A 121387-nucleotide genomic window follows, 5' to 3' on the forward strand; every position below is an offset into this window, starting at 1 on the left:
CACATGTGGATTTGTGTGTGCATGAAGTGTGTGGGCATGTGAGATGTATGTGTGTGTGAAATGTGTGTGGGTGCCTGTGTGAGTGTGTGTGTGTGTGAGAGATGTGTGAGGGTGTGCGAGTGAGATGTGTATGAGTGCATGTGCGTGTGGGCAGGGGGAGCAAGTGGCCCCAACATCTCAGTTGGGATCCAGCTCAGGACAAACGGCAGGGGGGAGGTGTCCAGAGAGGCCTACTTTGCTCCCAAGTGCAGCCCGTTCTTGGCTCCCACCAGTGCTCTGGGGGACTAGCAAGGACACCTGACTCTGGAGAGACGGCAAGCCCACCTCGGCCCTCATTCCCTTCCTCTGGGGTATTCCCTGCCCCTTCTCCCCACTTCCAAACACCTGGGCAGGAGCCGGGCACAGGCTGCACAGGAGGCAGCCACTGGAAGGGTGGCTTTCGGATGCCTAGCCCTGGGTTTACCAAGCTGTGGGGAGGAACACCAGGGTGTCTGAGGAGGGCCGGTGGGGGGCTTGAATCCCCAGCGCATTGTGGATCCCAGGCCTAGCTGAGAGCTCCCAGCCGGGCCCCAGGACACACGGACAGACAGCTGTTTGCTGAAGGACTGGACAGGCTGGTGGGAATCCACTCGGTGGCCCTGGTCAGGATCAGAAACAGTGAAGGTTGTCAGAACAGTGGAGACAGTGGAGGTTGAAGGGTGTGGCAGAGGTCCCTGCTTGTCAATTTGGGGCAGCAGGGCTTCCCCAGGCCTCAGTTTCTCCACCTGGCATACTGACATATTGTTCCCTGTCCTGGTTCCTGCCAGGACTGTTAGGAGGATGCATGAGGCCAGAAAACCGGGAGGAATTCCAGCCTATGTCCAGAGTCCAGTGCAGAAGCCGGCTGGTGGCCTGGGCCTGGGAGCTTCAGCACCACAGTGGGGGTTGGTGGGAGAGAGGTGGCCACCCTGGAGCTGTGTGCAGGAGCTGCCCAGGTGTCCCCTACACTCAGTGTGTCCTGATTGCCCTAGCTTACAGATAAGGACATGAGGCTCTGTGTCACACATTCCAAGAAGCAGAGCCTTGTCAGGGTCCTGCCAGAGGGGCCCTGGGCTCCTGATGGGCTCTGGTGCTCAGGTGGTTGAGCTCCCGCTGTCTTTCCCCAGGCCAGGTCTCCCCTTTCTGTGTCTGGAGCAGATGCCAAGGAGGCTCCTCACCACCTGGCAACCATCACCACTTGGTACCGACCTGCCCCACCTCCCTTCCTCCTGCCTGGTCTCTTGCCCTTTGAGACACCCAGCGTCGGACCCTCACTCCTGGTCTGACCTTTGCAACTCTGTCTCTGTCCCAGCTCTGCCCTGATATACTGCACTGGGAGGTGAGAACTCCAAGTTCAATCAAATCCTGGCTCTGCCACCTGCCTGCTGGGTGAGTGTGCCAGGTGAGACCTTTCCCTGTGGGGCCTCAGCTTTAGCTCAGGGTAGGGCCACCGTCTCTGGATCCCTTGCTGGCCCTTTCTTTGGTGGACCCTGCTCTCTCCTGGGTCCTCAGCAGCCAGCTGCCTCTGGACATGGGCACTGAGTCCAACCGGAAATCCTTCCTGTCCAGGGAGTTAGTGGTTTCCATGGCTCCAGGAGATGTTGAAATGCAGGCTGTGTTTGCCTTGGGTTTGTTTCCTTTCCACAGAAAACAAAACAAAACAAACACACAGGCGCATGCACACTGCCACACACTCAAAGACAAGGGCATGTCATCAAACAACAGCCCCGAAGCCCCAGCCTCAGCATGCATGGGTGCCCAGTCAATGCTTACTGGATGTGCAAAAGCACCTGGGGCCCTGGGTTCGAGGCCTGGCTCCCTGCGGAATCCCTGGTGTGATCACTGGTTGGATGCTTCTGCCTGAGCCACAGACAATGGGAAGAGGAGACCCACACTCCCGGGCCTCTCCCGGGTGCAAGCAGTGAGCTTTGTCTTGTGTTCAGTGGGTTGACTCATCCACACAATACCCCCGGGAGAGCTGGGGCTCGGAGAGGGGCAAAGCCACCCAGTGTCACGTGACAGCTGGGGTCGCAGGGCTGGCCTGGTGGCAGTGCTGAAGGAGACAGGAGGGCCCTGAGACAGACACCAGCTCTGTGACCTCAGACCTGCCCAGGGAGAGCAACAGCCCCACCCGGGCTGCTGGAGGACTTGGGCTGGCAGAGGGCACAGTGTGGAGGACGGGGTCCTTCGTTCTCCTCTCACCCTGGTGGAGGTGGGTCCCCTCTCCACTCCCTTGCTGGGCCTGACTGGCAGCCACCTGTGTTCAGGCTGACTCTAGCCTAGTTGCCATTCCACACACTGAGGGCAGGCACCCCGTGGGGAATTCTCTAGATGCCAATCAGCAGGAAGGGGCTTTGTTCTGGGATTTGCTCTGTACCCCAACCAAATAAGACAGGAGGTCTGGCCTTGGTGGTCTCTGTTCCTGCCTGTCCCTGCCCCCTCAATCCATGGTCCCTGACCCCGAGGACTGGCATTTTGTTTTCTTTGCTCCATCTCAGAGTCTGCAGTCAGGGGGCATGGACTGGCCCATACGGATGTGCTTTGACTTCTACACTATTCAAAAATCCCGTTAACTTGTTGCCAACATTTAAAAAGTGGACAATTTCACGTAACAACTGGGATTTCCAGTCTTTCTCCTGCTGCCCCTTCCTCCCTCCCCAGGTAACATCATTCACAGATAGCAACAGTTGGCTGGAGCTGAGGACCAGGCGCCCCTTGACAGGACTCTCTGCCCCCCGCCTCCTCCCCATCACCGTGGGCCCCGCAGGAACACTAGGGACCATCTGAAGCCCAGTGCTGCTCAACTTTGGATGCACAATGGACTGAGCTGGGGAGCTTTACAAACTCAAGGACACCCTGGACCACTTCCTCGGCCTCCCTGGGGTGAGATCAATGACGTTCTTAAAGCCCCACAGGTGACTCAGGTGAGCAGCAAGGTTGAGAACAGCAAGAGCCAATGCTGGGCTTTGCAGCATGGCTGCTGACAGTCTTGCTTCGTTGTGGTTCCCCATGGTCCTCAGCAGGAGCCCCACCTCATGACAGCCCAGGTCAGCCCAGGCTTTGGTCAGAAGAGGGGCCCCTGCGCCGTCTCCCCTGGACTCATCTGTTTGCTCACTGTGTGATGCTCCGTGTCTGGGCGCAAATCCTGATCTTGGCAGAGTGTGCCAAGTGGGAGCGGCCCAGGGCTGCCGGCTCCAAGGCAGATTCACTCCTATATATGGTCACCCGGGAGTCCCCCCACTGAGTGAATGCGTGACCTCATCTGCCGACAATCTCACCCAGTCTGGGGCCAACTTGGGGAGGGCCGTCACTCTGCAGAGTGTCCAGTTGGGGGCAGAGAGACTGGGAGGAGGCAAGTCAATGGCATGGAGGCAGGACAATGACAAGATGACCCAGACCCAGGGGAGCCGAGGCCAGCCCCAAGTCTCTCTGAAGCCTGCCCCGTCTCCTGCCTCTGAAAGAGTCCAGCCTCCCCACTCGCTTGCATGAACAAGGAAACCTGTGAGCCTCTTTTACTTTTAAAAGTCCTTTTAATACAGCATGAAGAGGCTATATTTCTATAGGCGAGCCGTATACAGATTCTCCAGGAATAAGGCACACAACGGAATGCCATCCCAAGGGCTGCACTTCGGAGACGTCGGAGCCTTCTCCACACACCCTCCGAGCTGGGCCCACGGGTTCTGTTTTGTCTTTTTAGCTGGACTCACACGTATGGACAGACACAGACACAGATGGGGTCACCGCATGGGGGTGGAGGAGGTCCGACGGCAAGGTTGGCAACAGAGAAGGGGATAAGCCCGCTGCTACAGCCCCCAGGGGACTGCTTGGCCATCTCGCTGAAGGCTGGAATACTCCCATTTCAGGATTAGTCGTTGGACTGAGCTACAATGTAGTGAGGTTGGATTAAATATTCATTCAGAGTAGATTCAAGTCTATTAGATGCTGGAGGGCTGGTGTAAGGGCTCCGGTTGACATTTCCAAGTTCAAGGAGCATGGCCTGGAGGAGGCGTGGCTCAGATGGCAAAGCTCCCAAGTGGCGAGGCCAGGCTTTGCCCCACTTCTTCTTCCCTCCTGGGGCCCTGCTGATCGAGAGCCCTCCCACCAAGCCAAGACGCTGGTGGACCACAGAGGGGCTGGTTAGTCAAATAAGCTTCTTCTTCCCCTCGCCCACTCCCTGCCCCTCTACAAAATGAATAAAACCGTAATAACAAGATAAGAAGAAGAAGGTGCCAGAGAATGGATTACAATGCTATTTGTTATCCTCAGTGGAAGAGGCACAAAGGGGTCACCATTCCCTTTTTCACTGTGTATCAAATTATAGCTTCCCTTAAAAAAGGCAATACTTTCCAAAATACACATATGTATAAATACAGGACAAGAACATATTAATAAGTCTAAACACTTGAATAATATGCTGGCTACTTAATACTGATATTTTCATCCAGGGAAAACAACACAGAAAAACAATATGGCTTAAAGAATTGCAAAGATTTTTTTTTCCTCATCAGAATTATGTACCAACTTCATATAATATTCTATGTAGACAATATTTCCTTCTGAATGTAGTTCAGTTGCATATTTTTACAGACCAAAGCATAGTAAAAAACAAACAAAAACCAACCAAAAACCCAATAACAGGAAACAGAAAAGTTCTCACCATAAATATTTTCTTGCAGTTCAACCAGAAGTTTGGCAAAATACTTCCAGACATCTGTTTGATATTCTCTTGCCCTCCTGAAAGTTCTGAAGTTTTGAAAATGCCTCTCTTTTTGTTTGTTTGTTTATTCTCAAAAATCAAACAATTATATTTTTCTTTTCTTTTTCTTTTTTTTTTTTTTTTTAAAAAAAAAAGGCCTTCAAATATATACAGACAAAAAATCACTGTGAAGATTTTTTCGGGAAAAGCTACCAAATTCAGTGTTGTGAGAAAAACTGGTAACCATGCAGAAATTTTAACATCTATGAATATTTTTTTTCCAAAATACACACATAGTATTTTTTTTTTAAAAAAGGAATTCTGTGTCAAGTATAACTCAAAATAAATACAAATTCACAAGTAGAACTATTGAATACTTCATATGGGGTAAACACCATTATCTGCCAACTAGATCGCTAGATCTACCAACTGCAAGCGATTGTCCCTTTTGAACTTACTAAAACCACACACTTTCCTGTCCCTTGGGCTCCTGGCCCTCTGAGCACTTAATTCTCACGGCACCCAGCCTGCATGGCAGTGGCTTTGCTGACCACAGAGAGTTCCCCAGTTCAGCCAGAGCCCAGTCAAGGGGAGCATGGAGGGTGGGCCTCAAAGCAGGAACCTCAGCCCCCAAGGTGGCTGGCTCTGCACAGATGGCAGGGCACTGGCTACCTGCTGAACAGCTCACTGGCAAGGTCACTTTGGGGTGATATCCCAACTCCCCTTAGCCCGTACAGGGAAGCCCTGGCCTCCAGTGGTCTGGGACCTGGGTTCTTTTTAGGGTGTGGGCTCCCCCACCTTTGCAGCACAGCTGGCAGGCCCCAGGCATCCTTGGGCCAAGGTCCCACATGGGGCCAGGTCCCTGGAAGGGCTGGCACAGGCACACTGCGCACCACTGTGAACCTTCTCTTTAGCGGTGCGATAGGATGACTGTCAGTGGCACCTTCTCCTTGGGGACAGAAGCCTGGGCTGGGGCCAACCCCAGCTCACCTCAACACCTTGGAGAAGATGGGGAACAACGCGCTCGGGGAGTCCTTAGTAGCAGTCCCCAGTGGTGACAACGGTGTCCACAGCCTGCTGCCTAGAGCAAATGTACCTTTTTTAAGTGCTCAGAGGGTATGGCCCCTCAAATCCACCCTGCAGCTCCCTGGCTGCAAATACACTCACTCCATCTTTTCAACTCGCTCCCTGGACCCCTGGTTAACACTTCACTGTAACTCCTCAGTTGTACAAAGCATTTTCATTTGAATACAAAAGGCAACTGGACACCAGGTGGGCATCCTTGAGGCCGTGGTAAACACTGAATTTCAGGCCCATTTCGTGGTCTGATTTTTTTTTTTTTTTTTCCCACAGAGGCATAATGTAGGGGCAAAATCAAGAAACCCAGTTCTGACAGCCGGGAGAAAGGAAGGGTCATGACTATGGAAACGGGGCTTCTCATCCGGGAGACAGAGGAGGGCACGATCCCGCTGCCAGTCAGGACAGTGGACTCCTTGGCCAGGGACGTGCCACGAGGCCTCTCTGCTCCCTTGGGAGGTAGGAAATTACTGTCCCCATTTTAGAAAAGAGGGGTTCTGTGGCTTGTATTAGGGTTCCCCATGTGAGGGGCTAGGAGACCGAGGTGAGAAGGAGGAGGCTCCTCCATGTTTGCAGGGGTTGGGGATGAAAAGCAGGGCTGGGGCTGTAGGGGCCAGCAGGGGAGGACTCAGCATCCCTCAGCCTGACTTCCTAAGACACCAAGTGAGGGGTCACGGTGCGGGGTACCTGGCACCTGGGAGGTTTCTCCCACCATTCTGGGTGAAACTCCCCAAATAAAGCTCCAGGACACAGTACCGGCCAACATGAATCCCAGAACAACAGAGCTGAAATGGGCCCTCTGCTCTCTAGTGTTATGCTGTCATTTAACTAATGGGGAAACTGAGGCCCGGAGATGCGAATTCCTTGCCCAAGGTGACAGAATGCATCAGCAGCAGGGCAAGGACTTGAGCCCAGGTCTCCAGAACGCCAGGCTTGCGTCCTTTCTGCTAGAACAGACACGCTGGGCTTCCACACTGGGCCAAACTACCTTGATGTGGACCCCCAGCATGGGTGGGAGGCACAGGGGAAGGAACGGGAGTGGGACTGACAAAACCTAAGGCAGTCTGGTGGGGGTCGTGGGAGGGGCTGCTCACGTTCCCCAGGACACATCCGTCCAGCGTTCCGTGCCTCCCCTGTGCCTAACCCCTCCTATCTGGGTCCATAGAGTAGGGAGGGGGCACACCCAGGTGCAATGCCAGTGATGTCAGAGGGGGTCAGGATTTGGGGCTTAAGGTGGGCAAGGGACAGAAAGGTCCACTCCCCAGCAGCTGCTAGAACACGTCACCTTGCCACGATTGCTGACTCAGGAAAGAAACAGGGATTTCCGAGAATGGCTTTCCATACAGGGCAAACCGGAAGGTTCTGGGTGGGGGCAGGCGGCCTGGCTGGTCTGGGGGAGGTTTGGGATTCACAGTAAATTTAGTGCACCTGTGGCCAATACAAGGCTGCTCACCCCAAAGAGGCTCTCAGAGGAGAGTCTGTGGGGATACCCGGGGCTCTTGGACATGGGCTTTTGCTTGCTTTTGTCCCCTCCACAGAGACCTCAGGCCCGCCTGCACAGAGCCCCAGACTCCCTGCTTTCCCTGGCCTGTGGGGGCAGCGATGTCAGTAACACTGTTTGTCAACACACACAAGACAAGGACGCTAAGAGCCCTCGGCCCAGCCCCACAGGCCTGCGAGGACACCCCATGCACAGGGCGACAAAGTAGCGTCTCCTTGGGCTGGTGGGGGGCGGCTCTGGGTGCGGGCGGGCAGCCGGTCACTGCACGCGACGGCAGTAGTAGCCCAGGACCTTGCACTTCTCACAGAGGTGCTGCGGGTGCTCCTTGCTCTGGTCGGACACGTCCAGGCCGTCAGGCTTCTCCAGGGGTCTCTGCAGAGAGAAGGAGGAAGGGGCCCAGGGGAGTGAGGGGAGAGAAAGACAGAAACACAGAGACAGACAGGGAGAGACACACGGAGACAGACAGGTGAGACAGGTACACAGGAAGGGGACCAGACAGACAGAGATGCACATCTCTACAGAGACAGAGACTGACAGACACAGAGAGGGAGAGACACACACCTGATGCGGGGGGGGAGGGGGCACCTGTGGTCACGGGTCATTTCAATCACGGTGCCGGGGCCCTCCTGCTGAGCCCGCATACAGGCATCTGAGTCCTGGGGCACAGGTGGGGCCCTGGGCTGGGCCACGGCTGTGGAGGGGTCTTGTGCTCAGCACCCTGGCTATGTGCACTGCTCTGCTCTGCCTTGAGTGCTCCCTGAGGAGCCAGCACCTGAAGCTCACCAGGTTAGAGGCAGGACACAGGTGCAGCCTGTCCAGATGAGGAAACCCAGGCCCACAGCAACAGAGGCCTGGACCCACATCTGACCCCAGCATCCGGCGCCTCTTCCCTGGCCACCCTCCACTTGCACCCCTGCTTGTGTGGTCTCAGAACTCAAGGGAGGCCTAACTCGGACACAGTCACAGTGCTTCGGGCTTTTGGTGAGCGAGCTCCATGAGGTCAGAGCCAGGGTGTTGACTGACCCCCACATCTCAGGGCTGGCCCAGTGCCCTATTTGTTGAGGCTGCAAGAATGAAACCTCAGTTTTCTAACAGGGAAACTGAGGCCCGGAGAAGGGAGGTGACTTGCCGGGCCTATCATGCCACCCACTCACTGGGTGATCGCAGGGAGCCTCCGTTTCCTTATCTGTGAAGTGGGCCATTGACAGTGCCTCGTTTGCAGGGGGACTGTGAGGATCCAGAGAGACACTTGGGAGTGAGTGAACTGGACAGCGGAAGGCACGGACGAGCACATTTCTATTAGGTAGGGAGCTTCCCCGCTCGCTCTTTTCCTCCCCTTCGCCAAAGCTGGCGAAGACTTGTTTCCCTGGAGAGTTTATGGAGGCCATGAGGAGCAGCTCCTGACTGGACGCTTTCTTGCCCAGCTCACGGGGATGCTGCCTTCTCTCCAGCTGGAGCCCCTGCCTGCAGAAGGGTCCCCTGCATGGACATAGGGGTCTCACGGGAAGCTGGTTAGGGCCAGCTGGGGGGCCACATGCCTAGGAGAGGGGGCAGGAGAACCCGGACTGCAGACCATGGCTTGGGATGGCAGGGGAGGGCAGCAGAGGGTGTGCTCTGTCCCCCTGGCTAGGCTGTGAATGGCTCAAAAGTAGTATGCTGGCTTCTCCACCCAATCCACAGTCTTGGCCCCAAGAGGACAGTCAGAGTAGTCTGGGAATGGAAGAGTCAGAAGGTTCTAGAAGGCAGGTGGGGAGACTGTGGTGGGAGGGTTCTGATCCAGGGAGCTCCTGCCCCTGGCCCAGGGGTCATAAAACCCAGCTCTGTGCTCCCAGGCTTAAAGTCACAAAGCCAAGGTCTGGAGGGAAAGTCAGACATGTCAACCACATCTCAAAGGGCTTTCAGATGACTGGCTTCCCTGTCCAGCTTTCGTCCTGGCCAGGGAAGAGAGGAGTTTGACTTCCTGTCAGACCTGGGCTCGAATGCCGGTTCTTCTACCTAAGAGCTGTGTGACCTTGGGTAGGCCACCTGCCCCCTTTGGCCTCCATGCTCCCATCTGTGAACAGGGATGCTGATAACAGCTTTTTCATGGGCTTGTTCTCACCAGACAACTCAATGGAGATAATGAATACACAGAGCCCGGCATGCAGAAGCTGTCTGTGGTTTGTCTTATCAGTGGGAGGGGGACACCAGCTGGTGCAGGGCCATCAAAATTGAGCCAAGATCCCAAGGTGAAAGGACCTAGGAAGGGTAAGTTCCCTGCTCTCCTGGATGTCCCAGGGAGACCTCCAACAGCTCCTCTATCTAGGGCTTGGGTGCCCCTAGGCCTGCTGGCAGAGCCCACAGCTCAGTTTACTGCCTGGACTATAAGAAGGCTTTTCCACCTTGAGTTAGAATCTGGGTCCCTGTCGCCTCATCCTGGAGATCCAGCCACAGACTCAGCTCGGCTCCCAAGGACTGTCCGATTAGTATAGTCGTGAAGTGTCCCCTCCAGCACCCCAAACCCAAGCTGGTTTGCAGCCCCCACCCCCTCGGCCGGCCAGGGCCTCTTCCTGCACCCAGTCTTCCAGGACAGGCCAGAAAGGCCAGACTCAGCAGGGCCTACACAGCCCTCGCTCCCACGTTATGTGGCTTACACGTTATGTGGCAAAGTACTGCCACCTAAGTCAGGCCACTCTGGAACACACCTAATGTCGCCACTTCCCTGTGAGTGGCACAGGGAGGAAACAGGCCACAGATGTATGGGGAAGGGAGTTTCCACAGATGAGGCAACTGAGGCTCTAAGACATTAGGGACATCCCTGGGGCCTGCAGTGAGGAGGCGGTAGGTGTGTGGCCTTCCCACCACACATGCCATTACCAAGCCCTGTGCTGCAGGGACATGCTGCCTACTGCCTACAGTTGGCCCCACTGGCTGCACTGTACTGGGGCTCAGGACCAGCTTATGACAGGTGCCCACCCCAGACTGCTGCACTCCCTCCCAGCCTGAGTCCCTGGCTTTCTGTCCCCAGGACAGCACCTCCTGTGTTTGGTGGAGGGAAGGCCATCTTCACAGGCACAGCGCTCTCCCCTGGAAATTGACTGGCACCTGCCAGCTGCACCTACCCTGACTGGCATCTGCCTTCTGAGTCTTCATCTCTGGGGCTGACAGAGGTTTGGCAGGCCCAGGACTGAGCGCAGAACCTCCATGGAGACTAAGGGGTCATCGCCAGTTTGTTTTGAAGACTGTTCTGGAACACTCTGTGTCTGGTGTCTTCTGCAGTGTCTCCATATGACATGGTATCACCAAAGTCTGACAGACAGAGCTTTGCATGCCAGCTCTGCCACCTATCAGCCAAGGGCTGTTGGGAAGGACCTTTCTCCTCCACAACCTTGACTTGTCCTTTTGGGACCTGGGTGGGAGGTTAATAACATTCATTGCCTTTTTCCTAGTTTTGTGTGTGTGTATGTGTGTGTGTGTGTGTGAGAGAGATAGAGAAGTAAATAAGATGACTGTCTTCTTTTTACTTTTTATTTATTTTTATTTTTTCAGACAGAGTCTCAGTCTGTCACCTAGGCTGGAGTGCAGTAGTGTTATCTCGGCTCAGTGCAACCTCGGTCTCCTAGATTCAAGTGATTCTCCTGCCTCAGCCTCCCAAGTAGCTGGGATTACAGGTGCACACAACCACCCAGCTAATTTTTGTATTTTGAGTAGAGATGGGTTTCACTATGTTGGTCAGGCTGGTCTTGAACTCCTGACCTCAAGTGATCCACCCATCTTGGCCTCCCAAAGTGTTGGGATTACAGGCGTGAGCCACCACACCTGGCCGACTGTCTTTTTTAGAGACAGGGTTACTGTCACATAGGCTGGAGTGCAGTGAATCCTCCCACCTCAGCCTTCCAAGTAGCTGAGACCTCAGGCATGCACCACTACGCCTGGCTAATTGTTTAAAAAAATTTTTTTATAGTGATGAGGTCTCATTATATTGACCAGGCTCGTCTTGAACTCCTGGCAATCCTCTCACCTTGGCCTCCCAAAGTGCTGGGACTACAGGTGTGAGCCACTGCGCCCAGCAGAGATGACTGTCTTAAAGTATTTTATAACCATAAAAAAGCTCTGGAAGACTTAGTGATCACAGTGTGACCTGTAGCAAATCACTTAACTTCTCTGGGACTCAATTTTCTCCTCCATAAAATGGGGGCTAAGTCTGTAGGCTAACGCTACATGATAGGGTTGCTGTGAAGAGTAAGTTAGTCTATGCAAAGGGATTAGAACAGTGCCTGGCACATAGAGAGCACTCAAAATGTTGACCAGTATTGGTATTATGTGTTATATAGGGTTAGGGGCAGCATGGGGGCAGGGGAAGCAGCGAAGTCCCGGGTGAAATGCTCTCGAAACATCCTTGCCAGCGCCCTCCTGGGCTCATCTGAGCTGCGCCCCCTCCTTGGCCGTGACCCCATGGTGCAGGTTCCCTCTGTGGGCCCTGGTCCGACTGCTCAGCCCCGCTTGGCCTGCCACTGGGCGAGGAGCTTGGGGAAGCTGTCAAGACACTCCCCTCTGTGGACGGGAAACACTGCAGCTGGGGCTGACCGTGGTGGAGGGCCTCCCCCACTCCCTGCAGCAAGGCAAGGCCCAGTGGCGTTTTCTTCTTGGGGGGACCAGAGCCGGCAGGGGGAGCTGCAGCTGGAGGCTGACAGGAAGCAGATGTGGCGGCCAGGAGAGTGGGGAGGTGGAGGGTCCTCCGGAGACGGAGGCTGCACAGGTCAGGGCTCTGTGGTGCAGGAGAAATAAACCAGCCCTCTCCACCACAGGGCGCCATGGGGAGCACCACCGCTGCGCTCTTCAAAGGCTCTCGACAGTTGGGGGATAGAGAGGCACCACCCTCCCACTCCCTCCCAGCTTGGGAGCTCAGGAGAGATCGAGCCCTGGGTGGTGGGAGACCTGGGTTCCACGTCCCCTTGATACCAGCTGACTGGTCACCCTGCTCAAGTCCTGTCTCCTCTTGGGGCCTCAGTGTCCCCAGTGCACACAGTAGGTGCTAAACAGTAGCCTAACGACTGGGAGAGGGGAAGGGCCCAGACACACGCTCTTGAGGGATCCTTTAGATTGGGTCCTGGGAGAGCTGATCCTGAATGTGGAGATGGGGGACAGGTGGTCAGGGAGGCTGTGCTGGGACTGAGCTTGGCAGGATGGAGATGGCGAGGCAGGTGAGGCCGTTGCCAGCTTGGGGATGGTGACATAAGCCAGGAATGGGCCTGGCATTATGGAAGCGGCATGGTGAGGAGCGCTGCCCAGCCAGATGCTGGGGTGATATCGGGGCAGGGGCCGAGGGCTGGAGCCACTGCAGAGACTCGGTTCCTGTGGGGCTTGCGTGCATGGGCTGGGCGCTGCCTCTCTGCTTAAGTCACAGAGGGGGTTGTAAGGACCCAGCCCCCAGGACGGTCAGCACAGACCCTAGCAGCCCCCATACATCTGAGGCCCTGCAGAAACTGGGCTGTTCCTGACTCCTGCCCCCAGCCAGCAACCATTATCTGCCTTCCCTCCTCCCCTCCAGACCACTTATCTGCCCTTCCAGGCTCCAAGCTATCCTCCATGCCCCCAGTCTACTGACCTTCTACCCCATCAGAGCTCTGCCCCACATCTCTCCCTCAGGGGAGCCTTCCCCCGATAGCTCCCAGAGCTCTCTCCCCTCTTGCCTCCTCTTGTCTGCTTGTCCTTTGTGGTGACTCAGCACACATGGAAGGCCCAGCCCACCCCTGGCTCCTCCATCCCCCCGCTACCTCATCGACAGTGACCTTTCCCTCCCACCACCCCTCAGCCACACCCTAGACTTGGGCTTCTTCAGAAACCACCCGTCTCTGCCCCATCCTTTTCTCCTTCCATTCCACTGGCTCCCAGACTCCACCCAGTCCACAGGCCCACCCAGCCTCCTTCTCCACCGGGCCTCTCTAGCTTCCCCTCCCTGCTGATGCCCCATGATGAAGCACAGTCGTCATGCTTTTACAAATATGCCCACCCCCCAGCCATCTGCCCTCTGGAGTGCTCGCCCAGCCAACCTCTGTCCTGTGGACCCTCTGTACACCAGGACTGGCCTGCACCTGCCAGGCGAGCTGTGCTGGAGCAAGTCACGGAACTAGGCTGACACCTGCCACTGCATTAGGATCACGCACCTCCCCCGGGCCTGGGATGCGGCTGGGTGGTCCAGCCAGCTTTCCCTAGCAGGCTGCTTCCTTGCTCCTCCTTCCTCAAGCCCACCCCAGCCCGCCTCACTCCTACCTGAGAACTTTGTCTTCCATTTGCTGAGAAAACAGAAGCGTTGGAGGTTCTTCTTGCACCATCCAATCCATGGACCTTCCTAATTACCCCCTCTTCTCCCTCCCTCCTGTGCCGATGGGTGAAGCATCCCCCGTTTTGCCCCTGAATCATCAGCCTTTTGCTGTCTTCTAGATCATTCTCATCAGACTGCACTGGGCTCCAGGCTCTACCATCTCTACAACACCTAGCTCCAGGGCTCCTTCCTGGTTGTGGCTACTGCTGTGATTCTCTCCACAATCAAACTCTCCTCAAGAGAGTGGACAATGAGGCATTCCCTCTGCAGCCAGATCCACACCAGCCTCCCCTGGAACTGCTCCATGGACACTGCCCTGACCTCCAGGCCAGCTACAAATCAGCACCTCCACTCTCGCCCTCACGCCTGACTGGCCAGGCTTCTGTGCTTCTCAAACCTTGGTTGTAGTTCAAGTTCCCCAGGTAAAAGTGATACTTTTGTTTTGCTTTGTAAAAGTTTGAGGACCGTCTCCTTATTGCCAAATTTCCACGGCACTCCTCTGTGGTCTCTATACCTGACATTTGAGCACCAAGCACCAGTCAAGCCTCCAACAGCACTTCCCGAACCCCACCCCTGGCTTCCAGGACTCCACGCTTCCTGGTTCTCCTTCTTCTTACTGGGTCTTCCTCCTCTATCTGACCATCAAACACTGGGATTCAGCAACACTTGGTCTAGGGAATCCCTTCTCTACTGTGTCCACATTCTTCCTACAGGAACTCAAATCCATTCCCTACTATGTTTAGGTTGATGACACCCACTTATGTATGGGCCATCTTGACTTCTCACTTGAGCTTCAGAATTACAAATCTAACTGCCTTCTTGATGTCTCTAATTGGATTACTGCGAACATCTCAAATGTAATCTGTATCAGAAGAGCCCTGCTTTCATTTCCAACACCTGTGTCCCTGCCAGGCCGCCCAGTTCAGGAACAACCTCCTCCATCCACTCAGGTGCTCCAGCCTGCCTGGGGTGGGACTGTTCTCCTGGGCTCCTGTTCTTCCTCCACATTCCACCACCAATCTGGTGATGCTTGGTGTCGCATCCAGCTCCAGAGCCACCTCCAGAGTTCAGTCCCCTCCCAGCTTGTATGAGGGCTATGGTGTTGTCTTTCCCGCTGGTCTCCCCACTCAATCTCTGCACACAACCAGAGTAACTGACTTAAAATGAATCTGAAAGCCCTGCTGCTCTTGGGTTCCTCGAGTGCCCCCAGGGCTCTGTGACAGCCCCATCTAACCCTCTGCCCCAAGCCTCTCACTGCCCTCTCCTGCACCTTCACTGAGCTGTGGGCCTGGAGCACCCCAAGTCCTTATGGCCTCAGGGCAATTTGTACCTGCTGTGTCCTCTTCCTAGGATGGCCAGCTCCCAACTTGTGATAGGCCTAGCTTCCCCCCGTCCTCCAGGTTCCCGAGTCAGCAGCAGCTCCTCTGAGTGGCTTTCCTGTGAAGCTGCCTGAGGTAAGACCTTCCTAGGAGGAGCTGGCCCCATCCCTCCCACATGCCTGGGCCTGGTGCACACAGCCTCCCTGTTGACACTGGCCGACTGGATGGATCAAGGAAGGAAATTGGAGTTTTCTGCTGCTTCCTGCTGTCCTCTCGTCTCTTGTCTCACAACAGCAAGCCCTGTTCACTAGTTTTACAATTTGCTGGGATTCCCTGGTCTCAAGATGTTGATACAGTTGCCCCATCATTCTCCTTCCCTTCCCTTCCCTTCCCTCCCATTTCAGATGAGACAAGGAAAGAAAGGGTCAACTTAGAGAGATATCCCTCATAGGAGGGAGTAAACTGAGGCCCGGTAAGGGAAAAGTCGCCCTCCCATGGTCCTTTGGAGAAGGCCCCAGCCCACCTGGCTCACCTGCTTGTGCGGGTACACGTTGATGTGGCACTTGATGCACTCCTGCCCCATGTTGGCCCAGGAGTTTCCACTCATCCATTTTCTCTTGCACTTGGGACACTTGTACTCGCCGAAGCAGCGCTTTTTGCCCTGGTATGGAGTCAGGCCCTCGCCTTTGGGGCGTGCCTATGGGGCAGGAAGCAAACACAGGGGGTTGGGGTCCAAAGGCCAAAATGATGCCCCATGGGGCTCCCCTGGCCTCTGCCTCAGTCTTCATGTCCTGTGTCCATGTGTACAGGCCCCTTTTGTCCCCAGTCTAGATAATATCAGGGATGTCCCCAGAGCACAGACAGGATCCAAAGGCTGGGAAACACATGGGGAACAGAAAACAGAGGAGATGGTGAAAAAACAGAGGGGCACGTCTCTTCTAGATTTAAGGAGTAAAGTATTCAGTGGTGGCTGGAAATTACTTCCTTAACTCACACGTCATCAAGGGCAGCTGGTCTCATGGGCCTGCACACAGGCACTCTTTGGCCTACCCAGCAGTGTGCTTTAAAGGGTCATTGAAGAGGCAATACAAGCACAGAAACTGGTGGCAATGCCAATGAGTCTTCCTCCTCCCTGCACCCAGTCAGCTCCTCTACTTGGAGGCAATCCAATTTTCCTCATACCACTCCAAAGGCGGGCCCTGCATTTACAGATGCATATGACATACAAATTTGTACATACATTCTTTTCCCTTATGAAAATGGAAACAGATTATCCATCTGGTTCTGCATCTTCCATTTTAAAACTTTATCTTATTTTGTTTTTTCGAGACAGGGTCTCGATATATTGGCCAGGCTAGACTCAAACTCCTGGGCTCAAGGGATCCTCCTGCCTCAGCCACCTGAGTAGTTGGGACTGTAGGTGCATATAGCTATGCCTGGCTACTGTTTTCTTACTGAATAATACATGTTAGAGTTTTCCCTACATCACTACAAATAGAGCTACTGCATTCGGTTTAACAGCTGGACACAGTATGAGTCCATGCAAGCTCCATAGTGCATGGACCAGTTACTATTTTAGAACATCTAGCTTGTTTCTGTTCTTCCATCATTACAAACAATGCTATAATGAACAACTTCATATGTGTATCATTTTGCACATGTGTGAGTGTATTTGTGAATACAGAAGTAAAATTGTTGGGTCAATGGGTATGAGCACCACTAATTTTTAAAGAGCAAATTCCCACTGCCCCTCCCTACATACTGCAGGTATCCCAACTTAACGTTCCACATCAGCATCAACAGAGTTTTCATTATCACCAATCTAAGAGGTAGAAAATCTTCTCAGAGAAGCTTTGACTTGTATGTCTTTTATTATGGGCAAGAGTGAATTTGCCATGCATTTAAGAATCACTTGTGTTGGCTGGGCACGGTGGCTCACGCCTGTAATCCCAGCACTTTGGGAGGCTGAGGCGGGCGGATCACAAGGTCAGGAGATCGAAACCATCCTGGCAAACACGGTGAAATCCCGTTACTACTAAAAATACAAAAAATTAGCCAGGCGTGGTGGCGGGCGCCTGTAGTTCCAGCTACTCGGGAGGCTGAGGCAGGAGAATGGCATGAACCCGGGAGGTGGAGCTTGCAGTGAGCCGAGATCAGGCCACTGCACTCCAGCCTGGGTGACAGAGCAAGACTCCGTCTCAAAAAAAAAAAAAAAAAAAAAAAAGAATCACTTGTGTTTCCTTTGTGAATGATTTGTTCATACTCTTTGTGATTCTTTTTTCCTGCAAGAGTAGCCTGATATTTTTCTTGTTGATTTGTAACTGCATTTTATATAAGAAAGAAACAAGCTGTCTCCCGCACAGTGTTATTTTAACAGCTTTACTGAGATATAATTCATGTATCTTACATTTTACCCATTTAAAGTGGACAAATCAATTGGTTTTAAGTATATTCACAGAGTTCTACAGTCAACACCACAATCTAATTTTAGAATATTTTTATTGCCCCCCAAAAGTAGCCCTATACCCAGTAATAGTCCTTCCCTATCCTACTCCCACTTCCTTACCCCACACAGCCCTAGGCAGCCACTAATGTACTTTCTGTCTGTCTGGATTTCCCCATTCTAGGTATTTAATATAAGTAGAACCATACAACATTTGTCCTTTTGTGTCTGGTTTCACTTAGCGTCATGTTTTCAAGGTTTGTTTATGTTACAGCATATGTCAACACTTCAATCCTTTTTGTTGCCAAATAATATTCCATGGTATGGATATGCCATGTTTTATTAGCCCATTTATCAGATGATAGACACTGGGGCTTTCTCTAATGTTTGGCTATTATGAATAATGCTATTATGAACATTCACATGCAAGCTGCAAGTGTTTTTAAAAGTTGAATGAGTTACCCTAATATTTGCAAATGGGAGATTTCACACAGAAATACGACCACACTGATCTAGAATCCCTGCTGGCTGAGGTTAAGGAGTGGCTATCCCATCAGCTTCCTCCACATCACCTCTGCTCCCACCAGCTGCAGCTGAATTTATGTTCTCTACTAGGCCTTCGCAGGCTTTCAGTTGGAGAGGCTTAAACGCAGGCTCTCCACGGTGGCTATTCAAAGTGTGGTCCCCGGACCAACAGCGACAGCACCACCAGCTTGTTAGAAATGTAGGGTCTCCAGCTCCACCTTGGATCTGCAGAATCAGAACTGCATTTTAACAAGAGCCCCAGGGAATTAATATGCCATTACATTAAAGAAGCGCTGGGCTATGAGATGATGTTGCCATAGTAACTTTCCTTGGGGAACTGCCCATTTATGAAGTGGTGCGTATGGTCAAGGGCACACACTCTGGATCCAGATCCTAGCTCTGGGATCTTGGGTAAGTTACTTCACAAGGATAAGGACAGTAACTACCATATAAGACTGTTCTAAGGATTAAATGAGCTGAGGATTAAATGCAAAACATTTAGAACAGTGCCTCACACACAAGGCAAAACAGGAATATTAGTGCTATTATTATTTATTAACGTAGAACAGAAAGTGGTACATAAAATTGGTACATAGTTTCTTCCTTTACTAATCATGCCTCTTTGTCCCAGGCGCCATTACTACCACTCGGTGATAGCCTGCTAGAATTTCAGGCAAAACACTAAGGGGGGGACATGCGTGCTGAGTGCGCAAATCTAAAGTTAGAGAGTGACACCAACACCACCCTGATCTCCTGGGCCCACTGCCTAAAGTCTTTGGATCCTCAGTGGCCTTCCTGGCAGCTGTAACATTCTTGGGAGAAGTTTCAGCCTGAGTTCCAGGGCAGGGCTGCCCTCAGCACTGGTCAGATCTGAGAGAGGGGTCAGCCACACCCGAGGGAGTGCTCAGTGGGCAGCCAGGGCCCGGGGGCCAGTCAGTTTGTAATAGAGGGGTCAACGTGTGGCTCTGAAGGCACACTGAGCTCTGTTGATCTCAAGTTAGTGGGTGTCCCTCTGACCATTTCTGGTGCCCGCTTCTCCTTCACCTGGGGTCTGGAACCTGTGGCTTCTAAGCCATCCCCTCTATCACAACCCCTCATCTTCCATCATCTGAAATAAAGCACTGGATGAACTCACTCCCCCATGTCTCCCCAGAAGCATCTACGTCTTCAGAGGGGATAAGGGGGCAGGGGTGGGTGCCTCCCTGATGCTGAGGTCTGAGATTCCTTGATTGAAGGTGGGAACTTGGGGACTCTCACCAGCCGGGACCACTCTGGAGCTGGTTCTGCAGGCCTCTTAGCTCAGAGAGCTCACAGGACCAGGTGCCTGGCCTCACACAGTTGGGGCAAAGGTCAGGGGTCAAGGTACCAGAAGGAGGGGTCAAGTCATTCCAGGACACTGGGCAGAGTGAAGCATGGGGACTGAGGCCACACCGGAGGTGGACTCTGGGAATTTGTTCCCCGAGCCCCTGCTTCAGAAATGAACAGGAAGGAAACCCACACAGATAAAGGAGACACTGAGTGCGAACTGAAGGGAACAGGAAAATGAAAGAGAAGAGCGAGGGGTGAGCCAGGAAGCATGGACGCACCATGTAATTAGAAAAGCAGCCGTCTGGAGCCATCCATCAGGGCGTGTGGGCTGCTTGGCAGGCAAGGGATGGGGCCCCAGCCTCCTGCAGGACCAGACGTCCTCAGTGCACCATTCCCATGGCTGCTGTCAGGCCAGGCACTGGGAGGGCCTGGCTCCAACACACCATTGCATGGGATGTGGCTCCAATTGTGGTCTCCAGGACCAGATGCCTGCAATGACATCTGGCTCTGCCTGTGACTATCTGGGGGGTTCCTCGTCAAGTTATTCAAACTCTCCATGCTTTGGTTTCCTCATCTGGAAACCAGGATGATGATAAAGGACCTGCCTCCCGGGGCTATTGGGGTTTGACACATTCATGCGTGTAAAGGTCTCAGCTCAGTTGCTGGCATACCGCAAGTGCTCGGTCACCATTAGCTACTTCAGGGTGATTCTCTTCTTCCTTGCCTGCACTAGGAGAGGGAGCAGAGGTATCTGAGGTACTGCAGAGGCTAGGGCTGAGGTCCGCAGGCATTAGTCCCAGGAGGATGGTTCCAGAGATGGGAGGGAAACCTGGGAGGGACATCTGGGTCACTCTCTGTCCCTGGGTAGGAACGGATTGGCAAGCAAAAGAAGAAACAGCATTAGGCGACTTCGCTTTCTAGAATTCTCATGGAAGGACCATGCTGCAGAAGCTCTGGGGACACAGGTGGCAGAGGTTGAGGAAAGAGGAAAGAGAACTGGCGTTAGTGTGGCACCGCCTGCGTGCTGGGCTTTATGCTCAGGACTCCACAGCCCACCAGGCCCCCAACGAACGCTCTTAGAATCCTGTGGGGCAGGGGACATTATCAACCCATTTAACAGATGGTGAAACTAAGGCACAGGGAATGGGTGGGACTTGCCAAAGTGCTTCCAGTGCGTGAAGGGCAGCAGGCTAGGCCCAGCAGGCTCTTTCACAAGGCCACACTTGACTCACATCTTCTGTCTGCCACCCCCAAAATTGTCCCCACCATGATGGAGGCTTGTGCTGTTGGGGAGAGACTCCCTAGCAGGAATTTTATAGGAAAATTCCTAGGGCCTCCCCTCAGCCCAGTCCAGTGTCAGGCCTTGGCTGTGACCTTGGTAGAGGTGGCCTGTAGGGCAGAGGTAAAGGCAGTGGATGGAGGAGAAGACAGGACTGTGGGCAGCTCTCAGCAGCCAGGAGCCACTTCCTGGAAGGGTTCAGTCCCGGCATTGTTTATGCTTACAAATGAGGGCAGAGCCAAGGGGAGAAGGAATTTCTAACAGAACAAAGACTTCCCTACTCACCCCCCAACCCCCCCACCATCCCCCAGCCCCGCCTCCTCCCAGAAAGGCACAGCCTCTTCTCATAAACTTCAGCATGAAACAGACGGTAACTGCTGACAGCACTGCAGGGGCCACCACCCGCCCGGTTGGGAAGGATGCCAGGCCTGACCAGGCTCTCCTGACCCAGGCCCCTGCCACGTACCCCTCTGGGGGATGACATCTGCCAGGAGGCTGGGCAAAGCTCACTGGAGCTCAGAAACCACCCCTTGTAGAACAGACAGGCTCTTTGGGGACCAGAGAGGCAAGAGGACTCACTCAAGGACACACTCCATAAATCTGACTGAGCTCAGGGGAGGGAGGGATCCTCTGACTTCCAGACTGGGGCTTGGATCGTCACAGGAGGGCAGCCTGGGAAGTGGGAAACTGTGGCCAGTGTGGGGGTGGGAAGGAGGAGCCAAGCCAAGGAGCAAAGAAGGCAGCACTGCAGGGCGGGGAAGTGGGAGGGGCCCCCCAGGCAAGCCAGCGGCTGGGGAAGAGATGTGGAGAGGCTCACACTGGCTGGGCACTTCTTCAGAACGGTTCAGTGTTTTCTTCCCATTCCTGCGTGAAATCTCTTGAGGTTGGCTGGGAGGTGGTGAGCTCCCTTTTACTGGGGGTATGCAAGCAGAGGCTGAGTTAACAAGTATCAGGGAGGCTGCTGAGGGGGCCTTTGCCCTGGTCAGGCAGGTGGATCTGGTGACTCTGGAGGCACTTCCACCTCTAAGGTCCTTCCAGCCCCTGCATCTGGTAAAGGCCAACCAGGCAGGTGTGCAGACAGGCACCTGAGATGCTGCTGGGTGGGGACTGAACAGGTATATTTTCCTACTGTATTTCTATATGACAACTTCAAAATTCTGTAAGCCTTCAAACTTTAAACAAATGTGCATTCCTTATCCTAAGCAAATCCATTTCTGGGCGACTATCCCAAGGAAATTATCAGACATGTGGACAAAAGAGATGTTCAGAAATGTCCATTACAGCATGAGTTAGGAAAATGTAAATCTGGAATGAGCAAAATATTCAACTACAATGCCTGGGTTCCCTAAATTACGTTATACCCTTTGGATGAATGACAACAAAGCCATTAAAATAGTTACGGTGATTTTTCTTAGGGGTTTGGGAAAATACTTATAAAGAGAGCAGGATAAGCATCCGAAGATAACCGCTGCACAAGAACAGGACTGGCAGGAAAGCAGCCACAAAGGCTGAGAGACAGCACTGTTGATGATCTTACTTCTGCAGCTTACTCTCTTTCTTAATGAGTGAATTGCCTTTAATGAGTGGGTTAGCATCTTGGAAGAAGATGGTAACCAGCCCACTCCCTGGCCCGCAGGCCCCTCCTGCCCCCTAGGGGGCGCACTGTGCTTTCCCAAGGTGACAGAAACCCCACAGAGATGGTGGCTCTGGCCACACTCCTGCCCCTGCAGGTGCAGACCCTGGGGCCTGGGCGCTGGCTGGCCTCAGGCTGCTGGTTCTGCTGGATCACGCTCATGTCCACAGAGCTAGCTGCCCAACCATGGAATGCACTCCCCACCCCTGGGTGCCTTCTGCTCCTTCCATTTTAAGGGAAGTCAGACATGTCCACACACTGTCACGTAACACCAGAGCCTGACTGGTCACTCCTCCCCAGCTGCTTGAAGTCCCACCACGAGTGAGTGATCCTTTAGGGTGAAGCTTGATCTCCTCACCCCTTTGAGACAGTGAATCCCTTTTGCACGGAGGTGACGTTGTGGCCTTTGGTTGTTGAGGCAGAGAATCACAGGGACTGGGAGGGGACCAGGGTGGGCACTGAGAGCCTGAGGCTGTGCCCTGAACGCCATGACTCCAGGCTTCACTGCGCCCCATATCCAGAGAGCAGAATTCTAGGCCTCTGCTCTCTGGATATGGGTTCCAGCCATAGGCCTCGATACCTCCCAGCCTGAGGTAAGCGCCTCACCCCCAGACCTGGCCTTGCCACTCCCATCTGCACAGGGGTGCAGGCCTGTGCCCTGCCAAGCCCGGGGATGGAGAAATCACTGTTGCTCCGTCATTGGGTATTTTTGGTCAGGGCCAGGCACTCTTTGTGCCCTGACAACCACCCATGAGCTAAGTATGGTTAGTCCCAAGTTTCAGATGGGAACGCTGATGCATGAAGAGGTTACATGGCTTGCCCAAGCTACACTGCCAGGAAATGGGGCAGTCCAGATCCAAGCCCAAGCCACTTAATGTGGGGTCACTTTCTAAACTGCTATGCAACATGTCAGGATTGCACAAAGAAGAGACCCACCAAGCCGGGATGGTGAGAAACCGGAAGGGGCTGCTGTTCTTACGGGTCCTGGCATGCTGGGGGCATCCCTCCCCATCTCTGGGCCTCAGTTTTCCCATCTCCAGAATGAGAGGTTGGATTGACTGCTGGGCAGGGTCACTGGCCTCCCAGGAGGCCCATAACTCAGCATGTGCCTGGCAGCCCACTCACGCTCCGCCCTCCCATGGAGCACAAGGCCGGCCCCACCGTGCGTCCAGCTGAGAGGCTCTGACTGGAGCCAAGAGGAGCAGGGGGAGGAAATAAAGAACAGATGGGCTGCCTGCCGGCCCCTGTCCCGCCTGGTCTGCCTAGTCTGCGTGCTTTCCTGCAGCCCTGCCGCTGAGGTGGCCCTGGGCTCCAGTCTACCTTCCCAGAGAGGAAGATCCCCAGTCTCAGGAGTTCGAGAAAGACTTTCCACTGATGCAGAAACAGAGGTCACAGGAGTGGGGCAACTAGTCCACAGAGGGGGCGCAGGGCTGACCATGGACTCACGACCCCAGCCCAGGACCCTCTGTATGGCCTTGCTGGCCCTTGCCAGAGGAGGCAGAAGGTCCCTAGTCATTCTCCCTAGTGTCTCTCTTTGAGCCTGGGGCAGTGTGGAGTAAACAGGGGATAGAGGTCAGAGGTCCAGGTTGGGCCCTGGCTCTCCCACACCTGTCTTAGAGCCTCGGTTTTTCTTTTTCTTTCTTTTTTTTTGAGATGGAGTCTTGCTCTGTCACCCAGGCCGTAGTGCAGTGGCGTGATCTCGGCTCACTGCAAGCTCTGCCACCCGGGTTCACACCATTCTTCTGCCTCAGCCTCCTGAGTAGCTGGGACTACAGGCGCCCGCCACCATGCCCGGCTAATTTTTTGTATTTTTAGTAGAGACGGGGTTTCACCGTGTTAGCCAGGATGGTCTCGATCTCCTGACCTCGTGATCCGCCCACCTTGGCCTCCCAAAGTGCTGGGATTACAGGCGTGAGCCACCGTGCCCGGCCAGAGCCTCGATTTTTCTATCTTCCATGTGAGGGGGCTGTTCTGGTGGAGCTGGAGACACTAACATTCAATGAGCACCTACAATGTGCCACATGCTTTCTGACCTGACTCTCAAGAGCCCTTTCATTTGACAGGAGAGCAAACTGAGGCACAGAGAGGCCAACCAACCTACTCAAGGCCACACAGCTGTGGAGCCGAAACTTAAACCCAATCTGCTGACTCCAAAACGACACTTTCCACTGAATGCGCAGCCTCTCCGAGAAATGGTTGAGAGAAAATTAAAGAAAAAGCCTGCTCCTAGGAACACAGCCCCACCTCCGACCTCTGACCATGGCCACCACCTCAATATTCATTTGTTCACCTAATTTACATTGAGCACCCACTCTGCACCAGGCTCTGTGGAAAATTCCAGAAATATAGAAACAAGACAGATGAAGAATACCTTGTCTTCATGGAGCTCTCAGTCCAAGGCCTTCCAAAGAGGTCAGCCCTGTGACCCTTTCCCCAACCATGGCCCACACCAGTCACGAACTTCCCCAGCCACATACTCCCAGGCTCAAGCCCAAGTCGGACTGACACCTGTGAAAACATGCTTGGACTCATGCCCTCAGGCAGAGGCCACACAGACCTCCCAAGTGACAGGCAGGGGACCTATGCATGGCACATGAAATTGTCTCTGATCACTGCTACGGCCTCATGAAGTCAGTACTCTTAACCCTAGTGACGGATGAGGAAACTGAGGCTCGAGACAGGGGCAGCAAGTCTGCCAAGTGCCGAGCCCCTGGCTTTTCCTTCCCTTCTGTGCTCTGTGGTACTGCTTTAGGGACCAACCAAAGACCTCCACACTCACATGTCCATATGCACGGCTGGGGGAGGCAGGTGGGAGGACTGCAGCCCTGCAGCCTGGTCCGGGCAGCTGCAGGCTCCACGGAGGCCCCGGAGGAAGCAGGCGGTCAGAGGGACAGGCGGGCTGGGCCGTGGCCTGCAGGATGCCGGGAGGGAGGAAGGACGCGGCAAGAGGCCACCCGGGGCTTCCTCTGGAGCCTCAAGGGCCTCCTTGTCTGCGCACAGCCGTCCTCGCCTCCTTGCCCAGGGCCCCCTCCCCTCTTCTGGGTTCCTGCTGCAGCCCAGCATGGGTCCAGAAGGCCTGGCCTCTTGTCACCCCCCCCCCCCCCACCCTGTTCCCAGCCCAAAGCCACCGCAAAAATGCCATCCTGATTCCACAACACTAGGGTTTGTCAAAGTGCAGGGAACAATGGGAGCTTTCACAGGGACAGGAAAAGGCCTCAGGAAAACCCTGGGGAGGGGGGCATGGAGTGGGGGTGTGGAGAGGAGGGAAGGGAGATAGAGAGGAGAAAACAAGTGGGAGACAGAGAGATGAGGGAGAGATCCTGGAGAGACGGGGAGTGAGGACGTGAGGTTGGGAATGAGGGACAGGGAGTGAGAGAGTGCCCGTCAGAGCAGATAAGAGGAGAGGGGGGCGACAGGGTGCCCAGGAGAGGCAAGACATGATGCGGAAACAAACCAAAAGGGCCGGGAGACAGAGACATTCGGGGGGACAGGGCCCACAGAGACCAAGGAGCCCCTCCAGGACCCAGAGAGGTGCCAAGCACCCCAACACTCAGTGCCTCCAGGCCCTGTGCCCGGCCCTGAGGCACCACTGCCCAGAAGGCAGCAGAAGCCCCCTCTCCAAATCCCACCCCAGCCAGGCGATTTGGAGTAATCTCAGGCAAAACTTTTTGGAAAGCAAAGACATTTTAATCACATGAACAGCCACTCCCTAAGTTATCTGTTTCCTGCTCTGGCTTTCCTCCCTTAGCAAACCACACGGATCAGAGTGGAGGGGCGGGAGGGGAAGAGGGGCCGGTCCAGAGGGGTGGAAAGCTTCCGAATCACAGGGATTGCAAAAGACAGAGGTTTCCTCCACTGCTGCAGAGACAGGGATTGCTGGCTGCCTTAGTGGGTGGATGGAAGATTTGCAGCCTCCCTGCTGTTCGCTGATTGCTGCAGGGGACTCTTGAGTTTGAAAACCATTTGTTGTTTCCAGGTCTTGTACATCCCTCTTTGGGTCCCGTTTGCTCAGCAAGACCTTTCTTCTGACCACACCCCTCTCTCCTGCTGCAGTCACCGGCTGAGCTGGGCCAAGCAGAGTCTCCCCGAATACCTAAATGAAGGCCTACTTCAGGTTTGGGCCTCACCGCAGAGCTGAGACAAAGCAGTGAAGGCATTCAGGCCCCTTCCCCCTCTGGCCCCAGCTGACCTTCCAGCCACAGCACTTACACTCCAATAAAGAAAAGTCACTCCCCGCAGGTGACAAGCTGCCCATCTGTGCCTTTTTCTTGCTGTTTCCTGTACCCAACACTTCCCTGTACCCAACACTTCACACTGCTGTTCGCCATGTACCCTTCAAGAGTAAGCTCCAGGGGTACCCTGGTCTCCCTGGCCCAGAGAGGGCTAATGCCCTGCTTGGGAGCTCACCCCACTGCCAAGTCCCAGGTTGGCTGCTGTGGCGCCAAGAACCCACCCGCCGCCTTACCCTGGAGAAGGCCCTCTCCCTGAACTTCCAGGGGACTTTGTGGTCTGCACCACACACTTAGCTCCGGGAAAGGTGAGAGACATCATCTGCCCTAGGTCATGTCCTGCCCTGACCCAGCCTCCAGCTTGCCAAACTCAGAAATTTCATCCGAAATTTAAAAGAAATTCCCCAAACTGCCACCTTGTTTTCCACTAGCCTCTCCATGTGCTGTGGTCAGGCACGCCCTCCACACCTCTCACTTCTATGGGAGCACTAGGCTCAGGCTGGCACTCAGAATCCATCGGCGGCTGGAGGGGACACCAGGAGTGGCAGTGCCTGCAAAGGGTGAGGTGTGAGGTGGACAGCAGAGGTTAAGGCAGGGCGGAAGTCACACAGATAGGAGGTGGCAATGCCAGGGCTGATCGTGGCGTGGGCTCTGTCCACTCCCAGGACGCCCCCTTGGGCTACGCTGAGCACCCTGGAAGGCTGTCTTGAGCTAGCAGTGCCATCTGCACAGGGCAGCTGGCCCCTGGCTCTGTGTCTGAAGGCGTCCCTGGCAAGGCCTGGCTAGACACGGCCGTGACCAGCCCAGCCGTCCCTGGCTGGAGGGAAGGTGGTGGGTCAAGAGGTGGAAAGGCCTCAGCCTGGAGTGAGGCTTTGGGTGTGAGGGCCACAGCCCTGGGAGGAGGGGACAGGGGAGCTCAGCTCAAAATAGTGATGGGGGAAGGGTGTGCAGGGTGGCCAAGTGCCAGAAAAGAAATCTGATCTGTCCTGGCCAGTGAAATGCTGAAGTCAGCAGTTTGGGGCCACTCTGGCAGAGGCCTGGGGGCTGGGGCCCCCACTGCTGCCTGGCAAGAGGCTGCGGGCCTGACTTCCAACCTCGCAAAACCCTCACATAAATCACCTCCTCTCTCTGGGGTTCGATCTCCTCATCTGGCCAGTGATGGGTAGAAAGAGAAGCAAACTTTTCACCTCTGGGTGAGCGCTGGAGCTCACAGTGCTTAGGAGACGATGACAACCACAGACAGGGGCGGAGAGTGCTGAGTCTCCCCTGCATGCTGGGGCTGGCCACGCACAGAACCTGTAGGTAGCTTCATTGTGATCCCATTTCCAGGTGAGGAAATAGAGGCCCAGAGAGGTTAAGTCACCTGTCCAAGGTCACACAGCAAATAAGCAGCAGGCTTCGAACCATGGCCTTTCTCGCTGTTGCCCAATTCCCTCATTGCCGAGTGAGCTATCGGAGGTCCAGAAGGCCATGGACAGGTACAAAGGACACCTGTGGCACCTGTTCTTCAGGTGGGGGTGGGGGTGCTCTGCAGAGGAAGAGCTGCTCTTATGTGACTCTTATGCGGTCGCAGGGAGGAAGGAAGCCTCGCATTTCCCACCCCTGCTGACCCTGCTTCTTCACCAAGGGGCTGGAAAGACATTCCCAAACTGACCTTTCTGCACTGTCCCCAAAGGCAATGGTGTTCTGTGCAGGAAGTTCTACAGGAAGCAGGATGATAGAGTGTCCCCAAATGGTCACTTCCCCTGCCTGGGCCCCAGGTTCCCTGGCTCTAAAACCCTCACAGCTCCTGCTATGTGTGGGGTTACCTCCACCAGCCATTTCATCCTCCCTTTAACCCCTACAGATGAGGAATCCAAGGCGCAGAGAGGTTAAGAGATTTGCCTGAGGTCACACAGCCAGGAAACAGCAGAGCTGGGACCCAAACCCAGGCCTGACTGACTGCGGCAACGCTGCATGCCTCCTACATGGCCTTGAGCTCTGACCTTCTCATTGCCCTTGTCTGTGGACAGCCCCACAGGACAATAATCCCACTGGTGCCCTGAAAAGGGAGGAGAAGGAGAAGGGGCTGGCTGGTGATACTTGTTTTCATACCCACCTTTACACACCTCAGTCTCACTACCTGGCATACCCTGCCTCCCAACCAAATCCCGTGGAAGCTGCACTTCCTCCTGGAAGCCTCCTTGACTGCCCTGCCTGCAGAGACCCTTCTGGTCTCTGCCCCCTTGCCCCAGGGCTCATCTTGTCACTCTCTGTGCCACAGGGCCACCCTAGGACCCCCTCCACACTTACTGAAGGCAAGCTGGACACACGCCCTGCAACGTGTGTGCACATATGGCCTCTTTGCTAGGGTCTGAGACAGCGCCTTTAAAGTGCTGATGGGGTAGAGCACCAGCCAGGTGCAGACCTGCCCCCAGGGAGCACCTGTCCCAGAGGAGCACTCGGTGGTGTGGGAGCCAGGCTGACCATTGCACAGTAACCGTGCCACACACAAGGCTGGGAGTGCCAGTCCACATTCCCCAGCAGGAAGCGAAGGTTCATTCTGAAGCCACACGGCTGTGCTCGTCTTTCTGATTCCAGATTCTAGATTCCTGAGCCCCTGCTTCTAGAGCATGCACTGTTCTTCGCTCATAAGAGCACACACAGGTCCATCGGGGCATTGGTACACTGCACGCTGCTGCCCCAGCCCTGGAGCTCAGAATCAATAGGTCTGGGGAGGCCTGAGAACCAGAGTCTCTCACAAATGCCTGGGCGATGCAGCTGCTGCTGGTCTGGGGACCCACCTGGGGAGCCACTGCCCCAGGGATCCTGGTCACAGTCTGTTAAAGTCCAGTCAGATACTGTCACCTCGACGCTGCCCCCGTACGCCCATTCTACAGCCCAGGAAACTGAGGCACAGAGAAGGCAAGTGACTTGCTCAAGCCATACAGGAAGTTAGGGTCAGAGCTGGGAGTGGAGCACGGGGCTCCTCACCCCAGGAGCTGGGCTGGTTGCAGGACAGTGAGGCTGCTGTGCTTGAGCGGGGAAACAGTCTGCATTGGGGGAGAAAGGACCATCTCTTTAAAAGCAAGACCGGTGGTAGTGTCGGTGGCGGCGGGGTACTGGGGAGGGCTGTCCTGGCTCTCCTGGCCCAGCCCCAAACCTGTGACTCCTCGGCATCTGGAAACCATCACCGGGAACAATGATCGTGGAGCAGGACGCCGGGCTGCTCAGGGGCTCCAGCCCTGTCTGTTCAGGAAGGCAAAGGAACAGAGAGCCTGCAGGCACCTCCTGCCCCCACCTCCACCACTGATGTTTGCCTTGGCACCAACACACACAGCTCCCAGTGGGCCCAGCTGTCGGGAAAAGTCAGCCCCTGAGCTACAGATGTGGAGGCTGGTGGCAAGAAGCCTGGGTGCCCAGAAGCCTGGACAGAAGCCAGTTGACCCCAGCTTAGCTCCCTGCTCTGCCTGCACAACTCCTGGCTTATGATTGTAGCACTCTGGGCCTCAGTTTCCCTGCAGGGAGCTCAGGGACTACCCAGGTTAGGCTAGCTGCTTACTATATAGTGGCATGTATCTGACCAGCTTGATGCCTGGACCCCAGCTGTCCCCAGGGATCCCGCTTGTCCTCTGTAGGCCAAACAACCAGCCAGGGAGCAGGGAAAACTTTGGAGCACCAATCGCCACGTGCATGTACTTCCTCTTCACGTGTGCCTCGACAACTATGAGTTAGGCACCCAGGAGGCACTGGAGGGGGGTGGTTAACAAAGACAGATGCAACCCTGGCCCCCATGAACTTACAGCCAGGCGTGGAGGAAAAGAAAAGTAAGTATTCCATTCAGATCATTAAAGGTGTGATGAGAGCTATGAAGAAATGGGGTGCTGTGGCAGAGAAGAATGGGGATCCCCTCTTCAGAGTGGGAAGCCACACAGAAGGTCTGTTCAGGGCAGTCAATCATTCCCGGTCTCTGATGGTTCACAGCCTAAACTGCATAAGGTGGGTGTTTCTGACCTCCTTCCTGACCCAGCCCCTGACCCAGCCCCAACACACTGCCACCAACAAGCTCTGTGACCTGCGGTAAGCTCCTTCCCTGCCTGGATCTCAGTTTCCCCATCTGTCTATGATGGGGGGATAAAGTAAAATCAGGAAAGGCAAATACTTCTCCCTGTGTGTCCACTCATTTACTTGCCACCAAAGCACTGTGGTGTAAAGGATTCTGCAGCTACATCCAAGCTCAACAGGCAAGAATGGTGTGATTTTCGTGGTACCTGCCCTGCCATGGCCAGGAGCAGTAGGAACACATGACTTGTGTTGGCATTCCTGACCTAGATGATCCCTAAAGATCCTTCCAATGCAAAGAGTTCCACGAGTAGACGGCACACAGGCTTGAGAAGTGGACAGAGTCCAAGTCCTGGCCACTGCTTCTGCACACCTGTGGCGCTGTAACAGAGGCTAGTTTTTGCCAGGCTTGGGCCACTTGGGGGTGTGCCTTCAAAGCACGACTCTGGCTGCGGAAGCTCTTTAGAAGTGTGACTCTTCCTCCAGGGAGCATTCCCTACCAGCACTCCTAGCAGACACCTCTCCTGCCCTCCAGGGACCCCCGCACCTTGTGGATCTCTGTAGGAAGCACTTAGGTTGCATCCCTCTCAGCTCTTGTGTCTGTCACCTCCTTCCCTGCCCTCTCCTCAGGGACAGAGACCCTGTAGGGGTCCCCTCTGATTCCCTGGGCCCAGCGTGGGTCTGGCACAGGACAGGGGGCTCTGGGGAGCAGGTAAAGGACAAGTGACCATTTGGACATGACTATCAGTTTGAGAGAAGTAGCTGGAGGAGAAAGCCAGAGGGGTAGGGGTGGTGTGGGGATGGGGCAGGCAGCGGCCTGGCAACTTCCTGGGCAAGCATGCTGGTCACTGTTCCTGGTCCTCAGTGTGGCTATTGTCCCTGATGGTCCAGAAAACAGGCTCAATAGGGCCTCTGTCCCTCCCTGAGCAGGCCGGCCTAGCTCAGTGGTGTCCCACCCGGGCAGCTGGAAGGCGAGGGCCGACACTTCCTGTCCCCACTGCCAGTGTTGGGAGGAACAGGGGGAGGAAGGGGACTCTCAAGACAAGCACCCATCTGTGTCCCCCAGAGAAGAGCTGCCCAGCTGGGGGGAGGAGGCGGGAGAAGGGAGAGCAAGGCAGGGGATGTGTTCAACACTGTGCCTCCGCCCCTCCCCTCCCAGCCAACTCTCCCTCTGAGCTGGAGCCGTCAGGAGGCCCATTCTGGCCCTCTTGCTCTTCCTCAAACAAGCCAAGCACATCTGTGCCTCACTCAGGGCCTCTGCACTTGCTGTTCCCTCTGCCAGGAATACCCTTCCCCCAGATGCCCACACCACTTGCTCCTGCTTCATTTGTCTCTATTCAAGCTGTCATGTCCTCAGAGACACCGTTCCTGACAACTGTCTTTGAATATGACCTACATATGACCAGCATATCCATTGGTGTCAATTTCTTTACTATTTGTCATCCTGCAAGACTGGGAACTGCATTCTTTCCTCATCTTTCTTGTTCACTGTGGAATGTCCCATGTCTGGAGCAGCGCCTGGCACATAGTAGGTACTCAATAAACACATGATGACCAATCAGACAAAAGTAGCATGCTTGAACACGGATCTGGCCTTCTGGATGTGCTCAGGATGAGCGGAGCCACATGTTCTGGGAGCATCTGGTCAGAGTGGCTAGGGAGGAGTGACGTCACAGTGGAAAGGGCCCTGTCGGGCTGGAGCAGCCTGTGCAAAGGGCTGGACCACATGAAGCATGGAGGGCTTGAGGCTTACAGGCCAGGCCACTCCAGGTCCTGGACCATATCATAGAGTTGGATGTCAGCCCAGGAGTATGGGAAGCCAGGGAAGCATTGAAAATGCAAAAGTCAGCCTGGCATTGTGAGATCTCTTTGGCTGGTGAGTGGACAGAGGGGTTGGACGTGAGGAGACCAGTTAGGGAGGTGCTGTCACATTACTGGGGAGAGGCAGTGGGGGTGTGGTCTGGGGAGGGGTGGCAGGGGCAGAAGGGTGAGAGACCCCTGAGATGGCAGGAGGTTGAGTCAGCAGCACTTGGGCTAGCCTTGAGGGAGGAGACCGAGGGCTTGAGAGCAACTCCCAGGTGTGTGGCCTCAATCATCTGTAGGGCTGTGGGGGCTGAGGCAGGAGCTCCCCTCTTGGCCCGTGGCTGTCCTGGCTCTGACTGGGGGACAAGGCCGGGATGGGACAAGGGAAGGTGATGACGGTGTCCTGTGCCGGCAATGATGGATGGAAGGAGGACTGGCCGTCACTGGACAGCAGGCAGCAGTGATGGATGGTGGCCTCATGATAACTGTCTGCCCTGGCTCCTGTCCTCAGGAATCACCTATAAACCTGTCACGTGAGCCTGCTTAAGGTGCCCTTGGGGGTATGGTCCACTCTAAAGCTGATGTGAAAATCACCTCGGGACTGGTAAAAAGTGGCCTTGACCTCTGTTCTTAGATTTACAGTCTAATGTGACCAGGCACCCTGGCATGGTGCTATAATTAAACACACACACTCCCCTGCAGGTGAGCAAATAGGCTCAGAGCAGGAACCACGTGAACACAGGCCGCGGTGGCAGGCCAGGGCTTTCCCCACTGTTCCAAGTTGCCTGCTGGGCCCCGAAACAATTCTTCGGAGCCATGAAGGAGGACTCAACGGAAGGAGTGTTGAGTCTACAGCGGAAGAAAACCCAGGAGGGAGAGGATGGAACCAGAATCTAGAGGGAAAGGCGGCCCCAGCCTCCCAGGGCTCAGTGTGCCCGGCATGTGCACAGAGCAGGACTGCCAAGGTCTCATTCCACTGCCCACGGGTGCCCCACTTTACAGAGGAGGAGGCCGAGGCCAGGGGACTCCAGCCCACACAGCCGTGAGAGGCAAGGCCAAGCTCAGGCCTCCTGGGGTCCCAGGTCAGTGCTGGGGAGAGTCTGAAGCAACTGTGGGGATAGAAGAAGGGTCAGGAGACCTCCAGGAGGCCTTGGCCCCTCCTGGAGCTGCCATGCTCAGCCCTGGGACCCTACCATCCCCCTCTGAGAACGTTTCTTAGCCCCAGAGGCCTACTCTGCCAGGGCAGGACCCCCAGCAAGTCCACCGTCCCCAGTCCCTGGAGCACCCTACATGTGCCCCTTACGGAGCCCTGGCTGTCTCTCCTGCCCTTCCCTGGCTCCCAGAAGCCCAGAGGGCCAGAATCTTGCAAGTGGGAGGAACCACGTGGGGAGTCTTGGCGTGTAGAAGCCCTGGAGCAAGGACTTCCTGCTACTCCTCCACAGGGGGCATTGAGCCTGCGCCCTGAACTGGGTCTGGGTGGGCACAGGTCTGCAGCCGCACACACACACATGCATGCATGCACACAGGGAGCAAGCGGAATGCACCGTGGCATGACCTGCCAACTCCGTTTTAAGTCAACTGACAAGGAATTGAGTGGCTAAGGCAGAGCTGCCGCTCCAGAACCCCAAGGGAGGTAGCTCAGGAGCTTCCTGATAAGCTCCTGGGTCCCCTGGACTTGGCAGCAGCCTGCAGAAGCATGAGCCTCTGTGCGAGTGTGCACAGGCTTATAGGTGAGGGACGGACATGCCCTTGTACACCCTCGCCTGTTGGCAGCCCCATGTACTTACATGGTGTGGGTGGCCGTGCAGAGCCCTGTGCGCTCCACCCATCTCCAGGCCCTGGGCAGCCACAGGCAGCTCTAGACTTCTAAAAGTGATAAAATAGCCACATGGAAAATTGGAAAAATCCCACTGAGGGAGGAGAACATGCAACCACTCGCATCTCTTCTAGAAAATGTCTTTCTATTTCACTGGCCATGGACTGCCTGCAGCCATGTAGAGAGATGGCCACCATCCATCATGTGGCCCTGCGTCCCCTCTTTTAGCTGAGTATGAAGTGAAAGAGAGCTCTGGCTGTGCGGTCCTGGAGACCCGGGTTTGAATCCCAACTTGGCCATTACTGGCAGCAAGAGCTTGGACAAACCTCAGTTTCCCCATGTAAATAGGGATAAGAAGACCGATCGGGCAGGCAGTGGAGAAGCTTTACGGAGTTCATGAGTGCCAAGCACATGGCTGGAATTCAGTTAACAATAGCCACCATCACCACTATCATCACCATTTTATGGACACCTGCCTAAATCTCAGGTGTTCAAGGCCGTTGGACTCTATCTCCTCTACCTGCCAACCTTCTGAAAACCCAGGAGAGTCTGAAATCCATCATTTTACCTCTGAAGGATTATGAGGAAGTCTACCCGGCCACCTTCAACAAACACAAGCCACTCGTCCAAAATGGGTTCAGTGCCGAGGGGACCAGTGGGTGGTGGATGTGACCAGCCTCTGCCCCTCCCCTCCCAGCATGCTAGGTTTTTCCCTGGGGTCTCATTTAATCCTCACAGTAACTCCGTCAGTTACCATCCACCAGCCCACAGTATGCAGAGGCCCAGAGAGGTGGAGAGACTTCCTCAAGGTCACACAGTGAGTGAGTGGTGGGACCCCTCCCTACGCCTAACTCTTCAGCCCAGCCTCTGCCTCCTGGCCTCTGAGCCTGACGTGCGCTGGCACAAGGCAGGCACCCGTCCTGGGGGAGTGAAACGGAAGACTGTGGTCAGGCAGGCAGGAAACAGCCAGGAGGTCATGCGGGGGCAGGGGGAGCCTCTCCTGGGCCTGGTGAAATCCGCCAGGCTACAGACTTTAAATGTGTAATCTTGAGTCGCAGGGCTGGTCCCTGTCCCCTTGGAGGGACCTGAAAGTCAGCTACAGAAAGCTGATGGTTCTGTGCAGAAAGCCACACCTGGGCCCCACTAGCTGGAAAGGATCATGCAATGACAGCTGGGAGTTCAGGGCCCTGGGTTTGGATGCCAGCTCTATTAGGCATGTCACTTCCTCCTTCTGGGCCTTAGTTTTCCCATCTGGAAAAAGGATATATGTGTGTGTGTGTGTGTGTGTGTGAGAGAGAGAGAGAGAGAGAGAGAATTAGTTTAGGGAGCTGCTTTGGATATGATAGCCTCTAATGTCTGAGCCAGTCTGACACAGAGAATTGACAGCTTTGCCGTGAGATGGGCGGATGCAAGCAGCAACTCGGGGATGCAGCTACATGTCCACCTGCTGTCCTCCTTGCCACATGGCCACATGTGCCCCTCACACTTGCTCCACCTTCCAGTTCTTTACAGCCAGTGTTGGAGGAAGAGCCAAAGAAGTGAGAGCTCTGTGGGGTCTCTGCTCTCTCCACCCTTGCCCCTTCTCCCCAAGACAGGCCCTCCAGGCCAAGGAGGTAAGAGGGCATGCACCCAGCCTTATACAATCACCACCTTGTCTCGAGGAGACAAAGGCTGGGCCCAAGCCTTGGCGGCCAACTGCCCAGATGGAATGACAGGTCACAGAGTTGCTGAATTTAGAATTTTAAAAAATACGAGTGCCATGGTAGCTTAAGTTCTTGGAGTCTCCAGAATTTGGGATAATGAATGTGTTGGAATTACAGACATGGAGAATCTTCATTTTAGAGAAGAATAATAACTGCACATTGGAACACAGAAACACGTGGAAGGTTTCAGAAGCACGTACTTTAGGTATATAGAATGATTATAGAATCTCACACTCTTAAAGTCACAAAACCAGGATACTCAAGTGTCAGAATCCTCCATCGTGGGAAGCTTCACTTCCCAGAATAATAAAGCTGCAGTCACATGATCTAGGGAATCTGAGATTGAACATCTGGAACCTCTGGATACTGGAACCTCTTGAATGTTCATTTGGGAGTCTCCCGGAACCTTGTAATCTTGCATTCCCAGGACCTCAGGAGGATAATTGTGGTTATGATCACCTGCAACACCCACAGCTGCCAGAGCACCCTGCCATCTCAGACCTGGCAATGGTGCTTTTGCCCAGCTGCACATCAGAATCACCTGGGGAGCTAGGAAAATGCCCATGACCAGGCCTACCCTGGATCTACTGAATCCAAATTTCTAGCACCAAAAACCAAAACAAACCAAAAAAACCCAGCTGGTTCTAATGCGAAGCCCCAGCTGGGAATCACTGATCTTGTCTAAGAACCTCTCCTCCATATTACACATAGGGAAACAGAGACTGCAAGTACCTGGCCTAAGGATACACAGTGCTGGTCCCCAGGCTCTTCACCAGTGTCAGGCCTCCCAAGCCTCTACTTGCTTTCTCTACCTGGACCCTTTGGGTTCCAGGGTTCCTGTCCCTGACTCACCTCATCTGTCTCAGAGGACTTCTGCCCCTGGGGTATTCCTAATTATCTTGGGTACCACGAAGGCTGAGACAGAGTGAGACACACAGAGTTGCTAGGCTCACAAAGCCAGCCCCTCCTGACCTCCCACTGACATGCTCCAAACCTCCAGGTTGCTTCAAGGGATGTTGCTAAGGTCATCAAGGTCACTCCCCAGTCTCCAGGAAGGCCTGCAATGAAGAGGGGCCCCAGGCGCAGGGAATCAGAAGCCAGGGCTCCTTGCCGTGTGACCTTAGATGAGTCCCTTGGCCTCTTGAGGTCAAAATGGTCTCAGGGCAGGATGGTGGGCAGAGGACCTCTGGGAATCCGTTCCAGCTCTGCCTCTTGACCTCACACACACTGGCCACACATTTAAGGGACGCCTTCAGTGTCCTTGGCTGGCTTGCTTCTCATCAGTTGGGATGTTGCTTCTTATTTCTAACCTGGAACATTCCAACTGCGGTTTCAACCTTTTGCCCTCCTGTGTGAAGATGGAGACTATCTGGTACAAATGCTCTTTGCTTGTTCAGAAGAAATCCCTAGCCCTCCTGAGCCCAGGCTGAGGTTACCCCCTCACTCCTCCCCGCACCCTGTCCCAGGTCTGAAAGGCCTTGCTGATTCTGGTGGCAGTTGCACTCCCAACAAATGAAGTTGGTCTCATCAGAGGTTGTTGGAATGACAGAGGCCATTAGAGCCTCTGCCCAACTTCAGCTTAATTCTGACGCACTCATATCTCCTAAGCAGTTGAACAGGGCAGGCGTCTGGCTGGGTCACGGCATTTTCTCCAAGATGGGAATTTCCTGCCAAGAACCCCTTGCAGGCTGCAGGAAGAAGGCCCAAGAGGCAGCCTCTAGGAATGGGAAACTGGGAAGCTAGAAATTCTAGACCAGTGTTTCCCACGGGCGATGGGGGAAGCTTGTGAAAATGCAGACTCTGACCCAGCAGGACTGGGGTGGGGCCTGAGGCCCCCGGCAGCGCATTTTTGATAAGCTCCAGGTACTGCCACTGCTGCCGGTCCACTGACCACACTTTTAGGCAAAGCCTTTAGATGCTCATAAATAAAAGTATTTTTATTCCTACAAAGCTCTTTTGTTCAGCTTGACCTTCATCATTTTCAGCTTTGTTAGCTCATGAGACCCACACGGCAGCCTAGAGGGACAGGATGCATATTGCTGGGTCCACTGCACAGAAGGGGAAACTGAGGTATGGCAAGGGCAATGGGCTTATTCAAGGTCACCCACTTGGCTCTGCTCCTTCCTCTAAACTCCTCACCTACAGCTGGTTCAAACCAAACGTCTTGGTAATGAGTGGCCTCACTGAGTGACTCCTTGTGTTGCCTCCAACTCAACTGTGTGGTCTGAGGCTGCTGGGGGTGACCAGGGGGCCCATGATGAACTGTGCTTGCTCCCTGTGGCCTGAGCTGGTGGGATAGGGTGGGGAGGAGGGGATTAGCAATCACCCAACGCTCAAATCCCAGCCATGCCCTTGGCTCCTCTGTGACCCTGGGCGAATCCCTTGACGTCTCTGAAGACATCAGTGATGTGCACCATCGCTGGTACGTGGAGGATGCTCAGTCAACATTAGCTTCCTGCCTTTCTTTCCTCCTCCACATCCTGAGTCTTGTTCATTTCTTCCTTTCTTCTGCACATATTTATGACAGCACAGCCTCTGAAGCAAGACTGCTGGGGAACACGTCCAAGCTGTGTGACCCTGGGCAAGTCACTCTCTGTGCCTCAGTTTCCTCCTCTGTGCAATGGGGATAAGAAGAGTGTCCAGCACAAGGGCCATGAGAAGATTAGAGGAGTCAATGGGTGAAAAGTGCTCAAAGCAGTGCCCAGAACACAGCGAGCACTCCCTGTGCATGTAGCTGCTGTGCTGTTAATATGTTTCCCTTACGACCAGGGCCCTGCTCAGAGTGGGCACCACGGCAGACACTGTGGATGGAGCACTGAAGCCACAGCAACGCAATGGCTCATGCTTGCTGAGCACTCACTATGTGCCTGCCAGGTGCTGCGCTAAGTGATTTTCTGCCAGCCTTCCCCCTCTCTGGGATCACAGTCAAAAGAGAATACAAAATACTAAGCTGATTGTGCAGGGTGTTTTGGGAACACAGAGGCAGGACTGATGCATGGGGAGGGCTCAGAGGGCCTGCGGGAGGGAGGTACACAAGGCTCTGTTTGAGTTTCACAGTCCCCAGGAAGGAGCAGAGGAGGATGGGCCTCTGTTGGGTTTTACCTCTTGTCATCATGCCTACTGCCTTGGGGACACCCCTCCACCTCTCCATCACCCCAATCTGTCAGGGAGAGACCCGTGGCTCCCACACAGCCAGGGAACTTGCAGGAAGCCAGGCAGGGAGGAAGGCCTGGGTTCACAGTGCCTCCCGCAGCCTGATTTCTGCCAGGGCCAGAGCTCAGCAGGTCTACAGCGTGTCCTAGAGGACAGACCCCCATCCGTTCTTTTGGGCAGAGGGAACAGTGGGAAAGGCAGGGCCTAAGATCAGACTGACTTGGCCTGGGGTAAGTTACATAATCTGTTACAAAAGAAAAGAGGAAGAAAGGATGAGAGAGAGAGAGAAGAAAGAGAAGAGCGGGCACGTGGGCCACAGATGACATCCAGGTGAGTGTGAGAACCCAGCCAGCAAATGAGATGAAGGCGCTCCATGAGCGAGGCACAAGGGAGGTCTGATGTCCCTGGGCTCCTCATCCCTATTCCATGCACATTTCTTCCCTGCACCTGCTGCCCTGTTTCTCTGAGCCCTGAGCCTTGGAATGGGAGGGAGGGTGCACTGTGTGTTGAGGAGCCAGGTCTCCAAGTCAGGTCAGGTCAGTGGTGCCAAGTCCTCTAACCCCAGGCTGGGACCTGGCTGCCTTGCCCCAGCCGGGCCACCTCCCACTCCACACAAAGCCACTGGGTGCAGGAGGCACCCAACACAGGCTCCACCCTGGGCAGCCACCCCAGACATGGTGGAAAGGGAAAATGCTGCCCTCACAAATATGCCTCCAAGACCCCATGGCAGCTGAGGCAGGGGTCGGCCCACAGCAGCCATCAAGGCCTAAACACCCTCGCTCGCACAACTCTGATCATCTCAGCAAACGTGGCTGCTCGCTGGGCAGTGGAGCAAATGGTGTAACTTCACAGTTCTCAAAGCGCGTTCACCTGTCTGATCATCTCTAGATCTCACAGAAGCCCTGAGAGACAGACTTCATTGCTGATGCCACTTCATGCATGGGGGTGTGGGGGCCCAAGGGTAAGGTCGACTTGGCCAGTGTTGAACAGCTACTGAGATATAGCCCTGGGATGAGAGCTCGGGCCTTCTGACCCCAAGGCCATGCTCCTTCTGCCAGCCAGGCAGACACAGACCCCGCCTGGGAAGTGGCCTCAGGAAGTAGGAGACAGGCTTGTGCCAGGATCGGCCCTGGGCTAGGCACGGCTCAGCAAGGCAGGGCGGGAGCACATGGGTAGGAGCCAGCCCAGGGGGCACAGAAGGGCACAGGAGCTGCACCATGGAAGAGGACGCATTTGGGCTGAACCTGGGGGAGATGAGAGAGGCACTGGCTGAGGCCATAGCACAGGTGGAGTGGGGATGAGAAGGTTGAGCAGAGGTCAAAAGGCCCAGCTTGGGCTACCTTGCAGGACTAGGGCAGGGCAGAGTGAAGCCCACCCAAAGAGGGGCATTCTCTGTCCCCTAGGGGCCAGATGAGGATGGGGAAAAGGTGAGAAATCTGGTTGAGATTTCTTACTCTTGAGGGCCTTAAAACCAGATTCTGGGGTAGAAGTGCTGTCCTGACAAGTTGGGGTTCAGAGAGGAGAGCCCCGAGGCCCTGGAAGCTTGGGGAAGACTCTCTGAGATAGGTGGGCTCAAGCTGGGCTCTTAAAGGGTGATAGGAGGGAAGAGATGCAGGAAGGACATTGCAGGCTCGGGGACAGTGTGAGCAAGACCTTGAGGCTGGAGAGCCCAAGGGGTATGTGCACATGTGTGCCTGTGCATGCGTGCATGTAATTAAGCAGCTGCAGGGGTGGGTCAGGGAGAAGGAGAGGGGCTCCAGTGCGTGTTGCTTCCCAGGCATCCGGGCTGCTTCCCATCTCCCTCACACCAACCCTCCCATCAGGCACATGAGCCTCACTTTACAAATGAGGGCAGATCTGGCCCAGGAAGCCCCATGGCCTAACAAGTGATACCAACAGCGAGGGCTGCCACTTACTTACTGAGTGCTTGTGGGATGCCAAGCCCTGCATCAGACGCTTTCCACACACACGCTCTGCAAGGATGGTGAATCCATTTTACAGATGCCTGGGAGAAGTTGGGCAACACAGCGAAGGACACACAGCTGGGAAACAGCAAAAGTGAATTCTGAGTCTAGCTCAGTGAGACTGCGCTGCCTGGGGCTCTCCTATTCTTACTGAGGTTGAGGGACCAAGGGATGTCCCAGCCAGAGCCTTCCCCGGAGTCTTCACAGCAAAGGGCACTTCAGTTACTCCAAGACAAAAGTAAGCCATGTGAGAGGGACAGACCAAGGGCCTGGCACACTGGAGGCCCTTGGCAGGTGAGGAATAAATGGGTGAGTGAGTGAGTGAGTCTTTCCGGCATTCAGAGGAGGCCAGTCCCTCTGAGCTTGGAGGAAATGAGAAATCAGAGAGGGCTTCCCGAAGGAGGTGACACTTGGAGCCATTCAGCTTAAGGATGTACTTGCTGTGCTCCAGCATTCCAGTCACAAGGCCCTGCAGGTAGTTCAAGACCAGGACTGGTCCTAGCTCCCAGGCTCGGCCAACATCTCTGTCCCTAAGGCTCAGAAGCAGAGGGCTGGGAAGGTGAGGCCATTGACACATCGAGATTCCTGGGGACTCCTAATCATCATCTGTGGTTCTTCTGAAAGCAGAACTGGCAGCTGAGGATGTGAAACTGGCCCTCCTAGGCTCTTTCCTGCCAGGCAAGAGGCAGCAGGAAGGATGTAAAAGCGGCTTCCCCTGAGCCCTCACACTCCATGCCCCACCCATCCAATTTCCCACCCCTGCTCCACCCCCAGCAGCTGCTCCTATTTGTCTGTGCCAGGGCGAGCACTTAGGGAGATTCCTCTTCCCTGGGCCATAGGGGAACTGACGGCCCACAGGTGGCATTGGGCACCTTCCATCTGTGCATCGCCCCTCCTCCCACAGCACCCATCCTGGGCACAGCAGAGTCTCCAGGACTCAGTCCCCGAAGCCAACCTGAGGGATTCAAAATCATCTGGGCCTTCCCTGCCCTCTCCCCAGGACCCCTGAGAAAGCACAGCCTTGTCACCTGGCTTCTCTGCAGCCCCTTCCAGAGGCAGCCCCTCTCTTAGGGGATGAGGGTGGGAAGGGAGGGCTCCAGTCACCTCTGTGGATCCCCAAAGTGCTGAAGCAGTGTCTTAGACCCCTGGGACTTCTCAAGCCAGTTTGAAACAGCAGGGTTGAGGCATAATAATAATGACAGTAGGCTGGGCATGGTGGCTCACACCTGTAATCCCAACACTTTGGGAGGTCGAGGTGGGCAGATCACATGAGGCCAGGAGTTTGAGACCAGTCTGGCCAACATGGAGAAACCCTGTCTCTACTAAAAATACAAAAATTAGCCAAGTGTGGTGGTTCACGTCTGTAGTCCCAGCTACTCAGGAGGCAGGAGAATCACTTGCAGCTCCAGGAGGCAGAGGCTGCAGGGAGCTGAGATCATGCCACTGCGCTCCAGCCTGGGCAACAGAGAGAGACTCTGTCTCAAAATAATAATGATAATAATAATAATAATTTTTAAAATGGCAGTAATTAACAGAGTCCCAAGAGTTACTACTTGCAGTGCGAGCAAGGTGCCAGGCACTCTTATAAACATTTCAGATAAAATAACTCAGGCTCACAGCATCCCATGAAGTAGGATGTTTTAATATCTTCATTTTACAGAGGAGGAAACAGAGGCCTAGAAAGACTGAATGAATTTTTCCCAAAGGCACATAGCACTGCTGCTACAAGGCGGCGCCGGGGTGGAACGCAGGCAGGTTGGCTTCAGGGCTGTGCTCGAAGGCACCTCATTGAAAGGAGAGGGCTTTGGCAGGGGAGGGAGGAGAGCCTCGAGGCCCAGACGCTGGGTTTGGGGCACTACCCTAACATCAGCATCTATGCCAAAGCCACCACCTGCCAAACGGCAGGCACGGCACCCCCAGTAGCACCCATCCCAGCTGACATTCTCTGAGTGCTCACGACATTCCAGGTTCTGTGCCAAGTGCTGGAAGAACCTCAGCTGAGGCCCCTCGGCCAGCCAGCCAGCCCAGGCTCTAGAAGAACCCCCTGCAATGCTACCTGCAGCACCCATCCTCTGCTACGCCACCTGCCCTGGGCCCAGTCCTACCTCATGGGAACACAGAATGATGCTGTCAGTCCTCCCTCTTCTCCCCCTCCCTTCCCCCTTCCTTCCCTCCCTCCCTCCCTCCCTCCCTCCCTTCCTTCCTTCCTTCTTCTCTTCCTTCCTTCTGGATATTTCCTAATGAGTAGCAGGTGGCAGTATAACACTTTCTTTGCTAATTCCACTGTCTAACATTCAAAGGGCTTTTTGTCTGTGGTGTTATCTTTCTGCCCCTCCCTCTCTTTCTCCCTCCCTGTATGCATTTTTAATATTTCTTTATTCGTTTATTTTAGAGACAGAGTTTCACTCTTATTGCCCAGGCTGGAGTGCAGTGGTGTGATCTCGGCTCACTGCAACCTCCACCTCCTGAGTTCAAACAATTCTCCTGCCTCGGCCTCCCGAGTAACTGGGATTATAGGTGTGTGCCACCATGCCTGGCTAATTTTTTTGTATTTTTAGTAGAGATGAAGTTTCACCATGTTGGCCAGGCTGGTCTCAAAACTCCTGACCTCAGGCGATCTGCCCACCTCAGCCCCCCAAAGTGCTGGGATTACAGACATGAGCCACCACACCCGGCCTTCTATAGATTTTTTTATGACAGGCAGTCCTTAGCCCCAGTGTTGTGAGAAAACCTCAGTTTCCCCACCAATACGTTGATGGGTCTGAACTAATCAATGGTATTAAACTTTATAAGCCTGAGAGCCTTTCCTTCGCATGCTGTCTAACATGTGAGGTGGATATGTGTGAGGCTGCCCTGGTGGGAAGAAGAGGCTAGGTTCCCCAGCCGGCCCACCATACCCCTCATCCTCTATCCCTATGCCACTCAGCTCTGGGGTTCTGAGAAGCTTCTAGTCAGTCCACAATTCTGCCTAGCATCAGTCCTTTTTGGCCTGTCCCCTCCCTGGGCTCTAGCCACTCTGACCCCAGAGGACACCCAGACCTGCAGTGAGGTCAGGGCTGGAATGAGGGGTTGGAAACCGTAGGCAAGGGTCAGACATGGGCTGGGGGCCTCAGCCCTGCCTGCTGCCTCCCATAGCCTACTCCCCTCAAGGACCAGCCTGCTCTGGCCTGGGGAGGGGTGCAGGGGCTGGGGTCCGAGGGCTGCAGAGACCTGGATGAGGCAGAGACCTGGATGAGGCAGAAGGGGGACTGGGTCAGCCCCTTCTTTCCCTTGTCTCCTGCTCTTTCCCCCAGCAAGACCCTGAAACTATTTACATCCCGTCTCTAAGATCTCAGCTGTTCTAGGATTCCATTCTCTCTCGGCTCTATTTTTCTTCTTCTTTTGCAATCTCCAAGAAACCCGAGCTGCCAGATGGGTGGGGGCGATGATTGTTTTCTGTCTGACATCTGGATTTCATTAGCAGCCCTGGGCATGCTGACTCAGGAATGGCAGTTCCCCTGGGCTCGGGCCCTCCCAGACCTCTCACAGCACCGGTTCTTAGCTGGACACAAGAGGCACAGGTGACAACACCCCTCAGACCTCCCTCAAAGGAGTAACGAGTACCGCTAACAATGTCTCAGAAGTGATGGAAATGGGTTCTAGAGAGCTTCTGCTCCCAGGTCAGTGCCTGAAGGGTGGCTGCCAGGCTGGGTGTGCCTGGGCCTGACAGCCGTGAAGGGCAAAGAGAGAGCTTAGGAAAAGGTGCACAACCCCCCCACCACCCCAGCCTCTGTTTCTACAGTGGTACTGAGTACATCATCAAGGCACCAACCTCAAATCACAGACGAGAAAGGTGGCCCAGAGAGGTGAGCAGCTTGCCCAAGGTTGCACAGCAGCTAAATGGCAGAGTTGGAATTTGAACTCTGGTCTTTGGGTTAAAAATTTAAGGCTGTATCCTTTGACCTCAACAAGATATCACCCATGTCAACATCAGGATCTTTACTGTGGGCATGTGGACCTCGCCCTGCCTGAGCTTTAGTGGAGTGGCAGTATGTGGAATTTTCATGTCCTATCATAGGAGAGACCCACAGTGGCCACCCAATCGAAAGCAGCCCAAGACACCCTTCAGGGCTTCATTATGACTTCTGTGGACCCTAGGCACTTTTGCCTTTGTGGCCCATTTTTGCATAAAACCTTATTAAAAATTTTATTTTCTGGCCGGGCATGGAGGCTCATGCCTGTAATCTCAGCACTTTGGGAGGCTGAGGCAGGCAGATCACTTGAGGTCAGTAGTTTGAGACCAGCCTGGCCAACATAGTGAAACCCTGTCTCTACTAAAAATTCAAAAATTAGCCAGGTGTACTGGCGGGTGCCTGTAATCCCAGCTAGTCGGGAGGTTGAGGGAGGAGAATTGCTTGAACCTGGGAGGCGGAGGTTGCAGTGAAATGGCACCACTGGACTCCAGCCTGGGTGACAGAGTGAGACTCCATCTAAAAAAAGAAAAAAGAAAAAAAAAATATATACACACACACACACACACACATATATTTTCTGACTGCACTGGTGTAAACACAAATCTCCAGGCTGAGTTCATAATTACATATTCATTATTATACTAATTTTCTCTTCTGGTTATAAAATAAATACAAATAGAAACATATCTGTGGCTGGGTGCAGTTGCTCATGCCTATAATTCCAGCATTTTGGTAGGCCAAGGCAGGCGGATCACTTGAGGTTAGGAGTTTGAAACCAGCCTGGCCAACATGGTGAAACCTCGTCTCTACTAAAAATACAAAAATCAGCCGGGCGTGGTGGTGGGCACCTATAATCCCAGCTACTCGGGAGGCTGAGGCAGGAGAATCGCTTGAACCCAAAAGGTAGAGGTTGCAGTGAGCTGAGATCGCACCATCGCACTCCAGCCTGGGCGACAGAGCGAGACTCCTTCTCAAAAAAAAGAAAAAGAAAAAGAAAAAGAAAAAGAAGCATATTTGTGGACCCTAAAAGTATCATGGGCCTAGGCAGGCATGCTACTAACTAACTACTAAGTCCTGCTACTCCTGGAGAAGGCAGCCCGGTGCACGCTCTGAAAGCACTCTTCTGTGTTCTTCACCGGATCTGACAGTTCCCTGTGTTCCCACTGATGTGTACTTACTGCCTGACTTCACCAGCCGAAACACAAGCTCCTGGACAGAGGGAGCCTTTCCTGTTTTGCTCACTGTGGTATCCTCCAGTGCTTGCTATGCGTCTGACACACAGTAGATATTCAATAAATAACTACAGAATGGGTAAATGAAGGCGAGCCTACCTGTTCGTGCACGTGTATTTGTATCCCAGTTGGCAGCTCATTTGCCCAGGCAGCCACCCTAAAGATATGGTAGCCCTCCTTGCTGCCTGCTCCCTCTTTCTCTCGCTGGGCACCACAGCCCATAGATGGTGCTTTTCCACTCCAGAATCCATTCCCTTCCCTTCAGCCTCTGCTCACCACTGTCTTCTGTCCAGTCTTATCAGCCCTATCCATGCTCAGGGCCTGGCTTCCTTAGCATTCTTGCCTCCTTCAGCCCAGCCTCCAACCTGCCACTAGCAGGATCTTCCAAAATGCCAATCTGAGCATGTCACCTAAAACCCTTCTCCCTGGCCTCCAGATAAAGTCCAAGTTTGTGCAGCCTGGCACACAAGCCCTTCATCACCTGTTCCAGCCACACCCCCACTCCTCCCCCAGGAGCGCCCGCTGTGGCCCAGGGCTCACAGTGCCCGGAAAGCATATTCCTGTTATTTACACGCTCGCTTGAAAGCCTTCCCCACTTCAAATCCAAGCTCCTCCTCTCTGAGGCCTCCCACGAAGCTCCAGGCTGAGCCGGGCCTGCACAGCAAAACTCACCCCAGCCCTGGACCCCCAGAGTGGCCAACAATTTTTCTATCTGTCCCACTGAGGACAGGGGAAGGGCTTTATCTAGCACAGGCCTGGTACACAAGAAGCTCTCAGGAATGGTTGGGCAATGGGAGCATGTCCTGAGTCCTGCTCTGTCCCGGACAGACTGTGTGTCCTGGGCACAAATGTGGCACTGCGCCAGACCCCCACCACAGATCCCTAGAGGCAAGTGCAGCTGGCTCAGAGCAACACATTGCTGCTCAGGCCCTCATAGTCCTGACCCACTAGTGTGCAGAGGCCAAAACGAGATACCAGGCGACCCTGCAGGCAGGCCCAGGAGATCTCAACCATGCCTCCCTGCAGCCAGTGGGCTTTCTGTTGCCACCAGAGCTGGCAATCCCAACCCACTCCTGATCTGCCTGACTAAACTGGGGCAGCAGACACCCTGAGGCAGGGTGCTGAAACTACCAGGCACACCAACTTGGCCAGACCAGGCCTGGGATGGCCTCTGCCTACATTGTCCTTGTCCCTCTCTACTTCCAGTCATCTATCTTTTTAAAGAACCCTGATTTTTCTGGGAACAATAGTGGAGATCAAAGTCTGGATGCCAAGGGTGATGCAGGATGATACTGAAGAAGCATGCGCTCTGGAATCAGGAGCACCTGAGTTCCAATTCCAACTTTGATATTCACTAGCTGTGTGGTGTTGGGCAAGTCACTCAACTTCTCTGAGTCTCAGTTTTATCATCTGGCAATTGAAGATCACTATAGTACCTACTGAGACAATTTTTGACAGCATTAAATGAGTTAATACATAGAACATGCTAAACCCAGTGGTAAACTCGGTGCTTAGAGGCTACTACTATTGCATAGTGTATAATATTATTATTACCTTTGGGCTAGATGACTAGTAGACTGCATGGGGACAACAGCAGCTGTTTTTTCAAGAAGCAAATGATAGACACTCTTGAGTCCTAATCCTTTTTGGTTCAGTGCTGACATTGGCTGGAGGTGGACCACGGCCTAGGCACAGCCTCACTCCACAAGGAAGGACTGCCCTTTGCTGATATTCAGAATTGGCTTCTAGCACCTTCTCCCTCTGTTTTGGGGGTTCCCAGTCTTCCTGCCAGGGCCCAATCTGCCTCCCACTGCCATGGGGATATGTGAGAGGCCCCATGAGTCTGATGAGCTGAGCGCTGGACACCTTCGTCCTACTCTTAAGGTGAGAAAGGACCAACTAATAAATGACCTACCCCTGGCTCCCGTGGCAGTGAATGCTTTAAGCTCGCTTTCACTGTTGCCCTCCTCAGACCCCTGGGGCTCCATGGGCAGCTTCAGGACCTAGGCAGGGTTGGCCTAGTGTTCTGCACATTTGACTCCCAGTTAGACCATTAAAGGTTTTTAAGGCATTAGATCATTTAAAAATCATCTCACAGAAGGAGAGGAGATAAAGGAGCAGAAAGAATATTTGAAGAAATCATGGCTGAAAACTTCCCAGATCTGATGAAAAAAAATTTAAACAACACATACAAGCACTTCAACATACTTTAAGCAGGATAAACATAAAGAGATCCACAGACACAGTGTAGTAAAACTGCTGAAAGCCACAACAAGGAGCAAATAGAGCTATATAGGAGTAACATTTCTATATCTTACAGGAATCAAGTTATAAATCTGAGGCATTCTGGTAAGACACAGGTATAAGATAATCCCTAGAGCAACCCTAAGAAAATAACTCACAAAACATAGTGAAAAAAATCATTAAAGAAATTAAAATGTTAGTTAGAAAATTAATGCAAAAGAAAGCAATTTATTTGGTTATTCTTTAGAAGGAATAGAGAAATAAAAAAAGACATAAGTAATTTAGAAAGCAAATGGCAGTAAAATGACAGACCTAAATCTATGTCAAAAAAAAGCATTAAATGTGAGTGGATCAAACAATCCAATCAAAAGGCAAGGATTTTCAGATTAGACAATAAAAAACAAGATTAACTATATGCTATCTACAGGAGATGCACTTTAAATTCAAATATATGAATAGATTGAAAATAAAAGGATGGGAAAATATCTGTCATGTAATCTGCAACTATTAGAAAGCTAGGTATACTAATATCAGACAAAATATACTTTAAAACAAAAAAAAACAGTTACTAGAGATAAAAAAGGACAGTTTATAAGGATAAAATGATTAATCCATCAAGAAGATACAACAACTATAAACAAAGGTGCACCTAATAATAGAACACTCAAATGCATGAAGCAAAAACTGACAGAATTGAAGAAAGAAAGAGACTGTAAACAATAATTTCTGGAGACTTAAATATCCCCACTTAAAATAATAATAAAAGAACTAGGCAGAATATCAACAAAGCAGTAGAAGGCATAGACATCACTATGAACAAACTAGACCTAACAGACATCTATAAAACACTCCACCAAACAACAGCAGAATACATTTCTCTCAAGTGCACACAAAGTATTCTCCAGAATAACTCATAATGCTATGTTCTGAAACAATCCACAATAAATTTAGGAGGGTTAATATAATATAAAATATGTTCTATGACCACAATGGAATAAGGTTAGAAATCATTAAAAGATGTTTGGGAAACACACAAATATGTGGATATTAAAAAACACACTCCTAAATAACCAGTGAGTCAAAGAGGAAATCAGAAGGGAAATAAAAAAAAAAATGCCCTGTGATAAATGAAAATAGGACACAATATACCAAAACTTATGGGATGGGACTCAGAGGAAAATTCATAGCTATAATCATCTACATTAAGAAAAGAAGGGGCCAGGCACAATGGATCATGCCTGTCATCCCAGCTCTTTCAGAGGTTGAGATGGGAGGATTACTTGAGCCCAGGAGTTTGAGTCTGCAATGAGTTATGATCACACCACTGCACTCCAGTCTCGGTGACAGAGTGGGATCCTGTCTCCATAAAAAGAGGAAGGATGGAAGGAAGGAAGGAAGGAAGGAAGGAAGGAAGGAAGGAAAAGAAAAGAAAAGAAGGATATAAAATCAGTAACTTAACTTTCTACCTTAAGAAACTAGAAAAAGAAGAGCAAACTAAATCTAAAGCAAGCTGACAGAAGGAAATAATAAATATTGGAGTGGAGAATTGAACGCAAGCAAAGATACTTATAAACCCTCGATCACAGCAGCAATATTCACAATAGCCAAAAGGTGGAAGCAATCCAGTTGTCCATTGATGGGTGAACTGATTTAAAAATGTGGTATATACATACAATGGAGTATTACTCAGCCTTAAAAAGGAATGAAACAGATACATGCTACAATGTGGATGAAACCTGAGGAAATTATGCTAAGTGAACTAAGCCAGTCACAAAAGGACAAATGCCATGTGATCCCACTTACATGAGGTACTTAGAGTAGTCAAATTCATAGAGACTGAAAGTAGAATGGTGGTTGCTGGGGGCAGGGAGGGAGAATTATTATGTAATGGGCACAGTATTTCAGTTCTGCAAGATGAATTTCGAGATAAATTTCAGTTTTGCAAGATAAAAAGAGTTCTGTGGTTGGAAGGTGGTGATGGTCATACAACAATGTGAATGTATTCAATGCCACTGAACCGTAAGTTAAAAATGGTTAAGATGGTAAATTTTATGCCATATGTATTTTAAATATAATTTAAAAATAAAGATTAAGGTGGAAGTTAATGAGATAAATAATAGAAAAAAATAGAGAAAATCAACTAAACCAAAAGTTTGTTCTTTGAAAAGTCCAAAATAATTGACAAAACTTTAGCTAGATTGAACAAGAAAAAAGAGAGGACTCAAATTCCAAGAATCGGAAATGAAAGAAAGAACATTATTAATGACCTTACAGAAATAAAAAGGATTATAAGGGAATACTATGGACAACTATACGCCAACAAATTAGACAAATTAGATAAAATGGACAAATGCCCAGGAAGATGCAAACTATAGTAACCGAGTCAAAAAAGAAATAAAAAAAAAAAATCAGAATAGGTCTATAATGAGTAAAGAACTCACAGCAATCATCAAAAATCTACCCACAAAAGAAGGCCGTGCTCAGATGGCATCACAGGTGAATTCTATCAAACATCTGAAAAAGAATTAGTGCTCATTCTTTACAAACTCTTCCAGAAAATACAACAGGAAGGAACACTTCCTGACACACTATAACATGGATGAACCATGAAAATATTATGCTAAGTGAAAGAAGCCAGTCATAAAAGACCACGTATTACATGATTCTAGTTACATGAAATGTCCAGAATAGACAGAGTTAGAGAGAGAGAAATAGATGAGTAGTTACGGATGCGAGGGGATAGATGATCAAGAGGTGATACCTGGGCCAGGCGAGGGGGCTCACGCCTATAATCCCAGCTCTTTGGGAGGCTGAGGCAGGTGGATCACTTGAGACCAGGAGTTTGAGACCAGCCTGGCCAACATGGTGAAACCCTGTCTCCACTAAAAACAGACAAATTAGCTGGGCATGGTGGCAGGGCCTGGATTCCCAGCTACTTGGGAGGCTGAGGCATGAGAATCACTTGAACCTAGGAGGTGGAGGTTGCAGTGAGCCGAGATGATGCCACTGCACTCCAGCCTGGGCAACAGAGCCAGACTCTGTCTCAAAAAATAAAAAAAAGAGGTGATACCTAAGGAATATGAAATTCCTTTCCGAGATGATGACAATATTCTCTGATTGAGGTGACAGCTGCACAACTCTGGGCATATACGAAAATCACTGAATTGTACACTTCAAATGGGAATTATATGGTAAGTGAATTATATCTCATAAAGCTGTTCCCAAGAAAATCATTCTACTTTCAAATATTATGGAAGTTAGGTTCTAACACACTATTTCATTTGTGACACAGGTTTCTTTCTGAGGTTTACAAAAGCCCTGTCAACCTGTTCCTCCCTTCAGGGAGTGTTGCACTGAGCACTGCTGTGTGTGAGGTTCCTTTAGCTGGCGTGGTCAGATGGTGAGGACCACAGAGATGAATCCAGCCCAGCACCTGCCCCTGGAGCTATGGCCAGTGAGGGGTAGACAGCATCCAATCAGGTTCCAGCCTGCCCAAATACCTAGTGCCTTGCCAGGTGGGTGCACTCTTCATAGTGACCCAAAGGAGAAGAAAATGCTAGCCAACATTTACTAAGCACTTCCTGTGCGCCAGGGACTGTGCTAAGCACCTTCCATGCATAGTTTCACTGTGTCCTCACAATACCCTGGGTGTCGGTGCTCTCCTTAGCCTCATGGGACGGGTGATAAAACTGATGCTGCGAGCTTCTGTCTGCCCTCCCACCACTCATTAAGGGAGGAAGAAGGTGCCTGGGCCTTCAGGAGTGCAGAACAGAATCAAGTTTGGGATGGAGCCAGGAGAAGGCCTCAATCAGCTCCAGTGAGAAACTGAGGCCCCACCGATCATGCGGGTCTTAGCTTGGAGTGACATGGAGGTCAAGGAGGCAAAGAACATGGAGATTCCGAGACTGGGGATCTTGTTCTGCCCTCTCCACCTCCCCAAGACTGTACAATGAGGCCGCTGCTCCTCCTTCTGCCATAGAGTTAAGAATCCGATATGAGATGATGATCTCTATGAAGGAAGATCCCATGTTAGCGCGGTGCTGGAAGGCGCAAGGGACCCTCTGCCCCTGCATTTAGAAAAGCTCTGACTCTGTCAGGAGAGAGGATGGTGCACGCATGTGTACATACACTCATACATACACACACACACACACACACACACACACACACATACACACCCTCTGCCATGCCCGGGCCTCTGGCTCACATCCATTGCCTTTGGATATTGGTCACCCTGGGGGAGGCCCTGCCACCCTTCTCCAAAGCCCTTCTCCTGGAGGCATTCCCAGGCTGCCAGCCCAGAGTGAGCGTACCTCCTTGGGGCCCCAGAGCCCCTGTTAATGTCTGAGTGTCACCTGCCTGCCTGGATTAAAATCCCAGCTCTTCCACTGATAGCTCAATAATCCTGTGTGAGTCCCTTCCTCCCTCGAAGCATCTGTTTCACCATGGAAAATGAGGCAAATAGAGCACTTAACACATAGAGTAGTTTCATTAAATGAACTACTGCTTGGAGAGCACTCAGTACAGTGCCTGTCTCCTTAACAGAGCTCAGTCTGGCTCTGCCCACTTCCCAGGCTGTAGGCAGGGGATGAGGGAGGGTTGTTGTGGATGGCTGTGTGCACATGAGCTGGGGGCCGCTGTGCTGGGGCTCAGCTGGACAAAGTGCAACAGGCTATGGACTGCACAGGCCATGAGCATGGCCTTAAGGACCAACCAGATCCTCAGTCGCCTGTTCGCCCCTCATTCTATCCAGAGAACCCCAGGGGGACTGAGGGTGCTCACTCTCTGCTGGGAGCCACTCATGCCAATGGCCTCCTGCTTACTATGTATATTGAGGGGGAGGACAGGACCCACTGGGGATGTGGGGTCTGCAGGAAAGTCGTCAGTGGGTCAGCTCCCACTATGTATGCGGAGTCTGTGATGGGGGCACACGGATCACCTGGGGACCTTGCTAAGATGCTGCTTCGGGTGGGCCTGAGGGCCTGCATTTGTAATAGCTCCCTGAAGGCACTGATGCATGTCTGCCAGGGCTGTTCTAAGCGGCAAGGACCTGAAGCGTGGTGTGGCCGTTTCTGAGCAGAGTTTGGGAATGTAATGAATGACAAGCACATCTTGGCCTCCCACTGGTCCTGCAGGGACCCAGCCCCACCCAACCACGCATCGGTTTCCAACATCTGGAGGGGAACACTACATGCATTTCCAGAGTTTCCAGGATTCCATTTCCATTACAAATGTAAAGTAAAAGTAATGCCACATTATTAACAAAAGTTGGAAAATAGGAAAAACTAATAGGAAAAAAAATCACTGATAATCTCATGCTGTATTTCAAATGACTGCTACCTTCTCTTCCCAGGATCCCTAAGCCATATATACCAGGGTCAGGGACCATCCTGTGGGTGGGCTGGCACAGTAGGCCCACCCTGTCACACTGAAGCATTGGGTCAGGTGGGGGCCTGGATCTGCCCACCCCTTCTCACTCCAAGAAAGAGATGCTCCGCCCTGCAGTGCCTGAAGCCTTCGCCCAGATCTATCCTGGGAGTACGGAGTGCGGGGCAGGGTCCCTCCCCTCTTCCCTCACAGGCTGAGGAGGCAGAGGTGGGGTCCGGGGGAGGGGGTGCACATCTGGATTCCTGGCCCAGAGCCTGCATTCCTTCCCCTTGAATGTGATGAGATGGGGCCTCCAGGGAGCTGTGAGGAGGCTGCCCCCTCAGAACAGGCCCTACCTAGCAAAAACGACTGGTGGAGACCTGAAGGCACAGAACCTCCTTTGGGGGCCCAGTTTGGGTCTAAAAATCCCTCACCCTGATTGCTGACCAACCAGCATAGGCCGAAGATGGGCCTCTGTCCTGACCACAGCAGCCAGCCTTGCCTCAGAAATCCCAGTGGGGACAAAAGGGTAGAGGCCAGAGGGCCACAGGGCCCCTCATTGGTGGAAGGGGCCCTGGGGACACCGCTTTGCCTGCCCCACCCACAGGAGCCTGTCCGCAGGTCAGTAGGGGAGCCCAAGAGCATCCCCTGGGCCAGAGCTGCCTTACCTGGGGGCAGTCCTTGATGTAGTGTCCTTTGTTGAAGCACAGGTGGCACAGGTAGTTGGGTGGGGGCCGCTTGCTGGGCTTGCGGGCCTCGGAGGTGAGGGTCAGATCTGAGAAGTGCTCGGTGAGGGAGCTGAGGCCATCGGCAATGTTGTTGAGGGAGCCGTAGGGCGACGCGCCCTTGTACACACTGTTGCTCAGTGCCTGTGGGAGACAGAGGCATATACCCTGCAGCTGTGGCCCTGGGACAGAGGCATACACGCTGCAGCCACGGCCCTGGGACACAGGCACACACGCTGCAGCCGCGGCCCTGGGACAGAGGCACACACACTGCAGCCGTGGCCCTGGGAGAAGTTCCATAACCCCCAGCCCAAACACTCGCATGGATTCACACTGAGTCTTCAGCTTGAGGGCTATAGGCTCCAGAAGCCTGAGTTCGGATCCTAACTAGTGTGTCTCCATGGACAAGCCAGTTAACTACTCTGGGCCTCAGTGACCCTGTCTGTAAAATGGGCCTAGTAACAACTCCTCCTAGGGTTTCTATGAGACTAAAACGAGGTCACTAATGGAAAGTGGTTTATCTCATGCCTGGTAATTCAGAACCACCTGGTAAATGGCGATGATGATGATGGCTATCATTATTATTACCGTTAGTTATTAACATACTGCCACAAGGTAAGAACATAGAGTAGAAAGCAACCTGTCAGATTTGGGGCTCTGGGGTGACTTTAGGAAAGTCACTGCTGCCTCAGTTTCCCCACCTTGTAAGGAAGGGGAACGTCAGCTTGCAGCATTGCTCCCGCTTCACACTAGAGAAGGCTGAAGCCCAGCCCTTTGCCAGGTTTCCTGCAGGCCAAGGCTTATGTAGTCTGTGTGTGGGGAGCCCTCAGCCCGGCCCAAGCCACCTCTCTGGAAGCCCAAGGAGGGAAGTGGTCCATCTCTCTCACCTCCAGATGACAGGAACCAGACATCTTGCTTAGTTTCACAGCAGACGTGGCCCAGGCCCCCTCCTGGTATATACAGCCTCTATTTATAGGAGTCACGGGCTCCGGGCTGCCTGGCTCACTGGAATTTAGCGAAGGTGGAGCTGGCAGGGAGCAGCCAGTGGTCCCCCTTTCCTGGAGCAAGGCCAAGGCTGAAAGAGGTGGCCTCCTCAGGAGGGTCAACCACAAATCTGGGCTTGGGGCTTGGGTATCTCCTGGCCCCAGCACAGGTGCCTAAGAACTGCAGGAATAAGCTACGGACCTTGGGGGACCTTGTGTCTGATGGGGAGACAAGAATTTATTTCTGGGAGTTCCAGCCTGAAGGAGAAGCAGGGCCCCTGAAAGGAAGGGCCTCAGGCTCCCTTACAAAGCTGGGGCAGACAGGAGCCCAGGCTGGGGACAGTCTTTTCTGTGTTCCCTTAGCATAGGAAGGGGAGGGAGGCAAGCTGCGGGCTGGCCCCAGGGCACAGGGCACAGCCTTGTCTCCCCTAGTTGAAGTAGATCCTACTTTGCACAGTATGTGTCCCAGCCACCCGACTGTTTCCATCTGCAGGCATCTGCCACTCCCCTCCTAGCGACATGGTCCTCATCATCTGGGTGTCACTAATGTTCTTGGTGCCTCAGGGCACATGGCTGTGTGACCACAGCCCTTTCCTTCTGGGCCTCTGTTCCCTCTCGTGTGCATCTGGAGCAGAGCCTGGGATGTGGAAGGAAAGACACAGACACCACATCCGGCGCAGGCCAGCCCAGCACACAGTCATCTATAGAGATTGAGAAGGATCTCAATGGGTCCTACTGACTGTAACTTCTCTATCACTGCCCGGCCCGACCACCAAATCCAGAGTGGAAGATTCCACATCGACCTGCGTTCAGCCTGAGGGGGACTGCAGCTCTCAGATAAGCCCAAGACGGAGCAGTCCACCCTGAGAAGCAGAGGGTCCCCCATCCCTGGAGCTGTGGGAGCCAATGGGGGTCGACCTTCCAGGGCGCGGGGGGAGAGTACTGATAAAAACCAGATCAGAGGATAATAGTGACACAGACCAAGCTCTTACTGTGACCCCAGCACTGGAAATTTTGCACGTATTGAGATAGCTGATTCTCCCCACAACTCTATGAGTCACTATCCCATTTTACAGATTACATGAGTGTACCCAAACCTGCACTGAATGACCTGGGAAGCTTATAACAAATAGTTTTCTGGGCCTCACCTCAGACCTACCAAAGCAGCCACCTGGAATTGAAGGCCTGAAATCTGTATTTTTAGATGTGTGGCAAAATATACACAACAAAATTGACCATTTTAATGGTTTTTAAGTGTACAGTTGAGTGGCATTAACAGCATTCACGCTGCTGGGCAGCCATCATCCAGCTCCAGAACTTTTTCATCTTCCCAGACTGAAACTCCATCCCCATGAAGCAACAACACCCCCGCCTACTGCAGCCCAATCTGTATTTTTCAAGCTCCCCCAGGCAATTAAGGTACAACCAGCACTGTCCCACCCAGCCTTGGAGCACCTGGACTTCCCAACCATCAGGGTCTCCCCTTATCTTGACTCTAAGACTTTCCCCACACCAGAAGGCCCCCTCCCCCTCCAAATCCGCCCCAGCCTCCCAGAGAAAAGTTCATCCAAACAAGAAACTTGAAGCCCCAAATGGTGTGACTCACCCTCATGGCTGGGAAACACAATTTCACAAATAACAACCCACTTATTATTTTTTTCTTTTTCTTCCTTTCTTTCTTTCCTTCGGGTTTTTTTTTTTTTCCCCCTGGATAAGATTTAAACAAGTCCACAGGAATCAGGCTGTTTGGCAGCAAATTGTCAAGAGGAAGGGGAAGTTTGGTGGGTGCCAGAAAGTGCACTAATTACACCCTGAAAAACCTCTCCCCCATCTTGCGGCCACGGTCCCCTGCCCACGGACGGCCCCACAGGCATCCCTGGGCAGTCAGAGGCCTCTAAGCGGGTGCCTTCTCCTTGGCAGCTCGACACTCCACCCTCTGGAGGGCCACAGCCTTGCTGCTGTCCCAGGCAGCTCCACGGTGAGAGAAGCGAGGCCAGAGCTTCCCCTCCTCACGGCCTTTCCACCTCTAGTGCCCTCCAGCCTGTCTGCAGGGAATTAGGGCCCTTCCCCAAGCCCTAATTCCAGACGAACACTACCTTAGAGCCGAAAGGGCAGAGACCATCAGCTGACCCCACCTCATTCCCACATGACAGATGGGGAAACTGAGGCCCACAGGGGCACAGGGACGCAGACCAGGGCACCCAGCCAGGCCCCAGGGCCAGAAGTCCCGCTTGGCTGGCCGGTGTGAAGGGTGGGTGGGGCAGTGAGCTGCTTCCTCTCCGAAGCCCCGTTTGAGCTCGGGCCAGGGAGGTGAAAGGCAAATCAGCCTCCTGGTTGTTTCCACAGCCTGTGGGGACTGGATGGAACAGAGGCCAGGACACAGAGCTCTATCCTCTCCTGCTCAGAGCTGGGGCTTGGTCAACTGGGTTTCCCACCTCTACAGTGTAAAATGGAGCAGGGAAGAAGGGCGACCTTGCCGATCCCTGCGGTCCTGCTTTCCTAGGGTCCAGACACCAGGGTCCTGAGAGACTCCCCTGGAACCTAGCATGCAGAGGCCAACACAGGCACCATCTGTTCCGTGGCCTTCCTTCCATGGCTGGAGCGCAAGGCAGCCCTAGAAACGTTCATCTATAGGCCCTAACCCTGCTCCTCCCACCATGCCCACCGTGCAGCTCTGCCTTTCTCCCTCCAGCCCGCACTTGCTGCCTCACCCTGGGAACGCTCTTCTCTGTGTCCATCCAGAACCCCTCCAGGGCCTGGCTCCAGATCGGGCTCTAACTCCAGGGTTTTGGCCTTGACCCCATCCCTTCCCCTTACTCAGGCCTCAGGCTCCAAGGAAAAGCATGAAAAGCACAGATCCAGGTGCTCCTGAAGTTCCCCCTGGCCACAGAGGCCCCGACCCCCACCAGAGGCCTCGCTGACCCTTCTGACCCCAGTGTAGCCCAGTCCAGCACTGTGGTTGGCAGGAGGGGGGGCAGGGATCATGGCGCAGCCCCTCCTGAGTGACAGGTGGAGCTCTGAATTCGGTCTCTAATCTCTCCCCACATGTGAGGCCTCCTCACCTCTCCCACAAGGCTGGACATCCCTGAAGACAAAAGTTCTGCAATCCTCCATTGCCCTACAGCCTGCCCTGGGTGCAGATGGTCACCAGCAGGGAAGGGCCTGCCCACTTGACAGACAGGGTGACAGATGCCTAGCGGTCTTCTCATTTCCATGGGCCAAGTGGAGGGGCACTCCCACCTTAGATTAGGCTGCACTGGGCACTAATGCAGGGCACACCCACTTATGGGGTAAGTGGAAGCCCTTGGGCCATCTAGGCCCAAATCACCAGCCTTAGGGAAGAGGCCACCTCTCATTCCTCCCTAGGTCAGTGACCCCAGCGGCTAGCAGGAAGCATGTGACCCTCACACCACATCGGGGGACCGTGCATCACACTCCTGCCCAGTGCTGGAAATTCTCCAGGGTTTTTGCTTGGGTGTTGGGGAAAGGTAGGTGGGAAGACATTATAGTTTACTTTTTTTTTTTTTTTTTTTTTTGAGACAGGGTCTCACTGTTCTTACTCTGTCACCCAGGCTGGAGTGCAGTGGCACAATCACAGCTCACTGCAGCCTACTGTTCCTGGGCTCAGGTGATTCTCCCACCTCAGCCTCTCAAGTAGGTAAGACAATAGGTGCGTGGCACCACGACTGGCTCATTTTTTGTATTTATTATTTGTAGAGATGAGGTTTCACCATGTTGCACAGGCAGGTCTCAAACTCCTGGGCTCAAGTGATCTGCCTGCCTCGGCCTCCCAAAATGCTGGGATTATAGGCATGAGTCACTGTGCTTGGCCTGTGGTTTACTCTGATCATGTGGTGTGTCATATATTTGACTAAATCCTTTACCTTTCTTAGTCCCTTCATACCTGGCAAGAATACTATTCAAACGGGCATTATTGGCTCCATATTATAGAGCTAGAAACTGAGGCGCAGAGAGGCTGAGTGATTTGTCCAAGGTAACACAGCCAGCACGTGTTGCCTTGTTATATTTCAGCCTCTACATGGTCTCCAAGGCTTGACCTCCCCTATAGGAAGGGGATTCAGAGGAAAATGCCAGGTGCAGACCACTCTCCTTGGCACGGAGCCCTGTGACATCATATGCTAAGCCCCTCAGCCCTTGCAAGATGAGGGACCAGTGTCTCTGGGCTGCATGAGGGATGCAGGCCCTGGGGATGGTGGTTCTGCTGCAGAATACAGGGTACAGAGGCAGAGATTTCCAAGGCTGACTCCAGTTCTCCCCAGAGCCTGACCAGCAGGACTTCTTCTCTTTTCTTCCCTCTCTGCAGGACAGTAAGTAGGCACAGTGGGCGAGGGGTAGCAGGAGTTAGAGCAGGGGGGTAGAGGCTGCAGAGGACAGCCTAGAGGGAGAAGAGAGGGCCCAGAGACAGGACAAGAGACAGACAGGAGAGGCAGTGACAGCAGGCAGGATGGAGAGCAGCATGTGCTGGGAAGGCTATGGCCACAGTGAGACCATGGAGAAGGCGGTGTCTGGGCCAGGCTGCCAGGAAAGGCAGAAGCAAGTGCTGAGTCCTGCTCCCCAGGCCTGATAAGGCCCCGGAGGAGGAACTCTGATTTGAGTTCCCAGCTCTGTAGGGGTTCTTTCATCAGCTGAACAAACGCTTTCTTCTCCCAAAGCCACCCCTACTCCACCCCACAGACACGCGCACACACACACGCACCCACACTCCTCTGTTTGGGACAAGAGACCATTCATCTCACAAATGAATCCACCCCTGTCCCAAGGGGATCTGCACTTCCTCCACCTCAGGCATCTATCTGGGGCTGGTCAAACACATACATGTCCGATATACACAGAGGTAGACACCAGCCCCATCTCAGGGAGACAAGGAGACAGCCCGTGGGCAAGGTGGGAAGTGAGCCAACGGGAAAACATGGCCACACCTTGACTGAGGGTTTTCAGCTGTGCTCAGCCCCTGACTCTGTTTGTTTCCCAGGTCTAAAGGACAGTGCTGGACTGGCCACGACAGGCACAGCAACCCTTCACCCAGGACCCCAGAGGGCACCACTGCCTCCTGGAGGCCCATTCACCCAGCAAATGTAAAACACAGTTCCCTGGACACAGTCAGTGCTTAGCAAAAGATTCTTATTTAAATCACAAGTCCAGGTTATTTTTGGTGGGGGAGCAGGCAGAGAGAAACAAGGAAAGGACCCAGGAAAGGGGGAACAGACAGTGGCAGCAGGACAAAGCAGAGGAGACCTGAGGAGATCCCTTTCCTCCTTGGTTCTAACAGCTCCAGCCCAGGGTCACCACTCATCTGACAGGTGCTCGTGTTTCACAGCTATACGCCCTCTGCCCAGCTAGTGTATAAGCACTGGGGACCCGGCTGCCTCTTACTGCTAGAGCATATTTGTTGAATGAAAGCAGAGAGCAAGAATATGAGAATCCCAGGACTGGAAAGGACCTGCATATTTAGCTAGACTGTACTTGGTCTGGAGTATCAATGAGGCTTGCAGCCTCCATTGTAGGGATCCTTGATCTGTGATCCACTGTGGGCATGAAGGTGTGCACGGTCCCCCTGAAATCACATGCAAACACGTGTATATGCATGTGCACGAATGCTTCTGTTCTGTGCATTGTGCTGGCAGCAGAAACTCTAGTTGTCTTCAGAGTCTCAAAGAGGTCCCTAACCAAAGAAGGTCAAGGACCATTCATCAGCATACCCAAGCCTCTGCTGAAACACTTGTAGGGGACAAGGTTTCACTGTCTCCCAAGTCAGCTCATTCCAATTAATCAAGAAATCAATAAATAGTTTTTTTCTGTGAGACAAAACAAAAGGCAAAGAAGCCCAGGAGAATACTTACATGCTCACAAGTCTGGAGGTGGAAGGTAGGAGGGGAGGTTACAATTCAAGACAGCCACCCATGTAGAAAACATTAACGGAGCAGCTAGCATGTCCTGCGCACTGACTAAGAACCAGATGCCAGGATTACTAAGTAGAAAAGACAAGATTCCTACTCTCAGGGAGCTGACAGTCTAACTACTGAGACAGACACACACATTGCTATTACAGGACAAGACCAATCGTTCAGACATGCTTTATAAAAAATTAGCCAGGAGTGGTGGTGGGCGCCTGTAATCCCAGCTACTAGGGAGGCTGAGGCAGGAGAATCTCTTGAACCTGGGGGGAAGTGGAGGTTGCAGTGAGCAGGGATCGTGCCACTGCACTCCAGCCTAGGTGACAGAGCCAGATTCAATAAAAATAAATAAATAAATAAAAATAAAATAAAAAGACATGCTTTACCAGAGCACCTACAACTCATCTTTCATAGGCTCACAGCAGCTGGAGAGAGGTCTGCTCCTGGTGGCAGCCAAGTAAAACCCCTCAGAGAAAGGACATCCATTTGTGTCATAAAGAAGCCAGTTGGAATGTGTCCATGTACAAGGGCAGGGAATGGCATTTTAGGTAGCAGCAGTAGCAAGTGCAGGAGCTTAGAGGAGGGTGATTGCTTGATGTTTTCAGAAACCCCAAGTAGACCAGTCTGGCCAGAGGAGGGCTGAATAAAGAATCACATGCCACCACTACCACCATCACACACACACACACACACACACACACACACACACACACACACACACACACAACATATCGAGGACTTGAGACCTACACTGGAATCCTGGTTCTGCCACTGATTCTCCAAATGCATCGTCTTTCTTGAGAAGAGCCTTAGTTTCCCTATCCAAACAATGGGGATGCTGCACATAGGCTAGGATACTGGTGCAGAAGCAGTAGGAAGTACTCAATGCCCATCTTCTCTGCTTCTCCTAAAGCAGGCCAGCTCTGGACTCATGCCCCCATGCTGGGTTGATGGGGAGTGGCTGGAACAGGGACATGGTAGGAAATCCAGTACCCGTGACCAGTATTCAGCAATTCCAGAAAGTTTGGGGATCAGGGACAAAATGTCAGAGGCATTGAGGCTTGATAGGATGCCCCTGTCCAGATGGATTGCTGCCTGCCCTCACTGGGACCCGGAGGCTGATCAAGGGGCGGGCAAACCTGGGGACCAATTGCAGGACGGGTCGCAGAGGCAACCCATAGCTGAAACACAGAAGAATTCTAGATCTAGCTCTCCCACTGACTGGCTAGGTGACTTGCCAGGCCTCTGTGTCCTCTTTTGCAAAAAATGGGAGCTATGAGGAAAGAGAGGCCATGAATAGAGCACCACCCAAGAGCAGGAGACTGTTCCACAAGGGCCATCTCCTCCCCAAGCCCTCCTCTGGGTACTGATGGCATCTGGCTCCCTGCCACTGCTACTTACTGATTACTAATGCCGTCTGCTTTCCTCCCTCCCACCTGACTCAGAAGGTCCACGAGGTGTGGTCTTTCCTCTGAGCCCATGCCTGTCCAGTCAATGTAATCTGACAGAGGGAGGGTCAGGTTGCCTCAGCCAACAGCTTCTCAAATGACGGTCCTCCTTGCCTGAGTCACACTTCAGCTTCCCAAGGGTGGCCAAGAGAGTTGGGAGCATCCTCCCAAACTCTGGGCTGGAATAGAATGGCCATTGCTCCCAGGTCCTGGGGCTGTCCCCTAAACACACACAGACCACAAAGGCTGCTGGGAACCCACCAGAGTTCCTTAAGCCCACTCTCAAACATGGGCACCTCATACCCTCGGGCAGAAATGTGGCTTTGTTCCACACATCCACACTGGTCAGGCAGCCTGGGGGCTTATCTCCACCTGGTGAGGGCACAGGTGACACATCCAAACCCTCAGGAAACTGTCAAGACTGGGGTCTTTTAAAGCAAGACACTATAGTTACTCCTCTAAGGGTTTTAATGGCCATGTCTGTACAGAAGGGCTGGGCTCAGGTAAAGGCCATCTGTTAAGCCTTGTGACACCCTTGCTACTGTTCTCAAACCACCAGTGGGTAGACCTGAGCAGCAAAGAGGAGGTTCATTGCCACAGAGGCTAATGCTCTAGGAAGAGCTTCCTGAAGGTTGGAACTATCGGAACTATCCAACAATGGAGAGGTCTCCCAGGAATCAGCATCCCTGGGCCTGGAGATGTTTGAAAGAACACTGGCAGGTGTCCTAAGCCAAAAATGTTCTCTGCTCAAATAGGTGTGGGAACTGTCACACTGAAGAAAGGTTAACAGGTTTTGCACTGCAGGACTTCTCAGAGCCTTTACTATGCTAGTGGGCATTGTGTGTTTCCAAGGGAAAGGAAGGACACTGTGTCTTCCAAATGTATTTGGCCACAAAGTCCTTCCCCCAACATTCACAAAGTAGGGGTCTCTTGACAGTAGGGCCACACCTTCCAGCCACCTCTGTCCCTGGAGAAACAGGGAAAGGGAACAGCTGCCCTAAGAATTCTGCCTGAATGGAGTGAGACAGCCACATCTCCCTGGAGGCTGGAGGGTACAGGGACTACCTGGCAGGGGCTCTGGGCAGTCCTCCAAGGGGCCCAAGAGATCATCTTCACAAGGAGGTAACTCAGCTTTTCCAGAAATGACTCCCATAGTCCCTTTATAACTGTGAATTTAAATTCCAAACAAGCAAGGAAGACCCCATGCAGCCCAGCCCCCACTCTGTCTAAGAACTGCCTTCCTTGGGTACCTGGAGAGAGAGAAGGGGCTCAGCCAAGGGCCTTAGGAATCCCTTTCTGAAAGTGTATCGTCGTTGCCATAGATCAGGTTTTTGAAACTGGGTTTCACGGGGCCTACTTTGTAGACCCAGAAGCCTTTTAAGAAACTGTGCAAGGTGCTTGTGTCCGCTTCGGCCTGGCACCCTCACCACAAGCTGGGAAGTCCCCACAAGAATCCAAGTCACCTCCTGGTGCTTGCTCCTGCACCAGTGAACTCTGCCATCTCTCTCTCTGCTCTCAGGGCCAGTGTGCCACTCAGAACCATTGGCTTATCTTCAGCTTTCAGAGCTGAGGTTCCAGGGGCACAATGGGCTTCTGTGCCCCCATGTCCTCACCCCCTCCAAATCCCAGCTGCATTCATGGTGTTTTGCTATTGTGGTGAGAGTAGCCTGGGGGTGGTGCGGGAGGGGGTGGGCTCTTGGCACAGGGGCTGGTGCAGACAGGCCGTGGTCAGTGGTCAGCATGCAAGTCACATCCACAGGCACTACCACCGGGCCTGCCAGGCCTCGCACAGAATGGTGATGCTCCTGGGCCCCCTGGGTCCCTCCGTAGAGTCTCCTCCGGCCCACACACGACTTGCTTCCTCTCTGACCAGCCCCTTGGTGGCATTGTGGTGGGGGGTATTTTTTCTTGCCTTCTCAGCCAGTTGCTATTTTGGAGCCATATTAGGTCACCAGCTAAGCCCTGGGCGCAGGAAAGGCCTGTCCCCAGGAACACAGCTGAGGCTTTGAGAGGGTTTAGGAGGCAAAGTGGGTGGGGGGGGCGGTGAGGATGAGTGAGCCTGAAGCCAAGAGAGCCTTCCGGAAGTCAGCAGGCACAGACCGCCATCACCTCCGAGGAAGCCACTGGCCTGTGAGCATCGGAGAAGTCCCTCTTGCCTCCCCCAGCCCTCTCTTGTTTGAACAGGTCTCAAATACTATAGATATACCATCCTGGGGTGTAGCAGAGACTAAATTTAACAGATAGGTAAGCTAAGGCCCAGAGGGAGACGGGGTTCCCTGAAGTCAGGTCATGAAAGACTTTTTCCACACCACTGCACTATACAGTATAACTTATCCTGCTCCTTTCACACTATGTGCCTTTGTGGGGAAACTGAGGTACGCAGCAATGAAGTGACAGAGGGCAGGTCTCACTGAGCTCCAGTTGGGATCCTGGATGCCAGAAATTTTCAAAAAGCAGCACAACATCCTATTCTCATAGGGTACTCTTGATGGCCCCAAACTCCCAGGTCCTCTCAGGGGAGACCCACAGGTGGGGAACAATGCCACCATGGTAGGGGGAGCAGAGGGAGGCTAGAAGAGGTTGACTAGGGGTCCACACTTGATCTGTGGGTCAAGTTCAGCCTTCTCCCAGGGTGAGAACCTCCCTTGGGGCTCCCACAATCGCCCCCATCAAATAACCCACCATTCATACCCTATGTCACCTTGTCTGTTTACTCATCCGTGGCCCCCACTAGCCTGTGGTTGTGAATCTCCAGGGCCTGCCCACAGCTCAACAAATGTTTGGTAAGAGAACAAACAACTAAAAACACCATGGACCGAAGAAACACCCCACAAACCGTCCTCCAAAGTCACTGGTCACCTGAAGCCAGTTCCCCGAAGAGGCAGAAAAAGTCTCTTACAAGAAAGAAAGATCTCCAGCCAAGAACCATTCCTCACTTGGAGGGAATGCTTTACCGTTTACAAAGAGCTTTGGCATACAAATGCTTTTGCCTGGCACCAAAAGGTGCACTTCCAGACTCATCTTCCTCCTCTGAACCCAGCCCCCTCCCACACCTGTTTTACCCACACAGGTCAACATGTCAGCCTGGGTAGTATTGGCCTTAGGCCAGCATTTTATATGTCCATGTCTCCCCTAGTAAATAATGGCAGAGTTGAACTCAAGGGCAACCCTCTGCATCCCTCTCTTATCCCTAGCCCACCCTTGCATACCTAGGCTTTCCTTCCGAACCCATTCAGGACTCTGACTCTCCTAAAATTCACCGGTGTGCCCAGGTCTGGAAGGAAAGTGACCCCCATGTGTGTCCTCCCCTCAACACACCTCTTGCATCTTTGCAGAGAAAGCCCCCACAAGGGGAGGAAGTGAAGATCACAGATGGGTATCTGAAATTCCCAAATGAGGCAGAAGTAAATGGAGGGAGGGGAGGAGTCCAGCCCACGGAAAGGAGTGGTATCTGGGCAGGCCCTGGAGACTCTTCAAAAAGGGCTGGGAGGTGGTGGCGATCTGTGTATTTATCTTGCTGGCAAAGAGGCACTGCCCAGTCAACTTTGTAACTGAATCTACCAAACAGGCAGACTTTGCAACACAGCCGGCCCAGGTTTCTGCAGAAGGCGCTGGGCAGCTGGAACCTCTCCCCCTTTCTAGACCCCCTCCCAAGAGCTCAAGAGGATTTCCCTTTCATTTCCTCCCAGGCTGGGAGGGCTAGGGACAGCGCAGTCTGTGGGGTCAAGCCCTCCGAAACCACTTCCTATGTGGCTGGGGGAGGGCGAGCAGCTGGAGGACTTATCTGGGGTCCCTGAGTGAGAACAACAGCAGAAGCCCTCTGGGCAGTCACTGCTCTCCAGGGTGCCTTTCGGGTCGGGAACAGCAGAGGTCGGAGCAAAGATTTTAGGCCCTTCCAAAGGAGCCCTGAGCAGAATCTGCACTCTCGGTCCCAGCCCGCGGTGGCCAGGACAAGGATAGGGTTGGGCGTGAGAAGGACACTTGGAAGGGGCTCCCCGCCCAGGCCGCACCCCAGCTGTCTGGAGAAAATCCGGAGACAACCCCTCCTCAACTCCCTCCCCCAACCCCTTTGGAGTAGGGCTGCCCTGGCAGGGAGAGGGGGCGGGAGAGCCCCGCCCCGGCCTGCGCTGCTCCAGCCCAGGCTCAGCCGGGAGGTGACGCGCTCCCGGCACCCCGGGGACTTCGGGCAGCGAGTTTGGCAGAGTTGAACGAAGCCAAGCCAAGCTGGGCCGGGCAATGCGGAGCCAGGCCGCGCCAGGCCAGGAAGAGCGGGTCAGACAGGGAACGGCCCGCCACAGTGGGGCGGTGGGGTGGTGGGCGGGGGCGCGCGGGGGCACCCACCTCTCCGCGCTGCAGCTGGAAGAAGCTGTTGAGATAGCTGGAGTGCAGGGGCGAGCCCAGCTGCTCCGGGCGGCCCTTGCCGAAGGCCAGCTCCGGGGGCGCGGCGCCGGCGGTCGGTTCGGGCCGGAAGGCATCGAAGGCGCTAGCCTGGTGCGTGTCCTGCAGCGACAGGTAGACCCAGTTGAGCAGCTGGGCGGGCTGGTACACCGAGGCGGCGCTCGTGTCGATGGCCGACAGCAGGCTCATTTTGCGGCGGCGGTGCCGGCCCCTCCCCGGCCGCCCGCTCGCGGCCCCCCTCCGCAGCGGAGGGGCGGGCACCGGGGAGCCTGCGCCCACTGCCCGCCTCCCGAACCCCGACGGTGATCGCCCCGCGCCCTCCGCCCCGCGCGCTGCCCGCAGCCGCTGCAGCCACCGCCACCTCCCCCCGACTGCAGCCCCGGCGCGCGCGGGCGGTGGAAGGAGGCAGCGAAAGTTGGGCAGGAAACTTTTGGCCCCGCCCCCTCCGCCCCGCCCACTGCGTCCCGCCCGGCCCGGCGATCCGCTATCTGCCTCGCTGCTGACCCCTCCAGCGGCGGCTCCAGGGGTGGGGTCCACGATGCCCCGCCCACTCCCTGCCCCGCCTGGCACCGTCCTCGCCTTGCATTGGCTGTCTCGTTGAATATGAACCGTCAGGGGCGGGGGGAGAGGGGAGTGAGGCTCATCTGCATATGCAGCACCGACCGAGCCCGCCCATGCGAGGCCCCGCCCAAGCCCCACCTCGCCCCAGCCCGGCCAACCCAGCTCTCAGAGCTGCCGGGAGCTCAGTGCAGCCCCGGCCTAATCAATCTCGTCTCACTCTGTCGTCAGCTCTCTTGTTTCGTTCTTTCCAAATCCTCCGCAATTATTTAATTTTCACTCACTTTTCCTTTCCTATTTTCCCTCCTTTCTTATACTCTCTCTTTCTCTCTCTCTTGGTGTCTCCCGTGTCCGTCGTCTTTCTATGTGGCGCGCTCCGTGTGTGTGTGTGTGTGTGTGTGTGTGTGTGTGTGTGTGTGTCCTTCTCTTTCACTCTTTCTTGTCTCCTCTCTTCTATTTCCGTCTGGTCTGATTTTTCTCCCTGTCTCTCCCGCTCCTCTCTCAGACGCGCGTACACAGACACACACACTTCTAACTCCCTCCTCTCGCTATCACCATCGGACCCTCCCCCTCCTACTTAATTCCTTCCATCTGCAGAATCACTTTGCGGGCAGGCTGCGCCAAGGGGGGCCAGGGTTCCTGCCCCAGGAAAGACTCCCCGCCCCCTCCCCCTCTCCCTTCTCCTATTTCTGCTCTGGGGCCGCCTCGCTTCTCGCCCCTCTCCTCCGCCCCGACTCCAGCCCCAGCCCGCCCCGGTGCCTTGGCGAGTCGCCAGGACCCCAGCCTGGGCCGGGGGAGCTCGGGAAAGCGGCTGTCACCCATCTTCCTGGGACAACTCAGCTAGTCCAAGACTGCCTGGAGGGAGCCCTGTCCCCGCCTCCGCCGGACTCCCCAAGAAGTCCCAGGGCCTTCACTGTCTCTTTCTCCGGGTGGTCTTTGCTGAGCCAGCACCTGGGACCTAGCCCAGAGGAACTCACCGCCTGTCTGGGACCGAGTCATCTCTCCCACCTTCAATCTGGCTCTGGAGCCATTCCGCCCAGCGTTGGAGTGCCAGCTCGGCCACCGCCCAGCGGAATGACCTCTGCGTGACGCCTAACCTCTGCGAGCAAGCCTATTTTCTCCTCTGTAAAATGGAAGCAGTCATCCTTCCGCCGCCGGGGACGTTTGTGTGCTTCCCAGCTTGGGCTTGGTAAGCGGAAGCTATTCCGTAAAGGACAGCTCTTCCCTGCCACCCACTCCACAAGTTACTCCCATCACCTGCAAGGCACCTAACCACATCTATGGACGCTTGCACCAGAAAGGCCTTCAGGGATGACCAAATGCCGCCCGTTTTCACCAACCAAGAGGCCCTTGGATCTCAGATCTCCATCTTGTCTGTCAATTTGCAGTTATTAATACAAACGACAGCATATATATCAATTATATCTTAATATTTTCATTCATCAACAACACATCTATACAGTACCCTTTATATTTTTAAGCAGTATTAAACCTATTTGTCTAAAGGGTAGGTACATGGTTGTTGCAAATACATGTGATAACCACTTATTCTTAGAACTATTTGGGGCTGGGCATAGTGGCTCACTTGTAATCCCAGCACTTTGGGAGGCCAACGCAGACAGGCTGCTTGAACTCAGGAGTTCCAGACCAGCCCTGGCAACATGGCAAAACCTCATCTCTACAAAAAAATGCAAAAATTAACTGGGCGTGGTGGTGCATGCCTGTGGTCGCAGTTACTCAGGAGGCTGAGGTGGGAGGATCACTTGAGCCCAGGAGGTCAAAGCTGCAGTGAGTCAAGACCATGCCACTGCACTCCAGCCTGGGCAAGAGAGTAAAACTTTGTCCCCGCCACCACACTAAAAGAAATAGTTGGGATTATCTCTGGAACTCTGCTGCTGTCTTTGAGATTCCAAGGGTGGAGGCAGGATTTCAAACCACTGATGAAGACCTTCCCTAGATTTTATAGAGAAAACTGCTGTTCAGGTAGAGGACATAACTAGGAATCTGACACCTGCTTAGAGAAACCTCTGGTCCTTCCCTGTGTCCTTCAGAGTGATTTGATGCCAAGAAGGTGTTTATCATACCTGGTGACCACACTGATGGCCTCTGCCACTTTCTCCCCAACATAGTTTCTACCCAGAGCCTGGAGCATAGATAGTAAATAATCAGGAAATAGTTGCTGGGTTGATGATTTGATGAATAGGTGGAGAGACGGATGGATGGATGGATGGATGGATGGATGGATGGATGGATGAATAGGTGGAGAGACGGATGGATGGATGGATGGTTGGATGGATGGATGGATGCCCAGATTTTGCTCCTCTTTGAAGCCTGAGTGGCTTCTTTGGTTTTGTCCTTTTCTCCCTCTGCTTGACCACAGGACATCTGCTCAACATGTGGGCTCTGTACCCAGTAGGTGATTAATAAATATGAGCATTCTATAGGCAGCTTGCCTGGATGGCAACTGATTGACCTAAGGTCAGCCCTCAGCCAGCTGCTGGGAATGCATGCTCCAGGATCCCCTGTGACAACATGTACTGTGGGAGAGGGTAATAGGTGAGCGTGACCAGATGGGTATCAGAGGACTAGGTACCAGGCCAGAAGATCGGGCTACACCCAAACTCTGCACCTTCTTGCCCTATCATGTGCACACTAAGGAACTCTGCATTTAAAATGTCTGAGGTTCCAAGCCCTCGCTTTACAGAGGAGGAGGTACCATGGCCCAGAGAAGGAAAAGAACCATCCCAGGGTCACTCAGTAAACCTGATAACTAAACTACCTGCTCCTAACCCACTACTACCTCTCAGCTCTCTCTTTGTTGATCCCAGTGTGGCAGCATTCAGATGTGACAGCTCTGGCCCCATATACTGTCCTCAGACTGGAAGGCAGGAGGGAGCACCCAGGTAAGGCTCGCATCCCTGTCCCCTTCCCTGTCCAGAGGCTCCAGCCATCCCACAGTCTCCAGAATGGGTCAGTGGAATGAACACAGGATTTGGAGGAAAGAAACCTGGCCCAGTGACCTTGGGTAGGCCCGCCCTCTCTGTTAACCTCAGTTTTTCCAGGTATCAAATGGGAATGTTGATCACATCCTTACCAACTTCTACAGTGACTGACGGGATCCAAGGAGGATGCAAACAGGAAGGAGCTTTGCTGTTCCCTGAGTGAGCAGGCAGTCACGCGTGAGGGGAGGGTGACATTGATACTTTCAATAACAGTAATATTCATTTTATCTGGAGAAATGCGGGCAGGAGGGGACAAGTAGGAAAAAGTATGCTCCTAAAGTTGCCCAGGTAACAGGTCTGATAAGTGTTCGGTGGAGTGTCAAGCCAAGAGCTTTGAGCTCAGAGAAGCAGGAGAAACCTGGGCAAGAAGAGGAAGCAGTTGGCCTTTATGAGGGAGTCAGCCTTCAAATTGGGCCCAGGAGGCAAAGCAGAGATGGGCAGGGGAAGAAGATGGGGCTTCCCAATCCTGTGCAAATTGATGCTTCTTATTTCTGTAAAAAATACCCCATGATGATTTATCATGCAAAGGAACCCCTAACCCTCTTCAACCCACCCACACTCCATGTGCCAGGAATAAATAGCAAAGCACAGACTGACAAAGCTAAGATTTGCCTCTCCTCTAGGCCAGGGCTGGGCATTGGGTTCCTTTGGACTGTGTGTTGACACAGAAGGTGTCAGTTTACAGCAGAGATGGCAAAATGGCAAATACTGTCCTTACAGGCACCACTGCCCCATCCCCCACCCAGGACAGACCTCACTGAGTGCAGATCCCCTTCCCAGGCAAGACTTCAGGTCCCTGCTCAATACAGCACCCCACGTCGCCTCTAATGAGACACTGGAATTGGCCCTGAAGACGCAAATTATGTGCCATGTTGACTTTATATCCACTCTCCCAGGCCAGTCTCTAACCCCTATGGTGACTGTGCAGAATTACTAGGTTGGTGCAAAAGTAACCGCTCTTTTTGCCATAGAACCAACCCAGTGGGCTGAAATCCAGGTTTCAAGGCACCTTTACACACACACACACACACTCACACTCTCTCTCTCTCAAGGCACCTTTACATACACACACACACACACACATACACATACACAGAGTGCCTCCTCCTTCTATGGATGCAGCCCTGCTGTTTGCACTAACCAGATTTCAGCCCCCACTAGCCCCTGACCTCTTTGTGCAGTGCATAGATGACAAAACCATAAGGGCAGCTTGACCACTCCAGGCCCCACCCACAGGCTCTTTAGTAGCTTTTAAGATTATCTTGAGCAGCAAAGGATGGGTAGGTCCTTGAACCTTAAACTCAGCCTACTGCTCCTTGGAGGTTCCGAGTTGTGGAAAGTGCCTAGAGCTTTGGAGATTGTCACTTCCTGGGCTGTGTGACACTGACAAGTTGAGTCTCCTCCCCTGGACCATTTCTTTGTGTATATAAAATCTTCCCACTGTTGCTGGAATCCCAGATGTCACGGGGAGGCAGGAGACGCTTTGAGGGCCCTGGCCTCTGGAAGCCCTGAGAGAGTGCTTGCTTGGTTTCATGGCGGACAGTATGACATGGGCCTGAGGGGTCCCAGCCGGGGTGTCAGGGGCCTAGGGTTTTGTGTGTGGTCTGGGAAAACTGGCAGAATACCCCGGACCTCTGGTTCCTAGAAGTCACTGGAGCAGGCCTAGTGGGCTTCCTGCTCCCTAAGGAACCATCCTCTGAAAAGTGGTGTCTAGCGTCATATAGGAGCTGTGGGCAGCAATCACACAGTAGTCCCCTGTTATTCATGGAGTTATTCATTCCAAGACTCCCACTGGATGCCTGAAATCGCAGGTAGTTCTGAAACACACGCACACAATGTTTTGTCCAATATGTACATATATACATACCCATGATAAAATTGAAGTTATAAATTAGGTACATCAAGAGATTAACAGGTCGGTTGTGGTGGCTCATGCCTGTAATCCCAGCACTTTGAAGAAGGCTGAGGCAGGAAGATCACTTGAGGCCAGCAGTTCAAAACCAGCCTGGTAACATGGTGAAACCACCGTCTCTACAAAAAATACAAAAAAGTAGCCAGGCATGGTGTTGTGCACCTATAGTCCCAGCTACTCGGAAGGCTGAGGTGGGAGGATCTCTTGAGCCTGGGAGGAGGAGGTTGCGGCGAGTTGAGATTGCCCCACTGTGCTCCGGCCTGGGTGGCAGAATGAGACTCCATCTAAAAAAAAAAGTCAGGGCAGAGATTAACAATAATAAACTGAACAATTATAATAATATACTGTAATAAAAGTTTATATGAACGTGTTCTGTCTTTCTCTAAAGGTTTTATTGTACTGTATCACCCTTCTTCTTATGATGGTGTGAGATGTTAAAGTGCCTGCTTGATGAGGTGAAGTGAGGTGAGTGACATGGTCATTATGACATTGATTAGGCCGCTCTTGACCTTCTGATTACATGTCAGAATGAGGCTCATCTGCTTCTAGTGATCTTGGACCATCGAGCCCTGTGGAGGTCAATGGCTGGATGTCAGGAGCAGATGATATCTATAAGCAGGCAGTGTCCACAGCGTGGATCACTGGACAAAGGGATGATTCATGTCCAGGGTGGAACAGTACAAAATTGTATCACATACTCAGAATGGCGTGTAATTTCAAACTCTTGAATTGTATATTTCTGGAATTTTCCATTTAATATTTTTGGACGGTAGTTGACTGCAGGGAACTGAAACCATGGAAAGCAAAACTACAGATAAGGGGGAACTACTGTACATTTTATCAGTGGCCTCTTAGCAATGCTCAACCTGCGGAGAGAACACAGGCCTCCAGGGCTAACTGGTCACTCCACATAATGCCTAGTGGGTCGCAGCCAGTGATCAAAATGTGAGCTTGTCCTATTGTGGGTGACAAGGAGAATGGCTCTGGAATTTCTATGTATTTAGTTAGTGGGACATCTGCTTGGGAGATGGGTAATAAGACACTCGCGGTAAAGTTGAGTGTGCAGAGTTCTTTACCTTATTCTGAGAAAAACTTTGTTTACATCAAAGAATAGAAGGAAAGTTGGCTAATGGAGACTTTGGGAAGGCGGAAACTGCCACTCCAGTCACCCCTTGGCCTTCCTTGCCTATTTGGAACCTTTCCATAGTGGCCCACTGGATAAAATCCAAACGCCTACTGGGCACAACATTCATGGCCTTTCAGCATCTAACTCCTGATCACCCTTCTATCCTAATGGCAGGTACAACCTACCCCCATAACCCTTACACCACGTGTACCCCACCTTTGGCAAAATGAAATAACTGGCCTTTCCCATGCATGCAAGGCCTTCCTTGCCTTCAGGCCTTTGCACATACTGTTCCCCTACTGGGGAGAGCCCCCTCTTTCAGTCTTCCTAGCAGTCTCCTCTCACAGTTAGAGACCCAGCTGAAAAACTGACTTTCTGAAAGAAGCCTTTTGTGATCACAACCTCCTCCCCTATCACACACACCCATTAGATATTCTCTCTTTTATCTTTGACTATGGGGCGTTCACACAACATGATGACATTTGAAAAACGGTCAGTCCTCTCTTACTCTCCATTCCCACCAGGGCTCACCCCCGAACTATGAGCTTTTCAAGGAGTAATAAGTTCCTTGGCCTAACTCAGCGCTGGATCAGAGCAGGCCCTCTGTTTACTTAAGGAATGAATGAATAAACTCAGAAAGCCTTTGTGGTTTGTAGACTCAGAAACAGGAGATTGTCGAATCTGGGCTGGAACATCCCAGAGACTCTGAGGATTACAGACACGCAGGGAGCTCAGGCAGGGAGGGTCAGTGTTCCCTGAGCAGGCACATCCTCCTCCCTTCTCACTCAGCATCCCTTGCAGTGGGGTGGGGGTTGTGCGTTCTCAGCAGGAAGGTGAGTAGGAACTGCGTGTCTCTTGGGAGTCAACAAGAGTGGGTGTGGGTTCTCCACACTTTCTCTCTCCCATCCATGGGGTGAAAGACTCTAAGACAGAAGAGGCCAGATCTCTAAATCAGTGTTGTAGGTGAGCTGACCAGGGTGGCCTCCCAGACTGCAATGTGTACAGCCCCTGAGATGGAGAGCCTTGTCTGTTACTGCAGCAGGGCCTACTCTAGCTCAGCTAATAGAGGAACTCCAAGATGACCTGATCCCCAAACCTAATTTTACTGATGTGAAAACTGAGGCCTGGAAGGGGAAAGCACATGACTTCTGGTTCTGTGATTTTTAGTTGTCCCCCTGAAAACCGGATAGTGGCACCAGCCAAGTCTGATTCTCAATGCTAGCCTTCTTCTTCCTCCCAGCCCAGGGGCACAGAAGGGAGTTAACCATAATCCTTGCTTCATAATATTATGTTTTATTTCATTGTTTGCTTATAGTCCCTGTACAAACCAGCCACCATAAAAATGAGAACCCTGACAATAACTTATATCTACATATAAGATCTATCCCTAGCCCATCTCCTAGGTTCTCCCAACCTGACATAATCACCATCTGGAATCACTCCCTTGCTTTCATATTTATTTAATTGCATCTAATCTGTATGCATTCTAAAAACAGATATTTTTGATTTGTTGTTTACCTTTCTTAAAAAAGTATCATGCTGTATAAAATCTTTATGACTGACTTATTTCACTTAATATTGTAGCGCTATTTTTTTTTTTTTTTTTTTTTGAGATGGAGTCTCACTCTGTCGCCCAGGCTGAAGTGCAGTGGCCAGATCTCAGCTCACTGCAAGCTTCGCCTCCCAGGTTTACGCGATTCTCCTGCCTCAGCCTCCCTAGTAGCTGGGACCACAGGCGCCTGCCACCTTGCCCGGCTTGTTTTTTTGTATTTTTTAGTAGAGACGGGGTTTCACCGTGTTAGCCAGGATGGTCTCGATCTCCTGACCTCGTGATCCGCCCGTCTTGGGCTCCCAAAGTGCTGGAATTACAGGCTTGAGCCACCGCGCCCGGCCTTTTTTTTTTAAGTAGAGACAGCATCTTGCCCAGGCTAGAGTGCAGTGGCTATTCACAAGTGCAATAAGCAATCCTACCTGTTTCCTAAGTAGCTGGGATTATAGGTATGCACTCCCATGCCTGGCCATACTATTACATTTTAGTGATATTGAGGTATGCCACTGTAATTCATTCATTCGTTCATTTAGATTTAGATTCCTATATTCCATCCATTGTGTGACTCAGCCACAGTTTATTCAACTATTCTCCTGTTGATGGTTCTTGCAACTGTGAACACTGCTGCTATGACTCTTCCTGACCTACATTTGCAACAATATCTGTTCAGTGTATGTGCCACATTGTAGAATATATGCATATTCACCTTTCCAAGATACTACTAACGTTCTCTAGTAATGCATAAGAAATCCTATAGGTTCACACCCTCTGCAACACTTGATCTCCCACTTTTTTATTTATGAAATGTGTGTGCAGTTGGTTCTTTTGCCATTTTAACAGGCTCCATGACCTCCCTGGACCTCAGTTTCCAAATCTGCTGATGGAGGATGATGTTTTCAGTGCCTACACAGCTCCCAAAGTGAAGATGATATAGAAACTGGGTGGTGTCCAGGCCGGTCACACAGAGCCAAGAAGGAGGAATGCTTGCCCTGCTTCTGCTGTGGTCTTCATAGTGAGAGACAGGCACCTATGCCCCTGAATGCTCCAGGACCTGCCAAGTTGGGCCATTTCAGAGAGGAGAAACTGAGACTCAGAGCTATGTAATCAGCATGCTGGAGCACAGAAAGCAGAGACAGGCAGAAGGCAAGAGTTCAGAGCTGGGAAAGGAATCCTGGCCCACCCAGATTGGCAAAGCCATTGCAAACCCATGGTTCTGGGGTTTTCCTGTTGGCTTACAAAGTGATATCAAGGCAGGGGCATTGTTTTCCCTGGTCTCTGCCATTGATAAGACAGAGAAAAACAGCTCCCACGATAACATTGATGCTGCCAGCCCTTCCTGCCACTGGCTTTCCTGGTTGGAGTCCTCTCCTATGCTTCTTCCTCTCTCTCCTTCCGGACTGAGATTCAAGCCGAGATGCCTTGTGGGGCCAAGGAGCCGGCGGTGAGGTTCCCTCCTTCAGTTGCTTCAGCAGGCACATAGCTCCTTCTGATCTTGGACAAGGCCCAAAAGGCTCTGAGGCAGTGGTGTGCTGGGGCAGGCTCATACTGACTCACTAGAGTCAGTTGCTAAATTTCGGGGAATCTTGTAAGCCAATTGTTAAACACAGTCATTATTAAAAATTAGATGATGGCCGGGCACAGTGGCTCAAGCCTGTAATCCCAGAACTTTGGGAGGCCGAGGCGGGTGGATCACGAGGTCAGGAGATCGAGACCATCCCGGCTAACACGGTGAAACCCCGTCTCTACTAAAAAATACAAAAAACTAGCCGGGCGAGGTGGCGGGCACCCGTAGTCCCAGTTATTCGGGAGGCTGAGGCAGGAGAATGGCATGAACCTGGGAGGCGGAGCTTGCAGTGAGCCGAGATCTGGCCACTGCACTCCTGCCTGGGCGACAGACGGAGACTCCATCTCAAAAAAAAAAAAAAATTAGATGATATGAGATTGTAAATAAACAATTTACATTTTTAAAAAAGTAATAAACACTCATAACTCATCATGCCCTATTTACTTTATTGCATTTTACTGTTAACTAACTTCTGGAGGTAATTTACATATTGTATTTACACGGTGGAAATACCATATACTTGTGTACTATTGTTCATCTTTTCTCAATTTGCATTTGAAACTGGTAGTTTTTATGCCACGGAAATCAGTGAACACTGCAAATCAAGGATGTTTTATTTTTAGAGAGCTGGTGGTTACGGATTTACCAAGACATTACTGCTGCAGGTACTTTCCTTGAGATCCCCCTCTGAGGACCCTGTGGTCCCAAGGCCACACAGAGATCTGCAGATAGGGAGTACCAGGATGACAACCCACATCTTCAGAGGCCTCACCACAATGCACACTTGTCCTTTGAGGCACTTTGCTGCCATGAATCTGTGTCACAGACAGGCTGGATATGCCGAACACTGTTTCCATTTCTTTCTCTATTTTAAAATATATTATTTAACAATGACTATATATGATCACTGTCAAACATTTAAACCACCTGTATCCCATCAGTGAGTGAGAACCTGTGTTAATTTTGTAATATACATAATTCTTGTCTTTTATCAATGTATAGACATGTTTTTAACTTTTACTGTAAAAACAGATCAGAAGCTGCTGTTTCTGATTTGAATCCTGCTTTTGTGTTTCAACTCTGCAATATAATGTGAACATCTTTCCAAGTCAAAATTCATTAAAAAAAAAAAAATTCATCCTACTCCAAGAGATTGAGTATCTCTTTCCCTGATAGAGCAATGTCATTTTGTCATCAGGCAGACTTGGTTCACATCTCAGCTCATATATTTGCTGTGCAACTGAAGACAAGGAAAGTAACCTTTCTATGCTTCTTCTGTAAAACACAGACAACAATAGCACCTATTTCATAGCATTATCCTGAGAATTAAATGTACATGTGTAATGCTTTTAACACTGCCTGGTATAGAGTAAGCCCTGAGTAGATGTTAACTAAGTTTTCCGTTTTCCTTAACATTTTCACTGTGGGGTTTTCCTCCACCTGCTATGTACTTCTCTCCAGCTGACTCTAAGACTAGAGCAGGAACAATTAAAATGGGTGAGATTGCATTAAAATGGACACAGCCCAAACAGAACTCTCAATTACCTGCAAATCTGCTCCTTTCCCCAGGCTAATCCATGTCAGTAATCAACACTGCTGTTCCCCCAGTGACCCAAACCAAAAATGAAGTCATCACTAATTCCTCCTTCTTGCTCATCTAAATTCATTAATAAGTCCTGTACATTCTGCTTCTAAAATACAGAGTGCCCACCGGCCTCTGTCCCTGACACCAACATCCTGCTCCAATCTGTTATCTGCTTGTGCCTGAGTTTGTGCAATATCCTCCTCATTGAGCTTCCTGCCTCTTCTCTTGCCTGCCCCCACGACCCCTACAATGTATTTTATACCCAACAGTGAGAATAGTATCTGTAAAGCAGTGCAATCTATAGGTTATGACCGATTAATGAGTTGTGAAATCAATTTAATGGGTCTTGATCAGATTTTTATTTGAATGAAATGGAAGAATTGAATCTATCAGAATACATGGTACAAAGTATTGTTTTGTGATACTTTTGTGTCATTTAAAAAAAGACATTCACTTGTATACATATTTAATATGCCTGATCATGATATACGATGTATTTCTTAAGCCAGAGGCCCCAGCCCACAGGCCACAGACCAGTACCAATCCGTGGCCTGTTAGGAACCCGGCCGCACAGCAAGAGGTGAGTGGCAGGAAAGAAGCAAAACTTCATCTGTATTTATAGTGGCTCCCCATCGCTCTCATTACTGCTGAGCTCTGCCTCCTGTCAGACCAGTGACAGCATTAGATTCTTACAGCAGGACAAACCCTCTTGTGAACTGCACATGCGAGGGGTGTAGGTTGCAGGCTTCTTATGAGAATCTAATGCCTGATGATCTGTCACTGTCTCCTATTACCCCCATGTTAGGAATATATGAATTAAAAAATAAAAGATTGATCAGATTATTTGAAGAAAAAACTCATCATATTCCATATCCAGATGGGACTGTCTAGTAGCAAAAATAAATAAATAAAATAAAAATAAAAAAATAAAAAAACAAGCTCAGAGCTCCCGCCGATTCTACATTATGGTGAGTTGTATAATTATTTCACTATATGTTATAATGTAATAGTAATAAAAATGAAGTTCACAATAAGTGTAATAATGTGATTGAATTATCCCAAAACCATCCCCATCACCCACACTGTCCCTGGAAAAACTGTCTTCCATGAAATCGGTCCTTGGTGCCAAAAAGGTTGGGGACTGCTTTTGTTTTGTTGTTTTATTTTACTTCGTTGTATTTTTTTTTTAATTTTAATTTTTTCCTAGATGGAGTCTCGCTCTGTCACCCAGGCTGTAGTGCAGTGGTGTGATCTCGGCTCACTGCAACCTCCACCTCCCGGGTTCAAGCGATTCTCCTGCCTCAGCCTCCTGAGTAGCTGGGACTACAGATGCTTGCCACCATGCCCAGCTAATTTCTGTATTTTTAGTAGAGATGGGATTTTGCCATGTTGGTCAGGCTGCTCTTGAACTCCTGACCTCAAGTGATCTGCCTGCTTCGGCCTCCCAAAGTGCTGGGATTACAGGTGTGACCACCATGCCTGGCCTATTTTTGCTGTTTTTTATTTCATTTAATGATCCTATAACAATGATCTACCAAGCTTCTGTGTTCTGGTGAAGGCTAATGATTTACTAGCTGACCTGAGCTTTGGTCATTTCTCTTCTCCCTGCCTCTCCCTCCTTCCACAGTGATGACTCCCCTCTCCTTGCACCCTGCCTACTGCTTTATTAGGGAGAAGGCCAATCTTGCTGATCCCGTGCCAGGGTGCAGTCTTGGCACCATGCTCCATGGGGCCTGCTGGGTGGGCTCCAGGGTTTGCACTTTCACCCACCATGCATGAACACGTATCCTTCCCTAAAGCCCCTTCCTTGGTGGGCTCTGACTCTAGAAGCTCAGCAAATCTCTCCTGGAACCTTTGAGTAAAGGGGTCTATGCTGTGCCTACTTTCCAGGGCTGGATGAGGATCTAATTAAAATAGGGGATGTGGACTTTCGTTGATGGCCCTGAGGCTCTATCTGCTCACTTGCAAGTGACATAGCCATGAGCAGAAAGCCATTCTAGGAGGAATGGAGAGGGTTAATTGGTACAAAAATATAGTTAGAATGAATAAAATCTGGCATTTGAAAGAACGACAGAGTGACGACAGTCAACAATCATTTATTGTACATTTAAAAATAACTAAAAGAGCATAATTGGAAGGTTTGCAACATGAAGAAATGATAAATGCTTGAGGGGATAGATACCCTTTTTACCCTGATGTGATAATTATGCATTGTATGCCTGTATCAAAATATCTCATGTACCCGACAAATATAAACTCCAACTATGAACTCATAAAAATAAAACATAAAAAATAATAAAATAAAGCCATTCAAGTCTTCTCTCAGCTACGCCTGAGCATAGCTGAGAGCGCCTGAGCCTGGCCCTGCCCTCCCAGCCTCCGAGGCTACTAAGAAGGCTCTTTGATTTATTCAGCCACTCTGGCCTGCCCCCTTTCTTTTTGGATTGCCAGATTTAGCAAAACAACAACAAATCAAAAAGCAAAAAACAAGGATGCCCAGCTAAATTTGAGTTTCAGATAAACAACGGATAACTTTTTGTAGTAGAAATGTGTCCCATGCAATATTTGGGAGATTCTTATACAAAAAATGTTTTTTGTTGTTTATCTGAAATTACATTTTAACTGAGTGTCCTGTATTTTGTCTGGCAGCCCTACTTCTGGAGTTTCCTCAGTTTGCCTTGGGTCATCACTTAAACCATCCTGCACCTTGGTTTCAGTTTCTGAAAATGGAAAGCACAGTAGGTAACGCTCAAGAAAGTCAGGAGACTGGGAAAAAAAAGTGCTTGGGATAGTAGGAAAAAGTGTGATACATGCATGAGGTTGAGCAGCTCTCATTCTATAGATTAACAACCCCCAAGAGATGTGGAGATGGGACCTATGTCCTCCACCCGCCCCAGCAAAGCTTCCCACCTAAACTCCTCCACCCTCTTGTAGAACCCCTGCTTGGCCAACCTCTTGCCATTGGCCACACCACTTCCCATACTCTGTGCGCAACTGCCTGCAAGCCCCATCAGTCCCTTATACTTTTGCATGAGGGCACTGTCACTTTCTCCACCTTGAGACTTGCAATCAGCCCGAATGGCTAAGCATTAGGATTACCACATGTCTTGGTTTGCTCAGTACAGTCCAGACTCAGGCCTGTTATTCTGGGGTGAATGACAAATTAATAATGCTTCCTTTCACTTTCAAAAGTGGACAATAAATTGTATGATGACTTGTCACCACCTTGCCCTCTTAGTTCCTTAACTACCTCATCTCTAGGGACTGTTACTTCCACTGTACTCCAGTCCTCAAACTACCCCTGGCCACCTGCAGAACCGCCCCACCTCTGACACTGAAAAATGCAAACATCTCTCTTTGATCATAACTCCACTCCATCCAACTCCTCTTATTTCTATTTAAAAATATTTTTTTCTCATTTACCTTACATGCCTTGGTACATTTTGTCAATTACTTTTGTCAGCATCCCATTAGTCCCATTGGCCTGGCCTAGAGGAGCCACCCCACTTGCCTGGAAAATGTCCAGTGTAGATTCATCCATTCTCTGTCTTCTCCACACTGGCCTTGGCTGTCAAGGGCTGCTGGAGAACCTTGCACAGTCACACAGGCTGGGGCCATTACATTCTTGGTCTCCAGCTTCACTGGCTCTCAGCAGAGTTCAGCAAGCCTCCAGATCTCTCTTCATGCTTCTCAAAGGCTATTTTAAACTTTTTTCGCAGTTTTTTGTTTTTGTTTTTGTTTTTACAATTTTGTATCCCACTATCTTTTCATCCATCTGGGGAGGTGACTTTGTCTTTCCTATCAGAGACTAAAGAGAAGCCATTGAATGGATGGTTTCTCAACGTTCTGCCACAAACCTTTCTACTTACCTGTGTTGGGATCCATTTTGGGGGACCTCTTCATGTGTTTGGGAATGCTTTCTTCCCTATCAATCATCCCATATCTTCAACCCTCCCCTCTTTCCTGTCCCCTCATAAGCAATGGAGCATCCCTGGATCTCTACCAGCTAAGGAAAATCCTTCCACTTCTCCAGCTACTCTTTCTGTCACTTCACAACCAAACTTGTATGAGTTTTCTACACTTGCTGTTTTCCCATCTCAGCCATTCACTCATCCCCATATCTTCTGGACCTCACTCCTACTCCCACCACTCCACTGAGAATGCTTTGAGGAAAGTCAAGATTGTCCCCTCTGATGTTAAATTTCCCAGTTCACTGGCCACACCAGCTCTGACCTGAGCAGTATTTGACACTGCCGTTCACTCAGCCTGGAACTGCCTTGGCCTCTGATACAGTTTGAATATTTGTCCCTCCAAACTGCATGTTGAAATATAATCCCTGATGTTGGAGGCAGGACCTGGTGGAAGGTGTTTGGATCATGGGAGTGAATCCCTCATGAATGGCTGTGTCCCATCCTTATATTAATGAGTGAGTTCTCATTACGTGAGATCTCATGTTTTAAAAGAGCCTAGCACCTTCCCCTCTTCTTGCTCCATCTCATTCTCTCTCTTGCTCTGTGACACACTGGCTCCCATTTGCCTTCCGCCACAATTATGAACTTCCTGAGGCTCCACCAGAAGCAGATGCTGGCCCTATGCTTCATGTACAGCCTGCAGAACTGTGAGTCAAATAAACCTCATTTCTTTACAAATTACCCAGTCCCTAGTGTGACTTTATAGCAATGCAAACAGACTAACACAGTTTCCTCCTCTCTGACCACTGCCTGGCAATATCCTTTGCAGGCCCTGTTCTTCCAAGCCTTAAATGTTGGTTCTTCAGGATACTGAAATCTCTCAGAGGTACCTTACCCACTTTCATTGTTCCAATGACCTTTGTGTTGGTGAATCCTGTATTGGTTTTCTGTAGCTGCTATAACAAACAGAAACCAAGGTGTTTGCAGGGCTGCCCAGCAGAAGCTCCAGAGGAGAATCCATTCCTTGTCCCTTCTAGCTTCTTGGTGGCTGTTGACATTCCTTGACATGCCAGCTTGTGACCTCATCAGTCTGCCTCTGTGGCCACGTCACCTCTTCCTCTGTATGTCTGTTCTCCTTTGAGTATCTTTTAAAAGGACATTTGTCATTGGGTTTAGGGCCCACCCAGATAATCCAGGATGAGCTCACCTTAAGAGCCTTAATTATATGTGCAAAGAAGCTTTCCAGGGATTTGAGGACAGACAGAGAGGTTCCAGGGATTTCACGTGGATATCCTTTGAAGGGACCTACTATAACTCCCCTGTCAATTATAAATTATAAATTTCTCTGATATGCTCCATTTGCATATCAGAGAAAACCTCAAACTAATTATATCTTAAACGATATAGAAGTTTTTTTCTAATATAGAAGCAACCTGGAAACAGGCCTCTAGTGCCAGTGTGAAAGTTCCATGTGTCATCAGGGCCCAATTTCCAAGCTTTGCTTCTCTTCTCTTCTCTTCTTTCCTTTCCCTTCCCTTCTTTTCTTTCTCTCCTTCCTTCCTTCCTTCCTTCCTTCCTTCCTTCCTTCCTTCCTTCCTCTCTTTCTCTCTTTCTCACTCTGTAACCCAGGCTGAAGTGTAGTGGCATAGTCACGGCTCACTGCAGCCTGGACTTCCTGGGCTCAGGTGATTCTCCTGCCTCAGCCTCCCGAGTAGCTGGGAAAACAGGCATGTGTCTGACTAATGTGTCTGATAGCTATGTCTGACTAATTTTTTGGTATTATTGATAGAAATGGGTTTTGCCATGTTGCTCAGGCTGGTCTGAAATTCTTGGTTCAAGTGATTCACCTGCCTCAGCCACCTAAAGTGGTGGGATCACAGGTGTGATCCACCATGCCCGGCCCTAAGTTCCAAGCTTTCTGTTCCATATCCTATGCACTAGTTTTGTCCTTAAAGTCATCTCATGGCCCAAGATGGCTTTTGGAGCTCCAGCCATTATGTTGGGATAACTTGGAGGTCAGAACGTAGTCACACGGCCATACCTAATTGTAAGGGAATATGGGAGATGTAGACTTTTGTTCCAGGTCGAATGTATCCATTTAACAACCAGGGTTCTTATTCTAATAGGAAAAGAAGAACGATGTTGAGATAGATAATGCACATTTCTATAATTAACAGCTTCTGAGTTCAAAATATGTGCTGTTAAGTGTGATCTGTGGGAGAGTAGAAGGTGACAAGATTTAGAGAGGAAATGGGGTCACATGGAGAGCCTTGTGGGTCACTGTGAAGATCATGGCTTTTATTGAGAGGGAGAGGGAGAGGATTCAGTGTAGAGTGACAGGATCTGACTCACACTAGAAGCAAGCGAGTGTGGAAGTATGGATACTTTTGGAAGCTACTGTAGTAGTCCAGGCAAGAGATGATGGTAGCTAAAAACAGCTAGGTAGCCGGTGAGGTGGTGAGAAACGGTTGGATTCGGGATATGCCCTAGAAGTAGAGCTGACAGGATTTCCTGACAGATTTCTCATAGAGTATGAGAGATAACACCAATGTTTTTTTTTTTTAAAGCTGAGTATCTGGAAGAATAGACTTGTCATTAACTGAAGTGGGGAAGATGAACTGACAGAGAGCGAGTCTGCAGGGAAGATTAGGAGCTCAGTCTCGGATATGGCTCCTTTGAGATACTGTTAGACATCCTAACTGAGATAAAAAGTAGGCAATTAGATACAGTTTGGACTAGAGCTAGGAGTCATTAACATATAGACGGTCTTTAAATCCCTGGGACAGGATGAGATCACTCGTGGAGTGAGCATAGGTAGAAAATACATGTTAAGAACTGAGTAGTAGGGAACACCAACATTTAGGACTTAGAGAGATGAGGGTGAACCAGCAAAAGAACCTGAGAAGAAACAGCTTGAGGACTACGAGAGAGACCGGGCAAAGGAAGTGTCCAGAGACTAAGGGATGAAGGTATCTCAGGAGGAGGGAGCCATCCACTGTGACAAATGCTGTTGAAGGGTTAGGAAAGATGAGGACCAAGAATAGACTCTTGAATTCAGCATCATGGATGTCACAAGGGACCTTGAAGAAAGCAGTTTGGGGGGAGTGAGGGAGGCAAAACCCTGACTGGAGTTGGCACAAGAGATACAAGGAGATCTGATGGGGGCCTGTGGATGAGCCATAGGAACAGAGAGGGGAGGGCAGAATCAAGAGATGTTAAAGAGGGTCTGATGATTGAATGGATATGGGGAATTCGGGAGAGCAAAGCTCTAGGATGGCATCCAGCTTTCTGGCTTGGGTCACTGGCTGGACTTGGGTGGGGCTGTACTGAGATTGCAAACATGGAAAGACAAGCAAGTTTTCATGGGGAAATGAGGAGTTCAGTATGGGTGTGCTGAGTTTGGGGTGTCTTGAGACTTCTGGTTCATGAGTATGGGACCAATTGGGTAGTCAAATCTTCAGGAGAAAGATCTGGGCTGACAGGCGCTAATTTAGGAGATTAAAGAAGAGATTCAGAAAGACATCAGGTAAAGGAAGGTCAGAACTGAAAATTGGTTCTGTGGTTAATGATGACAATATTTCCCATTCATCGGCCCATTTTGTCAGTTCTGCATTACATTAGACCCTTATACATTGTGATGGTTAAATTTAGGCATCAAGTTGGCTGGGTTAAGGGATGCCCAGATATCTGGTAAAACATTATTTCCATACGTCCTTGGGGGTGTTTCTGGAAGAGATTAGCACTGGAATCAGTAGACTGAGTTAGGAAGATCATCCACACCCACGTGAACATCATCTAATCCACTGAGGGCCCAATAGAACAAAAAGGTGGAGCAAAGGGGAATTCACTCTCTCTTCTGCAGCTGGGACATCCATCTTCCGCTTCCCTCAGACATTAGAGCTCCAGGTTCTCGGGCCTTCAGACTCAGGACTTAAACCAGCACCTCCCGCAGATTCACAGGCTTCCAGATTCGGACTGAAAGTTGTATTGTCAGTTTCCCTGGTTCTCCAGCTTGCAGTGGCACAGCATGGGGCTTCTTGGCTTTCATAATCACGTGAGCCAATTCTCATCACAAATCCCCTCTTATATATCTGCATCAGTATATTTTATTGGCACCATTTCTCTGACTAATGCATACCCCTTACCTCATTTGTTCTCACAGTCACCCTATGACACCAGACACCTCATTTTGCCAGATGTGGGAGAGACATTCACAGGTGTTAAGTGACTTGCCCCAAATCACACCAGGATTAAATGGTAATCCAGCATGCAAAGCCCACACTCTTTCCATGGCGTAGGAGGTTAGCAGGGATGTTGGACTGTGGAGTTACCAACCCAGACACCCAGAGTGTGCCAGACCTGGTGCTGAGGGCCAAGACAGAGGGCGCTGTGGAGCCGGGCACAGGCTCACAGCGGGAGCTCTCACAGCTATGACCCGTCTGAATGTGCTTGTGGGTTCAGCCAAAGCCCATGGGTGTGGGCAGCCTGGAATCTGAAGCTAGTCAGCTGTGGTCCCTGTCTCCTGGCAGAAGATATGCTTGGTTCGGGGTTGGCTTGCCCTGGTTTGGCCTGGAAGGATCCCCAGAGACAAGCTTCCCACAGTGGTCAGCTCCAAGTCGGCTGACCAGAAAGCACTACAGCCCACAGAGTGTCCCTGGAGACCAGGCACAGAGCAGCCGCCTTCCCCAGTTCTCTGTTTTCTGCCTGCCCTGCCTGTGTTACTATCTTAGCCTGACCTGATAGTGACAGGGACTTGATCCTGCCCAGGGACTGTACATTTTCTCCCTTGGAGTGAGAGAGGCAGTGCCAGCTCCCAGCCACCACCATTGCCCTAGCACAAAGTGCCGACCTTTCTTGGTGGGAAGCCAGGCTTAGTGCACTGTCCTGCTACTGGTGGTCTTGCTCCAAGCAGGGCAGCCACTCTTGACTCCCTCCATTGTGCTAGGGTCTTACCATCCTCTGGGGCCTTCACATCAAAGTTCAGAACCTATGAAGAGAGAATGATGTATTCTGCAATATGAGGTTACACCCAAGGGAGGACTTACCGACCACTAGGTCATTACTGTGTTCATCATTAAAAGTTCTGATTAATTGCACAGTGTGGGCTTAGTTTTTTTTTTTTTTTCAGAGTTGATCATTGTCCCTGGGGAAATTTGTGATCTGAGACAGATAGACTTGTTCAAAATGTAAGTGGTAGAAAAGACATTTGCAAACATCAGGCAGAATCCAGAACTCAACAGATGGAAAGAATCTGAACTTAAGGAAAAAGACATATATCTTAGATATGACACCAAAAACTCAAGCAACAACAACAAAGTAGATAAATTGAATAACTAAAATATTTTGTGCTTCAAAGGATACTATAAAAGAGGGTGAAAGGGCAACCCACAGAATGGGAGAAAATATTTGCAAATCATATATCTGATAAGGGACCTGTAGCCACAATACATAAAAAAAAAAAAAAACTATTACAACTCATTGATAAAAAAAAAATAGGCTGGATGTCATGGCTCATGTCTGTAATCCCAGTACTTTTGGGAGGCCAAGGCTAGAGGATTGCTTGAGCCCAGGGGTTCTAGACGAGCCTGGATAACATAGGGAAACCCTTTCTCTACAAAAAAAAATTTAAAAATAAGTATCTGGACACTGTGAGGGACACCTGTGGTCTCAGTTACTTGGGAGGCTGAGGTGGGAGGATCACTTGAGCCTGAGAGGTCAAGGCAGCAGTGAGCCATGATCGGGCTACTGGATTCCACCCTGGGTGACAGAGTGAAACCCTGTGTCAAAAACAAAGCCAGGCACAGTGGCTCATGCCTGTAATCCCAGCACTTTGGGAGGCCAAGGCTTGAGCCCAGGAGTTTGAGACTAGCCTGGGCAACACGGTGAAACCCCATCTCTACCAAAAATGCAAAAATTAGCCAATCTCATAACTCGGTCTCAAAATAAATAAATAAGTAAATAATTTAAAAGTAAATTAAAAAATTAAAACAAACAAAAACAAATCAAATAACCCAATTTTTAAAATGGGAAAAAGATCTGAATAAACATTTCTTTAAGGAAGACATACAAATGGCCAATGGGTGCATGAGAAAATGCTCAATGTCGTTAGTCGTTTGGGTAATGCAAATCAAAACCTCAATGAGATACCACTTTGCACCTACTAGGATAGGCAAAGATGTGGAGAAATTGGAACCCTCAAACATTGATGGTAGAAATGTAAAATAGTGCAGTCACTATAGAAAACAGTTTGGGGCTGGGCGCAGTGACTCACGCCTGTAATCCCAGCACTTTGGGAGGCCAAGGAAGGCAGATTGCTTGAGGTCAGGAATTCGAGACCAGCCTGGCCAACATGGTGAAACCCCATTTCCACTAAAAAACACAAAAAATACCCGGACGTGGTGGCAGGTGCCTGTAATCCCAGCTACTCAGGGGGCTGAGGCAAGAGAATCTCTTGAACCCTGGAGGTAGAGGCTACAGTGAGCCGAGATTTTGCCACTGCACTTCACCCTGGGCGACATAGTGAGACTCTGTCTCAAAAAAAAAAAAAAAAAAAATTAAATTAAAATTAAAATAAAAAGAATTAAAAAGAAAATAGTTCGGTGGCTCCTCAATAAGTTAAACATAGAATTACCACATGATTCAGCAATTCCACTTCTAAGTCTATACCCCAAAGGATTGAAAACAAACAGGTACTTAAATAGTTGTACACAAATGCTCATAGAAGCACTACTCGCAGTAGACAAAAAGTGGAAACAACCCAGATGTCCATCAGTGGAGGAATGGACACACAAAATGTGAACATTCTTCAGCCATTACAAAAAGTAAAGTGCTGATGCATGCTACAACGTAAATAAACCTTGAAAACGTTGTGGGAAGTGAAAACACCATGCTTAAAAGGTCAAATTTTGTATGATTCTATTTATATGAATGTCCAGAGTAGGCAAATCCTTAGACACAGAAAGCAGTTTGTTGAATGCCGGGGCCTGGGGAGGGTGGAAGGAGAATGGCAAGTGACCACTAGTGACTATGGGGTTTCATTTTGGGGTGATGAAAACATCCTGGAATTTGATAGTGGTAATGGTTGCACAACTCTACGAACACACTAGAAAACACTAAATGATGTATTTTTAAAAGGTGAGTGATATGTTATGTGAATCATATCTCAGTTGAATAAAAGAAGGCTGCAGGCCAGGCATGGTGGCTCACACCTGTAATCCAAGCACTTTGGGAGGCGGAGGCAGGCCGATCACCTGAGGTCAGGAGTTTAAGACCAGTCTGGCCAACATGGTGAAACCCCATGTCTACTAAAAGATACAAAAATTAGCCCCATGTGGTGGTGTGCACCTGTAATCCCAGCTACTCAGGAGGTTGAGGCAGGAGAATCGCTTGAACTGGCAGGTGGAGGTTGCAGCCACTGCACTCCGGTCCAGTGGACAGAGCAAGACTCTGTCTCTAAAACAAAAACAACAACAAAAAAAGGAAGGCTGTAAACTCCCTGGTCAATTGTGGGAACTTGTTCTCCAGCGCCCCCTATGAGGGATCACAGACTTTCTGTTGCCTCCATGTTGAAGGACAGGATAGCCAGGGACATGGAACAGGAGACCTGGCAAAGTAGCTTGAGCAAAAGGGAAGATTTGCCAGATAGATGCAGAAATATCTGATGGTACCTGAGGGCAGCCAGAGCATGACTTTCAAGGCAGTGAAGACACAAAGGAGGAAGCCGGTCGGAGCCCAGGAGCCCAGGCAGCCCCTCTGCCAGCCTCCCTCCTGTCTCTGCCCTAACCTCACGCTCCAGGAACTTCAGTTTTTCTCTGCTATGTAAGAATCCTCATGACTGGTCTGAAGTCTCTGTCTACTTACCTCACCAGTGCAGCCCTGGAAACACCCGACCCTGGCACTCTGTTCCAGCTCTAGGAGGTAGTGGACCTGCCTGGCTTCTGGATTAATTCTCCCTGGTCAAACGACTACCCAAAGTCCGATCAGCTGGACCTCAGAAGAGGCTGGAAATGGGCTGCTCCTCTTGGATCCTAAGGATGGTTTGTGTCACTAAGCAGGAGACAGACAGGGCTGAAGAACATAGAAACCAGGAACTCAAATACGCTGCATCTCTTGTCTCTGTTTCTCTCCCTGTCAGCTCTGTCCCTGCACTGCACACTGGCAGCAGCTCCAGGCCTGCACACCCTGAAGAAGGAAGGACTGGGATTCTTCCACTTTCAATCCAACGAATCTGAGGGAAGAACTCGGCCTAATCCAGCTTGGGTCCTGAGGTCAATGGAGCCCCAGGGGAAGGGTGACAATACTGCAAAGGTCCCCTCTATAGACGTGTGCATGAGGTGGGACAGTTCCCAAGAAGGGGAGGGGAAGGCACAACTACAGTCATCTTCTACAAGGTCTATGAAAGCTGGGGAGAAGGATGAGGAGAGCATGGGACCGCCAGCCTGTCTGATCAGCATATGAGGCCTTCTTGAAGGAAGGCAGGATTTCAGGAGTGTTTCCACGGTAGGTACATTACTATTTGCCATCAAATTGCAGGATTGCTGGAACATGGGATTTGAAAGTCCCTCAACGGATTCTGAGAATCAGGGAAGGTGAAGGGAAGACCTCATCAATAAGACACCATAATACATACGCCTGTTAGGAAGCTACCATGTGCTTGGTACTTCCCATTCCCTGAGCATCTCCTCAAATGAGTTCCTTTCCCTGTTTTTCAGATAAGGGAAACTGAGGCTCTGAAAGGCATACTTACCTGAGCAGAGCAGGATCCCTGGACGGCTCAGACTTCAGCCCAGACCCCTTCCATCATGGTGTACTGCCCCACCCTTTGCAGACCTCTTAGGAGGTGGGGGATCAGGCCTGGGACTAGGTGAGGGCATTGGATGCGTGTGGCCAGATGGGAGCAGTCTAGACCTCAGGAACTAAAGCTGCAGGGCACGTGGCCTTCCCTAGGCACCACAGAGCTCCTGTGGGAACTGACGGCGGGGGAGGAGGCAGTGTTTGTATGTGTGGGAGATCATATCCTTCCAACAAACACATGCGTGAGGAGCCTGGGGCTCCTCCCTGTGACTGAGGCCATTTGTTTCTAAGCAGTAAACTGTGACTGACCTGGAGACCGACCAATGCTTCCAGGGAAGATGCTCATCGGATGCCCACCAGCTTCAAGATGCCTTCCCCAAGGGCCTCCCCAGCTCCCCACTCCAGACGTTGGGGCCCTTCTGTGACCACCGTCTTTGAGGTGACAGGCCTGGGAGTGGTCAGTTTGTTCCAGAGAAGTCTTTGGGAAATGCAATAACTGTTTACACATTCCTGTAGGACCGACGATGCAGATGCGTCCTGGATATCCCAGAGGGGAGGGCTGGGCCCGTGGGAGAAGACACAGGAAGGAATGTTCCGACTCAATATAAAGAGAGACTTCCAGGGGTTATAGACGTCTCTAGAACAAATGTGGGTTACTTTGGAGGAGTGTGCTCCCTTTGGTCTGAGGTATACAAGCTGAGATTGAATACCTTGGAGGACAGATAAGGAAGGAATCACAGCAACACAAGTGAATTAAACTATGAGACGTTCAAAGTCCTCTCCCAGGCAGGGCCCAGCGGCTCACACCTATAATCCCAGCACTTTGGGAGGCAAAGGCCAGAGGATCGGTTGAGCTCAGGAGTTCGATACCAGCTGGGCAGCATAGAAAATTTTAATTTTTTACAAAAAATTAAAAATTAGCCAGGTGTGATGGTGAGTGTCTGTAGTCCCAGCTACTCAGGAGGCTGAGGTAGGAGGACTGCTTGAGAGAGAGAAGTTGAGGCTGCTGAGAGCTATGATCATGTCATTGCACACCAGCCTGGGCAACAGAGCAAGATCCTATCTCTAAAAAATAAAATAAAAAGAAAACATAGTCCTCTTCTAGCCCTGAGTTTTCAGGTTTCTATACTCTTCCTCTTGCAAGCTTTATTTCCACTCCACTATCACCTTTTGGTTTAGGGAAACAAATTATGTGATGAACATGGCTTCTGGCTTCTCAGCGTCCTTCCTACCCTCCCAGTGTTCAGGAACAGCTGCCATGCAGTTGGGGGTGAGGAAGGGTGGGGGGCTGGTCCTGCTCCCAGCAGTAGAGGAGGCTCTGGTTTGCCTCAACCAAGCAGCACAGCCACATCTCTTGCCACAGTGGCTGCTGGGTGGGCAATACCTAAAGGCCAAGGCAGCTGGACAGAGTATTCGCTGGGACACGGGTTTTGGCTCCAGTGTAGGCATGGAGCTCAGCAGGGCAAAGCAGAGCGAGGCCCAGGACTTGTGTGTGATGGCGGTGGGAGGGAGTGTCCCCTGTCATTGGCCTGACTAAGGAAGCACACGCCCTGGCGCGACAGATGCGCTCGTGCCCTTACTCATATTCTCCTATCTTGTATTGCCAGCTTTTGCTTTTTTTTTTCTTTTTTGAGACAGGGTCTCCCTCTGTCACCCAGGCTGGAGTGCAGTGTGATCATGGCTCACTGTAGCCTCGATCTCCCAGGTTCAGGTCATCCTTTCACCTCAGCCTCCTGAGTAGCTGACTCCAAGTGTGCACCACCACGCCTGGCTAATTTTTGTATTTGTGTGTGTGTGTGTGTGTGTGTGTGTGTGTGTGTGTGTGGAGATGGGGTTTTGCCACGTTGCCCAAGCTGATCTCGAACTCCTGAGCTCAAGTGACCCTCCCACCTCAGCCTCCCAAAGTACTGGGACTACAGATATGAGTGATGGCACCTGGCCTGGCTTTTGCTCTTTTTTTTCCCTCCTGGCTGCTGGAGCCCACTCCACCTGCTCCAAGGCAGGCCCAGAGTACCACGCACACTTAGTGGGACAGCTCTGCCACATGGTTTTATGTTTGTCCCTGAAATTCCTCAGTAAGACTGTACTCTAGTTTTCCAGAGGTGATTTTCCAGTTAGCCCTTTATGGGCTGTTTTCCTGTCTCAGTTTCCCATGTTCCTACTGGTGTTTCTGAGATCACTTTCCAAATAAACTCCTTATCCTCATATCCTTGTCTCAAGATATGGGGAGACTCTAATGTGAGACATATGGACTGGTACTGATGGCTGCCCTAAGCTGCAATGGGAGCCAGCCTTAGGAGGGGTCAGGACCATGGAAGAAGGCAGAGCTGAAAGAATATGAAAAGTGCTCCTTGGGACATTGAGAAACCCTTGGGTCCACCCTTCCTTGAAGTCTGCCTGTGCTCTAGCTATTTCATTATTGTGAACAATTAATTCCCTTTCTAGTTATGCCAGTTTGAGTTGCACTGAGTTTTCTATTACTTGGAAACAAAAGCATTATAAGTGATATAATTCATAATACCGAGTGGCCTAAGCATAGCCTTGCAACCTGGCATAGTGAACAGTAAATGTTTGATGATAAGACAAGGAGAGGCCAGGCACAGTGGCTCACACCTGTAATCCCAGCACTTTGGGAGGCCAAGATGGGAGGATTGCTTGAGCCCAAGTGTTTGAGACCAGCCTGGGCAGCATGGCAAAACCCCATGTCTACAAAACATGCAAAAATTAGCTGGGCATGGTGGTGCATGCCCGTAGTCCCAGCTACTAGGGAGGCTGAGGCGGGAGAAGCAATTGAGCCTGGGAGGTTAAGGCTGCAACGAGTCATGATTGCACCATTGCACTCCAGCCTGGACAACAGAGTGAGACACTATCTCAAGAAAAAAAAAAAAAAAAAAAAAAAAGGGAGCGACAGCTGCCTGAGGAAGGCAGAGTCAGGCAGGAGGAACACAGTTCAACTCTCAGTTCTGCCACTTAGCACTTAAGTGACTTGACACATTATTTCTGTCTTATTTATGAAACAGGAGCAATGCTTCCAGCCTTTCAGGGTTATTGTGAAGATTTTGAAAATCACTTTTGAAAAGTAGCTAGCATGTATCAAGTGTTCAATAAATGGTAGTTCTTCTTGGTAATAGAAAAAGGAAAAGAAGGAGGAAAGAGGGAAAGGAGCGGTAACAGGAAGATTTTATCTGTGACCTTGATGATCTTTTTTTTTTTTTAGACAGAGTCTCGCTCTGTTGCCCAGGCTGGAGTGCAGTGGCGGGATCTCGGCTCACTGCAACCTCCGCCTCCCGGGTTCAAGTGATTCTCTTGCCTCAGCCTCCTGAGTAGCTGGGATTGGGATTACAGCACACACTACCACACCAGGCTAATTTTTGTATTTTTAGTAGAGACGAGATTTCACCATGTTGATCAGACCGGTTTCCATCTCCTGACCTTGTGATCCACCCACCTCGGCCTCTCAAAGTGCCGGGATTACAGTCGTAAGCCACTGCGCCCGGCCCCTTGACAATCTACTTAGGCTAACAGAAGTTTTAGAGTTGAAGAGGGGAGTTGTCGGGAAGGAGAGTCTGTCTTGGGCTGTGAGGGAGGTAGGGTTAGTGGCTAACATCTACTGACCACTTTTCAAGCACCAGGCACTGTTCTGTTCTGAGCCTTTTTCACTTATAATTCTTTTAGTCTTCCTAAAGACTCTTTGAGGCACATACTACTATTACCCATCATTTATCCCTTTACAGAGAAGGAAACTGCGGCACAGAGAGGTTAAATAACTTGCCCAAGGTCTCACAGAAAGTATACGGCAGAGTGAGATGAGAACCCAGGTGGTCCGACTGCAGATCTCACACTCCTGACACCTGCTGACTCTTTGGAGCCTGAGACAAGGTTAATTTCACAGATGCTGGATGACGTGAATTATAAGACAAGACATTTGGGTTCTGTCCTGTAGGTGGTAAAAGTTTACTGATGCAGGTCTGGGGACAGTGAGAACATTGCATAATTCCCGGGTAGTTGGTTACATAACCATGGAGTCATCCTTGGAACCAGGTTTTTAACCCCCTTGTTCCCATGGGAACAGATCCTCCAGTGTATTTTTCAAAGAGGAAACCAGAGAGTTGGGAGGCTGCTGTTGACCCCTAGGAGCAATGAGCCAACAATGTAGGAGGAAGATCGAAGGTTGAAATAAACACTAAGAGAAACTTCCAAGGGGCTGTAAGACCCTAAAGTATGCTCTGGTGAGGCACTGGGAATCAACCTTCCCCAAATAGGGGATTTTCACTCACCTGAAGGTGGTTTAGGGGCTGACAATATACCATGAGGCCTTTCAAAAATGAACTGCAGGAAAGGAGAAGAAACTACAGCTCTTCCAATTTCAAGTCATACAGCCTTCTTGTCTACACCCCAAAACCTAAAAAATTGCAGCAAAGATATTTATTTTTTATTTTTTCCAATCTCTTGAATTATTCATAAGAGATATACAGAGACAGACTTTTACAATATAAGGAAGCAAGTATTACAACAGACACCACCACTGGGTCCTGCTGCTATGAGAGCTCACAGGAAGGATGTCAAGGTCTCAGGGGGCTGTCACGGTCAGGCAAAGCCCTGCAGAGAGACACCCAACTATCTGTGGGGGTGAACCAAGCAAAGAAGAGAGGTAGGACATTCCAGACTGAAGCGTGGAACAATTAGGGAACTACAATCAGTGCCACCAGACCGGGGCAGGGAATGCCGCAGAGGCCAATTCCAAGGTCCAGATCATGAAGTAGTTTTAAGAGACTAAGTGGTTAGGCCGGGTGCAGTGGCTCATGCCTGACATCCCAGCACTCTGGGAGGCTGAGGCAGGTGGGTCACTTGAGACCAGGAGTTCAAGACCAGCCTGGCCAACATGGTGAAAACCTGTCTCTACTAAAAAATAAAAAAATCGCCAGGTGTGGTGGTGCGTGCCTGTAATCCCAGCTACTTAGGAGACTGAGGCATGAGAATTGCTTAAACCCAAGAGGCAGAGGTTGCAGTGAGCCAAGATCGCAGCACTGCACTTCAACTTGGGCAACAGAGTGAGACTCTTAAAAAAAAAAAAAAAGGGGGGGGGGGGGGACAAAGGGGTTGGACGTCATTTTGAAGACAATAATTAAAGGACTTTAAATTAAAAAAAAAAAAATCCAGCTAGTAGAAGGTATTGGGCATGTCTTTTTTAAAGAAGTCATAAATGAATAAATTTAATTCAATCCTAAATTTTAAAGGGGTAAAAAGAAGACATTAATGAGAGTTCTGGGGCCAGGCGTGGTGGCTCAGCCCTGTAATCCCAGCACTCTGGGGGAGTCAAGGTGGGAGGATCACTGTTAATTCGGAGTTTGAGACCAACCTGGGCAACATAGTGAGAACCCGTCTCTAAACAAACTTTAAAAATTAGCCGTCTGTGGTGGTGCATTCCTGTAGTCCCAGCTACTTGGGAGGCTGAGGCAGGTGGGTTACTTGAGCCTAGGAGATTGAGGCTATAGTGAGCTATGATTATACCACTGCACTCCAGCCTGGGCAACAGAGTGAGATCCTATTTTTAAAAAATAATAAGCAAATTAATTAATTAATTAGAGTTCTGTTTATAAAAAAGAAATAACTCTTTTCTTGGCAATTTTAAATTATACTATAGGATCATAAAAGCATGAATTTTCAAGTCTGAACTTAATTCCTTCATACATCTCATAAACTAAACATCTTAGTACATTTTCAAAAACAAATATACCTTTGAGATTCCCCTTATAATAATCTTGATTTTATTTTGATGCTAGCTCCTGATGTGCTGTAACAACCAAATAAAGAGATCACAAAGCATTATCACGTTTACTGCTGTCACCATAGCAATGAGACACAGAGGTTCAATCTTCATAGCATGGCCTTCGAAGCCACAGCAGATACCGAAAAGCTGCCATATAAATACATACCAGTTCTCAGAAATAAAAAGATCTATAAGCAAACCAGAAATTTGAGGACTTTTTCAGAAGCCCCAAGCAGAAGGGGTGTGATCTGAAGAGGGAAGGAGTGTCACAGGAGGCATGTGGTACAGCCAGGGTAAGCCACCTCTACTCAGCTAAAGTTCAGGCAGGGCACTGGGCTGCAGGTAGCACCTGGAGTGTCCTTAGGATGCAGGCTGTAAGTGAGGGCGCTGAGTGGATGAAACCACCCGGGGAGAAGGTGCCTAGGAGAGTGAACAGAGAGAAAAGTTAAAGGTCGAGGCTGTGAGGGGTGGGCAGAGGGAGAGGATTCCATTTAACGATGAGTCATTTCTTTATGGACTCTATCTAACCCTAACCTTTATCACCTCTGTTGTTTCCTCCAGAAGGTTTGCTGCAAGGCACTATTGGTTAGGGAAGTGAGAGTGGAGGTGATAAACAGGGACTGGAGAAGTATTTAGTTTCAAGTGTATTCTTGGGGTTCCTGCCAACTTGGCCCCTTTTCCCTGTCCCTCCATCAGTGTCTTTTCTCCAGGCTGAGCCATATCCAGACACCACCATACTCTGGGGCCTCCATTTCAGAATGTTGAGCCAATTCCTCTCCCTTCTCAATAGGTTAGGGCCTTCAAAGCCCTAAGGGCAGAGGGTTGGAACCTAGCTCTTACTGGGACAGGTGCAGGGAGAGAGATTGGGAGCCACAGCTGCTGTGACTTTACTGATGCTCATTCTGCCAACCTCAACCTGAGGGAGCTCAAGTCTGAACCTCTAAGAAAGGAAAGGGGGATACCCCCGGCTGAAATTGGTGGATTGAGCACCGGCATTAGCTTTTACTCCATCCCACTAAAATGACAGAAAAAGGGACAAGAAAAGGTATAAACCCACACAATAGTGAGACTAGAAAAGGGAGTTATGCAACATAATTGTTCAGCCTGGAACCATGGCAGAAGAGTGTAACTGACTCAGCAGACCAAAGAAAGCTGAATCATAATTGGGCAGGTGAAAAGCCATGGAGCAAGTTCATTTATATTGCAGAATCTCCAAAAAGCTCGGGAATAGGCAGTATCCCTTTCTTCTGGAAGTGGGTGAGAAGATGGTGGATCCAAAAAAAATAAAATCATTGGTCAAAAGTCTGTTTTATTATCCAACTGATTTGCAAACATATGCCCTCACAAAAACCTGCATGCAAATGTTTACAGCTGCTTTATTCCTAATCACTCCAAACTAGAAGCATCCAAGATTTCCTTGAATAGGTAAATGGATAAACTGTGGCATACTCATACAATCAAATATTATTCATTGTCAAAAATAAATGAGCTATCAAGTTTGAAAACGCATGAGTGAATCTTAAATGTGTATTGCTAAGTGAAAGAACCAATTTTGAAAAGATTGTACACTATTTGATTCCAAATATAGGATATTCTAGAAAAGATGAAACTATAGAGAAAGTAAAAAGATCAGTGATTATCAGTGAGTGGGGAAGGACTGAGTAAAGTACAGGGTATTTTTAGGGTTGTGAAACTATTTTGTACAATACTGTAATGGTTCAATTGTCAAAATCTGTAGAACTTTACAGCACAATGAACCTTAATGTATGCAAAATTAAAAAAATATTATTTAGGAAGTCAGCAGATCCCAGAGTGGAATGAAGAATGTGACAAAACAATTTAACTGTGTTACAAATGCAGGAACCAAGCTGACTGAGGGTGATGAGGGGAAAAGGTGCTGACCCAAGTAACTTTGGAAATGAGTGGAATCTGTACACTGAAGGAAAATACTGAACATAATTACTGTGCTGTAGTTATAATCTAGTTATTTCCCACGGAGCACAGAGTAACAATTTTGATACTGCTCTACATGTATACCAGAACTTAACAATTAGGTAAGTGGCTGCAGCCTGGTTTCTCACTGTTGGAGTGGGAAGTTACAGATCTGTAAGGAGAAGAGGTTAGAATGATCCATTTATTAATAGTCTAGAGTGCGAGTGAACCATATGAACTCATGCTTAGCTTAATACAGATACCATATCAATGGTTATATATATAAACATTTATGGTTTTATGTTTTGTGTTTCAAGGGTTACTATGCACACATATATTTCTTGCTCTATTCAATGGGCAAGCCTAGAAGCAATGATATCTCAATATCAATGAGCACCTCTATCACCCAGATCTTGGTTTCTAATATCATTTTCCAATAAAAGGAATCAAAGGTCCTTGGAGAAATGGTCGATTGTAGAACTGGAACCAGAAATATACAAGATAAGCCTGGAGCATCTTGTAGTATCAGAAAGTAAATAAGTGCTCAAACAACAATAACATACACACACACACACACATACACACACAGTTCACCCACAATAATGGGTATGTGTCAAACTGCCATACTGAAAGAACTCCTAATAGCCAAAGCTGGAACAATTTGAGTAACTAAATAAAGTAGTATTGGATTATAACCCAAAGTACAAAATAAATATCTGTGAGTTCATACTGATATAAATAATGATTTGACAAATAAACAGAGGAGAATAGTCAAATCTCCTGTTCAGAAAATCCCAAATAATTTGTGGAGATACTCTTCCCTCAAGGATGTAGAACACAGCTCCCCAGTCCTTAAATGTGAGCTGTGCATAGTGACTTCCTTGTGATGAATACAGTGTGGAAAGCAGTGGACTGGGGGGTAGAAAGAATGACTTTACAATGGATAAACATGACAAACATGATCTTGGCCAGGTGAGCAAAGTTACACATCAGTGATAAGTCATGTTGATAGTGTGTAAGCTTGATATAATGCAGCTCTATGGTCTTTCTCTCAAGAACACACAAGCCTATTCTAACCACAAGAAAACATCAGACAAATCCCAACTGAAGGACATTCTACAAAATACCTAACCAACACTCCTTAAAATAGTCAAAGTCATCAAAAGCAAGGAAAGTGTGGGAAACCGTCACAGACAAGAGGAGGCTAAGGAGACATGACTACTAAATAAAAAGTTTATTTTCAAAAAATCCATCGAAACAACAAATGCTAAATAATGCTAGCTAAAACCCAGAATGTCCTGAACAATCTACTCCACTAAAACATATAGAAGTATTTTCTGGGCCAGGTGCAGTGGCTTATGCCTGTAATCCCAGCACTTTGGGAGGCCGAGGCAGGTGGATCACGAGGTCAGGAGTTCAAGACCAGCCTGGCCAACATGGTGAAACACCGTCTTTACTAAAAATACAAAAATTAGCTGAACATGGTGGCGAGTGCCTGTAGTCCCACCTACTCGGGAGGCTGAGACAGGAGAATTGCTTGAACCCAGGAGGCAGAGGTTGCAGTGATCCAAGATTGTGCCACTGTACTGCAGCCTGGGCAACAGAGCAAGACTCCATCTCAAAAAAAAAACAAACAAAAAAAAACACAAAATTCTGATAGGAGTGTTGTGCTCAAATTTATTCCTTGTAAATACAGATTGAGGGTAGCAAAGCTCGATCTCTGGATGAATAGATGACCAGAAAGAATAAATTTTAGTAAAACCTATCTTAGGATAACATAAAATAATTCCTTTATATTTTTGAAAGTAGATTATTAAAAATTAGTGTGAAATACATATGTGTATAGTATCCCTATTTCTAATTTTAAAACTGAAGTCCACAAATAAACTGAAAAGACATTAGATATCATTCTTGTAGAATACTAAAACACTGTGGGAAGGCGAAAATTCCCCCTTGGAATAAACTTAATATATTATGTCCCCAAAAGTCTAAAAAGTCTAAGAAGCAGTTGAGCTCCAGATCTATTCACCTCACCACACAGATGAGGAATAATCTGCACTCCACCTCAGCCAAATCCTGAAGGCTCCTTATCTAGAAAGGATAACATTGGAGTGCACAGACAGAAAGACACCAAGCAATGAGGGGTGTAGAATATTAAAAACAGGTATTAAGGAGAAGTTTATGGCCAGGCAAGGTGACTCATGCCTGTAATCCCAGTACTTTGGGAGGCTGAGGCGGGCGGATCACCTGAGGTCAGGAGTTTAAGGCCAGTCTGGCCAACATGATGAAACCCCATCTCTACTAAAAATACAAAAAAGTTAGCCAGGCGTGGTGGCAGGTGCCTGCAATCCCAGCTACTCTGGAGGCTAAGGCACGAGAATCTCTTGAACCCGGGAGATGGAGGTTGCAGTGAACCAAGATTGTGCCACTGAACTCCAGCCTAGGCAACAAAAGCTAAACTCCATCTCGAAAAAATAAATAAATAAAATAAGTTCACTTACTACTACAGCCATTATGGGAAACAGTTATGAAGGTTCCTCAAAAAATTACAAGTAGAGCTACTATGGGATCCGCAATCTCATTTCCCGGGATATATCCAAAAGAAATGAAATCATATGTCAAAGAGATTTCTGAACTCCCATGTTCACTGCAGCACTATTTACAATAGCAAAGATATGGAAGCAATCTAAGCATCCATCAACAGATGAGTGGATTAAAAAATGTGGTACATATACACAATGGAGTACTATTCAACCATGAAAAAGAAGGAAATCCTGCTATTTGCAACAACATGAATGGACCTGGAGGGCACTGCGTTAAGTGATGTAAGCCCAGCACAGACAAATACCGCATAATCTCACTTGCATGTGGAATCTAAAAGAGTAGAACTCATAAAAGCAGGGTAGGATGGTGGTTACCATGGCCTGGGGGTTGGCAGGATTAAGTTATTGGTCATAGAATACAAAATTTGAGTTAGGAAGAGTATGTTCAAGAGATCTATTGTATAACATGATGACTATGGTTAATAACAATGTGTTGTATACTTGAAAATTTTTAAGGTAGTAGATTTCAAATGTTCTCACCACAAAAAAATGATAAGTATGGGAGGTAATACCTCTGTTAATTAGCTTGTTTTAGCCATTTCACAATGTATACATAATCAAAACATCATGTCGTATGCCATAAATATATACAGTTTGTCAATTAAAAAGTAATAAAAATTTTAAAAATAATGGGGGCAGGTACAGTGGCTCATGCCTGCCCAGTATTTGGGGAGACTTAGGTGGAAGGATTGCTTGAGGCCAGGAGTTTTTGACCGTCCTAGACAGCCTAACGAGACCCTGTCTCTACAGGAAAAAAAAATAAAAATAAATTAGCTGGGCATGGCAGCATGCACCTGTAGTCTCAGCTACTCAGAAGGCTGAGGCAGGAGGATTGCTTGTGTCCAGGAGTTTGGAGGCTGAAGTGAGCTGTGATCACGCTACTGCACTCCAGCTTAGTCAAAAGAGCAAGACCTGGTCTCTAAAAAAATTTTTTTAATACAAATAAATAGATGTTTACTTACTAGATGTTGAGACCTCCAGTCTTGTTTCCCCACTCAAATCCCAAACTGTGAGCAGCCAGGCTTATAAGGTCCAGGCAAGGACTGCACAGGCAGCCTCCCTAACAAAATGCTCAGCCTGATTACCCTAGAGAGGAGCCCTCAGTCACCAAGCACCCCCAACCCCAAAACACATGTGCGCATGCGCGCACACACACAATCCAGTAAGATTTTTTGGTGTCTTCTTCAGATAAGAAGACAGTCAAGAATCACCTGTCATTTGAGGAAAGCTCCTGTTAAGAAAGAAAAGCAATTTGGAAGAAATAGAGGCTGTTCAGGCAGAATAAAACTTCATGAAAAACTGTCATTAATATCCTCAGGGAGACGAGGGGAATTGTTGCATACCTGAAACAAAAAGAAATGTAAAAATGAATATTCAGCAAACAAAAATAGACTTAGAAATTAAACATACAGGCTGGGCACGGTGGCTCAAGCCTGTAATCCCAGCACTTTGGGAGGCCGAGATGGGCGGATCACGAGGTCAGGAGATCGAGACCATCCTGGCTAACACGGTGAAACCCCGTCTCTACTAAAAATAAATACGAAAAACTAGCTGGGCGAGGTGGCGGGCACCTGTAGTCCCAGCTACTCTGGAGGCTGAAGGAGGAGAATGGCGTAAACCCGGGAGGCGGAGCTTGCAGTGAGCTGAGATCCGGCCACTGCACTCCAGCCTGGGCGACAGAGCGAGACTTCGTCTCCAAAAAGAAAAAGAAATTAAACATACAATAAGAATAAAAACTCACTAGATTAAGAGAATAAAAAGACATACCAAAGACTGGGAGAAAATATTTGCAAACATATATCCTATAAAGAACTTATATTCAAAATATTCAAAAAACTCTTACAACTCAATAATAAGAAAACAAATAATCCGAATTAAAAATGGGTAAAATACCTGAAGAGTCACCTCTTCAAAGAAGATACACAGATGGGAAATAAGCAAGTGAAAAGATACTCAGCATCATATGTCATTAGGAAATTTCAAATTAAAATAGCAATGAGATATCACTTCCCACCTATTAGAATGGCTAAAATCCAAACACCACAACCTGAAATGCTGGTGAGGACTGAGGCAACAGGAACTCTCATTCATTGCCGGTGGGAAAGAAGAATGGCATAGCCATTTTGGAGAACAGTCTGGAAGCTTCTTACAAAGCTAAACATATGCTTAACATATGATCCAGCTCCTTGGTATTTACCCAAATGAGTTGAAAACTGATGTCCACACAAAAACCTTTATACAAATGTTTATAGCAACTTTATTCATAATTCCAAAAACTGGAAGTAACTGAGATGTCCTTCAATAGGTGAATTGATAAACAATGTGTGGTATATCCATATAATGGAATATTATTCAGTGATAAAAAGAAATGATTATCAAGCCATGGAAAAACCTGAAGGAACCATAAATATATATTACTAAGTGAAAGAGGCCAATGTGAACAGGCTACATACAATATCATTCCAAAATATGGCATTCTGGAAAATACAAAACTATAGAGAAGCTAATAATTACAACTGCCTGCAGTTTGGGGGTCAGAGGAAGGAAGGGATGAGTAGGAAGAACAAATTTTTCTCGGGAGAGTGAAAATATAATAATTCTGCATGAAGTATGTAATGGTTGATACATGACATGTATTTGTCACAACCCATTGAATGCACAATACAAAGAGTGAGCCCTTATGTAAACTAGAAGCTCTAATTAATTATAATATAGCAATACTGGCTCATCAGGTGTGACAAACATACCACATGAATGCAAGATGTTAACTGGGGAAGTTGTGTGTAGAGGAAGAGGCGCTGTGTGGGAGCTATAGATTTTCTGTTCAATTTGTCTGGAAATTTGAAATTGCTCTGGAAATAAGACCTGTTGGCCAGGTGCGGTGGCTCATGCCTGTAATCCCAGCACTTTGGGAGGCTGAGGCAGGCAGATCAGGAGGTCAAGAGATCAAGACCATCCCGGCCAACGTGGTGAAGCCCCATCTCTACTAAAAATACAAAAATTAACCGGACTTGGTGGCACGTGCCTGTAGTCCCAGCTACTCGGGAGGCTGAGGCGGCAGAATAGCTTCAACCCGGGACACGGAGGTTTCAGTGAGCCAGGATCGTGCTACTGCACTCCAGCCTGGGTGACAGAGCAGGACTCCGTCTCAAAAAAAAAAAAAAAAAAAAAAAAAAAATCTGTTAAATTTTTCAAACAAGAATGTGTAATTTTAAGAAAGAAAAAGATTCATTAGAAAGGGAAATGAAATTGAGAAACTGTCAGAAAGTAGAGAAAAAAATACAGACATTGAAATCAAGAAAGAAAAGATGAGAAAATCAAAGGACAAGCTCAAGGTCCAGCATCTGACCAACAGAAGCACCAGAAACAGCAGAGAGAATGTTGGGGAGGAAAGTCATCAAAAAATGACTCAGGAAATGTTCCTAGAACTGAAAGACATCCATTCCCAGATCAAAAAGACTCAGCAAGTGTCCTGCACAGTGGATGAAAATAGATCCCCAACAAGAAGACAAGATGATGAAATGTTGGAACACTTGGAGGAAGGAGAAGATGCTTAAAGATGACAGAGACACAAACAGGTTACATACAAACAACCAGCCATTGCGGAGGGCATTAGACTTTGCCAGGCACACAGTAGCTAGAAGGCAGTATAGGAATGCCTTCAAAATTTTGAGGGCAGATTATTTTCAAACTTGAATTCTATGTCCAGCAAAATTATCAATCAAGTGTGAGGGTAGAATAAGAATATTTTTAGGTATTTGCCTCAACAGTCCGCCCCACCCCGCCTTGCAAGAGCTACTAGAAGAAGTGCCCAACCCAAAATGAGGGTGTAAACCAAGGAAGAGAAAGACTTGGCATCCGGAAAACAGATGTAACACAAGAGAGACAAAGAACAAAGGCGAAAGAAGATCCCTGTGGCCAACTGTGCAGTGAGTCCAAAGACAGGCAGCCAAAGAGGGGTCAGAGGGGCCCAGAAGGAATTTTTCTAAAAAGACAGAAATGCTAGATTCTTAATTAGGGCTCAACACACTGACAGGAGATTTACACAGCTGAATTAGTGTGTTGGCAGATAAAATGAAGTCTACAGAACATTAAAAAAATAGAACAAAATGATAATGATTAATTCCAGAGGAGAAAATACTGTTTGGAAGAGAAAAAGTAACTGTGATATAATTTATGTCTCAGCTGTGGATAGTGTTTACACTGTAATAACTGTGAATCCTGAAAATGGCTCTAACCAAAATTACAGTAAAATCAGAATGGGAAGATAGGGGGCAGCACGGGGGGGGGAGAGAGAGAGAGAGAGAGAGAGAGAGCGAGCGAGCGAGAGGATGGCAATGAGGGTGGGAGAGGTGTATGTCAAAGAGACCAGACCCTTAGTTTTCATAGTAGAAAGTCCATTGGTAAGTCTTGAAATGGAAAATACAAAAAGTATCAACACAGACAAGTTATTTCGAAATATGAAAGTAAATACCAAAATAATTACTGTAAAGAGAGTTGAGAGTGATTGCCTCTGGGGAAAAAGAAACAGTGGGAACAGGGTAAGAAACTGGTTCTTGTCATAACAAAAGAATAATTTGTCTTTTAAACTACATCCTTAGATAATTATGATAAAAGTAAAAGCAAAAATAAAGAAAAAGAACAAGAGAAGAAAGAAGGCTCACACGTAGACTGTGCACCCACGCTCAGGTAGCACTATTCCCAACACCTTCTCAAGCTTTGGCTCATTTAATCCCCATGTGGCACAGTTCCTATTATCCAGGTGAGAAAAAAGAGGCCTAGAGACTCTGAAAACCTGCATGGGGCACACATCTAGCAAGAGATTTGCTCAATTCATCCATCTCCCGGCTCCCCCAGCTTTGGGCAACTCTTACCAACACATTATTTTTCTTCTGAGTTAGTTCCTGTAAGGAGGAAAGGTCTGGTCTTTTCCCAAAGCCTTCCTGGAGCTCCTGCTGACTTGGGGACATAACTCTGTCAGTGACTTAATTCATTCCAGATGGAAGGCTCCACTTGGCTCTTAAAACATGCCTTTGGGAGTGCTGAGATTTGCAGATAAGCCTTGGGATGAGGGAGGAAGAAAAGGAAGCCAGAGGGTGGCAGAATACGAAGGCTGGGGGTGGGAGAGTCATTTAGGGATGAGTTTGAACCTGATGGAACAGCTTCCTCCACAGCTGTCAGGACTGCAGCCAGGGTTTGGGGCCTCAGGCCACCAGCCCAGAATCTTAGGGTCAGAGACACATGCACTCCACCTATTCGCAAATTCCCCAGACACCTCTGAATGCCCAGTGGCAGATATTGCCGTGGGAGTTGCAATGCAGGGTTGAATAAAATACAAACTGCTGCCTTGAGAGGTTCACAGTCTAGCAAATGAGACAGCAAAATGGACAAGTGGATAGCCAAATATTTATGATCCTGCGAGATCAAAAATATCTGGGACAGAGTACAGAGGGAGGACAAAAGAGAGTCACAGTCATGGAGGAATGGACAGTGGGCTGGGTCATGAAAAATCAATGGGCAAATTCCAGGGAACAAAGTTGGGAGGGATACACCAGGCAGAGAAAAGGGGCAAAGACATGGTGGCCTGCTGGATGGCAAATCATGGAGGCTGGGTGAGAAGGAGCTCTTGGGGTTCCTTGGAGCCGCCCTACGCAGCTCAGGGGAGCTGGTATGAGCAAATAGGCTGTCCACTCCTGGTCCCTCCTCTTTGGAGTGTTGTGACCTCGACGAAGGCACTTCACTTTTCTGAGCATCAGCTTTTTAAATCTATTTATGGAGAAGGTGGTTTTTAAATTAAAATAATATATCACCTTGTATTGGGAGGGTGTTGTTTTTGTTTTTGTTTCTTTAGACACAGGGTCTTGCTCTGTCACCCAGGCTGGTGTGCAGTAGTGCAAACATAGCTCACTACAGCTCACTTTCCTGGGCAGTCCTCCTACCTCAGCCTCCGGAGTAGCTGGGACTACAGACATGCACCACCACACCCAGCCTATATATTTATTAAACCAAGAATGTTGCATACGTGTTTGTGATGAAGAACAAGCTTTTTGGTCCAATCCTCTCTACCCCTGATTCACTTCCTCAAGGCAATGTCTTTTAGCCATTTCTATTTTTATTTATTTAAATGGTTAGTCTCTGTAACTCTACATTAAATGCTTATGGATCTGTTTCTTAATTTACCAATGTTAGATAATGAAAAGTAATCATTTAGTTCACATAAACTCCTTTTTCTCTTCCTCTTTATTTGATTCATCTATCTATCTATCTATCTATCTATCTATCTATCTATCTATCTATCTACCTACCTACCTATCTATCTTCTAATCTATTTTCTACTGGCTATATTTGAACATTTAAACAATTACCTATATTTCTATTTCTTTTTTAAAATTAATTCTATTCACTATCTTGACAACCCTGTATGATGATAGGACTATTAACTCCTCCCTTTTCTTACATTTTTCCCCCTATTGATGGAACATTCCATTGGCTACACATTTATTTTTCTACTGTGAAGATCGTTGGCAGGGCACAGTGGCTCTTGTAATATAGAAAATAATGGCAACAATATCTCCCTTTCATTTAAAATGCCAGGTCTTCATATTAAATGAAATGTATATGAAAGCCTAGAACTGACTCCCTGCCTTGGTATGGCAATCACAATACAGTCTCCAGCTCGGACCTACACTTGGAGTGGGTGCACAAGTCTGCTTGCTTCCCAGACCCTGGCTCAAGGACATGAACTGCTTTGTAGTGAGGTTTTTATCTGTTTACACAAAATAGAAAAGTTGAGGACAATATAGTGAATGTTCCATAACATTAAATTGATTAATTTAGAGGATTTTTATTTATTCTACCAGTCTGTTCCTTTTACTTACTTTGGTATTAAAATAAAAATGTTATTAACATTTATATTGAGGGGCCAGCATGTTAGCTCATGCCTGTAACCCCAACACTTTGGAAGGCTGAAGCAGGAGGATCACTTGAGTCCAGGAGTTTGAGACCAGCTTGAGCAATGCAGTGAGGCCCTGTCTCTACAAAAAATAAAAAATTAGCCAGGCAGGCATGGTGGTGAAAGCCTGTAGTCCCACTTACTTGGGAGGCTGAGGTGGGAGGATTGCCTGAGCCCGGGAGGTGGAGGATGCAGTGGGCAACGATTGTACCACTGCACTCCAACCTGGGCAACAGTGAGATCCCGTCTCCAAAAATTTTTTTGGATTAACATTATTTCGCAAAATCATGGATGATTCTTATTCAAAGGCTCCAAAACTGAAGTGCAGAACCGATAATATTTTAATGTACTCCTTGGCCAAATAAAAAGTTAGAACTCTTGTTTGGCCTTCCATGTGGGCAGGGGATGCAGTTTGCTTACAGGTCCTTGAAATGCAAATGTTTAGGAACCACTGAACTAAATGGATGGAGAATGGAAATCCAGGTGGTTCTTGACTTTAGCTGCAATGACTTTTTTTTTGAGACAGGGTCTCACTCTGTTGCCCAGGCTGACGTGCAGTGGTGCAATTGTAGTTCATGCAGGCTCAAACTTTTAGGCTCAAGTGATTCTCCAGACTCAGCCTCCTAAAGTACTGGGATTACAGATGTGAATCCCTACGCCCGGCCTGCAATGACTTTTTGTCCCCTCTGAACATGCGCTCTGGAGATCAGCCTAGGGCGGTACTGAGTGAGTGAGTGGTCTGCATTAGCGAGTGTTGATGAATGAGATGGGGACCTGGGAAGGTACTAGGGCTGACTGCTGGGGCTCAGCCTATGGAAGGGGCTGGACTTGTGGGGCACTGGAATGAGTCTTGTCTTTTCCTCCCTTGGAGATGTTGTCCAGGAGAGCCTGTGGCTTTGCTTCTCTTTGAGAACAAAAGAAGGAAAGGGGTTTTGTTATACTAAGATGGCTGGAACTGGAGCATCCAGTGAGTGTCTAAAAATGACATAGAAGGGAAGGTTATTTGAGGCTGGAACCCCAAGAAGCCTCAGGCCAGGTGTGCTACAGAGATCTGGGAAGCCTTCCTGTGGGAGGGAGGGGATGGAATAGAAGTGGTGAAGTGCATGGTGTTTGGGAGGACTGTAGAGGGAACCATCAGGTTAGGCCTGAGGTGGTTAGGGTAGCCTTTTGTGTATAGTGTGATGTAAGCAGGTGTTAAACAGTGGGAAAGGGGGTTCCCTGTCAAATAATTTGGGGAAATGCTACGTTTAACAAAGTCATACAGGTTTCTTTACCACAGGGTTTGTACATGGTAGTGTGACCAGTGAATCTCCAGGAATCAAATATATGTTTCCCAAAATTACAGACCCTTTCCCTGGAAACTGCCATGGACAGTAGGAGAGAAAAGGGTGGAGGGGTTTGAGGGACTGAGATCATGGCAAGTCTTGATCCAGAAGCCTCAGTTCATCCTGTGTGTGAGAGAGAAACACGGACAGAGAATTAAACATGCAGAGTCCTGGGGCCCATCCCTAACAGGAGGCCTGAAGCCCGGCCCAGGAATCTATGTGCTTAACAAACTGATTCCCATGCCACTTTGAGAAATGATGAATGCAGATGAGACAACACCAATGAACACAAGGCCTGGAAGACACAGCTTTGGACGGCACTCAAGGAGTTGAGCCTCCATGGGTGTGGAGGGCTGAGAGCTAAGAGCCTAGATTCCCCCGCCCCGCTCAGGGATTTGGGTGGGGAGAGCTGAGCCACCCATGGTCTGGCTGTGCAGGTGACCACAGCAAAGCCACTTGCTTTCCCCCTGGTGTCTGAAGTGAAGTACTGCAGATCAGGGCTTACAGACCTCCCAGAGCCGGTTGGCCAGCAGCTGCCCTCAGAGATGTAAGAGGACAAGGCCCAGCTCAACTCCACCTCTTCCAGAAAGCCTCTCTTCCCCTGGCTCCTCTGTGCTCCTTCAACACCCGTTTCTGAAACCCACCACCTCACTTTGCCACACCTCCTCCTGATGTTTCTAAAATGGTTATTTTAGAGCTTATGGGAAGGATAGGGGCGCTGATAGCTTCATCTCTGAAAGTGGGGAGCCCAGGGACACTGTCTATAGCTGAAAATAGAAGCATCTTACTTAGACTCACAAAGATAACAACCAAGGAGCAAATGCCAGCGATCTAACTGGATGGGGGGCAGGGGGAGAGGAGATCCCCCATCTGATACGGCCAAATAGCTGTAAGACAGATATATCAAAAAAGCAGAAAGACATCATACTGTATGGCTCCATTTATACGACATTGTGGAGAAGGCAAAATCATAGAGATAGAAATCAGACCCATGGCTGTCAGGGAAGATTTGGGGATGAGCTGAAGAAGGAAATGGCTTTGCAGTCCGGCTGGGAGACAGGATGGGGAGGAAGCCGACTGGGGAGCAGGGTGGGTTAGGGAAAGTAACCTACCCCAGCAGACTATGTGACACTAGTGGGAAAATATCAGCCTGCTTGGCCCAGTGCACAGAGCTTTCCCAACCCTGTCCTGCCTGCTGACTCATGTCTTAGGGATGTGAGAGGCCAGAGGAGGGATGTGGCCAAGGATTCCAGGAGGGGTGGTCACAGGATCTTGGGTAGGAATGAGAACAACAGCAAGAGCAACTGACTTGATCAGAGCTTCCTGAACGCCAGACATGGTGTGCTATGGGCTTTTTTAATCCTCACAACAATTCTATGGACTTCTTATTACCCCTACATGACAGAGGAGGAGACTGGAGTCCAGCGATATCAGGTAATCTGCACAAAGTAACACAACCAATAAGAGACAGAGGGATTTGGATACAGGCACCTCTGACTTCAGCACCCTTGCCTTTAATGGCCACTGCTCTGTATGGCCACACAGGCCATGAAGCCAGGGAGGGTGGAGAATCTTCTACGACATTCCTGCAATGCAATGCACCTATCCCACCATGGCTTACACACTTCTGTTGATAGGTACTCACTATTTTCGTGGGAAGGCCATGCTTAAATGGACTCAAAGTCAACTTCCTTATACATTCATCCACAGCCCCCGTTACCCCTTTAGTTCTTGAGGTAGTTATGAGTGCTGCCAGTCAATCATTCCCATCTGCACATGGGCTGTAGGTGTGATAGCACTTCCTGGCCCCATGAAGTTACGTGTTGCCATGGGACTTCCTTTGGCCAGTGAATTGTGAGCAGAAGTCTAAATAGCCAGTGTGTGGTTTACCTCTTTCCTATGCCATTGCAGTAGTGTCTAGGGGAGATCATGCCTGCATGAAGCCTGGCTTGCCTTGAATCCCTGAGCAACTAGGATGAGGAGAGCTCCATGCTGACCTGTATTGAACATGTAATGTGAGCAAGAAATAAACCTTGGCTGTGTGAGCCACTGAGATTTGGGGATTGTTTATTATCACAGCAAAACCTAACCTATCCTGGCTGAATCTGGTCCCAGAGAACAAGTATCCACTCAGGGTCAATAACAGTCCAGCCTCTCCTAAGTCTTCTCTAACCTGGATAGCCCCCAGTTTCTCCAGCTGAGTCTTCAGTTTGCTGACCTCTCACCTGATCTCTTCTTTCAGACACACTGCAGTGTGGAAAGGGAACACCGTTACCCAGGAGCAATTTGTAAAAGCTGCTGTCCCTTTCCCCTTCTCAGTATTCTTTCTACCTCAGTGATGCAGCCAATGGTTGCACTGAGCCTTCAGCAGGCAAACAGGGCTAACCCCATCCCTGGGTTCCGTTCTGGGCCTGCTTGGTTCTAATTCTTTGGACTCTGGATAAAATGAGGTTTCAATATGTAGAGGTAGATTGACCTGGTTCTGGGTTTCTTTCTGTCTTGACACTGCTACCAACTTACTGGTCACTATGGGCAAGTTACTTAACCTCTCTGAGCCTGTCTTCTCCAATGAAGGCTAGAAGTAATAAGACCAACTTGGAGATGGCTGTGAGTATCAGGGACAGCACCCAGCACCTCCCCGGTGCCTGGTGGGCCTGTGCAGATATTATTGCCCTGGATTTTTCCCTCTTTCAGGCTCACAAGATGGAGAAAGGGGAAGGCATTTCTGGAATGAGGCCCCAGTCAGCTCCTGCACAATTGCTCTGTCCCAATCCCTGCGTCTTAGGCCAGCCAGAGGCCCTTCTAACCCCCCTTCCAGGTCACAGCTGTCTGTTCCCCCTTCCCCTGTCACAGCGGCTGCCTCATGGGGCTGGGAGAGAGGGAAGTGGACTCCAGGCTGCAGATGTCCAGGGCTCAGAGAAGTCTGCAGAGCTAATCCTGGAGCTGCTGGCGAGGCCAGGCCAGGGCCTCAGAAGTGGCTTTCAAGAGGTCCTCTCCTGCCTGCCGGCAGCGTGTGGCTCAGCTCAAATTTCCGAGGCCCCCAACTCAGGAACAGCTGCGTGGCTTCCCCTCTCCCCCCGCTGTTCTCTCCTTTCTTCCCCAGACATGAGTCAAAGAGAGCCAGGCAGGGCTATCCAGGGGTCTGGACAGAATCCAGAAGGCTCTAGCCACTCAACCCAGGTCTCTCTGAAGCCTCGGGAGCTCAGACACCTGGGGTTTCTTGGGCCTTTCAACTCCAGACATATTCCTGCTGCTCTTCATTTGGCCAGAAACCTCTGACCCAGCTTTGATGTTTGCCTTTTTGTCCACCCCTTGGTTCTCTGACTGGGCAGGCTTCCTGGGACACCTTCTACCCAGTGTGGTGGGGCAGGACCTGCCTTGGGGTGGGGCCTCCTGGTTTGGTCGTACCCCCACCCACAAGCCTTCCCAGCCTCCTCCTTCGCCCAGGTCCCTAAACGTCCCTTCCAACTGCCTCCCAGAGCAACGACCTCTGACTCTCCTTTCTGCATCCCTATCAACATCCCCACACCCACCCCAGGGAGAGGAGAGAGAGAGAGAGTGCGTGTGTGTGTGTGTGTGTGTGTGTGTGTGTGTGTGCTCACCAGCATTTCCTGAACGCTGGTTACATGAAAAGCTTGTTTGGTTTTATCCTTAACTATCCTGCTGTTTTTTGTTTTGTTTTGTTTTTTTGACAAATAAGGAAATGAGAGCCAGAGAGGGTGGGAAATTTGACTAGTTCACAGAAAGAGGAAATGGTAAAGCCAGGATTTAAACCCAGTTGTGATGATTCTGAGCCCATGCTCTTTCTTCACCCCACCACGTGGCCTGGAAAAGACCTGCCACACACCTGCGCAGGAGCATGCAGGGAGTGAGTGATTCATCCCCCGCCCCAGATACAAGCGGCCCGTGACCGGGGACTCAGGCCACCTCAGCAGAACACGCTTGGCCCGGAGTGACAGTGAGGAGAGAATGATTTGGCTGGTGCAGGAGACCCCCACACTAGTTCCTCTTGGTGATGGAAGGTTCCCAGGGTGGGGCACGAATGTGCTCCCACTGGGCCTCCAGTCTCCCTCACAGTACAAGTTCCTTTAGGTGCTGGGAGTGACCCCAGGGGAACAGATGGTGCTGCATGATCATACCTGATCCTGAAACAGAAGCCAGCTACTTCTTACTGGTGTCCACCAAAGAAACAGGGATCCGAGCCAAGCTGGGGGGGGAAATCTGCCCCTGTGGGTTTACTGAGGGACTGCATGGGGAATTCTACTAGGTGTCTCCTAAGATACTTTTTGTTTTTTTGAGACAAGGTCTCTCTCTGTCACCCAGGCTGGAATGCAGTGGTGTGATCTCAGGTCACTGCAACCTCAAACTACTGGGCTCAAGCAATCCACCCATTTCAGCCTCCTGAGTAGCTGGGACTACAGGTGGGTATGACCACAGCTGGATAATTTTTGTATTTTTTTGTGGAGTTGGGGTTTCAACATGTTGCCCAGGATGGTCTTGAACTCCTGAGCTCAAGCATCCTGCCCACCTCGGCCTCCCACAGTGCTGAGATGACAGGCCTAAGCAGCCAGCCCGAAGATACTTTCAAGGGGAAGTCTGACTCTACACAGTCCCAACCTTGGGGTGATAAACTAACCCCAAACATAGAGTAGTAGGTGGCTCCTTACTCCCAGAAACTCCTTCTCTAATGGTGAGATTCCAGGACTGGGGAGAAGTCTAGGGAGAGAAACTGGGGACATGGGGTCTTCTGGGAGCTCAGTCTCACACTACCATGTCCCAGGCTCCTTGTTGTCTCTTACTAATCTAGGTTTCCAGAGTGGTGCAGTGAAGGAGCGTGTGACAGGGAATGAGACCCAGGCCCCAGCCGCACTCTGCAATGAGATCATCGGCAAGTCCCTTAAACCCACTCCAGGTCTCAGTTTCCTCATCTGTCAGCTGAGACTACTGGACAAATGACCGGAAGAAGTGCTAGAGCCCTGGAGGACTCTGTCTGGGTTGGAGATAGCTCAAGACCCTGCCCAGGAAGCAGAATGGCCTCTAGCATTGGCTACATCTGACCTGAGGCCGCTTGCTTGTGGTTTGGGACCGGTCACCAAATCTGCTTCCAGGGGCGGTGTCATCACCTCATTTTACAGGTGAGAAAAACCCCTTTGTTTCCCGAGGGCCTTGTGCAGCCTTCCCTGCCCCTCCGGCTCCTACTACCTCCACCATCTGTCTGTCCCTCTGTTCTGAAGCTCCCATGTTCTGGTCTTGTCCTACTCAGGCCTGCTCTCCTCCGAGGCCACAGGTTCAGGGCTCTGCAGGCCTCTTCATCATATCCCAGGAGCCTCAACCCTCAAGCAACTGCCCATTTCCCTTTCCTTTGCGTCAAAACTCCATGTTTTGGCCTGAAATTGTCACAGGCCCAATGGACCTTTCACACCAGTTGGCTGAGCTTGGACAGGTCACTTGAGCCCTGAGCCTGGACACTTGTGGAACAGGGACTGCAAAAATCACAGTGACTAGAGCAGCTGTCTTACACTGGGTGCTTACTGAGATGGGCTGGACACCACGTCCTCACCGCCAGCCCATGAAATGAAAGCCATCTCTCTTTGAAGAGGTCCTTTACATCTCTTGTAAGTTGGATTCCTAGGTATTTTATTCTCTTTGAAGCAATTGTGAATGGAAGTTCATTCCTGATTTGGCTCTCTGCTTGTCTGTTACTGGTGTATAAGAATGCTTGTGATTTTTGCACATTAATTTTGTATCCTGAGACTTTGCTGAAGTTGCTTATCAGCTTAAGGAGATTTTGGGCTGAGACGATGGGGTTTTCTAAATATACAATCATGTCATCTGCAAACAGGGACAATTTGACTTCTTCTTTTCCTAACTGAATACCCTTTATTTCTTTCTCTTGCCTTATTGCCCTGGCCAGAACTTCCAACACTATGTTGAATAGGAGTGCTGAGAGAGGGCATCCCTGTCTTGTGCCAGTTTTCAAAGGGAATGTTTCCAGTTTTTTCCCATTCAGTATGATATTAGCTGTGGGTTTGTCATAAATAGCTCTTATTATTTTGAGGTACGTTCCATCAATACCGAATTTATTGAGCGTTTTTAGCATGAAGGGCTGTTGAATTTTGTCAAAAGCCTTTTCTGCATCTATTGAGATAATCATGTGGTTCTTGTCTTTGGTTCTGTTGATATGCTGGATTACGTTGATTGATTTGCGAATGTTGAACCAGCCTTGCATCCCAGGGATGAAACCCACTTGATCATGGTGGATAGGCTTTTTGATGTGCTGCTGAATCCGGTTTGCCAGTATTTTATTGAGGATTTTTGCATCGATGTTCATCAGGGATATTGGTCTAAAATTCTCTTTTTTTGTTGTGTCTCTGCCAGGCTTTGGTATCAGGATGATGTTGGCCTCATAAAATGAGTTAGGGAGGATTCCCTCTTTTTCTATTGATTGGAATAGTTTCAGAAGGAATGGTACCAGCTCCTCCTTGTACCTCTGGTAGAATTCAGCTGTGAATCCATCTGGTCCTGGACTTTTTTTGGTGGGTAGGCTATTAATTGTTGCCTCAATTTCGAAGCCTGCTATTGGTCTATTCAGGGATTCAACTTCTTCCTGGTTTAGTCTTGGGAGAGTGTAAGTGTCCAGGAAATTATCCATTTCTTCTAGATTTTCTAGTTGATTTGTGTAGAGGTGTTTATAGTATTCTCTGATGGTAGTTTGTATTTCTGTGGGGTTGGTGGTGATATCCCCTTTATCATTTTTTGTTGCATCTATTTTGGATTAAGAAAATGTGGCACATATACACCATGGAATACTATGCAGCCATAAAAAAGGATGAGTTTGCGTCCTTTGTAGGGACATGGATGCAGCTGGAAACCATCATTCTTAGCAAACTATCACAAGAAGAGAAAACCAAACACCGCATGTTCTCACTCATAGGTGGGAACTGAACAATGAGATCACTTGGACTCGGGAAGGGGAACATCACACACTGGGGCCTATCATGGGGAGGGGGGAGTGGGGAGGGATTGCATTGGGGAGTTATACATGATATAAATGATGAATTGATGGGTGCTGACGAGTTGATAGGTGCAGCACACCAACATGGCACAAGTATACATATGTAACAAACCTGCACGTTATGCACATGTACCCTAGAACTTAAAGTATAATAAAAAAAAAAAAAAAAAGAAAGCCATCCCTCTCCTATGACGGACTTGAGAATGTGTCCACCTGGCAGAGGTGTAGGACTGCCTCAGCAAGGGCATGGTATACAGTAGATGCTCAATAAATGGGGACGATTGTGTTAAGGTTTGTGGAACCCCGGGGTCAGTGGCTCAGTATCAGGTGGTTAAAAAACCCTCTGCCAGATCAAGGATGGCCTGGAATTGAAGAAGGATAGCAGAGGAGGGTATTGGAGGGACCTGCGGTGGGAAGCTAAAGGCGGCCGAGGCTGGGGAGGTGGGTGGTGCAGGTACCCTGTGCCTACTGCATTAGCCCCATTTTTAAAAATTGAGATCACATTACAAAAAAATTAGCCATTTGATGAGTAGCACTTAGTATATTCACACTGCTGTGCAACCTTGATTTAGTTCCAAAACGTTTTTCACCACCTGAAAAGGAAACTCCAGAGGCATTAAGCAGTAACTCCCCATTCTCCCATCCCCGCAGCCCCCAGCCATTGCTCAATCTGTTTTTTACCCCTGTGGATTTACCTGTTCTGGGTGTTTCATACACATGAAATCACACACTACCTGACTTCTTGAGTCTGGCTTCTTTCATGCAGCGTTGCATTTTCAAGGTTCCTCCTTGTAGCCTGGGTCAAGGAGTAACTCCTTGTAGCCTTGTAGCTCCTTTTTATGGCTGAATAACATGTCATTGTATGGACAGATCACATCTTGTTTGTCTGTTCATCCATTGGTGGACATTTGGGCTGTTCCATTGCGGGCCTCTTTTTGAAGTGAAAGTCATTGAAAGTCTGGAGTAAGTCCTGCTATCATCACTCACCCCTTGGGAGTAGGCACAGCCCCATCCAGAGTCCTCTTCCCATAAAGTGTCCTCTCCTGGCAGCTGCTGTGGCTGCCATGGTGCTCACTGGAGCAGCCGCTGGATGGGGGACCATGGAGAGCACTCCCAAGTTGCTTTGCTTTTATTCAGATCTCATGGACAAGGACAAGGGGTGAAGAGGATGGGAAGAGAACGGGAAGGGGGAGGGAGAGGGATGGGTTGAGGATGAGCTCCCACAGAAGCTTCTGGAAGCTCCTGGCTAGTGACTGGAGTCCAACAGTGCACAAAACCAAGTTGTGCTCAAGTCTCACTGAAGCCTACCTGAGCTTCATCAACTGGCTTGTCCAGGTGGGGAAACTGAGTCCCAGGGAGCAGCAGTGGCTTGCCCAAACTGCAGTTGGGCAGGAAATGAAACCTAGAAATTTAGGAGTTCAGTGCAGGTTTGCTCTGCCTTCCTGACAACATCACAGGGCGTAGTGTAGGCTTGGAAGGGCCACCATGCCTCCCTAGTGGGCCCAGTCCACAGCCAGGGAAGTGCACGAGTGTCAGCTCCTCCCATCAAATGGGTGAGAGAGCCAGCAAGGGATCTGGAGCCATGGGTTGCAGCCACCACTCACTGCTCCTGCAAGCATCTTCTGCCCTCGCACCTCCCTCTTCTCACCTATAAACACATTTATTCCCTGATGGGTGGCTAGAAGGCCCAAAGGAGACCATACCTGCGAAAGGGATTGGTAGGTTGTAAAGTCAAACACACTAATACTTTTGGCTCGTCATGGCCCAGACAGGCAAGGTCTGGCTGTCTTCTTTTCCTGGAGGGAGATTTGTTCTGTCCCAAAGGGGTATTTGCCTCACCCCCCTCTGGGCCTGGTTTCAGGCCCCTTTGGCCAGTAACACACTTGAACCAAACCCTTGCTCCTAGCCCCACCCCAGCCCAGGGATAGGACTGTACCTGATCAGCATTAATCTGCCCTTGTCTCGCCAGACTCAGGCTCAGTTAAGTCCATCCCTGGCCAGTAGCCCTTTCTCCATAACATGAATACATTCCTTCCCCTGGTTCCCTCCCACCCACGCCTGTGCCTTCCCAACAGGCTGGGCAGTGAGCCATTGACTGGAGCTCCCATCCTCAGCTGCTAGAGGCTGCTCCCTGGCCTTAGCCACCCCCAGGTCATGAGTGAGAGGTCAGGGGTCCATACACCTGGATCACAGGCCTAGGCTCTTGTGGAATGTCGGTGTTAGGGCCTCCCCCGCAGCTCCCTTCCTTGCACACATGGTTTTTGCACTCCTGAATGTCATATACTGTTCTAGGCACATGGGGAAATTAAAGTCCCTGTCCTCCTGGAGCTTCTGTCCCAGTGAGGGGAGACAAATATGAAATTTATACAGGAAGGAAATTATACAGAATGTTAGAAGGTGATAAGTGCTATTTAAAGACAAAGAGAAAAGGCACTGCAGTAAGGGGGTCAGGAGTGCAGCGGGGGCAGAGAGGGAAGCGACAGCAGTACAGTTTGGAAGAGGGAGATCTGGACAGGTGTTCCTGAGAGGGTAACAGCTGAGGCAGACACCAGACGTCCCCCTACCGGAGGATTGACGTTTTTGGAGTGCTGGCGTCACACACTAGTTTTCACTTTTTCCAGGGTCAGGAAGACACAGAGTTATGGGTGTAGCTATTCTGGGTCATGCTGGGAGGTGTCTTTCTCCCCCATGGGCTGTTCTCCTGGAGTTCAGGGAGGCTGTGTGGCCTAAAAGGGGTCTGCAGTCAGGGACTGGACCAAAGTGAAGTTGATCTGATCCAAGCATTGGAACTTTGTCTATAAAGGCAATTCAGTGGACCAATTGAAACCAGTCTTGGCTGGGCATGCTGACCTACCCAGGCAGTGATGCTGGGAAGGGTTCCTGGTGAACTATGAGCCATGCCTGGGGAAGGTGGCATGAGTTTCATGGAGGAGTCTAGGACATGCGTGCTGCTGGAGACACGGATATCCTCTCCCAGCTCACTCAATCCCAGCCCTGCCCTCTCCACACATGTGCATGTTTGCACACACTCACCACGCTATACTGCACAGATTCTCACAGATCACACATCCACCCACCCACACAAGAACACACCCACCACACACTTGACTCAGAAACACCTACCATGCACACTCACACACACCTAAACACACCCCATATCCACACACACCACACACTCATGCACACTCACACATATCAATCACATGTCACACACACTAGACACACACATGCATTTAAACCATATATGCACACATGACACACCTATCCACCATACCCACAACTGAACACACACACACACACACACACACACATTTCATTGTGAAGCACAGGCCTGCAGCGTCTAGAGAGGCTCCTCAAAACCCTGTGTCCCTTCGTGGAGTTGGGTGGGTTCCAACTTCCGGAGCTGGTTCCTATAGGGTGTGAGTGTCCTCTATCTCTGTTCTAGGGGAGGAGGACAGAAAGATCAGAATTTCTAGGTATTTCATAAAATGTCCACTAGGAAAAAGAGGTTTTTCCTTAACTATATGGAGCTTCTCTAGGAAAAAGGAAAGACCCTCTGAAATAAATCTTAGAAACTAGGTTTCAGTTCTAGCCCAACTGGTTGCCGGTTACATGCCACTGGGTAAGTCACTTTACCCTTCGAAATCTCAGTTTCTTCATCTGCAAAACGGGAATGAAAAACTGCTTTTTTCAAACTTCTCCAGTTGAGTAAAACTCTATGTGAAATTGCTTTGTAACCTAAAAAAATACCGATGTAAAATAGATTTGTGTATAAATTGTATATGCATTGTTGTGTGAGCCAGGCAGGCAACTTGGAAGGTGGAGGCAGGTATGGGAGGCATGTCTTCTCTGTTGTCTTCCTCCCCTACTTCCCTCAGGTCAGGGCATCCCATGCTTCATGGGACGTGAAGTCATCGAGGAGGGACCTTCCTGCCTCCAGGGGAGGGCTTAATGGAATCACACAGGAAGTAAGATGCTGCTGTACAGTGGGCTAGCTCTTATAATCTTGGGGTCCAGCAGGAAGTGATTCTTACCAGCAACTGCCCTCACCATGAACTGTCCAGGGGTGAGAAGATGCAACCCGTGAAGGGGAGAACAGCAACGCAAGACAGAGAGCCTGCCTCAAAGAGAGGCAGAGAGCTGCAGAATCACCTAGCTCTACCCTGCCCTGCTCAGAGCTAACACCAGCATTTTGCAGAGGGCACTGGAAGGAAATCTGTATGGGGCGAGAACTTATCTGAGCAAGATAAGAGCTGCTCTGGACAATCTCAGGGCTGGGAGTCCTATTCAAGAAGGGGACCAGCCCTCATCTGGCCACTGTAAAACCATGCAGACACACAGTGGGCCATTTTGGACCATAAAGATGAGGTTCTGGTCCCCAAAGCCTCAGGACTACTGCCCAGCCCCAGACTGCTGTCATTAAGACTGCTACTTGAGAAGGACTCAAACTAGTAGTGGTTCAGAGCTGCCAACCTGTACCTACCAGAGGTATAATTTTGATAATTGCACAGTCTCCCTCTTTAAGGTGGCTGGGTGTGGTGGCTCACACCTGTAATCCTAGCACTTTGAGAGGCAAAGGCAGGGGATTGCTTGAGCTCAGCTGTTCAAGACCAGCTTGGGCAACATGATGAAACCCGTCAGAAAGAAAGAGAGAGAGAGAGAGAGGGAAAGAAAGAAAGAAAGAAAGAAAGAAAGAAAGAAAGAAAGAAAGAA

General features: G+C 50.2%; 1 protein-coding gene across 1 annotated transcript; it reads right to left on the bottom strand.

The window, feature by feature from the left end:
* Nucleotides 1-3533: 3533 nt before the first annotated feature.
* On the bottom strand, nt 3534-67444 carry ZCCHC24 (zinc finger CCHC-type containing 24). Its single transcript, XM_023204834.2, has 4 exons — nt 67021-67444; nt 54277-54477; nt 15448-15612; nt 3534-7664 (listed from the first exon to the last, which is right to left on the bottom strand). The coding sequence occupies exons 1-4, from the start codon at nt 67264-67266 to the stop codon at nt 7551-7553; spliced, it is 726 nt and encodes a 241-aa protein (XP_023060602.1). The 5' UTR covers nt 67267-67444; the 3' UTR covers nt 3534-7550.
* Between the last annotated feature and the right edge of the window lie 53943 nt (nt 67445-121387).

The sequence above is a fragment of the Piliocolobus tephrosceles genome, chromosome 9 (genome assembly GCF_002776525.5).
Source record: "Piliocolobus tephrosceles isolate RC106 chromosome 9, ASM277652v3, whole genome shotgun sequence".
Lineage (NCBI taxonomy): Eukaryota > Metazoa > Chordata > Mammalia > Primates > Cercopithecidae > Piliocolobus > Piliocolobus tephrosceles.

Coding starts and splice junctions, on each gene's coding strand:
- ZCCHC24 (XM_023204834.2), bottom strand. CDS start 67,266: ATGAGCCTGCTGTCGGCCATCGACACGAGCGCCGCCTCGGTGTACCAG. Junction 15,613..54,276: donor ACATCAAGGACTGCCCCCAG/GTAAGGCAGCTC, acceptor CCTGCCCCATAG/GCACGCCCCAAAGGCGAGGG. Junction 7,665..15,447: donor ACGTGTACCCGCACAAGCAG/GTGAGCCAGGTG, acceptor TTCTCTCTGCAG/AGACCCCTGGAGAAGCCTGA.